Source organism: Eulemur rufifrons, chromosome 3, assembly GCF_041146395.1.
Source record: "Eulemur rufifrons isolate Redbay chromosome 3, OSU_ERuf_1, whole genome shotgun sequence".
Lineage (NCBI taxonomy): Eukaryota > Metazoa > Chordata > Mammalia > Primates > Lemuridae > Eulemur > Eulemur rufifrons.
In genome coordinates, this window is record NC_090985.1 from 81,050,078 (window position 1) to 81,194,256 (window position 144,179).

The 144,179-nt window shown below is 41.7% G+C and overlaps 1 protein-coding gene and 1 non-coding gene across 5 annotated transcripts; both read left to right on the forward strand.

The window, feature by feature from the left end:
• The first annotated feature begins 16,361 nt into the window (after window positions 1-16,361).
• On the forward strand, window positions 16,362-91,462 carry JPH1 (junctophilin 1). 4 transcript variants are annotated; one of them, XM_069466346.1, is made up of 6 exons: window positions 16,362-17,002; window positions 22,337-23,096; window positions 72,560-72,678; window positions 81,935-82,584; window positions 88,871-88,966; window positions 89,137-91,462. In XM_069466346.1, the coding sequence occupies exons 1-5, from the start codon at window positions 16,624-16,626 to the stop codon at window positions 88,949-88,951; spliced, it is 1,989 nt and encodes a 662-aa protein (XP_069322447.1). In that variant the 5' UTR covers window positions 16,362-16,623; the 3' UTR covers window positions 88,952-88,966; window positions 89,137-91,462. The 4 variants fall into 4 exon arrangements, with proteins under 4 accessions (XP_069322447.1, XP_069322449.1, XP_069322448.1 ...); XM_069466348.1 differs by having other exon boundaries at window positions 89,416-91,462; XM_069466347.1 differs by having other exon boundaries at window positions 16,550-17,002; window positions 89,413-91,462.
• A 25,878-nt stretch (window positions 91,463-117,340) lies between these two features.
• Window positions 117,341-117,447, forward strand: LOC138382043 (U6 spliceosomal RNA). The gene has a single exon (XR_011233220.1). It is a non-coding gene; the product is annotated as a U6 spliceosomal RNA (small nuclear RNA).
• The last annotated feature ends 26,732 nt before the right edge of the window (window positions 117,448-144,179 follow it).

A 144,179-nucleotide genomic window follows, 5' to 3' on the forward strand; every position in this document is an offset into this window, starting at 1 on the left:
CACGTGCATTTGGCATGGTAGCTTTGCTAAAACGACCCTTCGGATTTCTTTCTTCAAATCAGTCTGGAATTTGATTTGAAATGTACACAGAAGCAGAACAGAACAGGGGAGGCAGTGGGTTACAAAGGTGACACGCATGGTCTCTGGCTGGGGATCCCTGCTTGGCCACAGCCCAGCTGCGGAACCACTTTAAGGCTCCATTTCCTCTGTAAAAGTAAAGTGATAATAGTAACCACCTGATAGGCATGTTGTGAGAATTAAATGGAAAAAAATGTGTGTAAAAACAGAAAAAAGAAAAGGCTGAGAACATAAGCTCTGTTTTCATTTTAGAGCAGGGAAGTTTAACCTCACTCCAGCTAGTGTTCTTTGGATCAGTTGTAGTTCATCTTCAAACTGTCTGTTCACTCTTAAAATGACAATACACAAGAGTTGTGCTCCAGATTCCAATGTTTCTGGAACCTGCTGGAGAAATGCCTTTTCAATATTCAGGATGTTACCTAAAGTGCACTATTAGCTGGCAGTTTGACTAATTTTCATCTGAGAAGTCCATAAACTATAGAATTATGTAAATAAAAGCACTTAGAATCAGTTGTATATCTCTGCACCATCCCATCTCAGATGTGTAAAAATGAAAATGTCTTATTTTTCTAGGAACAAAATTAATTGCTCTAGAGACCTATTTCTACTGATGGTGAAAAAACTCTTAATTTTGTCCCTTTCAAGGGGTCTCAGCAACCTCTGGTATAGTACAAATCTCTTTGGGGTAAATATTCAGTTGTCCTCCCTCCCTCTGGTGGTAGGAGGGAGGGTGGTAAATGGAGCTAATTTTCTAGTGGCTTGGTCTTCTCCTGGCCTCAAGGGAGGGGCATCTGGTTTAAGAACCATCTTTTGGACCTCACTGGCCTCCCTTGAAGTGTCTTTTCCAGCTGGATCTTTAGGACTTGACCTCTGGCCTTGCTGCAACTGCTGAAAGATTCATATCCAGGGTCACTCGTGGTCAGTCCTCCCGGCACAGTCAGGCATGGTCAGCGTGTGGCTCGCCACTCCTCCTCATTAAAGCTGACTCAATCTTGGCTCTAACTGATCCTCTGAAATACAGCCACATCTTCCATCCCGTCTTTGCCTTTGTGGTACACACCCAAAGCCTCACCTCTCACAGCAACCCACTGGCAGCCCACCAGCTTGCGATTCTTACCCAGATTTGGTCAGGAGAACTCATCTCTGGTTTTCTTCACACTTCATCCCCACAATCCAGAAGACCTAAAGAGCCTTCATGCAACTACGGCTTCCTAGGAAAAGGACTTTGAGATTTACAGAAGATTTATTGGCAAGTGTTCTCCATGCAACACCAGTGAGGAAATGAGGGCAGCTGGGTTGAGCAGAGAGCGAAGTTAGAACTGCCGTGCGGTTGCGAAGAAGCTGATTATACAGGGAACTCAAGCTGGGACAGCCTTTCTGAGTTGTTCCAATTGAGGCAAGGGGGCCAGACCTTCATGTCCCCCACAATCTACCAGTCATTGGATGTGGGCTGTCCCTGGGAGTTCAGGTGACGTCAAGCTAGGAGGCCCTCTTTGGCTAAGGGCCATTCTAGGAGAAGGACTCAGCCACAAGGCATCAGCTGCCAACACTCACAGCAGCTGAGAATGAGTGCCGGATGCAGAAGCGGGGTCTAGACCGCTCCGCAGCATCCACTACACGGCTAGCTCAGGCTCTGCCTAACTACCCACACTATCCTCTCTGTCCTATAGAGGAAGCTGCTGCCACTCGCTTCCCCAGACATCCAGGAAAGAAGTGTCATCTAAGTCACTTTTACCCTCAGATACTCAACATATCTGGAAACTTCTATCCCCACTCAACTTCTCCCAAACCTCTCCAGACTGCTATGATATCACATCCTACATCCTCTCTCATCTATGTTTCACAGTAAAAATCCTGTATTCAGTTCTCCAATTGATGCCTTTTAGGAACCCTACAAATCATTTTTTTCTCTCAGAAAAACCTGAATCTGACAGATATCAGCCTTGATATCTTCCAAATCATTTCTTCTAAAGTTAAAATCTGTTTTCAAGTTCGAAGTTTCAAGTTTACCCCTTTGTACCATGCCTTCCTTTTCCTCTGAAGCAATAAACACTATCGATGGATGGGAGGACTTGTGACAATTGGAACAATGAAAATTAGCTTTCATTGACATTTCAAATATATTAATCTGATCAACTTACAAATGTAGACTACACCATTGTCTGCCTTGTCACGAAATGCACATCTCTTTTATTGGCTGCTCTTTGCATTTGGCAGATTACACAAACTGTTGAGAGCTCTCAGTTCTAGAGGGCCCCTACTCAGACTTCTTTGAGAGCTGTTCTTCATGTGCCTGAGGGCAGAGCTCAGGTTTCCCAGGGCTCTTAATATTTTCTTCCCCCACCCCAGTGGATTGGTTTGTGCACCTGACTTTGGAAGCTAGTTCTCTAAGCCTTTTTCAGCCACATGGCCAGGGAGGCAGAGAACTCACAGTCGCCTCTTTCTAATCCTGTCTGTCCTGCAACCCCAGGGACGTGTGACCTCACCCAAGTTGGTCTCTCCTTACACTCAGATCTTAATGATCACTCCCTCTTGACCATACCAAACCTTGGGTTCTAATGATCCCTTTTTAGAATGTTAGAAGGAACAATTTATCCTGTCCCCATGGATCTACAGGAGAAGAAATAGTTTCCCTTTTTTCCTCTAGGAATAATCCACTCTTTATTTAGTACTGTTTTCAGACCGAAGGCCACACACCCATGGAAGTTCACCCAAGTATTCTAAAGGACCTGATAATTCTCTCTAGATTTTTCATCTCCATGGACTGTTACTTGGTTTTAAAGGCTGATTTTGTGTTTATGTTTAGGCTGACTGTGGCAGTGAGTCCTTCTACTTTAATTATCTCTGATTAATGAGAAGGGAGGCAGACCTAATATGTAACTAATGCATCTCCACCAAGCAATAGCCAAATGGCACGCCAGCACTCCAAACAAAGAAGCCTCCTGATAGATCACACAGCAGAGTCCCCAGTGGCATCTAGCAGGATGCGTGCGCTGAACTCAGGAGAGAAGCTGTGCCTCCGTGGGCAGTACCATAACATGATGCAAAACATCATCTGTCACATTAAATTCAGGTTGTTAATTTCAATATTATTTCTTTCCAACTTATGTTGGTTTTATGTTGTAAAGAAACTATAAGCATACAGAGATACACCTTATCTAATGTTTTACATATCAAAGTATACCTATACAATGATTGTAAATTTAAATAAAAATAACAAAATTATTTAATCCATCATGGGAGAGAGGTCTGGCTACATTTTTGTTTTCCTTCAAAAGCTAATTTATAGATTTCTGAAGTTTGAAAAACACTTTTCTATAGTAGAGAAGTCACATCTTGCTTCAAGGTATGCATCAGAATCAATAGGGAAGAGCGGGCATTTAACACCCTTTTCATACTTTCTTTCTAACACTACCCTTCTTCCTCTTTCGCTTTCTCTACCCCACGGACAACTATGAGGGAAGTGACTAAACAGTCATGGCTTTTCACTGAACCCTTAGGATAAGATCACAAACAGGCCCTGGTCCCTGCCTTCCTCCCCACCATCATCTCTTACCAAGATCCTCTCTCTTGCTCAGTGAGCCTGAGTACAATGTCCTTTTATCGGCTCCTTCAATGTGCCAAGTTCTTTTCTACCTTAGAATTGTTTCCTCTTCTCCAGCGGATCTACTCACTTTCCTATCTCCTACTCATCCTTCAGAGCTGAGCTTAAATGTCACTTCCTTAGAGAAGCTTCTCAGCAATATCTGTTGGAAGGATGGATGATGGATAGATGGACAGATGGTGATGGATAGATGGATAGATGGATGGATGGATGGGGAGGCATTCCCTGATCTTGTAATCTAACTGAAAGTGTCCCTTGCTATCCTTTTTTATAGCATTACTTTTTCTTCTGCAGCACAACAATTTGCAATGATATATTGATTTTGTACCTATCCCCTCAGAGGACTGTAAGTTCCATGAGGGCAGGGAGTTAATGACCTTATACCCACTGCAGGGCATCCCGTTCAGAAGGCACTTGCTACATGCATAGTGAGTAAGTGAACAAATCCACATTCACAGCAGATTACATTCACATCACTGACAAAGCTGTAAAAGAGGGAAAAGATCTTTTCTAACATTTGAAAATCTTTCAATTAATGGATTACATTAACATGGAACACCCTAAAAGAATGATAAATTTTGAGGAGAAGTAACATGTGGCCTTTGGGATGAAGGAGAAGAAGCACAAACTGAGATAACACTTGCAGACAGCCTCTTCAGACACTAATCAGACAAAATATACATCATAATCAGCATGAAAATGACTTCAAAGGCTACAGACTTTTTAGCAAAATTCGATTACTGCTTGAACAGAATATCTCTTAATATATATATGATTCAACAGTTACTGAACCATTTGCTCATAATAGTAGAAAAGAAAGATTTATTTTTTTCACCTAACAGATAATGTTAAAGAGTATTCTGAAAACAAATCTGGAAGAGGTCATCCCAGGATCACTTGGACACATTCTCTTCCTGTATGTTCAACCCTGAGCCCCTCCTGTCTCAATATCGCTCTAAACCCCCAGAAGTGATAGACTGGAAATCCAGCTCACATAGGTGCAGACACTTGGGAGCAGGCCAACGTGCTCGGCCGCCACAAGGCCCAGCTAGCCCAGGGCCATGTGGAACTTGCCGGTTGGATCAAAGGCACGATTCCACAGTGGCAGGGAGTACTTTGCTGTGTGGTCACTCAAGGGGCGAGCTCTTCTGGGCTTAAGCCAGGTCCTGTGCCCTGCCTCTTCTCCAAGGGGGGTGAAAGAGGCAGACCTCCCAAGACTAGTGAGTGGCCCCTACAAAAAGCACACCTCCTAAGCTCAGGCTTCAGCTACTAGGCAAGAGATGAAAAACTTACAAGTCCACCCGCTGGTTTGGCCTACGGTTATCAGAGTTTTGTTAAGGTGTCGATTTCAAGGCCACCTCATTAATGGCTTGTTTTGTTTTATAAACATTCACTGTCCATTCTATACCTACCCTTAGGAGACATGTTCTTACAAGATACTTTTGAATTTTGCTTTTAAAATGACAAGGAGAAGGATATTGTTTACGATTATCAAAGCACTTATAGAAAGAATTCATCCAAAAAAGATGAAGTCCCAACTTTGGATGTATTTGATCAGTTCATGGAGTCTAAGGTAGTCCAGAACACTCAGAGTATTTATTTAAAACACAGATTCCTGAGCCCCACTACAAACTCATAGAATCAGAATTAAGCACGGATGAAACCTGGGCTTGTGTGTATAGATGGTCCCTGACTTACAATGGCTCATTTTCCCACTTTATGATGGTGTGGAAGCAATATGCATTCAGTAGAAACCATATTTCAAGTGCCCATACAACCACTCTGTTTTTCACTTCCAATATTAAATAAATTACATGAGATATTCAACACTTTATTATAAAATAGGCTTTGTATTGGGTGATTTTGCCCAACTGTAGGTGAATCTAAGTACTCTGAGCATGTTTAAGGTAGCCTAAGCTAAGTTATGACATTCTGTAGGCTAGGTGTATTAAATACATTTTCAACTTATGACATTTTCAATTTACAATGGGTTTAACAGGATGTAACCCATCATAAGTCAAGGAGCATCTATCTTTAACAAGTGTCCCCTAGTGACCGTCAGCAGGGGAACTCTGGAAATTGCCCTATAATAATGACTCTTCATCAGAGAAATACATTAGGATCGCTAGGGGAGCTCTCAGAATGTGTGTGATGCGGCCACTCTCAGAGATTTTGCTAGGGAGGATGGAGTCTGCACAAGCATCTTTTGGAAATACTTGCCAAGGGATTCCTACCACTACTTTAATGAAATACCATCCCTAAAGGAATATTTAATATGGATCTGAGGTGTGGAAACACATGATTTAGCCTAGGCTGTTACATCAAAGAAAATGGTTGTGCATACTTCTTTTTAGAAATAGCAAAACTTTCAACACAACAAATACGACAGAACTGACACATCAGTATACAGCTGGAGGTTTCTAAATGTCCACTTCTGTCACAGTCAGGCAGACAGTCTATGAATTATTCAATCAGTTGGTGACTCAGAAATCACTCATACCATCTGGATTACCCAGGCAGTCTTTTTCCATTTGAGACGGTAAGTTTTGGAGAGTTCTAAAATGCATTAGCTCTACTCATTGCCTTACACATGTTATTGCATCATCTGCCACTGGTAGCTCTATTCAATCACATATACAGCATTGGTTTTTAAAATAAGTAAAATAATAAAATGCTAAGATGCTGAAGATTGACATACATAGCATAATTTTGAGTTTCAAAATAAAAACAAAGCAAATTGATCTTCAGTGAAGATTTCCACTCTTACCTCCTTTATTTTTCTTTGTATCTTCACAGGTTAAATATAGCACACTAAATACATTGTTCTGTATCTTGCTTTTTTCCCCCCACTTACTAGATCTCGGGGATTTTCATATCAGTGAATAGAAAACACCTCATTCTTTCTTAAGGACCATGAAATCTGAATTTCAATTCAGTTTTATTACATTCAGGATTAGACTTTTCATCTCTTTGTCCAAGACCCCCACATAAATGTAAGAGTGTGTGTGTGTGTGTGTGTGTGTGTATTTTTTAAAGATCACTAGGTGGATCAATTCAGGGCCTCCAAGAAGCAGATGTCAGGACAAAATTAGACATAGAAGAGATTTACTAAGGGGAACATATGTGCAGGATAAAAGCCACAGGAAGCAGGAGTAGGTGGGGAAAACCTTTGGCATGATGTAGGTCTGAAACTGGTGAAAGGAAAGCAAGAAGGAGGAAGAATTCTGTACAGAAGGCTTAGACTGCAGTGAAGCCCTGAGAAAATTCCAGCTAGGTCCATGGAGAGCACAGGAAGTGCCACCCAACAGAGGAGGCCTGTGTTGTGAAGGAATGGCCCAGCTCATGGATCCCACCACGATCAACTACTGGCTGGAAACAGCTCAGTGTGGCTTTGCCATGGACACTGTGGGGACTCAAAGGTATACCATTTGGAGGCTGTCCACCAACCTCCTCCCTCACAGTGAGTTCCCTTGAAAGAAGATCTGAGTGGTGCACATCTGTGACCACCACAAGCTCCCCCTTGTGTTGCAAAGCTAGTCTTCACACAGGTTTGGGAGCAACTCCCATGGGCCTCTCTTCCCAAAGGGAAGCTTTAAGAAGGGAAGTTAATGGGACAAATAGCAGCCCCTGTCTCTGCAGTTGGTCTTGGGGCTGAAAATGGTTCTCGTCTTCTCCCTTCTCCTCACCCCACTCTAAATCCCCTCACCATCAGCTATCACATCCGCAGGTTCTGGTGGCTTATCTGGTACTGGAGTGGGGAACCTGTGGCCTAAATCCTTTAGTAAAAGGATTTGTTCTGTTACATTTAGAGGCAGTCAAAAGAACTTAAGAATCTAGAAGGCGATATGTGGCCTTAAGGCCTCAGGTTCTCCACCCCTAGAAGTGATACCCTTCTCAGATGGGGTTGCTGCATGTGTGCATCCAAGTTACAGGGGGTCCATGGAGGACCAGGAAGCACCTGAATGGATCACCTGGGTTTGGCATATATTCCTTTCTGTCCCTGTTGTATAAGAGTCTCCTCCTGCTCATCAGGGTCAATCACCCCTGCCAGTATGGCACTTCCTCTTCTCACCTGCGGATCCCTGGGCACAATCCCTGGCACTGGCAGGCAAGTAGCCATTGTTTGCAGTTCAACAGAACTCCTGCTTTGTCCTCTAGCAAGACTGCTTCCCCGCTGGGGGCCCTGCAGAACATACAGTTGTAGGGATAGGAAGGACAAAGACCCAGAGCAGGTCACCGGATGTGATAGTAAGTGAGGTACGACTGCTTCCACCTTAGTTCCCAGGCCTATGTGTTCTTCCTATTAGGGATCGTACCACAGAGAGGTCTGTTTTAGTGTATACAGTACATCCCAAAGAACACCATTCCATTAATACCAGCAAACTGGAACTTCAGCTGTGCCTTTAGGAGACCATCCCATCATTTGATGAGGTTGGCTCATCATGGATAATAGAGTATGCAGTAATACGATATGCTATAAGAACAGTGGGCCTCACGATCAGGGCTCACTTTAGCACCTCCTCCACTGTGGAGTGGGTCCCTTGGTGGGACATTTGTGAGGTGAGGTTCCACGCCTGTGGATCAGGCATCCAGAAGCCCCTGGACAGTGGTGGTACAGGCTGAGGCTCTGTGGCCGGGAAAGGCAAATCAGAATAGTTGTCTACCCCTGGTAAGGATGAACCACTGGCTTGTCCAGGACAGAAGGAGCCTGAAATAGTCAACTTGTCACCAAGTTGGTGATTGGCATTCCCAAGAAATAGTCTCAGTTGCTGGCAGATTGGACATTCAGAGGCAGCAGTAGTTAAACTGACCTTGATAAATGAGAACCCTTGCTACTGAGCCCATGTATAACCTCCATCTCTGCCACCAAGGCTACTAAGTTCATGTGCCCCTTGTCCTACCTCTGGGATGGCTGTTGAGGAAGGCCAACTAACATCAACCAGCTGAATCCTGTTCAGTGCTTTTCCTTGATGGGCACTAACAAGCAGTACAAAACTCTCCATGCTTTGTGTTCACTCCTACACCTTCATCCACACATCTCCACCCTGGACTTCCATGTCTCCGGTCCTTTTCCTTCCAGGCATCTGACCAGATGGCCAGGCTGTCGAAATCTATATATATTCCCACTTTGGGCCACTTTTCCTTTCACACAAAGGTTCACCACTCATAGCTCTGCCCATTGGACAGATTCTCTCTGTCTACAGGCTTTCAAGATCAGTCCTGAGTGTGGTTGTAAAGCAGCTTCCATCCATTTTATGCTCCATCTACACACTGAACTTGCCCATCCATAAACCAAATGTGAGCTTTTCCTCCTCCTTCAGCTGGCCGTATAGAGCCCCGATCTGCCCCTTGAGAGAGCCAGGGAAGGGGCACTAGTGCAACCCGGGTGGAGAACATAGGGGTCAGGGCAACCTGTCCTTGCAGCCATTCATGCCCTTTGGTCCTGCTCAACTTGATCCTAGATACACCACGTCCATCCCACAGTAGACTGCTTCTGGGTCTATCCAATTTTGCCTTGGCAGGTTCAACAGGACTCAGCTCACAATGGGAAATTCTGGATGAACGATCACTTGGTCTCATGTTTACCAAAGCCAAGCAACTTACCAAGAACTGTTTCTCGAAGGATAGATGATTCTCTGTTGCAGATGACATGTCCTTACTTTAGATCCCCACAGACCTGCATCGTGATTCCTCCATGGGGCTTGCTATAATCTCCATGTATCTTTTCTCACCACTGATACCTCCAACACCACAGGATCTGCCTGATCATATGGCCCAAGAGGAGGGGCTGCTGGCATCACAACCTGGGCCTCTGGCAAAACCCTCTTCCACTCTGAGCCCTCTCAAAGCTGGCAGCCTCCCTTCCCTGTGACCCAGCATATATGCTGGAGCAATTTCTAAGTGTGGAGTACATTGCCACCAAAGAAGCCTACCGGGTGTTCTGTTCCCCTTTTTACATTACAGAACACAAGATGCAGCAGTTTGCCTTTTACTTTGGCAGGGCTGTCCTGGGCAGAGGGTGGCCTTGATGTGAACACTCAGCAGATCTGAAGTCAAAGCTGCTGGAGGTCGTCTACCAAGTACTCTCTTCACCCAGGTCCTCCAGAAGGGAGATCTGAGCATGCACCTCCGTGGCCACCCTGTGGGTGTTCTGATGTCTCAGTAAGCTTTAAAGAGTGCCTGCCACAAGAAAGCGGTAAGTGAAATGCAAGAGATGACAAAAATGCTACAGTACGATTCAGGAAAAGAAGAGGAATTTAAGCTTTATCCAGAATGCAATAGTATCTGAAGAATCCTACAGGGCTCTGAGGTGTGCATGCTGAGGTGACATGCAGACTGGGACTACAACACTTGGCAAGGATTAAATATCCTCCCTGCCTTTGTCATTCAGTTTGAGGAAAGCCTTTTCTATTATTGGCTATTGTTTCAAATCCCATTCCAGAGCTCTCGGAACCATTCATTCCTCAGTTATAATTTACATTTCTTTTACTGTCTAATAATTGATTTCTTTTTTCTTTCCTTCAGCTATGAGTCACTTAGCAGCTACTTACTCCTTAGTTGTGCTTTCAGCAATATTGTGTGCTTCCCTTCTTTATTTAACTGCTTTATGAAAAGGTTATCCCATCAATTTTCGTAACTTTTAACTACATCTTAATACCGACACTCCCCAAAATGCTTTTATATTCCCTTGCCATATCTAATTTGTGTGATTTCAAGTACCGAGTTGCCTTTTCAACCACAGCTTGAAAAGCATTGTGATTTTAAATGTAGCATGAGAGAGATGAACTCCTCACTATGTTTCCTCAGATCCCAGGGTCCTCTTTTCCAGGAAGTCTCTTCTGTTCTCACAATCACAAACATGGATTCTCCTCATTCCCCCCTTCTGTAGGGTGCCTCTTAACTCAAGAAGATCATTCCATTATAGATGTCTGGAAGGATGAACCTCCACTATATCCACAAAGCTAAACAATATGCCCGTGATTCCCAAAAATAGTTTGAACCATAGCAGTCGACAAAATCACTTTGTCCTCTGAACTCTTAGGACATTTGGCACTTACTGGCTACTTGTAATTGTCTCCCTTGTACTTTTATTATTTTTTATCTCCTGCCTCTTTAGAGATGTTTTATATCCTTACGATCAAGGTCTGAGCCTTACCACTCTATGTCTCCAAACGTAAGATAGTAATCATATACATATATACATATGTATACATTCTATGGTTTGCTTCAGGAACTAGGTCTTCAATCCATTCTGTCTTCAAGCTTACTGCTTTTTTTGAATCCCCCTTTAATCTGTCACTACCTTTTCCATTGTTAGAAAATCTGACTTTCCTGAAACTCTCTGTAAGTCTCATTGTGAGCCTCATCATTGGACACATTGCAGTCCAGGTCTACGTGGAGCTTTCCCCACTAGGAAGAGCAGGCAGAGGGCCACAGGGACAAGTCATGGGAAGAAATCAAAGCATTTGCCCTTGAGATTTAAATAAGGCTCAGCTGGTGTTTTTGTATCAGAATTAGACTATTTCCAAATCATACTCTTAGCCTCTAGGGCAAGATTGCCTAGTCGTACAAGATAAGCCAACAAGTATCCAGCAATTATGCAAAATTCTGGTACCATGAAGCTAATGGTTAAAACACAACAGATAGCCTAAAATTAAGGAGACTAGAAAGGGATGAGAAAAAGACACAGGGAATGAGACAGCTGAAGTGGTAGGAGAAGAGACAGAAGAGAAGCATGAGACACAGGCTTCACAGAAGCCCCGGAGGTAAGTGCTCACAGTATCAGAGATTCACAGCTGCCACTAGCAGGACAGGAACTGAAGAGATGCCATTCTATCTGTCACATAGGAGGCCCCTAATGGCTAGACAGGTTTCACTAGACTAGTGAGAACAGAATCGGAATCAAGTGGTGTGAGAATCAGAGAAGAGGTAAACACTTGAATGTAATGTACTCGTTCAAGGTCTGCAACTTCAAGAAGAGACACAGAGGACTTGAGAAGAACACAGGACCAGCCAACCAGGACTGTCTCAAGATGGAGGACACAAGAGCATGTTTGTTGGCTAGAAGGGAAGAAACTAAAGCATATTTAAAAGAGAGAAGGAATTGATTCATAACTTGAGGAAGAAAAAGGATATCTCTTCTTCTAGGAGCGGGTAGGCAGAGAGAGGAATAAAATGGGAAGTGGTGTGAAGTTTCGAAGAAAGGAAAGTGGAGGGTGTTCCCATATCTTAGCTCCTTCTTCTGTGTGGGAGAAGATAGGGCTCCAGGACAGTGATAAACATCTTGAACTTGCCTGGGAAAGGTCTGCTGTGCAGCGTGGAGGGACCACCCAAGGCTTGCAACCACCATCTGTAGTGGCAACTAGTAAATGATGGGATTATCTCCAGAAGGGGGCTTCCTAGAAGTAGGGGATGAGAAATGGTGGCTTAGGATTGGGGACTGGGTGGGCAGGTATACCAGGAGGTCACTATGGAAAGAAAATTGAGTGTCAGGGACGGTGTGGTGGAAATGACTCACTAGGGCCTCCAGGCAGGGTAGGTAAGGAAGAGCCAGGAGGACAGGGAGAACAACCAAGGAGAGGAGACTTTGATGAGCTGATGGTGTGTTCAGTGAGAGTGGGAATGACAAGAGAATGCCGTCAGAGAGTGGGATTGTAAAGTTCCAGTTTTCAGAGTTGGCCTTCTGGGACCTTACTTTCTGGGTCAAAGTGAGGTCCAGGTTGTGTGCAAGGCTTGAGTGAACAGTACAAGTCTCAAAAGAAGGAAAGATAGAACAACAGCCATCAGAGACAGGAGAAAAATGAGAATTATTTATTTATCAGTTTACTTACTTTTAGTTTTTGACCTCTACTACCCAGCTGCCCACTGAATGTCTCCTCTGGGATATATTTCTGGATCATCCTCTCCTAAATAAACATATCTTCCCCAGCCCCTGTAATTTAAATTTACTCTCCTTCCACTTTTTAAAAAATTCTAGACAGTAGCATTACGATTCACCCAGGCAGCTATTCTAAAAACAAAAAGAGAGAAAGAAAGAAAAAAATAAAAGTCATCTTCACCATTCTTTTTGATTCTCTTTGCTTTCTACCCAAACTGCTTCCTCCCCGAATTTGAAAGCTCCCAAGGTGCTCTCATCCTCCCTCCAATAAAGGATAGGGATAAAGAACCGCCTCTATAGTCACACAGACCTGGGTTTGAATCCCATCTCAACCATTTCTTCCTTGAATAACCCACGGCATGTAAATGCCCTAAACCTTATTTTCTCCTTCTGTAAAATGGTTGTGTTATTAGTACTAATAGCATGGAGTTATTATGAAGTATAAGGGAATTAATACCTGTAAAAACCTGAGCATGGTACTTCGTACACAATAGTGGCCTTAAAAGATCTGAAGACCATTCATTTTGGAATTCCTTTCCTCTTCTGATTTCATGTTGCCTGCAAAGCTTGTGACCATATTTCCCAATTTTTGTATTTATCATGTACAAATTTCTTAAATTTTTATGAATGCTTTATTACAAACATTCAAATTATTTTGATTATTTGATTTTCAATCTAGTAATACTCATTTTGACTTACAAATCAAGTGATTTTTATTGTATTTTTATTGTATTTTTTTACACTCTTTGAATCAAATCCTTTAGACAATAAACACTGACAGCTTAGCTTTTTGTCATTTGTAAATTTAATTAAAAATTTTCTAATTCTAATATATAAATAAAATGAAGTCACCAAGAAGTTTTTCAACACACCTTCATTTTTTAAAAAAACACCATTAAATTCTAAGCAAAACAACCCGACCAATATGGTGTTAACTGGTCATATTCACACTCAAAATGGCTTATAATTCGTTATAAAATTTTTTAGAATGGAAATATACATTATTATATAAATAGCTGGGTTTTGCACATGGAGGAAAACAAACTGCTAGAGTAGTTGTTGGCCCCTGAGTCTTAATAGCCTCCCCCATCCCACCTGTCAGACCAACATTCACATTCTCTTCTTACTAATCCCTTCTTAAAGCTAAATTCAACTCCCCCTTATCCAGGGCAAAGGTTCAGAGTGAGAGGGAAAATAAGGACATTACTAACCCTGACTATTAAACTAAAACACTATTCCAGCGCCTGCTATCTGCTATGCCATCACTCTCAGCATCTCTTCCTTGTTTTCCTTCCTAGTCATCTCTAGCCATTACCACTGACCTTGAACACTTACATTAACAAATGCATCTATGTGACTGTGGAAACATTCCATTGTGATGGCAGCAGGTAAATGGAAGCATGGCTTATATGGTTACTTTGCCAAAAATCGTTAAGTTACCAAAAATTCAATACCAACTTTCTTTCATGAAGAGAGTCAATGGCAAGAGTCAAGTTAGAATTAAGATTAGTTAAAATTTAAAAATAGCTGGTAGTAGAGTCTCACTTTTAATTAAGGTTCCTTTTAAGGAAGGAATCTATTAGGGATAGTCAGAAGAAAAGATTAAGAAATAAATGGCCATGTCTTTTATCCTCCCCAAATCTCATATATTCTACCCAGATGTGTGTGTAACACCATCCTTTGTCCATCTACCATAAATGAACTAGATACCCATTATAGAAGCCAGACACTTGCTGTGGAATATATTCCAGAAAATATATTCTCATTACATACTCGAATGACATTTAGGAAGAGAAATAAATGTTTCCAAAACTTAAACCAGAAGATATATGAGTCCACACACACACACACACACACACACACACACACACAGCAAAGGGACAAAAGCTACTCTGTAAAGAAAGCCAGTTTAAAAAGAGACAAGAAAAAAAAAGTTGGCTTGAGCAAACACACTGTTTCTCATATCAAACAGAACCTCAAAATAGATGGGACTGCGTCTCTCCACACTAGCTGCTGATTCTGGTGTATCCCATAAGAGAAATGGAATTATGGCTCAGCCTCAAAACCCTGGGCCCTCGTCTCCCAGCGGCCTAAATCAATCCCCAGTCCAGGACAAAATGCTGTGTGAGATGCGTAATTATTTCAGGCCACTAGGGTAAGCACTATTCCTGGCAACTCTGTGGGCAGTGCCATGCATGAGGGTTTCTAATTCTCTTTGGTGATTTGGTTCTGCATAAACTGAGATTTTTCCTTCAGTCTCTCAGCCAGATAAGCAGGAAAGGCCAACTCCAGTGCTGAGATAGAGACCATCAAGGTCAATTTCAGTTCCTTTTCTGTGCAGATTAGTCTACTTTTTCTCTGCTGCCTTCCTGACACCTGTCCTTATATTTTTATCTGATTATCAAATACCTAGTGAGAGAACCTTTGATGGCTTCTGATGTTCACCCAGTCATCCAAAGGCCTCTCAGCCTAAGAAATAACAGGAATACCCTACAAAGCAGTTTCCTTGAAAGGCTAACCTGAGATCTTTGGCTGTGAACTTATAAGAAGTATCTCCCATGGGTATTTTGAGGGTGACGTTGAGACTTATACTTCCTCTCACCAGAGGCAATACTGATTCAATCTGCCTATTACCAAATCTCTTAATTTTTGGCTTGGCACTGCACCTACAATATACTCAGTTATTACCTAACATAGAAAGGGAAAGGCAAATCTTGTCATTCCCATTTGGGAAATGGTGAAATCAAGGTTTAGAAGTTTAGAATTGTCTAAAGTGAATTCAATAAAGCAGTGTTGTAGCAGGAAAGTACTGTAGATCAGCTGACGCTTGTCCCTGGTTTTGTAGGTCACAGCCTCTTTGCAAGTTTAGAGCAGTGTTTTACTTACCATATTCCTCCTTGAAAACTTCTATTTACTTTCTTAAACCGTGGATACCAGTGGAGAAGTATCAAGTATACATTCCAGACACTTCTACAATATACACAGACTGAGCCATCTGCCTGTTGGGTACACAGCTCCAGGTTGAAGAATCTCTAAGGTTGTTCAGAAGAACAAATGAAGCACGAGGGGGAGCAGGTTCTAATATAAAAGTAATATCCTGTACCCCTGAAAAGGCAGATTAAAAACATCCTCATTATTACAAACAAAAAAAATAACCAACTTATTCTGCACTTTCTTCAAACTGCACTGCTCCCCTCCCCAGTAGCTTCATTAAATAAATGCAAACACATGTGCTCTGAAATGGGTAGGTGTAAAAGAACATTCTGCACAATTATATCTAGGCTGCCGAAGATTTATAGCACATGCATACATATATCTGGGGATATTAACTCATGACGACAGCTGAACATGACAAATGCAACAGTACAGAAGTTGGAATGCCGAAAAAATGCAACTACAAACCCCATGCAGACAAACACGCATACAATTGAGTTTTCCCTCAACACACACGTGGCGGCACTTACAGGAGCTTAACCACATTGAAAAACCCCAAACACAAACACCGGAGCCTCCGGCGGCCGCGCCTTCATCTACAGGCAGGGATTGTCGCGCGGCCCAGGGTACACTCGCCCTCCAACTGGCATCCCACTGCGCGAACACATGCGCGCCAACCGGTCCCCGCGCCCGCCCGCCGGGGAAGCGGCAGCTCCCGGGGCTGGGGGCAGGGCCCGGTGGAGCGGGAGCGCCGCGGGGCTGGGCCTCGGCGCCCCGGGGAGGGGACGAGGGGCGGGCACGGGGCGGTGCCCGGCTCACGTGGGCGGGCGGGAGCAGCTGAAGGTCCGCTCAGGAGCCTGGGCTGTCCTCTCGCGCGCGGCGCTGGCCGGGGCGGCGGCGGCGGCGGCGGCGGCGGCGGAGGAGGAGGAGGAGGAAGGCGGCGGTGGCGGCGGCAAAAGAGGAGGGAGGACGGGGGCGGCGTCGGACTGGAGCCGAGCGGCGGCGCGAGCTGCCCGGGGCGCTGTCGTGAGCTCGCCCGCCGGGCCCCCACCCCCGAGCTACACCCTGCCGTGCCCAGCACTGCCCGCGTCCGTGCCCCCGCGGGGAGCGCGCCGGGGCTGCCCCCCGAATGACGGGCGGAAGGTTCGACTTCGACGATGGCGGCACCTATTGCGGCGGCTGGGAGGAGGGCAAGGCGCACGGGCATGGCATCTGCACGGGGCCCAAGGGCCAGGGCGAGTACTCGGGCTCCTGGTCGCACGGCTTCGAGGTGGTCGGAGGCTACACCTGGCCCAGCGGCAACACCTACCAGGGATACTGGGCGCAGGGCAAGCGGCACGGGCTGGGGGTGGAGACGAAGGGCAAGTGGATGTACCGGGGGGAGTGGTCACATGGTTTCAAGGGGCGCTACGGGGTCCGGCAGAGCCTGTGCACCCCCGCTCGCTACGAGGGTACCTGGAGTAACGGGCTGCAGGACGGGTACGGCGTGGAGACCTACGGGGACGGAGGTGAGCGGCGTCGCAGGCGGCTCGGCCGCCCCGCGAGCTGGTGCGGTGGGCTTTGCCCAGCCTGCGGGGAAGCGGGGAGGACGCGAGGCGCACGTGTCCGGAAACCCGCCAAAACACCTGGGGAAGCTTCCCACCCACCTCCCGTGCCCTCCCTCCCCGGAGGGTGCGTTGGGACGGGACTGGTGGCGCGAGGGTTTGCGCTGACCCCGTTCTTGAAGCGGGCGGTGTGTCCACACCCGGGGAAGCGAGGCGTGAATATACCTGGCCGGCGCCAGCGCTGCACTGCCACCAAGAGGGAGCGCCGCCCGGGAGGGTTGGGCTCGAGAGAGGACGCTGTCACTTGAGCCCGTCACATTACGTTCCTGATCCCTCCCTCTCCCGGCCGGGTTTGAAATCGCCACTCTGGAGGAGTTAGAGCGAACGCCCTGGGCTTGTGAGGCCGGCGGTCTGTGCTGACCGCTCCGCGGATTGGTTTCACGTGGAGTCGTATTTCGCTTCTGGTCCTCTAGTAGCCTAAAGATAGAAGCCAGAACCCCATAACTAGGATGCTGGGGAATTACACCATATTTAGGGGTGCATTTGGAAACGTCCTAGTTATGGAAAGAGGAGAGGCCACCTGATGAAGGTGGGGTTCAGAGAGTGTAAATTCCTAGTTTTCATTCGGTTCCTTAAAGTATTGGTTTTCCATCAAAAGAATAGCAGTCCTTGCTGACCTGGAGACCTTTGTATGAATCATTAGGAAAATATTTTTGAAATGGGCAATAATGTGTACATTTTTTAAAACAATTGAAAGGTATGTTCCCGTAGCAGCTAAGTTAATAGCTACTGAGAATGGTAGTACTGAAACGCCAATTTGCATTAAGGTGTATGACCTACTAAACTATGCCCGGCTGTGAACAAAAGTCACCTGATTTTAATATTTAACAATATTTGCAAAAGAAATTGTGTATATAAATAGGACAGAAGTTCCTTTTTTTATTAGGAAAAGTATACATCATTGAAACAGGTGTCAAAACCTGATCAATTTCCTTGTATAATAAACTGAGAGATGAATGGCTTATGCTTTGGCAAAGTACATTTTCTGATAATAAACATAATCACATTTAATTGAAAAAGGTTGTAGGAGGGCGATGTCACCTTTTGGAATTAAGCAGCTCAGAGTTGGAGGATATTAAAGGGATCCAATTAAAAGTTTCTCCAGCCCACTGCAACCCCAGTTATGCCATTGCTTATATAAAAGCTTATACAATTTGTACACTTCACTTACTCAGAACATTCCGGCTATGTTTCAAATGCAAAACTACAAAATGGTAGGACTTGCTAAAAAGGACATCTTTTCATCCTACAGTATAAATAAAAGATACGGTTCTCATGGAGTAAAAGAAAAAAAAACTTTCTCTAATACTTTTCTATGGGTTATGTGAGTCCCAAGTTCCACAGTAGCTAATTAGAGCCCTTAAATGTTCTGGATGGGCATAAAGTGCCTTGGTTGACAGCCCTATAAATATGTTAGCTTGTGTGTGACCAGATTTTATTGGAGGCCCCAGCTGTACTATATAACTAAATTCCATGCTCAAAAGTGGAATGCATAATTTATTCTTTAAATATGTGCCTTATTTTATAACCTTTTAAGAAGGCCATGGATAGTTCTCTCACTTCAGTTTTGGAAGGTTAAAAATAGTCTTCTTTTAAAGTTACTACTCATTAAACAAACTCTCTTGGTTTAGAGCATTCATTATACCTAGTAATCAAAATATATATAGCACAGTAAAGGCTGTCTATGTACATGTTGTAGAAGCCCAAATAAATATCCAGGATGACTTTCTGAATAATCTGCCCTCTGTTTTAAAACGAACTTTTAAAAATTAAAAAAGTTAAAATTTGGCGTCACCATAGTACTGTGGTTTTCTTTTTCTACTCCCCCCCCCCACAAAAAAATCTAATATGCTGCAACTAGGAAGGGGAAAAAACTCTTAAAAATCAGTATTGAAAGAAAGTCTACTCTGCTACTTGATTTTCTACTTTGTCTCATATGTTCCTTCATTTCATTAGAAAGCCCTTAATCATAAAAGGGGAGTCTAAATGCAAGTGTATTATTATAACTTATTTCATACAAAAGTTTTGGCCAAAATAGGAAAATCACTTTCCTTGTCTTCACTAAAAAGCTTGTTTGTCTCCACTCTCTGTACCTCCACATGTCCATTCCTGTACGTTCTATATCGAATTCAAGTAAAATCTAATTCCATGTATTTTGTGGCAACATTAAACTGGAGGAGGAAGGAAGTAGTAATTCCATATGAGAAGTATCACTTAATTTATTGGTGATTTGTATGTGAATTGTTGTTGAAATAGAAACCCTCTGAATACATTAGTACCATACTCATGAAATCCAAGTCTAGGTGCCCAGAATTTTTTATGCAAATTCTGATCTGCTGTACTTTGTTTTTTTACCTGTCATAAAACTATTGAAAACATCTGGGAGGACACAATGTCTTGTTAACTAGACGCGTACCCATTCGTAGCATATAAACTTAAGTTTGGCAGAATGCAGTACAAATTTGACTGAAACTCATTCCTAACTGGATGTCTTCCACTGCAAGATTGTGTAGTTAAAATGGCTAGATCTAAAAAGTTAGCTCCCAAGTGAACACAACTTAAAACTGGTAAAAAAATAATTTCTATACTTGTGAAATACACATCTATATTTTAGGAATCGAGGAGCTAATTAGAACTTTATTTGAGCAGCAGGGAGAAGTTGGAACCCACCTGCTTCATAAAGAAATAGGCCCTTTTTTTCTAGGTTCATTGACTAAACTAAACCTATTTTAAATTTCAGATGAACTACTAACAGTTTGACTGTAAATTGGTTTCTAGCAATTCCATGGAGGAATTCTTTCATACACTGCGATTTAACAAAATGGGAGAGGAATGTGGCCAATGCTGTTGTTCCCCCCGCCCCTTCCCTATTTGACAGTTGAGCAGAGACTTAAACTTTCTAATTATTGCTGTTGCCTTAGACAGCTTGGATTTTCTAGCAGTACTTCTTTGGAAATTCTAAATACGAATCTTATTTTTGGAGATATCAGTTTAAGGAAACTAGCTGTTAATTTTCCTTTAGTGTTAAACATTTACCAAGATGGTATGGTTGTGTTTAAAAAGTGCAAATACTTATTGATATCAAACACCATCTCTGCAACTTGTTCCAGCAAAATTAAGTTGTCATTATATAGAAAAGTTAGAAGGATATGATTATAGTATTTATTTAACCAAAGGAAATATTAAAAATGAGGTGGTTTAGTATGTGCAAGTCAAGTTGTATAACTTTTATCCTAGAATTTATATATTATATGTATAAGCAAAGGAAAAGTCAAAAGTTGAAATTTCCTAATAATTCTATTCCCTTTCCTGTTGAGGTGGTATTATTTGGTGATGGCTGAAATTCAGTAGGAAGCTTCTTAACCTGAAATGTTTTATGTGACTGTCTTATCCTCTTGGGTTAATCCTTTTGAGAAATCTATGGTTCACCTCAGAAGTTCATAGATGTCAGGTTAAGACTTCACATCTATCCAGAATTTGACATTCACAGTACCAGAACCTCTTAGTATTTCACTGTTGCCCTGCTATTGTCTTTGTGATGTAAATATGTCAGAATTAATGGAAAGAGAAGATAGTCTTCAAATTGGTCAGACTTTTGATTTGGCGGTCATTTGGTTTTAACTTTTCAAATAATCAGTCCTTGTTAATACAGTGATATAAAACAACTAGCATTATTGTTCAGTATTTTAAAAATGTATACCACACAATAGAAATTTGTGCAGGGAAATATAAAATGCAATGTGACTGCAGGGTAGGTCTATATAATCAGAAATGGGAAAAGGTCAAGACAGAGTAATGATGTATTTTCTGTGACATTGTGAATTGTTATGAATAACACAGAAGCAATTACATTTTAAAATTTCCAGATAGCTTCTTTTAAGGGATACTATAATTTAAAATTTGCCTTTAATGAAAGGAAATGGCCTTGATTTTGAAAAGAAACTTCTAAATTCCCTAATTTAACATTCATTTCCTCCTAAGATGATTTAAAAACCTATACCAGGTTATTTTTAAAATGTCTTTGCTTATTTAGTAGAAAAACATAGAATAAATGCTTTGGATTAGAGGTTATCCTATTCCCGAAAAGGCATAATATTTGTTGAAAAAGTAATTTGGTATCAACAAAGTGTTAATGGAAACTGTCAAATATACCTTTGTTCTGAGATGAAGTCCAAAATGGTAAGAGTGGAAGGTTTCATCTGGACTTATCTCAGTTTTTCTAGGGATAAAGGGTGTGCTCTTTGTAGCCACCATAGCTGTTTACTATAAACAGTCATCAAACGCCCTCAATCCACAAACACCAATACCCACAGACCACAGGACAGGAAAGCATGAGTTTGGGAATTTTGTGTTCTCTTACAAAGTAATTCCTACCCTCAGGGTGCTTTTAGTCTGTGATGTGATTCACAGTGCAGTGGTGGAGGCTAGGAAATCTATAAAGAGAATGTAGACATTTGACAAGTAATGTGGCACAAAGCTTGACCTTTTCACTTGGAAGCACGAAAATGTTAAAGAAATCACTCATTTTTTCATTAACGGTTTACTATATTCAGGATATATATTGTTTTTGTCAAGTCACCCTTGGCTCAAAAAGGTTCACCCAAATCTAAATTTCAATCCTAAATATTTTCCCTACAAAAAAAAAAAAAACCAAACACGGGTAAAATGAACATAGACAACTTAAGACGTTCATTTGACCCATGTCCCAAGTATTCAGATCACTGATAATTTTGTCTTTGTGCTTGTTGGAATGTTATACTGACATAGACCTAAAAGTCACTTTTAGAGTTTTTCAGCTAAATTAGTAAAATTAGAATAAAATTTACAAACAGAATTCATCTTCTACAGTTGTAGTGTCTTCCTAAAAGAGGTTTCTGATGTGTTAATTTCAGGGGGGGGAGTTGTTTCCTAATGATCACTCTTTTTGTATTAGGAAAGTAGTGGTTTTCATCTGAAACATTCATATACATTTTTAAATGAAAAGCAAAAATTATCACAGACCATTGGAAAATTTTATACAATTGCATTAAAACCTTAGACCCAAAATTACAGGGCAGGGATTCACAGGTGGATGCAAAGTATCCCGTAGGGTTGACTTGGGAATGTGTGGTATGGGGATTTGACCTTGGGCCTGCCTGCCCTGCGCTCTGCGTTCTCCCAGTGCGCACAGGCTGGTTGCAGGTGATTGCACCCCTTCTGCCCCCAACTCATGCTGTGCTTTCTTGCGGTCTCTTCAAGGTACCTACCAGGGCCAGTGGGCCGGAGGCATGCGGCATGGCTATGGTGTGCGCCAGAGCGTGCCCTATGGCATGGCCACGGTGATCCGCTCCCCGCTGCGCACCTCGCTGGCCTCGCTGCGCAGCGAGCAGAGCAATGGCAGCGTGCTCCACGACGCCGCGGCCGCCGCCGACAGCCCGGCCGGCACCCGCGGGGGCTTCGTCCTCAACTTCCACGCCGATGCCGAGCTCACAGGCAAGAAGAAGGGCGGCCTCTTCCGAAGGGGCTCCCTCCTCGGAAGCATGAAACTCCGCAAGTCCGAATCCAAGTCTTCCATCTCCAGCAAGCGCAGCTCGGTCCGCAGCGACGCGGCCATGAGCAGAATTAGTTCCAGCGATGCCAACTCCACGATCAGCTTCGGCGACGTAGATTGTGATTTTTGCCCCGTGGAAGACCACGTGGACGCCACCACCACGGAGACCTACATGGGCGAGTGGAAGAATGACAAGCGCAATGGTTTTGGCGTTAGCGAGCGCTCCAATGGCATGAAATACGAAGGCGAGTGGGCAAATAACAAGAGGCATGGATATGGCTGTACCGTGTTTCCTGACGGCTCCAAGGAAGAGGGAAAATACAAAAATAATATTCTGGTCCGTGGAATAAGGAAGCAGCTTATACCAATAAGAAATACAAAAACTAGGGAGAAGGTGGACAGAGCAATTGAAGGCGCGCAAAGGGCAGCGGCCATGGCGAGAACCAAAGTGGAAATAGCAAATTCAAGGTATGTAAATATTGGGGTTTGCTGGGTCGTTCAAAACAATGTAATATCAAAAATTATGTCTATCAGTCTTCTGGTGACATCACCAAATGGGTTCTACAACTGCCAAAAAATCAAAGGTGGAAAATAAGCCTCATAGAATGAGAGTCAGAAATGTGCCTGTACTGTTCTGAAACTTTCTCTCATCAAAAAACGTTGAAGGCACATTGAGTCCCTCTTCCTGTTCTAAATTACTTTCCCTAAATTTAACAACTTGCGCATCTTCCTGAGTCCAGGAAGTTACATGTTTTAAAGAAGGACCTCTGAAACGCTGCCGCAGAGAGCCTTGTGTTTTGCGTACCAGAAAGAAAGTGTCAATCCGCGTGGAAACATACCTTGTATAGAGGTATTATACCTTTATTCTAATATTTGCGATGGAGGTGTGTACCTCTCCGCCTATAAAATTATCCTACCTTATAAAATTTAGGTTCTGCTTATTGAAGTCTTATAGGTGAAATTGGTTTTGAGACAGCCACCCAGATCTAGATACAGGAAGCATGGTAAGTTAACATGACAATCTAGCATGCAATGTTTGAAACAACAGAGCTTGTCTGCATGGGAAAGGCAAAGAGACTAAGGCTCACAAGAATCATCACATTCTATGCAGGAGAGATTAGATCATTGGTATATTAAAAGGAAAGGGGTGGAGGGAACCTGACATGGACAGATGGGACTCTCAATGTGCCAAGGTTGGAAGAAAGAAGAGCAGTGGAGAAGGGCTGGCATGAGTAGGAGAAAGCGGGCGAATAATAGATTGACAAGTGGGGTGTATGTGGGCACAGAAGGACTATATGCTTGAAGTTTTACCATTAAATAGCTGGTTTCAGGGATCCAGTAAGAGGGATAGAGAAATCTATTAGGAATGGATATCATAAGTTGGACAAAAAGGAAAAAGGGCTGGTTATAAATGGAAAATTTTATTTTTAGGCTTAAGTGGGTACTGACCGGCCATAGTATTGTGTGACTTGAGGCATAAATTTAGCTTAGAATATTAAAAATCCTGTTCTTGCTTCAGTAATACTCTCCTACAGAAGTAAACCTCCTTTTGAAACCACAAAATATTAGCATGTCTCCAGGCTTTTGTCTTAGTATCGAATTAATAAGCCCCACGTTTTTTGTTGAGCCATATGAAATTTCCGATATTTGAAGTTTTTAAATGTCCAAAAAAAAAATGGCGATTTCCTGTGGTTCAACTGAATACTTCCAGACTTCTAGAGTTCTTTTTTTTAATGTCCCTGTTAAGAAAAATAATGTAAATAGGGCTACTAAATAAAAGAGGTCACAGTTTTTGCATTGTTTTTAGATACATATTATGTTAAAAGTCCTCAAAGTTTTCATCTTTACCCCAAACTAATCCTATTTTAAAGTTAATATTTCTTATTAATAAGCACAAACTTTCATGAAGAGTCTCTCTCTCTCTCCTGTCTTCCCTACCAAGCATCTTTTATTTTAGATCACAGTTTTTGCTGATCACCAAGCATTGGATCTACTTTGCTTTTCAGTTTGCTTGTAGGTAGGGTACTTGGCATAGTTAATCTTGCTGACTAGCTTTTACAGCTAGCGATATACCTTTTATTAGGCCCTAGCCTCTAGTTTTAAATGCATGGCTTGGATTCTTCCATTTTATTTTCATCTTATAATTTAGTGATATGTTAGAGGCAGTTCAGTCTTGGCAGGTAAAAAATAAACCTGTGCAGAACACTCCAACAAATGATTTATTCTAATTATTGACTTTTATGATTAGTTTACATTGGAGGAATCTACATCACGGAAGGGGACTTAGTGACGCAAAGATGGTCTGCGATTACACTAGTGCCATAGCACTCTTACCCAAGTTCCAGCCACGTTCTCTCTGTTGAAAGTCTTTCGAAGGTAGTATTGTGTAGTTTGGGAGTACTGTATTATATGGTTCTAATCAAGAAATCTTTAGCTTAAGACCTTATATTTTTAGCCAGTTAACTACTTCATAAAGATTTCACTAAGGTATTTTTTAAAAAACATTCAATTCGCTATGCTAAGTGAAATAAGCAAGTCATTGAAAAACAAATATTGCATGAGCCCACTTAGATGACTTACCTAAAATGGTCAAACTCATAGAAACAAAGAGTAAAATGGGGGTTTCCAGGAGCTGGAGGGAGGGTGAAGTGGGGAGTTGCCATTCAACAGGTATAAAGTTTCAGTTATACAAGATGAGTAAGGTCTAGAGAGCTGCCGTGCAACACGGTGCCTATAGTTAACGATACTGTATCGTGCATTTAAAAATTTGTTAAGAGGAGTTCCCATGCTATGTGTTCTTACCACAATAAAAAAAAGTAGTTTGGATATCACAATGGACAAATTATAAATAAAAAATTCAATTAACCTTTTATATTTTACTTTCACTGTTTTAGTCCCCTTTCTAGATTCCTTGATATAATGAATACTTTATATGTAGAGCTTTGCAGCTTGTTTTTGACATTCCCTTAATAATAGTTCTGAGTTTAGAGTTCAGTCTTTCAGAACTTTTTCAAAAAATAAAGAGAAGACCTTATTAAGGTTTTGGAGATTGCCACCTGGGGGAATGGACTTCTAGCTATGTTATTGTCATAAACTGTGGTTCAGTACAATGCCAGAGTATCTGCACAGTCCTTCCTGGCCCCTCTACAGTTGCTGTTGTTAATGTTTTTAAAAATATTATTGGCCAGGTGTTGTGGCGCATGCCTGTAGTCCCAGCTACTTGGGAGGCTGAGGCAAGAGGATCGCTTGAGCCCAGGAGTTTGAGGTTGCAGTGAGCTGTGATGACACTACTGTACTCCAGCCTAGAGGACAGAGCGAGACTCTGTCTCAAAAAATAAATAAATAAAAATTAGAAAATAAAAATATTGAACATTTAAGAACACACAGTGATATTGCACCCGACCCAGTCCACTAACAGCAGAGTGAGAACTAGAAACTGAGACTCCTGGCAGCTGCTGCTGTCAACAAAGGGAGACGATCAATTAATAGTTATCAACCAGTTTGTCCACCCAATGACTGTTCTATCTCTGTTATTTCTTTGCTTTAGAGACTTCTGTTTAAGTTCCAGAGAAATGGACCTGCCTTTGTGCTATCACCCTGTTTTATCTTAGAACAAAGTCTCAAATTGGTCCTGAGGGAAAATAATTGTATCATCCAGTAATGTCTCCAGGAGACACAGAACCAACCATTTCTGTCCCAAAGATTCAAGAAACTGTGGTAGATCTGTGGACCTTTGCTTTGTTTCTCTGAAGAGGGAGTGGTGATGTTTCCCGGTAAACACACAGGAAGCTTGTTTTGAAAAGCTTATTATGAGCCCCTATTTAATTCTGATAGGTCAGGGAATATGGGGGTGACAAAACAGTTAATAGTAGATAACACAGATAGTTCATTAGCAGGTTAGCACTTAAAGAGTCAAGACCATAAGAGATGCTAATAATTTACTGGCTCCTAGAACTTTTTTTTTTTTAGGTCTCTGCTCTGATAGAAAAATTGCTATATTTGTAAGATTTAGCAAAATTTTGTTTCCCTTTTCTCTTGGTCCTGAGGGTAAAAATCATCATCTGGGATTGAGAAAGGGTCTCAACCTTGTTTTTTAAGAAATGTGGAAGAGGCAGGAGAGCAACTCTGCATATTCCAAGAAATAAGCATACCTAGTAGTTGCTGAGGCCACTCCGTGCAGTGGCTGACTTACTGTTTGTAGTCCTGGAATCCCAGCCGCTCTGCTTTGTAGATGAAGACACTCCTCTGACAGACAGATGTTGGGACTAGGAAGAACCCAGTACCCAAGCCCAGGCCTCATGGTCTTCCCTGCATCACTCTTGCCCCTGGGTAGGAACTTGGCCAATCAGACTCTCTTTTGAGTCACAGGAATGCTGTGTAGAGACATATAACTGGAATGCCCCTCATGTGCTGAATTTACTTTCTAGAAAATATTACATAATAGGCAGAATCTGTTTTGTTGGAGAATACTAAAGGTCCCCAATCTCAGATCTGGCAGGGCCACAGGAGAACATCTGGTCCAAGCCCTAACACCCAGAGGCAGAGACTGAGGCCCTGCCCAAGGTCACCCTGCTGTCTCTGTTGTTTCCATTCTGTTTCTTAGGTGTTCAGCTTTTATTCCTTTAGCTCTTACCTCTAGTAATTTCTTCAGTCTCTGTCATTTCAGTAATATTTCTCACTTGGTCAGTTTTTACCCGATCAACTCTTATCTCTAATAATTTCTTAAGTGAGATGTTGAAAAAAGTCACTGTTCCTTGAGAAAAATGTTTTAAGGAAGAGTTTTAAAGTAAGGCATTTGGTTGAGATAGCTAATAAGTGACCCGTACGGAACCCCGCTTGCGTGGAAATGAACAGATCGCTTAGGAACGGGTGCAGGGAAAAAAACAAAAACAAAACAGAGCTTTGTATGATCTGAGCCTGAGAAGAAATAATTATCATGAGGATGCAAGATTTATGGTAACAGGGATGGGAGAGAGCCGGCCTAAATCACAAGCTTGTACTTCTGGCTTTGTTGTGTCAGACAGATAAGAAGACAGACTGTCAAGTGAGAGAGTTAGCAGGTGAGTTGGTAGTAACGGTTCCATTCTGCAGACTCTCGATGACTCTGCAGCAGCCTCGCTGGCATGTGCCCAGGTAGAATCCCAGCACTGCTGTGGAGGGTCAGTGGTCAGGGCAGGCCAGCCAGTCGTGTGAGACGGGGCTGCTGCTCTTGCCAACCTCTCCCTGACCATTAGTGCCACTGCAGGTGACAACAGGTAGCATAAGAGGGAGTCCTCTCCTGCCCAGCCCAGAACTAGAGATTGGACTCCATGTTTGCTAGTTTTAGATTTAAATATTAAGATGATATATAATATTCCTGTAGGGTTTTTAAAAACTACTCCCCATACTTTTCTTTAAAAAAGGATGTATTACAGTTTCATACCACTCTCCCTGCCTCCTCCATGCTCAGAGTGGTTCAGCCACGCCAGCTTCCCTTGGGAGGAAGGTCTTGGCTCTTCCCTTCCCTCTGCCTGGCACCTTTGCCTGGCTCGCTGCTTAGTCCTCACTCAGGTTTGAGCATAAAGTCTCTTCTTCATGGCAGGTTTCCTTGACTCCACTCCCCCCCTACCCTGCTTCTATCCCCCTCAATCTAAATTAATTCCCCCCACCAGTCTAAATTGTGATTGTGTTTCAGAATATTCGTTGAATATCTCTCTCTCTCTCTCCAACTGGACTGGGAAAGATGGACTGACCCCGAAGGCAGCTTTACTCACTTTTGTAAACCCAGCAGTGAGCTTGGATCAGGGCACGTTAGTAAGTGCTCTAGTAAATACTTGATGAATGAGTGAGTTAACTGCTCACAACTTAGGGTATGAACACTGCCAGTGCTTCTAATTTCATTTTGCTGGGCATTTAAAAAACTACAGTTTTAAGGATGGAAACTGAGTTCTAATAATTCACCATGCTATAGTCTGACAGTGGTCAAGGATGTGTAGAAAATGCAAGTGTGTGCCGCAGTACCCTTTCCCTTAGTGAAGTCAACAGGGAATGTGAGCTTCAAGTTAAGCCAAACTGTTATCTCCATTCTTGCAGGTATTAAGCTGGTTCAGTGACACATACAAAGGATTCCCTTACAGATAAGGAAACTCCAGGAAGTCAACTTATATTAACCCTAATAACAGTGGCTCAGCCTACATGTTCACCATCACCAAAACATGTACTAAGTGAGAACATGAGAGCTCATTGTCTTTTAAAAATCTAAGTTTGCTGAATGTTCAGCTGTCTTTGTTTCCTTTTGAAAGTTTTTTCTTGTCCTGCCACTTTTAAAGTTCAAGTCATTTTTCTTAGGCTCAGATAATATTATTCAATTTACCACATAAAGCTGGCAGGGATAGATAGAATAGCCCTTCACAAGACTGTTTGACTTGATTCATACTTCATTTATTAGTAATTAAAACCCAAAGTCAACCATGAGTCAGTGCACATTATGGTTCCAAATTAAACTGACTACTACTGATTTTAGGAAAAAGTGCGTTCTCTGCCAAGTTATTGTGAAGGGCCAACACTTTGAAATTCTTCAATTCTGTTGGGCAAAAGGATACACTTTCTCTTCTGCAAATCAAAATGAATAGTTTATACACTGTATTTCTTTTCTGTAATGATAATGGTTGTATTATATTTTTTAAAAGCAATTTTAGATTACCTTTTCCATGGAGTCTTTTGTTTCTTCTACTCAGTCTCTGGTTAATTGTCACTTACCAGCACAAGTAATTTTTGCAGGAAGAAGAAATTCTTCTGATGCCTTGTAAGTCGTTTTAATGAAGAGGTGGTTAAACAAGTAAAGAAATTTTAGGGAAAAACCAACTAAAAATGTGGGAATTTACAGCTAAGGAGAGCATTGGTTATTTTCTTTAATTGCACTGCCTGTTCTTCCATATCTGCACCTTGGCTCCCTGTCACCCTTTCCAACTGTCACAACCAGCGCTTCTAAGAACAAATTCCAGAGACTTGGTCAAAACACTCAGACGCTGAAGCTGGAAAGTTACAGTGAACAAGGGCTAGTGTTTGCCTTACCCTTCTCGCAGGTGGTTTTGAGGACTGAATGAGAGAGTGGGTGTCACAGGGCTTCGTAAACCGTAAGTCACTACATACCCTTAAGGTTTAGGAAAATGTTCTGATCCTAGAAATACCATTTTCAGAAGTGAAAGTTGATGAAAGACTCAAGAAGCCAGACTAGGATAGAGGTAAAAATGGAGTGAGGAAGGCAGGCTTGGGAAGCACAAATGGGGATAAGTTGAAAGGAAAGGAGTTAAATCCACCAAGCCTGACCACCTGTGCATGGATGTGAGCATGCATCAAAAGTCAGCCCATTTCCAGCCTCAGATCTGTGCAAAGTCAACAGGCAATTTTATTTTTTAAGACTGAAAAAAAGGGAGCAAGGAAATGGCATTTGTATTTATATCAAGCTATGCCAGGGTACTGTTCTGAAGACAATATTGGATTAATCATATTGTTTTAAGTATATTAGTAGGTCACCATCCTCCTTTTATATTTTATATTATTATCCTTTGTATTATAATATTTGTATTGCGCCTACAATTTTCAAATACACATTTCTCCTCTTTACCAAAGAATGCTCGTTCCCCATGGGTGAAAGCAAGGAGCCTGCTCTAACTTCTTCCATTTTTCTATGGGCTGTTTAAAGAAAGACATGCTTCTCCGTTTCAGGGGGCCCAGGAGCATTCACTGAGAATTCTGTCCGTGTGGGTGTGCAGAGGGAGCAGCTGAAACCAGAAAGATGACCTAGGTGTCAGCTCTGTCCTGCCCCAAGCAAGGGGTTAGGCGTGGATATAATAGCACTCAGAGGTGTAACTTCGGAAGACAGAAAAACTCCTACAGTCAGCTCCTGTCCTTTGACCCTGATGCTGTGTCACTCACAATGTAACAGGCCATGACACATAACATGAGAACACATTGTGTCATGGCAACCTTGTAAAAACCTCTTTAGGGTATCTTGTTTCTGAAGATCCTTCTTTGAAAAACACTTCATCCAGCCCTCCAAAGTCCACACCCATTCAGAGATATTGATGTGGGTGTCTATTTTAATGACTAACAAATAGGTTCAAGCAAACACAAATTTCATGAAAATTAGTCTTAGGCCATAATAAATGGGAGAGTCACACAGTTATCCAGACTTGTAAGCCATTAAAAACATATTTTTTAAAATTTCAATCATGTAGGCATGGCCCTGCACTTTGATTAAACAGCAAGGGCGAGGAGAAGGTGCTCTGTGTGGTGTGAATGGGATACGAGATGATATTCAATTCTGTAGTGATCTACTTAGTGAAAACTGGTATTGAAGACTGGGAAAAACAAAAACAAAAAGCCCAGGGTGATGATAAGCCAGGTTCTAGGGGCACATCTTGACTTACCTTGTCTTAACTAGAAATCTGAGCTTGCTTAATACAAATTTCAATAGCTTCCATCTCTTTTAGCTCTGAAATATGCTTTCTCGATAGTTTAAATATGAAGAATGAAAGCAGCAGCCTCTTCTTAGCATAGCTTCATTTGTAATGAACCCCTCCCCCACTATTACATATTCTGGAAAGCCCCCCAAAATGTGATTGTGTTCATATTCTGTCCCATACACTCCCTCTGAATTTCAGCTTTGACCTGGAGAAAGTCTGTGTTTAGGCAAGTGGCCGAGTTCTGTGGCCATGCTAACCAAGCGGGCAGACTCCCCCAAGCAGCAGCTGCCAGGCGGCCAAGCACCCCGCTCAAAACTTTCCATTATGGATTAAGCTGACTCTGCCAATCTCACTTTACTCAAGACACCAAACTGGATGCTTGCAAGACTAGTGCCTTGCAAATCTTTGAGATGCTTTTCTTATTATAGATGAAATATGAACATTGTGTTTAGGAACAGGATCCAACAAATGCCAAAGGTATTTATGTAAGTCATTCAGCTTTAGTACAACGGCCTCTTGAGAATAAAATCAAATCAGCTTTTAATAATTTTTGCCCTTCTATTTTAGTTGGTGTTTCACATTTATTTGTATAATATGCTAAATTCAAAATAATCTTCTTTCTCAGAAATTTAATTAATATGTAAGGAATCAAGATTGCCTCCAAAATAGTACAACTCTTTGAAGTCAATCTTCTTAGGACTTCCATGTGGGCCAAAAGAAACTTACTTAAGCCAAATAAAATACATTAATTCACTTTCTAGCACTTTTAAAACAGTAGATTGTCAGGGGTGAACAAATAAGTTTATTATATTTGTGTTAATTTTTGAAAACTTGTAAATAAGGTAAAAAATTTTGAATTTTACTATATTGAGTTAATCGAATTTTGATCTCTGGTGCTCGGTCTAGAAGTCTGTTTAGTTTTTTATATTTGTGTGGGAGCTTTTCTGAATTAGTATTTCAAGATTTCATACATTTACTTCTACCCAGTAAGGAAGGGTTTGAGATACCCCAGGGAACTCACTAGTCAAAACATGTTGCAGCGATATCCCACAGAAGCCAGCAATTTGGGGTTCAAGGATGAGAGTGGAGTAGCATCAGATGATGGGGCTCTACCCACCACCCCTCCACCCCTGGCCACTTGTTCCCCAGCCCCTTCCTGCTCAGCTCAGTGATTTGAAAATCAGTTGCACGGTGGACTAATAGGTTGCTTTGTAAAGACCCACGTGCCCTGGAAGGGGTGGTAGCTTTAGCCCTCGTCTGTCGTCAGCACACTAATTAACGCTTTGGTTAACTAGAAAAGGCAAAGGGTAGCCCAGCTAATTTTATGAGGTTCAGTTCTAATTTTAATCATTCTTTGTTATATGAATCGATTACCTACCATGTAAATACAAAATCATGATTAAGAACTAGTCCTTTCCTTCCTGGAGTCTGGTTGGAATAGATGAAAAAGTAGGTCGGCACCTTGCTTAGGTAGCGCATAGGAGGGGCTTAACCGTGGCCTGAGACTGGAGGCAGGATTCCGCAGGGGGCATCCAGGATGAGACCCACAGGGGGTGTGGGTGTTTTCCAGAAGAAGATGGAGGACAGGGCAAAGGACAGTGGCCCACGTGTATTAGTGGTATGGTAAAATGTGCAACATGGTTGGTAAAGAGCAGGCTGGGGGAGGGGGTTGTTGAGAGATAAACAACCTTACACCTATAAGGGGAAGGGGGAGTTTGGACATTATCCCAAGGATAGGGGAAAGGTATCAATAGGTCTTAGAAGAATTACATGATCATATTTGAAAGATCACTCTGGCTGCAGTGGTATAGGGATTGGGGAGCGTAAGGGACAGAAAACTGGAGACACTAAACAGTCATCTGCTAACTAGTGATCTAGGCAAGAGTCTGTGGGTCAGGCCAAGCAGTGGCAGTGGGGACAGAAGGAAGCGAATGTATGTTTGAGTCTCCCAAGCAGACTCAGAACTTAACAGCTGGTTGAATAAGTGTAGTAAACCTAGAAAAGGAAGAGTCAGAGTGACTCCTGAGTTCCTGGCCTACCTGACTCAATGGGTGGTGGTACCAATTATTCAGACGCCAGCCAGGAAGGGACAGGTTTAGGGGAAAAGATGAGTTTGGATTTTTGACTTCTTGAATTTTGAGATGGTAGCTCAAAAGAGAACTGGGAAGATGGGCCTGGAACTCCGATTTGCACTGTACCTACAGAGCTCAGATCCAAACCCTGAAAAACAAAGACATTTATGGGGCATGCAGAGAAAAGGAAATTCTGTGTGAGAGGAGAGACAGCTCTTTTAAAGAAGTACAAGTAAAGCAATTCTCCCCTTAAGTGACTAGGACTGTGTTGCCTTGTGACAACACAATCCAGGTATCAGGATTTCTGTTCTTGCATTTGTGAAATTGTGCTTTCTAAGATTTGTGCTCAAGTGACCTATCCAGTGAGCAAGATCTGTTGCACTGTTTTGTTTTGTTTTGTTTTTTTTTCTTGGCAACATACTAGAACAAAATACCACTCTCACAAATTGTTATGCTAAAGGAACATCATTTGGTAAACATTTATTTAGTGCCAGCTCTGTCTAAACAGGGCACTCGGCCCTGGGAATACAGAGATGAATAGGAAACACAACCTGTCGTGAAAAGCAAATACCCCGCCGGTTCTCACTCCCTTGTGCAGCTGGCAGGTGCTGTGGGGCTGCAGGTTGGAGGGACCCACTGGGAGGCACCTGACCCAGCCTGAGTGAGTTCGCCACAGACACTTCCTGGGGGCTCTGCACAGCAGTGCTCTCCGTCTGAATGCCTTCACCCCCACCCCAGCCCCCTCTGTACCCTAGCTTCTGTTGGTCATTTGTGGTTACACTCAAGGTCCATGGCAGATGTGGACTAAATTAAGAAACCTAACAAAAATGACTCCTCAAATAAGTAGTTTTGCCCTTGATAATAGGAATGCTATCCGTAGAACGTACATAACATATATACATATATATGAATTTTATAATGCAAGAGGGAAAATGACTGAGGGTTTCTTTAAAAAGTTTAGAGAATTAGTTTTTGCATAGTGTCCATAAGATAATGATTTTGGGTGGTAGTGGGATCTTATTAGCTATTTGGATACAGAGACATCAAAGGTAACTGTTTGCAGTAAATTAATGTTTTGGCAGTGTTTCCAGTTAAGGAAACAGTGTAGACACTGCTGCTAAGTGTTTCCCCCAAGTGTATTATGCTCTAGTGCACGTGTCCCGCCCCTTCTGGTCTGTGGATAGAAATTTGGGTGATACCTTTTGGCTACCTACAGACCCAACAGGTCTTGAGTGGTTACCTCGTGCCTGGACCTGTGGCGTGAACTTGGCATCTGTCTTCTCTTGTCCATGCAGCCCTGTGAGTCGGTAGGAAACCGAGGCATGGAAAGGTCACAAAGCAAGTACACAACAGAACCAGGGTGGGTCCCAGGCAGCAGAACATCAGAGCCCAGGCCCTGCACCTCCACTGGGATTTGAGAATTGGGGTAGGAATTTTTTTTTCTTGAACTCATGTACTCTCCTTAGGCTGATAGAAGATCTATCTAGGAGCAGTGTTACTTAGTCATAGACTTCATTTTGCCACTGTTTCATTTAACAGACATCATTCATTTATCAGCCACAAATCTTAGGGGCCAGACAAACATAAACAGTTAATGTCAACATAATATGGTAAATTCTAAGAAAAAACTAGGAAAATGCAAAAGAGGAAGGAACCCTGAGCACAATGAGGCTGAGCCTGCGCTGTGAAGAGTGAGGGGAGATGATGCAGGAAACGAAGGTGGCAAAGGTGGTGCCGATGGAGGAAGAGCCTGAGCGAAGATGCAGTGGAATAAGGGTGTGTGGTGTGAGTTCCTGCAGGCAGCTGGGCGGTGGAGAACACTTTCCCCAGGAGGAATCCGTCCACCCCCTGCAGCAGATCACAAGGGGTGCTTAAAAATTCCTAGTCTTCCACCCAGCCGTGAGTTCACATTTCTTTAGACGAGGGCTAGAAGCTTGCGTTTTACAAAGTTCCCAGGTTATTCTCAGGAACACTGAAGTCTGGTAAGTGGAGATGGGATATGATAGGAAATAAGATCTCGAAGATGTGGGAGTCGAATTTTCTACTGTTGACTTCTGGGTGTCTTCGAAGGGGTTTGAGCAGGAAGCCATTGCCTTTGAGATGGATGGTCTGACTGCTTTGTGGAAGGGAATTTAAGAGGGGCCAGGATGGGAGGCCTGGTCTGTCGAGGGAAGTGATAAAGACCTTGGTCAAGGGCAGGGATGGGAGAGACACAAGGGATAAAATTAGCAGGACATGATGGACTGGAAGTTGTGGATAAGGAACAGAGGCAAGTCTAAGATGTTGTGTGGCTGATCCTCTGGTGCTCCTATTAAGATAAGTGAAAAGGCTCATTCATTCCCAGTATATGGACGATTTATTTCAAGTATATGAAAGAATCTCTCTGGGTCTCTTTCTCATCAGTAAAACACATGTGAGGAAGTAGGAAACTAGACCAGATTGTCCCAGAGAACCTAAGTCTGGGCCTCCACTGCCATGTGAATTCTCCTCCGTTTTGCCTGTTTTTAAACCTGATTTCACAAAACACTGCCAGTAATATCTCATAGAAATTATTCAGTTAGTAAATGTCATGAAACATCACCAACCTTTTCCAACCCAAATTTGTCCTCAATCAGAAGATGGTGGATTGAAAGGAAAAAAACATCCTACTGTGTCCTTTTAGGAACAAGATTATAGTTAGGAACATCTAACTAAAATTAAAATCGTTTTGAAGTACCCATAAGCGTTCTAGGAGCACAACTTGCATACCGATCATTCTTGTTCGTTTCAGAAGTATTATTAAATACTTACACACTTCATACTGTGCTGGACCTGAAGGGAGAAAGGGGAAGCATGAGCCGAACCGCTCCCCAAGTTTAGAGTCAGGTGGAGATAACATGTGCACATAGGAAGTAGTTAAAAAATTACACACAGCCATTCAGTCCGTCAGCTGTTCGTTTATTAGAGCTTGGCCGCCTCATTCCATAAAGGTTTCAAAGTTTACATAAATGTCAAAATGGTTAGTCTTCTAGGAATGAAAAAGGAATAGATTGAATTGTTTTATAAAGCAGTTCCAAAGACCTCTTTACTTGGCCATATATCCTAGTGATACTTTTCTGTTTTTTCATGCGACCCTATGAATTTAACAGTGAAAGCATTTTGAAAAATTATTATTCTTTTCACTAGATCAGAATAACTTTCAACCCATTGTTGGGTTTATTGAAATCTGATTCTAGGGTGAGCAGACAGTCACTAATGTTCACAATGAAAACAAAGGTAAGAAGAGCATTTTTCATTTTTTTTTTTAACTTTAGACTCTTCAATAATGTGTTAATTTTATGGTATTAAAGTTCAGTTACTAAGCTTCATTGTTTAAAAGTTTTCTTTAAATTACAGTTGCTATATTTGTAACAGTTACAGAGATGCCACGCTGTATTCAATGCCCAATGATAAGATCTTAAAGACATTTCAAGGGAAATAGAAGGCATAAGCCAACAAAGGAAAGAAAGTGCCCGTTCCCCATAAACAGTGTCTATGTAAACATGCATTTGTAGCCCTAGAAAAATGCCAATGCCAAGGAAAAAAAGGGAGAATAATTAGATGGCATGATTGCCTGGTACGATTGGTGTGTCTGGTGCCAGGTGGAGTTGTCCTAGAATGACTTCATAAAGAATTGTTCCTTGGACCACATTTTGAAGGGAAACTAAGGCATATTTGTCACAGAAGCAGATGGAGGTTTTGCCAGGAGAGGGGATGAGGAGCCCTGGTGATGACTCACACCCTGAAGAGAAGGAAACGCCCTCATATCAAAGGCAGTGTAAAGATCGCCAGTGCTCATTATCTGTGGGCAATATTGTCTTTGTGGTTTGCTAAAGTAGGTCTTGATTTTAGCTTCAAGATTAATCGCCTCTTGGTGTTCTGGGTTCATATTCCCTCATGACTCCCATTACTAATGCAAGCAGAAAGCAAGGATCTTTCATACACAAACAGCTCCCTCTTGCTCTCGTCCTACCACTAGGAAAAATGTGATCCAAAAAGATAAGTTTGTCGAGAACCGTAGCACTGGTACTCTTAAAATTTCTGAAAATTAGTGCTGTTGGTCTGTAGCAAAGCATTAAAAAAAAGAAAATTAGGGAAGGTAGGAATCTAGAGATGCTGGATACAAGCCTACTGTCAGATTTATACTCTGGAGCCTCAGCCTAGAAGTCTTACAATTGTGTGTGCAAAAATGTACTCAAAACCCTTCTGGATTTTGCACCACCCTGTTAGTGTGTATAATCTGAGACTCAGTGTTTTGCATTGCAGCAGCGTAGAGCACAGCTGAGTCATGGCAAGAGAAGAGGACAATTAGATAAGGGATGCCTTACTATTCAAGGATCTTAAAAGCACTAATCAGGTGTTATGCAACACACAAGTGGAAACCTTTTCAGAGTTCTGAGGAAGCTAGTAACATGAGCAAAACAACATCTGAGCAGAATGATTTTAGCTAGCATGCTCAAGGTGAATTGCAAGCAGCAGAAGTTGGGACAGGACCATCAAGGACATGAATAAATCCATCCAGGCATAAAGAACTGGATCCTTGACATTTATAAAGGAAAACTCATCTTGTATTCAACTGGTTGTTTACAAGGGAGTTAATGCTTTGAGGATGTGTGTATAGGTAGCTAAGAGCACAAGTGGCATCATGAAGAATGATGGAGACATTTTAGAGAGGAGAAAAATGAATGTTTCGATGTATGGCCATTCAGGGTAGAACAAGACAAAAAGATACTGTGTAAGAAATGAGATTGTGAAAAGAAAAGTACTTTGAAGCCTTGAGCATTTAAGAGCTTCCCAAAGAAATGAAAAAAGATTTGTGTTGTCATTTATAACAACAGTTGTTAGGAAAGTGAGGAGAGGGGGCTGGGTAGAGAAATCCCCAAGGAAGAGGCAAAGCATTAGACTATGATAAGACAAGTTGCTAAACAAGGTTTGATTGTGGTTATAAATGTAATTTCTCTATTTGCATAATTCCCTCATCTAACATCAAATTAGCAAATCCTTTTAACTTAAGTTGTAATAAGAGTTGCCATCACACTGTCTAGATAGTTAGCCATATAGTAGTCAAAGCTGTAATTAACTCTTCATGCTGCCTGTTGGTTTTGACTAAGTCCAAGAATGAAATTCCTATCTGTGACTTTCTTTGCCTTACAAAAGGCATTTTTCATTTTTTTTATTATTTGTGTGCAAAATGGAACAAGAGAATGAGCACATGGCTTATATGAAGATACTTGTCTGACCTGTTAAACAGAGTGTGAAAATTTTGCAGTGGCAAATTTCAGGCCCCAAACCCTATGGTCTGGGGCTGTACCTCTAGGAGGACGTCACTAGGCATTTTAACCACATGGAGTAGACAGGACAAAGAAGTGAATTAGGAGTCCTGGAAAGCACACTCAAGTTCAGCGTAGGGACAAAACCAAGGGGAGCTCAAGGTCTGTTTTTTGTTTATGTTCCGAAGTACCGTCTACGTCTTTTCTTTCCCTGGTTCGTGCTCAAACTCATCGCACGTTTACTTTGTTCGGCCTCCCTCTCTGGGTTATAATAGAGAATCCACACAGGCTCTGAGGTTGTCCTGGAGCACAGTCCAGCCTTCCTGCAAATCCTTGGTGGTGCCGGTCCCTGCCGAGGGCTCTTGGCTCATCTGAGTCTGATCAACCCCCTCCTGCAAGGAAACAGGCAGCTGTGGGTGTGCTCTATGAGGTACAGGGCTCTCTGTTGGGCAGTCTAGCCTTTCCATTAAGAAAATACTAGTTATATGAATATTCTGCTCCAATCAACCAACTGTTTTTCTTACTGCTCATACAACAGGAAACTCTGAAAAGTTTTTACTGAATGGTGAACATATTAGTCAAAATATAAAATTGTTTATGTCATATACTCCTCCAGTATAAATGTCTCTTAGAAAATCATGGATTATTGCATTGAGTTATGCTTTACACTTTTGTCTATATGTAGGCTTTGAATCAGGCGGAGATGTAAAAGTTTAAGTTTTCAAGCCATGGAGGTTAAGAAGGAATTTCTTGGATGTATTAATTAGCTTGATTTAATCATTCCACAATGTTTATGTATATCAAAGCATCACATTGTACATCATAAATATATACAATTTTTATTTGTCAGTTATACCTTAAGCTAAGAAGGGGGGAAGAGAAAGGGATTTCTTGGTAGGACAAACAAAATGTTAGGCAAGTTGATATTTTTGCAGGCCCTGCACAAAGGAGATATAAAGACCTTTAAGAACTTAAAATGGGCTGTGCATAATGGATTTTCTCATGACATCTTCAGAAATTTTTCCCCTTAATTTTTCTGTTCCTCCTTACCCCATCCAGTGCATCTCTAAAATTAGTTTGAAATTCTGCTCACTTAAACTCTAAATAATTTTTAGAAGTCTGAATAAATGCTGAACTAATGAGCTGTAATGCCAGATAGAGTTACTAAAAGGTTTTCCTAATAATTAAGTAGAAATCTAAAGCAAGCTAGAATCATTTTTAGTAAGAACTAACTCTGGGGATTATACCCGGAGTAAAATGTTATACTACTCTGGGAAAGAAAGTGATAATCATGAATAGGTCATTTTTAGACTTCAGTGGCCTACTTTATGCCTATTAATATATACTATATAGCTAATAAATCTTTTTTATATCTTGCATGGAACCTAGTACAGATTGAAGACATTGTAGGCACTCTAAATATTTGGTTTTGATTTATCTTCTTTGAGTTAGCGTTATTCCTTAGAGATTTAGAATATAGAGTACCAAGCTAAGATTTAATCAGGTTTCTAACAGTTCATATACCAGCTCAGTACTACGTACGTGTGTGTGTGTATTTAAATATCCTTAATGAGATTGCAGCATAAAAGTGGTTCACTTTAGTGGAAATGATTATTCATTACTGAAAGTGCTTTATGGTTAGTGACATCAATTTCACAGGGCTCAGGTAAAACACACACTATACCTGAGTGATGTGAGATTAGCAGATGAACCAGTTGCAGTTTTAGAGGTGTGATTAACTCATGACCCGGGGACTGTACCCACTTCCTAAACAGGTCTCAGATTAGGCCCAAGAGCAAGAACCCAGGAGACTCATCTGCAGGCACACTGCAAGAGAACACCCTCCTCCCCCTCAAGGTACTCCACCCTGCCCTGTGTTGAGAAAAAGAGCGCTAGAAAAACTCTGGACCTTCCTAGACTGAGCTGAGGTTGGAAATTTTATTCACACATTGTCTGCTTATGAAACTTTTAAGCCTTTGATTTTTTTACCCAGAAAATGGGTCAATTTGGCACCCAGCTTGCAGAACGCTGGGAGAATTAAAGGAGACCAAGTATATATGAGTGGCCCTAACACATTGAGTAGCACTTAATAGGTGCTAAGTAAACCATATAGCCAACAATTATTAAATATATCCATGCTAAGTATTGTGAAAAGACAGCCTTTGCCCTCAGAGAGCTCATATTCTGGGGCAAGAAATTGAGAAGAAAACCAGCAGATAATATGTGATGAGAGCTGTGATGTAGTGAAGGAATATATGCTTGAAAAATATATGCCCAGAATAAAGTTTCTAACCACCTGGAGGAACCAAGAGACTTTCTGGAGATGACTCTTAAGCAAGGTCTGAAGGACACAAATGGGAGTTTTCCAGAAACAGAAAAAGGAAGAAGGGCTTTCCAAGCAGAGGGACCTGCATGGGCAAAAGTATGGAGGATTAAAAGATCTTGTTTGTTTCTTTCCTACTAAAATACTATTGTCATTCCCTTTCGTGTAGTTCCAGGGCACAGAGAAGCAGGACGTGTGATTAGTGGTTAAGAACATACACCGTGTAGCCAGACAGTAGGTTCAAACCCTGGCACTGCCAGTGACGTGAGTCGGACAGGTGGCTTAACCTTTCCACGTCTCAAGTTCCTTCATCTGCAAAATAGGAAAAGAATGGTAGTAAGTACTCAAAGGACTATTGTGAGAGTTCAGAGTGAGTAAATTTGAAGTAGAAAGCGGATGCTAAATGTTTCATGCTAGAGTAAATTTTGCAATCATTTCAACCAGCATTTCCCAAATGCCTGCTCTGGGTAATGCAAGTACACCAGGTGCCTTGGGAGAAACCAAAATGAAAAAGGTACCATCTCTCCTGCAGGAAATTTAGAACTGAGAGACAGAGATGGATATGTAAACAGCTAGCAGTGCAGCTTGAAATTAAATAAGAGCTACATAGAGGTTCAGGCAATGTGTGGGAGTATCACCAGAAAAAAAAAAAAATTTGTTGCAAGGAAGAGGAGGAATTCTTGGGAGAAGAGAGGCTGGTGTAGGATTTTTGCTCATTTTGGCTTGCTTTGCTTGTGGTGGGTGAGTCAGGGCAGGTGCTTCAGTCCTGCACTTGGCCCTGTTTCATTTGCTTTGTCTTGGCTCCCCTCTGGTCTACCTGGATGGCATTCAGATGCTTCCCTTAGAACTGCAGCTGGAGAGGTGGATAAGGTGGGTTTGTGCTATCTGTTTAGTCACTCAGCAGCCTGAGAGAGGTGCAGAAAGAGCGGGAGCTGAGAGCAATTGGGAGCTGGAGAACTTTATTCTTCGATGGGAAGCAGTCAGGTTTCAGAGAAGTCCCCAGGCCCTGGGCTTTGAAGCACATTCACTTAATTCCCTTTCCAGCCTCCTGTGCTCTGACTCCCACATTCAAGGAAGCACCCACAGATTTGCAGGGTTGCCACCCCATTGCTCCCCCAGGACAGACCAGAATGAGCCCTATGTTGTGTTTTGGAAGCTGGGTCTGCGATGAGGGCAGCCCTCCCCTGCAGTGGAGGGAGTTACCCCCTACCCGGGACTGCCAGCTCTCGAGTGGGAGGTGGGTGACGAGAAGCCCCCAGTGTCTTCCAGCAGTTGGGTCCAGATGACCCTATTTCTGGCAGAAATATCTCACAGGTGGTGGTATGTGCCTGGTACTGTTCCATAGTTTCAGCTCAGAAAAGGTGCCCTCTATTACTTTTTTTGGTCAGTATGGCCCTGGGAGGCGAGGTGGTAAGTCAACTCTCATTCGATTATGGTTGCCAAAATCAGGGAAGAAATGAATGTGAGCTGCTTTGCTAAGAATTTCAGAAAGGAGAAAGAGAAACCATTCAAATGAATCTTTAACATGACAGCCTGATTTTTACCCAGAGAGGTTTAGGAAATTATTTTGGAATCTTTCTACAATATGAGGTAGTGGTTAAGAGCACAGATTTGAGGGCTGGAACAACTTCAAACCTTGGCTCTGTCACTTCTTGGGGCTTGGGGAGACAGGGTCTTATTCTGTCACCTGGGCTAGAGTGCTGTGGTATCATCATAGCTCGCTGCCGCTTCGAACTCCTGGGCTCAAGCAGTCCTCCTGCCTCAGCTTCCCAAGTAGCTGGGACTACAGGCACATGGCACCATGACCAGGTAATTTTTCTTTTTCCTTTTTTTTTTTTCTTTTTGTAGAGATGGGGTCTCACTATGTTGCTCAGGCTGGTCTCCAACTCCTGGCCTCAAGCAATCCTTCCACGTCGGCCTCCCAAAGTTCTAGGATTACAGGCATGAGCCACCGTGCCCAGACAGCTCTGCCACTTTTTATTTGAGTGGCTTCAGGCAATTGACTTTACCTCTCCAAGGCTTAGTTTCTCCATCTGTATAATGGGGGTGATATTTAGTAGAACCTCCTCACAGGGTTAGAATGAGTTAGAGTGCTTGATGAGTCGGAATGTATTCAGTGTTTGGAATCTGCGCAGGTGTGAGCTCTTACTCTTCATGTGGAGCGCATTGAGAGATTTCTGGTGAAGTTGTTCTCCTGCTGCTACACAGGGCCTGAGCACATGATAGTGCCTCTGGGGCATTATCCAAGGCTTTTATGAACTTCAGATAATAATATATGTGTTCAGTTGTTGGGTTAATGGTAGTTCATTGGCACTCATAGGCCTCTGAGAAAGATAGCTGTGCAGATTCCCACATGAATTCTGGAATAGGATAGACGATTTTCTCCTAATACATCACATACACATATGAAGAAAAATCCCAGCCTGCAGCATGTATGGCCACACCTCTGTTTGAAGTTCCTGGAGGCCACTCCAGGGTGTGTGCAAACTGTGGCTATAAAGACAGGTTTTTGTGATGCAGGTTTCCTTTTTAAAACTCGGACCAGCCTGATTCACCACTGCGTGCCATCTGCTGTGCAGTTTAAGCAGCTTTGAGCTGAACACCTGTGTCTTTGTCCTGGGTCTTGCCTTGCGAAACAGGACTTGATTGGACGTCCCTTTTCAACACAGTTGCCCCACCTACACATCTGCATCTCTGCATTGCTACCTCATTGCTTCAGTAAACCTGTTCAGAAGAAATAGACAGACTTTAAAGGAAGAGAAAAAAACATTAAAGTTAGATAAGAAAATTTTTCTTATGCTACTTTTCTGTTTAATTTTTTTTTTTTTTTTTTAAAAAGCAGTATGAAATGTCTGTCTTAAGATTATTAAGACATCTTCATTTTATCCTCTCCTAAGTGTGTCTGTTGAGGCTTTAGGGAAATAACTGAAACCAGTGTTTCCCCCACACACACACAGTCGGGTACATTTGCAATCTGCAAAATGGCATCAGAAGAATTAAGTGGCAAATACAGAGCTAGAAGTCAGTACTCACAGACTCTACGCTGTGTGTTATGGCGATACATGGAAGACCTAGACCGCTCCCCTGATTAAGGCACACTTGTTGATGCTTGCATGAGTAGATGCTGCTAGTTCAGAAGTGAGCATGAGATAATCCCAGCCTCAGGTAGAACATTCTACATCATCTGATGTAAGGTGAAGAGTAAGTGCCATGAGGGAATCAGTTGTGTTTTTCACAATGTTTTAAGTGCTGGGTAAAGTTTAAAAGCAAAAGGATTTATCCACGAGGGAGCATCAGGAACGGCTCGTGGGGAGTTAAGGTGGGTCTTGAACCATGACAAAGATCTGGGCGGGCAGAAATGGGGAGAGCAAGAGAAAAGGGCACTAAAGTGGGTGCTGGGGACAACAGCAGCAAATGGGGGACATCTTGGAACATGCCTGATTCCTGGTGTGCTACTGACGGGTTGTGCGTATTGTACATTTTTCAGTTAAATACCTTTGGAGTTGTCTCCCCGCTTCTTTTTAAATCAAAGCATTCATTACCGATATTAATTTGTTACACCATCCTGTTCCTGCCAAGCAGGCGCGTGTTATCAGCCTTCTCTGACGAGGGCCGCACTGAGGCTGTACTTTCAGTGAGATGGACGCAGTCATCACCTGCAGTGAGGTTAAGCCACGATGGCCATTTCCTTTCAGTCTTGTGAAGAAATGAAAATTCAGTCTAACTGAGCTATGGCTGCGTTTTCTCCAAACAGGAAGGTTTCTATAGAAGATGTTCTTTCCTGATATTGAAGGGTGCTTGGTTTAAAGCTTTTTGTAATTTTAGTGTAGATGCATTTCTTTGTTCTAGTTTGTTGGCATCTTTCAGAGTTTATGCAGTAGCCCCTCTGCTCTCTCCACGGGTAGGTGAGTCCACCTTTGCCCAGTAATAAACTCTTAGGTGAAATCTTCACTCCATGCAAGAAAGAAGGGCATAGTTTGAGAGTCATTTTTAAGGCCAAGTCAGCTCTACACAATTAAAATATCTACTAGCTTTTACCTGAAATAGGTAAACAAAACATGATTCAAATAGCCTAAGACTATGAATTACAGTTATTCAAGTCTATGATTTCACACCCTCTATTTATTTAGTATTTACTAAGGTTGGCACATGTGTTCAGCTCTCTTGAGAAATTGTCCAAGAGAAGCTTAACTATCTCTCTGTTTCACCTTCCCAGGAAGCATTTCCTTGAGTATTCCTGTGCTCCTTAACTATCTCTTTCCTTCTCCCTCTTGCTTTTTCTTGCCTTCTACCCACATCTGCCTTTCTCTCCCTCCCTCCACCCCCATTTTTCTTCTCCTACTTCTCCATTTGTAGACTATTGTCCTCTGTCCTTCCCGAGGTCTGTCCCTATTTTCCCCATTTTACCCTAAAGTCGTTCATCCGTCTAGTTCATGTGTTGGATGTTGATTGAGAGAGTCTACTCCTTGCTAACATTGTGTGTGCTGTTCAAGAAATGGGTTTTCAAAGGCAGCCCTTGGGTGAGAGAAACAAGTGCCCAGCCAGCTGCAAGGCGTAAGTGTGGGTGCAGCTGAAGTTCTGCTGTAAAGGGCGGGGAGGCTCAGCGACCGTGGAGGATGGGAAGATGAAACCTGTCCCAGACAAAGCCCCTCCTGGGGCGGCTCCTCCACCCCCTCCATCTGCTCCCTTCTCCATGGCATTTGGTACAGACCTCTCTTTTGGTACTTGTTAGGTGATATTGTACATGTTTCTTTCAGTCCAGCCAGTTCCTTTTAATAATTGTACACCTCACAGACAGGACTCATCCAACGAACCGTGACTTCCCTGGGCTTACTTTTCTCATTTGTAAAGTGGGAACAGTGACTTAGAATTGTTGCCAAGGTTTTTCTGGCTTAAAAAAAAAATCTGAGATTATCAGCTAAAACTTGTACATATTTGTATTGAAAACTACATAGATGCTTTGTCTTTAGTTTATGATTATAAAGACATAGTTTAAAAGTGAACTTTTTCAGTAGGATTAATTTCCAAGAGAAAATGTAGTTTGTTTGTTTTGCTGTGGTTTTGATGGTTTTGAATACAAAAGTTTGTTACCAATGTCAAGTGGACTTGAATGAAAGTATAGTCAGAGGGAAATTTCACTTCACTGGATGGAATTTCACCCTCCAAAGTCTCTGCTTTCTGCCTTAAAAAAAAGAGAAACTGGACGAATCGTTAGATTGCATGTATAGTATACTAGTGCCATTTAGTGACCTTTTCAAAAATCATATTGAAGTGATTTCCAGGATTCTAAGAAAGATTAGGATTTGGGTTGTTTCTAAAGTTAGTAGCTCATGCTTTTTAAGGATTTTGACTTGTGGCTTAGGTACTCGGGACTCATAACAATCAGTAGATAACTTTTTTCTTCGATATTACAAGGGAAAATGTAATTTTTAACTCAGTAATTCTTACTAGACCCCTTATGAGATATATATATATATTTAAGAGTTCCACCATGTTACTGGGTTTTCTCCACCGTAAGTGCGTGTGTCTGCACTTGGGAACTGTAAATTCAGAGTAGCCCCTGTCAGCCCGGGGCTCTATCTCGGGCATATACCATTGTCATCACAGGTGGTATTTGAGTCTTCAAAAGCCTGCCTTGATTTTTCCCATTTTATTTTCATTACACAGCCTTCTGGGAAATGATTGTGTTTTATAAGCTTAATTCAGTTCAGCAAATATTGATCACTTACTATTTGGGCAGATCCCAGAAGGCTCATGAGACCAAGTACACACACAGTACAAATTAACCATCAATGTAAGAGAAACTATGCCAAGTAAAATCTTTAAAGCCAGATTATTTTATTCCTTCTTTCATGAATTTCCGGTGTAGTGGAGAAGATAGGACAAATAAGTAAGCATGTATGTGGCCACTTACATAAGTTTTATACATTTACAGATATAATTGAAGTAAGCTCAGGTGGGTTAGGGAAATGAAAGCTTCATTGAAGAAATGATCTGTAGGGAGAGGGTGGGGAAGAAGGGAGACTGGGAGGGGTTGGTCAACAGGTAAAATGTTACAGTTTAGACAAGAAGAGTAAGTCCTGGTGTTCTGTAACACATTAGGGCAACTATACCAAATAACAATGCAGTGTATATTTCAAGATAGATAGGAGAGAAGATTTTGAATGTTACCACCACAAAGTAATGATAAGTGTTTAAAGAGATATTACCCTGATTTGATCATTATATAATGTATACATTCATTGAAACGTCTACCGTACCCCATAAATGTGTGCAATTATTGTGTCAATTATAAATTAATTTTTAAAAAGAAAATCAAAAAAACTGTAAATAGTATTTTAAAGGAAGGGACAGCTGCATTGGGAAAGACTTAGGCATGCTTAAAGTAAGAGTCAGGAGAAATGGGAGTTTGTGGTGACTGAGCAGGGCTGGTCAAAGTTATCCACCAACAGTGGGTGTGAAACGTTGCCTACTGAAGACTTAGCAGGATGCCTTTTAAATAGGTCAGACTCTTGCCCTAAGTGGTGATTTTTTTTAATGTTAATTTTCTTTACTTCTTGAAGAGATGATACATGTTCATGGTTCAGAATTTTCAAGTACAAAATGGTAGAGACTGAGTCATAAATCTTCCTCCGACTCCTGATACCAGGTGACCAGGTCATCACCCTGAAGGCAGTGATCTTCATAAAACTTTTTCTGATATTCATACGTACAGATATGTGTTTATCTCCTTTGCATGTGGTTATGTACCACAAGTCCACAATTACTATCCAAAACCTTTTGGATCCAGAGATGTTTTAGAATGTACTGGATTTTAGAAAAGCCATATGTTGCATGAGCATAAATTACATAATATCCACAGGAGCACCGAGTAATCAAACACATTAATTCTCCAGGGAAACTGAATAGTCACACTAAGTGGGATAAAGAAGAACCATAAATAGCCGCATGTCAGTTGCATTCAGGTGTTACTGTCAAGTTTTGGCAGTAAACTTACAAAAAGAAAACTTGGGTTTTTAAAGCTTTGTAGATCTTGGAATTGCAGATAAAGGATTATAGCTCAGAATACACAGACTGTACCCTGTTTTTTCTTTTTTTATTATTGACAATATACTGTATATTGTAGTTCATTCCATATCAATACATAAAGAGCTTCTTCATTCTATAAGCAATTAAAACTGGCTCACCTGCTAGACTTGTAGAAAGTAATTTAAATACATATAGTGGTCCCTGTGAGTGCGAGAGAGAGTCATATGTGTGTGTGTGTGTGTGTGTGTGTGTATAGCAGATTCAGGTCCACATGAAATCACCGACTTCAAATATGAGGCTCATTACAATACCATAATGTATTAAAGAAAAAGAAGTAGTAATCATACTGTTTACTTTGCAGTTTAGCCCAGCCAATAGAGTAATAATATACAATATTATAATTTGTTCAGTATTGGGGGAGAAAAGCCTTAAGAACTAGAACTTAATTTGTATTTTTTATGAGCATTCTTTTGCCAAGTAAACATACTCAGATTGATTTGCAGTATCATTCTTTGTTCATTGTAGGGAAGTTGCTAGTAGGAGAGGCAGTAGGCTGTTTCAATAATGGAGACACTTTTTTTAATTGGCGTGTCAGCAGATGACTGAAAGGAGAAAGCCTTGTAATAGCATGCGCAGTTGTCACCGTGCACCGGTGTTTTGGCAGAGAAGTCTGACTAAATAAGGCAATGCCCAAGTGAGCCTTATCAGCATTTGACCAGAATACGGGCTAGCAGCTGATAGTGCCCATCCACTCTCTCTGCGATTTCTTAACTTCATGGCAGATGTGCATTCGTTACATCAAAAGTTACTACCTGCAGTACTGGAAGTTGTTTCATCTGCATTTTATTTCGTATAAAGTTGAATAAGAAAGAAACGTAAGTCTCTAGCGAGGATAAAGAAGGGAGTTCAGTTTACTGTTCCAAAAATGTGTTATGCATGTAAGCATACTTATTTTTAGTGATGTGTCAGTGGAGAGTTTGTTTAAGAGTTCATTCACCAGCCCTGGCTCCTGAAGGCTTTTTCCCCGGCCTCCACAGCCCTCCCCAGCTGGCCTGAGGTTAAGAGATAGGAGGACTCTGAGACTGGGGTCCGAGGGAAGAGAATTTGCCAGCACTGCCACCCCTTGGATTCACTGGGTGTGGGGTGGAGGGAGGAAAGTGGTGGGGAGGAGGCAAGTGCAGACGTTAAATCCCACCTGATCACTAGCTCTCCACTGTTCTTTCCATTTCCTTCATCTCTTTGTTCCATGGTGTTTTTATTCTGCCAGTCTATATATTTATAAAAAGAAAATGAAGCATTTTTTATAGGACTGAATCCAAGAGTTCAGTTCTAATCCAAACAAGTACATTTTCATTTTATGTATTTCATACATTTTCAGTGTCTGTTTAGTATTCAAGCTACAATCTGGGCTTCTAATCAGGGCTTGGGGAGCTGGGAGCTGTATGTTCACATGCACACTGTTAAAGAAGTTTGCAAAGCTGATGATTGTATATTATACCACTATAAAATAAAAATAGAACTAAAAGATAAAAATGAATATGTGGAGTCAAAGCTCTGAACTGGATTCATAACTTGTATCCATTCTCTGTCTATTTATCTATCTATCCTCCCTCCCTGCCACCTTCCTTTCCTTTTTCCTAACCCTTCAGTGTAGAGGGTTAAAGTAGTCACAATCCTCAGTTCCTGGCTTTCTGCACGCAGCCATCAGTGCAAGGCCCTGCTCTTGTTTCGCTTTTCCCGATTCCCTCTATAGGCACTCAGTAATACACATTTATTATGTCATTGATTATCTATAAATTGAAGAGTGTAGTGTTGTTTTATTTTTTGGTTTAAATAAATGATACAGTGTCACACAGGTGATTTTATTTATATTTTTTTAAATCTATCTAGTAACGTTTTAAATTTTTATTTGTTCCATTGATAGATATTTCTTGCCATTCAACACTGTTTAAAGATTTATCCATGCTGCCATATGTATACCTGGCCCATTGATTCTGACTGTTGCATCGTAAAGTCTACATGTACCACATTTTACCTACTGCTCTCCTAGTGATGGACACTTAGGTTGCCCCTAACACACCACTGTCATAAGCATTGCTACAATAAACATTGTGTTTAACTATCTTTTAAAAACCAAGATGCTGTTCATTAGAATACCTCTAGTAAAATATTGTGGTACCTATTTAAATTTATTTTTTCTTATTAAACATTTTTAATTGACACAGTAATTGTACATATTTATAGGGTACAGTGTGCTATTAATAGTTCAATACACATGTACAATGTATAATGATCAAATCAGGGTAATGGCAAATTCATTACCTCATACATTTATCATTTCTTGTGTGTTGGACACATTAAAAACCTTCTCTTCTAGCTGTTTGAAAATATGTAATGAATTGTTAACTGTAGTCACCTTATAGTGCTATAGAACAGCAGCCCCAACCTTTTTGGCACCAGGGACCGGTTTCATAGAAGACAATTCTTCCACGGATTGAGGGGTGGGGGGTGGGGAGCAGTGGCAGATGGAACATCAGAACTTATTCCTCCAATCTCACTGTCATTTTGTGTCCATTAACCAACCTCTCCCCATCCCCCACTTCCCTCCTATCCTTCCCAGCCTCTAGTAACCACTATTCTACTCTCTACTTCTATGAAGTTAGCTTTTTAGCTTCCACATATGAGTGAGAACATGTGGTATTTATCTTTCTGTGCCTGGCTTATTTTCAAATACATACATTCTAAAGTTCTTAATTTAAACCATTTTCCTACAGTTTAGAAGACTGGTGGTACCCACCACAGCATGCATATTCATGACATCTCTGTCCTAATGGCACAGAAAAAAATTCAAGCTTTCTGATAGAGTATGGAATGCATTCTGTGGTTGGGCAGATAGCTCCTGAGTGTTCGGTTTTAGAATAAAATATTCACCTATGTTTCCTAATAATAGTTGGGTCTTTGGTGGGCAAAACTTGATGGGAGATTCTAGACTAAAGTAGGCATGCAGGGGGTGCTGATCTTATTCACACTCTGTAATTCAAGTGGAGCATGGGAAGAACACATGTTGGGAGTCAGGCAAAGTCTTGACTCCATCTTGGACAAGTTATTTAACCTCTCTGAGCCTTGATGTCTTCATCAATAACATTAGGATAGATTTCCCTCTTCATGGGGAAATCAAAAGGATTAAATGGGTTCATGTATGAGGTGGGTCTTGTGTGATGCCTGACACACAGTGATCCTTCCGTCAGGGTTAACTGTGGAACGATAGGCAAGTCTCCTGACCTCAGGTTGGATCAGACCCCTTCTCCAGCTTGAGTCTGAGAGCCAACGTGATCACTTTTGTGTAGTCTCTCCCCATCTTCCAGTCTGTTGTAATGTCAAAGGTGGCTGCTGTTTGGTTCTCCTGGGAAGGAAGAGGCTGGCAGTGGGTGGTACCAGTGATTATAAGAAAAGGGCAGGATGTGGGAGGGGGAAATCCAAGAAGATTTATCCCATGAGCTAAGATCACAGAAGTATGAATATGAGGGGATACTTGTGGAATGAGTTAGGTCAGGGTTGGGGTAGCTCCCAGTAACCACACAGGGTAGGAACACATTGTGGTGATCCGAGGGCTTGGTATTTAGATTCCCAGCAATCAGAACTTTTAGCATCTCTTACAGACTCTCATGAAAACAGAAAGTTCATATCATACTTCAGTTAGAAAGTTGTCCATAGACACTTGGTTCTAAAGAAGTATGGGGTTATTTCAGTGTGCTGGGTACGGAGCCTGGGTCTGTTCAACTGAAATAATTGCATAAACACATCTGTCCACTTAGTATTTTCGTCTCTTTGACCAAATTGTCTCACTGAGGGATCAGTAGGATTTTTGCTCCTACTATATTAAGGCAAGGCTTACATGCCCAAGTGACCACTGGTAACGTTCTGATCTGGGGAGGATAATGATAAGCAGTGTTAGTTCAGCAATACTAGTTAATTTCCAGTTGCTTATTAGTTTTATCTGTAGCTCACAGAATTGATAAAAATCATCTTTTTTTGAATGATCAACTTAGTGAAAGTTCATCAGGATTATAAGAATTAAATGCAAAAATTTGAGATATTCAAGACTTAAATACAAAAACCAGTATGATAAGCAAATAGGTATCACAAGTTGGCAGGATTTTCCCTGTTAACATTTTAATTGTTTCCAGGTGATGGGCAGAATAATGTGGAGGAAAGCTCATGAGCCGTATCATTAAACACACCTGGGTTCAGGCCTGATTCTGCTGTTTACCGATGTGTACTTCGGACAAACCACTACCTATTGGTGCATGTTTCCTTATATATAAAATAGAATAATAACCTTACAGGATTGTTGTGAGAGTCCAACACAATAATTTTGTTCATAAAGTGCTTAGCAAAGGTCTTGGAATATAGGTGCTCAGTAATTGCAGGGCAGTATTTTATATTTGTATATTAGAGTGTACGTGTGTGTGTGTGTGTATTACATGCATCTATCTATAGTCTTATGTAAATATTAAAATTTTAATTTCAAATTTCTCTTGGGCACTGAACATAGTTTTTCCACATGACATTTAACTCTGGAATGTTTACTGGTTACTTACCCTTTGCTATGTTGAACCCACAGTAGACAGTGTATCTCCATCTTTCCTTTTCTCCTCGATTTCCCTATTATCCACCTTTCTCTGGACTGTTTCTTCCATTCCTGGCTCCCTTCCTCCTTCCCACCGCCATGCATTTCATCACTGATAAAAAAGGTGAAAGTGTCGGAATAATCAAAATTAAAAACAAATATCTGTGAAACATCTGATTTGCTGAAGAGTAGCACAATTCTTGGCAGTCAGTTTTAAAATGGCTTGTTCTGCGCATAATAAGTTCTTATCCCATGAACATGACAAGAACCCCCAAGTTTTCACAACCTTATGGCTGAGGAAGTGATACCTTTGCCCACCCCATTAGGGATATTTGTACTTTGCATCCACTAAGGCTCTGCTATGGTGCCTCCTACCCCGTGTGCTGTCACCATGGGTGCCAGAACCGAGTAGGTTAGGGTCATGATGCCCATGTGATTTTGCATATATTGTCTACATATAATGCAGACGTTATAAGTATGTGTACGGATGGGGGTTGGTGTTAACTTGAGCTGTTCTAGACTTCACTTCCTAATCTACATAAATGAGTTGGAACTAAGTGATCCCTGAGATTTCTGTTTCCAGATTTTGTGAAATATGTTGATGTAATGCTTAATAATTCTGGGTTTAATTAGCAAGTTATGGGATATTTAAAGACTATGGCTAGCATTTAGAGATCCATTTATAATCAACTATTAATCCTTGAGTGCTAAACTGTTCAATCTACAGTTACAAAATACATGTAACTTTGTTACTTGCCACAGGTTATTTCATTTCTGTGTACAGGCCATTACTTAAGATTTTTATCGCTGGGGGATGGACACACTTGAAGCTGTCACTTCAGCGGGACAAAGGCCATGCATGTAATCTAAACATTTATACCCCCATAATATGCTGAAATAAAGAAAAAATAAATAAAATATTTGAATAACTTGGATAAAAAAAGATGTTTATCATTCAAATGATAGAAAAGTTTAGTTAGAAGATGTATTTGCCTCTCCCTACTTGAATCTGATACTTCTAACTTTATTTACCAAAGCAAAATAATTCTTCATATTTAACAAGAAGACTGTCATCTTTTAAAAAAAATAGAGAGGTCTAGTTTGTATTTATATGTTATAAATGAATTTCCCTAGAAATATCAGTTCTAGGCTACCACAATTATTGAATCGTTAAGTTGAAGGGAACTTTAAAACCCTTCAGTTTTCCAGTGGTTTTCAAACTGTGCTCTTACTGAAAGGCTGTTGCTAGGCAGGGGGAAGCCGAGGGGGGCGATGGGTACCTGTAAGCCGGAACATGGGCACTTTTATCTGCTATTATTAATATATTGAGGGGAAATGATATGTTAAACTTTCTTAGAAGAAATGATTTAGAATGGTTCTAATCCTAACCCCTTAATTTAATGGATGAGGAAACTAATACATCACAATAGGTAAAGGCCTCTGGTCATAAACAGTAAGGACTCAGCAGCAGAAGGAACCAAATCTCTTAAACCTCCATGCAGAGCTGCTCTTCGCCCACCCAGTGCTCCGACCCTGAAGGAGTCAGGATCTAGAGGGGCCCGGGCCGCAGCCATGATTTTAGAGGACCGACCGACCACGTTGTGTTGCTTCTGAGGAAGTCAAAACCGCCAGGCAGTCTTTGGTGTCACCTTCTGCTCTCCCTCCTAATTTACCTCATTTGTTTTCAAACCGTAAGCCTGGTGTCAGGTAAAAATTACTGTTGACAAAATGTTAGATCACCTCCCAAAGAAACAGTATCCATGTTAGGAAACCTTGAATAAGGTCGAGCTAAAGCACAGAGTGTACCCCACACCAGACCAGGGCCTTGTTCCTCAAGAAGTGGACCCTTGTGACCCTAGACAAGGAGAGTCCCCTGGCCGGCCAGATACTGAAGCAGAAATAGGGACATTTTGTCCTCCACATCCACATACTGGCATTTCCAGAGTAGAAAGAGTGACCTCGTGGGTGGTGGCATCTTCTAACTGGTAATAATGCTGTGTGTGTGTGTGTGTGTGTGTGTGTGCGCGCGCGCGCGTGTCTTAACAATTTACAAAGCTCTTGCACACATACCTCATCATATTCCCACAACAAACATGTTGGCAATGCCAATTCCACACCTCTGAGACCCTTAAGTCACCTGCCCAGGGTTGCACAGCTTGCGAATAGCAGAACAGGACCCAAATCAAGGTCTTCTGGCTGGTTACATTTTCTTTTAACACAAAGGTACAGAAGCGTATATTGCCTTCCTTTGTTTAGAAATGGGAAATAGGATTTTATATTCATGTTTTCTTGCATATACTCAAACTCTGGCAAATTCCTCTTGTACACAAGAAAAAGAAACACTGGTGCTTAGCTGTGGCTGCGTTAGTACAGGGTGGATGGGAAACTTTTTCCATTATTTTTTTAATATATTTTTGAGCCATGTGCATATTTTACTTATTTAGAAACTTAGTAAATTTTTAAGTTAATGAAATGGGTAAATAGTCTCTGTGATGTTGAGTGTCTGTTCTGTGCCCAGCTTTGCACCATCTGTTGTTAGGGCTTTCCATGTGTTTTCTCTGAGCCTGAAAGGTGGGTTCTACCACCAGGCACATTTCACAGAGAAAGAAACTGAGCCATAGTGAAGCCAAGTGACCTGCCCTGGGTTACAGGCTGGCGAGTGGTGAGAGCCAGTTCACATCCAGGCTGTCCGCTTCTAGAGCGCATGCTCTTAACCACTATAGAAATGGATCAGACACAAACAGCACGAAACTCGACTTTGAGTGGGTTCCAGTATGATGTAAGAGGTAATTTTAGTCTGGCACATTTAAAGTCTGTAAATCCTAAATGTGTCTACGTCTGTAGAGCAAGTCCAGGGAGACTGTGGAATTTCCATTATGCTAATCTCATCCAAGGATTGCATTTGTGCTGTGGTTGTAACAATATGCTATGGATTGAGGTAGCTGCGTTTTCAATGCCAAATGTTACAGGTGCCAAGACACCTAAGGACATGCCGAGGGCAGTAGGTGGGGAGGGAACAGTCAGAGCCTCCAGATGACCGGAGCGCAGCAGGGGATGGGATGGCAAGCGTGGCCTCAGGGTGGCCTTGCAGGCAGAAAGCTTCATATGCCACCCCAAGAGCATGAAGTGCCTGCTGTAGAAGGTTTGGCCTGTGTCATCACCTGCTGAGATCCCAGCGAAAGAGAACAGCACTGACAGCACCTCAGCATCCTACAAGGGTCTAAGGGAGATGTTGCAACTTGGTAAATTCCTTATCTTGGAGTAAAATCAGTTTGCAGAGCTAGTGTAGCTAATAATCACTTGATGCTTGATATAGTCCATGATAGTCTTATTTAAACTAAAAGTTGTTTGTCCCTAAAAGGTTGTTACATACAAGAATCAACTCATACAATAAGGAGAAAGATACATGTTAATTTAAGAAAAATTTTAAAAATCATCTGTAAGAGAATGTTCATCTTTTATTAATTTAGATGATGAGAAAACCAAGTATTCACAGATAGAATGGAAAGAAAGACCACCACAAGAAAAACATAGAGCTTGACTTAGGGGGCTGGGGATGGGTATACACATCCAATTCTTATCTTCAATCCAAACTAGCTCCCACCACTCACTGGCCAGTAGCCCAGGGTGGATTATGGGAGATGCAGTATGAAAAGTTCTTAGATAATGCAAGTTAAACCCGGCGTATAATAAGTACTCGGTAAATGTTAATTGTCAATATTACTTGCTTAGGTGTTTATATTTTCCAATGGTAATACTTTATAGGTGGCAAGTCATTGACGATTCTGTGGCTCTCCCTTGTATATTGTCCTGTTACTGCCATATACAGACCAGAGGCAGGCGCTGACCTCCAGATCACAGAGGGCAGAGTTCACAGGTCACCTCCCTGCTCCCACCTTCATGGCTTCCAATTAGCCTGTTGCTCGGGATGAGTGGAGCCGGAGTCCCATGACTAGTGTAGACATCCGGGACCTGTCCCCTCCTTTCACCCCTCTTTCCCCTAAAAACCCAGAGATTTGTCTCGTGCCCCCTTTTTTCTGGCTGCCAACACTTACGGTTTTGTCTGTTCAATGCTAGCTCTTCTCCTGGCCTCCTTGAGAAATGTGTAATTTCTCCTTTCTACTGTTAGTCCTAGAAATAATGACCCATAAACCCTTTTGTCCATTTTAGTCTGGGAGCACGTATGATCTGTATATGTGTTGATAATAGTTACAGGGAAGCATACAATGTAATAAAATTTGAACTAATTAGGAATTATTAAAATATATCTGTAAAAGCTCTAATAGTAACCATTTAGATTAGTTTTTTTTTTTAGGCTAGATTTGGTCTCTGTCTCCTTGTTTTGATTCTGACCTAAGAAAGAAGACTCAGAGACCTTTTCTCTGTCCCTGTTCCCTGAGCAGGGAATGGGGAAGAGCCCACTTCACATCCTTATTCTGTGAGGAAAATCCCAATGACTCCTAGAATAGTTACATTAAAGGATTTGAAGTTCCTTTAGGGACATCAGGCTCCCGTTATCAATTATGATGTAGCTGTAGTTACCTTGTGTGGCATATTCTTGATCCAGACTAGTAAATACATGAATTATTGCTAAGTGCAGTTATACAGAGTTAGGGTGGACGAGTCTCTCACATTTTTCATTGTCATGTTGCCTTTAAGAATGAGCTTGGACAACATCTTAGAAAAAGAAAAGGAAATCTTGGAAGACCTTAGGTAATTTTCTTACCTACCTAAAAGAATATTAGGGAGCTGGGAATACATTCAGGAGAGAAGATGGCATCTTGTTTATTGAAATTTGGAATTAGCTATCTGAAAGCTCAGAGCACTAAGGGTAAAATGAGATTTATTTTGAGTCATGTTGTCATGATATTCAAAGCGTAATTATATTCAGTAACATTTGTGTGTCCTCCAGTAAAAACAGACATCTCTGTTTTGATCCATTTTCTTCATCTCTGTTTTGCTACCATGTAGATAAGTTTGAAAGTCTGTATCCCTAACTACATGTAACCAAATAGTCTACTAATGGCCCCTCCTTTGTTCTGGACATTTAAAAATGGCTTCATAGTAATTGACTAATCTAAGTCGGGGGAAAAAAATTTTTTTAACACGTTTCTAAGATAGTTTTCCTGCTTATTCCAGAAAACAAAAGCCCAGTCTGCTATGTACTTCTTGCTTGGGTAGTAAAGTTTATTTAGCAAAAAATCAGAAACTTGGCTGGCAGCAGGAAAATTCTCATAGCTCAAGCTGTCAGAGTAAACATTTCAAAAGTAAATAGGCAGAAACCCCAGTTTCTATACTTAAACTCCTCTAGACCTGCTAGGTGAATATGATCATGTAACTTAACTAGGCTGGATTTTAATTCCACTACCAACAAAATGAACTGCCAATATTATGATACCAATCTCAGCGTCACATGCGTTAAGGTCTCTAGGCAAAAGTCCTAGATTTGTAAAATATTTCCTTAAAAGTTAACTGTCTTTTGATTCTTCATGATAGAGAAAGAATTCTGGCTTTAGGTTAGCTTAACTGTGAAAGTTTACAAGAACTCAGAAACTGTTCTCTAGAAAGGTGCTTTTTATGTTTTGTTTAACTTTTAATGATCGGGGGTATTTCCGACCTATTCTTCTTCTTGAAGCAACAGCATAACTCCAGGTAAGAATGTACATCCTCTGTCTAGCACAGAAGAGTGTAAACAAGTGACAGTAGAGGGGGCAGGAAGAGAGGGACAGGTTAGAGCCGAATGTTTCTTAGAATGTCTTCTTCTAAAAGCTCAGAAACTTGAGAAAGCTGGCTTTTTATGTGCGTTCAGTTTCCCTTAAGTTTCTTTCAACAGATGTACTGTATCTTACAAAAGTCCTATCTGGAAATTGGTCTTTGAAAAATTATCCTATAAATATTCCAGCAGTGCTCAGCTGGAGCCAGAAAGCATCTTTACTTTTCCTTTCATTATTGCTCATGTTTCATGATTTACTCCTTAAGTTTGGGGCGACCGCTCCATGGGTCCCTGCCAGGGCTCATCCCTCCCAGAAGACTCCCACTGCCCCACCTATGGGCGGTAAACACCTGGGAAGCGAGGAGTGGGAGTCAAGCCAGTGTGGGTGATGCAGAATCTCCCACAGCTTGATTCCGAGCCAAAGCACAATTGGATTATGTCAAAAAGGGAAAAGGTGCCACGTGCATTTGCCGTGTTTCTTCACAGAGCAGGCCAATTTAAATATAGCCTACTACCACAACTTGTCCAGAATTAAAATAGCCCAGAACAAGTGGCAAATGGCAGGGAGAACGGGGCTTCTTGCCAGGAGATGGCTAAGGGACGGGAAAAATGGGCTTTTGGGAGAGGTTGTACAGGCTCGAATAACAACAGAAGGTAGGACGCCGTGGGATCCTGCTTCATAACTTAAATTTCAGGTCAACATCGGTTCCCAGAGCATGAAAGAGAAGACTGGTGAAAACACTCAGAAGCTTGGAAGGCTATTTTAAAAACTGACTAAAATGTGCTATGTTATTTTAAAAATAAAATCTGGTTACCGAATTCCAGTTAATGATTTATCAAGAGTCAAGGACAATACCATTGCAATTAGGTTTTCCAGGCATAGGAGACATTTGTAACCTACAAATTGAATTACATAATAGCCCTGCAGTAAAGCCTTGTTTGACAAAGGAGCCTGGCACTGTATAATGAAATTACAATTTAAAAATATGAGCAACCCTGACTTAACCAGTTACCAAGGCAATGTTAGTAGTCAGTACAAGAGTTTTATCTAATATTGTGGCTAAACTATTCATTCCTGAAGTTTTTTGTTTGTTTTTTAATTAATTTATTTATTTTTTAGTTTTCCTTTATTCCAACTCCATTATATTCCCTGGGACTCAACAAAGCCAAAAAACAGGATAATAAGTACAGTTAAGTATTTGCCCCAAATGAAAACAAAAAAACCTTTAGATATTTACAGTAGTGGTTAACATTTGTTGATATAGATGTATCTTTTGATCAAATATAATGTACACATATTAAAAATGTGTGTATTATATATTTACATATACTTATGTATTCCTCTCTCAAAATTCACTGTCAGATTAAATTTACCAAACCTTTAGTACTTCTTTAGAAATTTTTAATGATACAAGGAATTCTTCATCTTACAACATTTAAATTGATAGTTACAATTGATGTGGTTAAATGGATAGTTAATTTTAAGATTACAAAGCAGATTTTCAAGATATTCCAGGTCTTGGCCTTATATTTAGAGTAGAAAAGGTTTCACTTCAAAAACGAATTTCAGACTTTTAGAACCAAGGCAGACAAGCTGTTTTCTGGAATTATGCCAACACCCCAGAAAAGATATTTTAACAAGTAACTTTTAAGAAGGTATGTATCATATTAAAACATGTCACTTGTGAATTGTTATGGTACTTCAGAGCTCAGGGTACAATAGAGGCATCTCTATCTGACCAGTATCAGAACATTTTTCATTTTCCTCTGCCATACAAGATCATTCTTTGAGCTATTGTCACTGTGACCTCTTGGAAAAACATTGCAGAGAAATTTCATATTTATAATTGACGGTTGCCAGCAGTGATCATCTGCCAGAGAGAGATTTAAGGGGAAAGACGCTCTCATTTCACCCCGAGCACTGCAGAGAGGTTGGAGCAGGAGGATGATGTGTGCAATGTATATAATAAGTAGGGAAAGAAAAATGAGCATGCTATTTAGAATTAGGCAGAATTACCTGGGAGCCCAAAGCAGCAAATAATGTAAAAGCATTTCTACACCCTTGTGGATAATCATTAAGTATGTTAAGGTTTGGTTTGAGGTAGAAAATAGTAGTAGTTGATCGTGAAATGGGAATTTAGACAGCAATGAAAAAATGTCAGGAAAGATAGGCCAGGGGAGGTTATTTTAGGAAACACAAGTTCACAACCTGCAGAAGTGTCAGTAGGTAGACAGGAACAGTGGGACCTTCGTGGAGTTAGTAAGAGCTCCTGGCAGCATAGATGCCAGCAGCGAGCAGTCTCCTGCCTTGCGCTTCCGTGCACTGTCTCCTGCTCCCAGTCTTGCCTGGAAAGATGCTTCTTAACTCTTCTTACTCTGCGGAACGAATGCCATTTTCCAGGGTGTTCCAATTCTTCCCTGGCAGAAGCAGTCCTGTCGGTGTGCAGGATGGGCTTTCTCCAGACATGACTGACTCGCACGGGCCTCTTCTTTCCTTGATGGCCCTCATGCTTTCAGGGTAACTGGTTGACCTACGGGGACTTCATATGAAACTATGGCAGGGCTTTCTGGGCCCCCATTTTACTCATGCCTAAAACAAAGCACAGAATGAAAGTCTCATCTTCCATCGTATCTGTCCATTTCAATAGCCTTTAAATCCAAAATTTCAAATACATTTTTACAAGTTTCCACCAAAATCCTAGAAAGCCTCTGACGACTACGTGGTTGCCCACCTTAAATGCGAGGGGATTTTTCACATGCGTGCTTCAGCTAGGGTAGAGCCAGTCCATAAGGCAAGGGCACGTGCCTGTGTTGCCAAGTCTGTTGTCATGTCAGAAGAATAGTATGATTGTATTGAAAAGGCAAGAAGAACTAGTTCCAGTACTTCTATCCCTGGCCAAAACTTAGCACATTGAGCAAATCTAACTTGGTAGGTATAGTTTGATGCTCTGGGGCAAACCTGGAGAAGCCCGCTAGAGCAGCCGTTAGACACCAGCAGAGCAGCAGGTAAGGCCCTGGAGCTTAGTGCTAATGCTGGACAGCTCTCAACAAGGGCAAGGGCAGGCTTGGGGGGCTTGGCAGGGTAACTCTTCCTTCCCCTCCAGAATCCAGTCTGACTTTACCACAATTACAAGATGTTATCAGTAGATTCTGAATTCTTAGACCTCAAGAGACATCTTTGCCTCAGTGGAAATGACATCCTGAATTTCCCCCTTGTTTGGGGGATGTGCAGCATTCCCATTGTGCCTGGAATAATTTTTAAGATTCTTTGGACTTGGTCTGAATCTCAGACTGGTGAGGAGTAGTTCCATTCAAGTTAATGCATCTGTCACTAAGGAGTAAAGTCCAGGAAGGCAGACCCTGCATTCCTCAGGGGCTGCAGCAGGAGTCCGTCCAGCCCACCTACCGCCGTGGCATCCCAGACGCCAGCATCAATCAATCCCACCATGAAGATAAAGGTTAAAAGCTCATCAAAATGTGTCTAGAGTAGATACACAGGCAGACAGTAGACTCCTGTTCAAGAATATCCCAGGTGTTATAAGCATTGCTAGTGCGTAAGCATTGGAGCAGTTCACTAACAATCTATTATTTGAGCCGGAGCTTAACATGATTCTTTTATTTAGTTGGTTTGAATCCCGCCTTGCATTTCTACCACCACTTCTAGAAATGAAGAAGTAAACATTTTTATCTCGATGTACGTGCATTCATCTTCGTAACCACTACTGCCCTCCAAATTGTACCAAGTGTTATTAATGCTTTTATTTAAAGGTACTAAGCAGAAAACCAGTTGCCCTGGTTTGTATATTTGTTTCTGCTTCCATTTTTCTCAGTGTCCTTGGATAAGCTGTTTATGTGTTGAGTGCTAGGATAAAAAATATCTCAGTTTAACACAGAAAATGTTGAAAATAAACTCAAAACAAATTTTTTGAGATCCTCATGAGGAAAAAGAAGAAAACTTTTTAAGAATTCAGGAAGAACTAGATGATCTTCTGATATTTCCTTTTAAACTTGGAGGCGTTAATTACTAATTTGGTGATTTGGGGAAGGCAACTATGAGTTAGATGAATCTGTAGTATTTTTAACACCACCTAAAAATGTTCCTGCTAAAGAATAACCTTGATGAAAACCAAATCTGTCCTATAGTCTTTAGTAACATGTTTCCTAAGCTGTGTTATTTCATTTGGAAGTCAGCCAAAACTGGTTTAAAAAATATATGTAGGAGAAGAAAGCTCAAAATTTGCATTTTTCAATAGGAGTCGTAAATCTATTAAAATTAAAGATTAAATAGAGAAATAAAGAAAGCAGTAACAGACTCAAAGAGAAAGCATGAATATAAGATAGATGAACCATGGATATGAATGAATTTTTATGGCAGGAAATTTAAGATGAAATAATTAAATAACAGAATATTTGCTAAAGTAAAATCTGGAAGATGGTGAGACAGATCTTACAACATAGTCACCAGTCTTTGTCCTAAAGGTTAAGAGATCTGGGTTCCACCCATTCATTAGCTGTGTGACTTTCAATACGTTCCTTAGTTTCCTGAGTCTCAGATCTCTAGAGAAGGAAAAGTAATTGGCCACTGGGAGGGACCATGTGGACTCTCAGAGGCTCTTTTGGTTCGAACTGTGTTTTTAATATGTCTGGTAAAGCAGACATCTCAAGAGCAAAACCGGAAGGTTAACATAAATCAGAGCAAATACCCTTGTGCCTGTTATAGTATTGTCTGCAATATCTGTCCCAGCAAAAGGCTGAAGATTTAACGTAAAAATACGTGGACTCCTTAGTTGAACTATTGAATGATTCCTTGTCACCAACCGGGCATGAAATAAATGGAGTAACAGAACTGCAATTCCTACAAGGAAACGTGAAGTGAATAAAATTATTTTGCCAAGAGAATAACTATGCCCCTAATGTTTCAGTATTCCTCACAAACAGTTCTCTCATAAACTCTGCAACTGGCAATGTGTACCTTGATGATGTCAGAGCTTATGATGATGCAAGGTGGTGTTGTGTAGCCGGTCCCCAGCAAGTTCATGTTCATACTGTTCAGCTTCAAAGGCCCAATAGAGAAATAGATCCCTATATTGTTCACTATTTAGGCATATCAACACAGGACAAAGTGAAGTGGTAAACTGGCAGATCTGGGATTTCTGGAGAGGCATTGGAGGTAATATAAGGTGGAAAATGGATGTCTTATTACCTAAGAGAATGTTTTCAACTATGAGTTCAAAGAGGAATACTAAAGGATGTCTGCCATTTTTAAGGAATAATGGTATTTGCTTAATTTTAAAAATGTGTATTTATAAAATGGGATAATTTACACACCACAGAGTGTGCATTTAATGGACATTGGCATCTGTTAAGAGATTAGGTCAGTTTATGGTGTGACCACTTGGTCAGTTTATCATTCAATTGAATACCCCTAACTGCCATCATGTGTTTCAGCCATTATATAGTCTTGAATTGCTCTAATTCTTAGTCATACATTAATTTGTAGCCATGATGAACCATTGTAGTATAATAACACTGATGTAGAAATATAGACAGCATTGACATGGTAATTCTCACTGTTACCCAGAAGGTCTTCTCAGGTTCTGAAGGTTGCAAAGTTCTTATCAGGAACATCCAGATATATGTTAAAGTGCAAAAAAAAAAAAAAAGTCTTGATTATATATAATATCATTTTATAGAATATGTATCCATTTTAAAATAATTTGGTCCAAGTAATTTTTTAGTCGATCCTAACTTAACCCTTTCTATTTCATCTAGTCCAAAGACTGCTGTTGGCTAATAGCTTCCTTCTTACCCAAAACTCTGCGATGGGTTACATCACACTCCATGCACCTGCACCTCTTCTCTCAGAAAAGAGAGCCCTGCTAGAGAAAGATGCAGACTCATATAGGTTCTAATGTTCCTTTCTTCTGTTCCTCAGAACTTTTGTAAAGTATTGATTCCAAATCTTTACCACTTCCCTTTAAAACCCCTAGCTTCTCCCTATCAGTCCATAATTTCAGAAGACTAACAGTGAGCATTTATCTACTAAGTACCCTAAGTTAGCATAAGTTCTTCATATAAATCCACTCTGATCCCAGAGCAACTCTACGAGGTAATATTGTCCCCATTTTATAGGTAAGGAAATTGAGACTAAGGTGACCCAGTGAATATGTGATAGACTGTGGTGAGAACCCAGGTCTGTCTGGTTCCAAAGCCCACAACACTCTAGGTCTCTTTCAAGCTTAGGATCCTAAAATTGAAGGACCTCAAAACACTGGATCCACTCATCACTGTTCTTATACTTTTTCCTGTTTCCTTTCTTTTGCCTCATCCAGGACCTGACTTCAACAATTGCCACCTTTTCAGAGCTGCTTCATTTTCTCCTGTTCTCTAAGCGTCTTTCTTCCTACCTTCCGACAGGATCAGCTCTCATTTTCTTAAAATATGAGTGAAATGTCTTTTCCCTTGGCCGAGCTAATCCTTCTGGTTACTGTCCAAATTTCCTCCTTCCTTTCTGGGTCAAAAGTCTCCAGCATGTGGCCCACACCTGCTTCCTCCCCTTCCTCTGCCGATTTCCTCACCGACTCCCTTCAGTGTGGCTTCTGCAGTGGCCTCCTTATTACAGCTGCCCCTCTGAGTTCCTTGTCCAATTCAGCAACCTTCACCCAGCCCTCACCTTTTGCAGCCCTCGGTGAGATCGACAGATCACTCCTCTCTCAGATTCTAACTGTACTTGTTCCAGTGATTGCACATAACTCAGCCCATCAGGCTCAGGAAAGTGCACCTGCCTCAGAGGAAAGACAAATTGAGATCTGGTCCACTTACCTTCTAAAGGAATATGAGATTGATCCAAGAACAAGAACTCTGAACGAGTTCTAGCAGAAGTTTGCCTTCCACCTGTATGTGACTGCCTCTCAGTTCCCATGGCTTCTTCCTCCACCAGGTCCCCAGGGCGCTCTTGTCGCCGATCCTCAGTTTCTTTTTTTGACTCACTTATTTCATGAGTTCATCCACCTTTTGTTGAACTCATCTTCTGTGATCACGATATTCACACTTCTGTTTAGAACCTAAGCCTTTAATTTGCATTGCAGCCCTTTATTTCTATCTATAAATGCCTATGTCATGTAAAATCCTACTTGTCTAAAACTGAATTTGTCATTACCTTCAGACTACAGTAAGGCCATTCATCTGGACACCAAGTTAGAAATTTGGGGGTTATCTTTTGTGTTTCTCTCCTCTTTACGTGTTTATCTATTCCACTAATATTTGTTGAAGACAGCCTCTATGCCAGGCTTTATGTTAAAAGCTAGCAAAACAGACACAAGCCTGTCTGCATGTTTCAAAGTTCTGATACTTCTTTCCTTAAAATGCCCATCAGTTATTCCTTTATGTTATGGCTGTTTCCTTCATTAGGTTCTTAGCATGCCATGGCTAGAATTAGTGCAGCAACTTCTTAACTGAGAGCCCAACTTTTGTTTTTTTTTTTTCTACTTACTTTCTCTGACCATGGGATACTCTGTAAATACCAGTACATTAGGTGACTTTTTTTAAATTTTTAGTTGATGTAAAAAATACATAACATGTAATTTACCATCTTGGCCATTTTTATGTGTACAGTCCAGTGAGTACACCCACATTGTTGTACAGCCAATCTCCAGGACATTGTCATCTTGCAAAACTAACACTCCATATGCATAAAACAGTAATGCCCCATTCCCTGCTTCCCCCAGCAATCACCATTTCTGTCTCTATGAATTTTGACTGTAGGTGCCTCATGTAATATTTGTCTTTTTATGACTGGCTTACTCTACTTAGCGTAATGTCTTCAGGGTTCATGTGTGTTGGGGTATGTGTCACAATTTCCTTTTTAAGGCTGAATAATATATATTACACATAAAATGTGTACCACATTTTGTTTATTCATCCATTGACACTTGGGTTGCTTCTAAACTTTTGGCTGTTGTAAATAATGCTGCTATGAACACGGGTGTACAAATACCACTTTGAGACCCTGCTTTCAATTCTTTGGGGTGTATACCCAAAAGTAGAAGTGGTGGGCCATATGATAATTCTATTTTTAATTTTTTGAGAAACCACCGTTCTGTTTTCCACAGTAGCTGCACCATTTTACATTTGCACAAGGGTTCCAGTTTCTCCACATCCTCTCTGACACTTGCTGTTCTCTGGGTTTTTCGATAGGAGCCATCCTAATTGGGTGTGAGGTGGTATCTCATTGTGGTTTTGATTGGCATTTTCCTTATGCTTAATGATGCTGAGCATCTTTTCATGTGCTTATTGGCCCTTGGTATATCTTTGCAGAGATGTCTATTTAAGTCCTTTGCCTTTTTTTTAATCAAGTTGTTTTGTCGTTGAAGTGTAGGAATTCTTTATATATTCCGAATACTAAGACCTTATCAGATATACGATTTGTAAACATTTTCTCCCATTCAGTGGGTGGCAGGTGATTATGTTTTACAGAATTTTGATCTTATTTAATGGTAGTGTTTTTGAACTTGAGAATGACCCTCATTATAAGGATTTTTTTCCCAAAAATTACTTCAAAAATAAAACATCCCTTAAACATTTTTACGTCAGATTTTTCTCAACGCATAAATAACATGGGAAGGTAAATCTTAGATAAATTTTATAGAGCTCAAAATAAAGTAGAATAACCAATTATTTGGCATATTCCAATCAAGGATTAGAAATGTGCCTTTGACTTGGCCTATCCACAGAATATAGCCTTTAAGCTTATTAAGTTTTTGATCAAATGTTAGGGAATAAAGTCTATAAAGTACTTAAGAATGAGGACTTATTTTCCAAGATTAAAAATGTTCTGGTTATAGAAAAAAAATCTGATAAAAGGAGGGTAAATAGTAGACTCTGCTATGCCCATGTTTTTACATATGTCCCCTGAGTATTAGCACACTGTAAGGGCTAGAGTTCAGAAAACTTATTACAAGAGCTTGTTGATCCAGGAATTGGTTTTTTTGTTTGTTTAAATATCCTGCCAGTTTCCAAAAAGTATTTGCAGGGCACTATGATGAGTCACATAGACAGTTGCGTTCCTGATATTGGGAATATAGAGTTAAAGCCATATGGTTGAAGAAAATTATGCACAGAAGTTGAGGATAGTTTTACTGCAAGTTGCCAGGTAGCTTTAACAGAAAGAGAAACCATAGATTATGTAGTTCACGTCGTAGGATACAAGGAAGCACACCAATTAATCATCAGAGGCCAAATTTTTCCTGGCACTAAAACTTTAAGAGGAATATGTCACCTAGATCTTTATAAACAGGACAATGATCCCCAAAATGGACAGCATTTTATAAAAGGTATGTAAACATTTTTCATACAACTCTTGGCTCCTTCTGTCTCCCTATGAATCTGTGAAGGCATTTATTTGTGTGATACAGTAATGTGGTTTAACTTCTGATCTCATTGACAGAATCATTTGTCTCTCAGACTGGCCTCGCCTGGTCCCTGGCTATTAATGCTTTCAAAGCCTGTGTACTACCTCTGCAAAAGTTTGGGCCCTTAAAATACCAAATCCCAAAATCTGGCCCCTTAGTTTACATTTTATAACTAAATAACTTGATATCACTTTTAGAAAAAAGGAAGACGTGAACTCCTGCATTGGGGAAAAGAACAACTATTTGCTGGTGACATAACTTGTTTTAAACCAGAGCCCTACCACGCCCTGCTAATTTTTCTATTTTTAGTAGAAACAGGGTCTTGCTCTTGCTCAGGCTGTTCTCGAACTCCTGAGCTCAAGGGATCCTCCCGCCCTCAGCCTCCCAGAGTGCTAGGATTACAGGCGTGAGCCACCATGCCTGGCCCGAGTTGGTCTTAACAGAGAACCAAATCAAGATTGAATAGACCTGTTTCTTACTAGGTGCAGGTAACTTAGAAATCTCAGGTAACTGAGATCTGTGGAGCCAGATGATTCTTGTCCCTATCAAGAGTATTCCTTGCTTCACAGACTGATTTCTTCTTAAAAAGGGATATAGCTGTCTGTACAAGATAATTGCTTTTCTGGAATCTAGGTCTCTCATAAATGAATAATGTCACAGTCCAAAAGGAAGGGTAACAGGTCATCTGTTTTGCATTTTCTTACCCATGATGCCATAAGCCAGGAAAGAATTTTTGGTTATCATCAGGCAATTTCAAGAGAACCAGAGGGGAAATAGAATGGCAGGCGGAAGGATGGATGGAGGCAGAGAGATCGGTTCTGCCTTTGCACTAACCCTGGTGAGATACAGTGACATGACCAGGGAGCAAGGAGTTGGATGGGGCATATGTATTTTGAAGGCAGTGCCAGCTGGATTTGCTGATGGTAGATGGGGCGTGTGAGAGACCAAGGGTGTCAAGGGATGACTCAAGGGGTTTTGGCTTGACCACCTGCAAGAATGGTGTTGCCATCGACCGAGATTTGGGTTTTTATGTGCCAATTGCTCTTATTTTTAAGTTTTTCTAATAATTTTCTTTACATACTTGGGTGCCAAAGCAAATCACAAGTCCAGCTCCTGAACGGAATTGATTATCTCTGCCATCAGCTTTTAAAAGTCAGATCAGTAAACTAACTTTGACCTAGTATGTCTCACATTTTAAAAGACATCAAAATCGGCATAATTTTGAAGCAGTTTATTATCAGAAAGAGAATTATAGAAAGTAGAAATCCCGTTTTACCGTTAATAGAATCATTGTCCATTCTAGATTAAAATCCTTATCAGCTGTGTCCGTTGACAGGTGTATAAAAGATTGAAAGTCAGAGTTGGGACAGACATCTCAGGGACCTGTGTGTCCCCTAACAGGAGGAACATGTGCTGAGCATGTTCAGTGTAAGGTTGAATATGCTTTTTGTAAAAGCATCATATGTTTAAGAAAAATAGGGGAAACTAGATTATTTCCTTCTAAGGTTACTTGAGAGCTCATAAAACACTATTTTCAGTCATTAAAGAAAACTCAGATGCTCATGAAATGGATGATGAGAAAAATAATTTGTCATTAAGTTCTTAAGTGCAGGCGACACCTCGCATACAGAAATGCCACATTTACTGCTGCAGCTGGTCACAGTTGACCTTTGCAGAGCTTGTGTCCAGGAGGGGGTCACTTAGCTGCTCAGTGAGCTGAACCAGCTGCCCGGGTATCCATGGCTCAGCCTTGCTGTGACATCTTTGCCCCCATACGTTATAACTCTCCACAAGTTAAAACTTGTGTTTATTTGTAAAAATAGAGCCCTAAAAGGAAGTCAACAGCTGATGCTTAACATAAAGAAGTTGCTTTTCAGTTACTTTTTACTGCATATGATGGGGGAAAGCATATGTGATAAAGGCATTTGGAGACTCTTGAGGGTCTGAAAACTTGTAAATGTCAACAGTCTTTTGAATAAATGAACGGCTTCTTGAGCACATATGTCCCTTTGGTGTGTGCACATTTTCCATGTGACCAGCTGCAGCGGCAGGGCCTCCACTCAGCTGATCCCCCCCCAACTGTCTATCCTAACCCCCTCCATCCCCCCAACCCAGGAACAATAGCATGTCTTACCAGTTGGCTGATTAAAAGGTCGTGTGTTGCTCTGGAACTGGGCCTGGGATTTGATCACATGAATTCACTAACATGAGCCAGAGGCAAGTTCAGATTATTTCTGGGGGAAATCTAGACATGCCAGTAGCCTTGGCCACATCAGCTGGTGTTAACAGCAAACTCAGAGTGGGTTCCTGTTCTCTCCCACTTCTCGTTACCAGTTCCAGGGCTACTGAAAGCTTTTGAGCAGACCTCTGGATTCAGGTTGGAATTTAATTTTGACCTGTCTGGCCAGCTGTGCAGTAGCACGGACCCACGAAGCTGGGCCCTATAGAAAGGTCCTCCCTCCCTGTTTGGTCTCACAGGAAGGATCAAGTGGAAAAGCAAAGGGTTAAGTACTAACATTGCAGGTGAGGCTTTACTGATGCTGTGCTTCCAAAATATATTTGCGGAAAGATTAAGCTGTATTTGTCTGTTCTCCAGGTTAGTATTTTGTAAAAAGTGGTGGAGGCAGTGCTACCGTTTTCTTTGACTGTACGGCGGTGTGTTGTGATTGCATCAGAATAAGCTGTTTGTGCCCGAGTTTTGTAAATTTATCATTGAAGGGCCAGCAGGATACATCATAAGGCAGCATAGCTATACCCTCGTGGCTTCATTAATTATGAGACCTGGACATAATTAGGCTCTAGCTAAGAATAGCAGACAAAATGGAAAATCATTCTGGGAAAAAAATGAGTTGAGATTCTGAGAAACTGAAAGAACACTAACAGAGGGCATCCGTTGATTCTCAGGCACAGCACAACGGGACTAAAGCATCACCTGTCACAGGTTAGTGACGGCGCCCACGCAGGGGTTGGCACTGCGGCCACTTGTTGGGGGAATATGTGTTTACCCTCCTGATTTTGTTTCCATTTCATATTTCATGATACTCTACAAACAAAGGTAATCTAAATCAGCCTCCATGATTTAGAAATAACAGCTTTGATGATTAGAAGTTAGTCTACTCATTCTTAATTAATAGACTGTGGGGGGGGCAGTTTTAAATTATCAGAAAAATTAAGCAGGAAGTACAGAGAGTTCCCACATACCTCCTCTCCTCACCTCATGTGTACACCCAGTGCCCCGTATTATTAACATCTTGCACTTGTGGGTACGTTTGGTACAACTGATGCACCAATGGTAACACGTTAGTATTAATGTCCATAGTTTATATCAGGGTTCACTCTTTGTGTCGTATATTCTGTGGGTTTGGACAAATGTATGCTATCATGGATCCTCCACTACGGTATCATACAAAATAATTTCACTCCCCTAAATACTCCCTCTGTCCCACCTATTCATCCCTTTCCCACTTGCATCCTGAACCCTTCGCAACTCCTGATCTTTTCACTGCCTCTGCAGTTTTGTTGTTCCATTCATTTTTAAGTAACTACCCAGCTGTTCCTAAGGAGGCATCATTCATTCCTTTATTCATAAAGTGGTCCCTCAATAAATACCGTGTGCCAGGTAGTGTTCTACACTTTGGAATTACAGCAGATGACCAAAATAAAAAATCCCAATGTTCACGAAGTTTACCTTCCAGGATATCAAGCCTCCAGTCTCAGCTAGGTCCTAAATAGGAGTGAAAGGGGCCCCATGAGCACATAGGATGAGAGGAGGGGGCTTCCTGCCGTTTGGCCCCTGGTCTCAGGTGAGACCCACCCACCACATTCCCTGCAGTCTAGTCCCGGGAGTTCTGCCTGCCCCTGTGCGGCCTCCTCCAGCTGCCGCCCCTGGGTTCTCCCTGCAGAGCAGGAAGAGCACTGTGCCTTTTCCCAACTTCTCCTCTCTCCTGCTGTCTCTGAAATAAGGACAAGCACCTCTTTCAGACTTTTGTTAAGCTTTCGCTACTAGTTATCTATAGCCCTGCCTGGTGCTAATGTAACAGAAAGTTTACAAAGAAATAGGTGCCCGTGATCATCCTCTAAAGACTAATTGGACAAGGTCTTCCCCCTTTGGAAGTGGACCACGCAGAGTTCTCTCTTCTCAGGCTGGTAGATATTCGGTCTCCTGTCTGGCCACAAGAAGCCCCATTCTTTTCCCTACCGCCTTCTCTGTAGCCCTAGTTCTCTGGAAAGATAAGAAGTTTCCATGAGTGAAGTTGGGCCAGGGGGAGATGGGAGATTGAAAGATCCATTTTGTCATTGACATCTCTGCCTCACTGTCTCCTTTTTGGTTCATGCAAGAAATATGCTTCACAGTCAACTAAATGGACTCTGCAGTGTAACCCTTCTGAGCACATTCTTAGAGCAGCCCCACGGTCAGCTTTTATCAGCTGGTGAGAGCTGAGGGTGCACATCTCTTCCCAGTTACACATCCAGTGGCATCATCTGGTGGCCTGAAATTGGCCGTGGTGGGAGTATCTACGCCATGGAAATCAGTAAACACTACCAATACGATAACAGTTTTGCTAACTCTTTTTTTCTCCGAAGAGTCACTTTACCAGCATACCACTGGGCAGACCTTAATCAAATTCTTACATGGATTGTACCATAGGAATAAAGTCATGAACACTATATGAATTCACATGCTCTCATTCTACTCTGCATAGTTTCGGGGGAAATGCCAACCAAAGTCAACAGGAGATTTGATCCAGTAAGTTTTGAAAACCAGACTTAGCATCAAGCTACATAGACCTTGCTCATATTTTCCATTTCCCTTGGAAGAAGAACTGAGGCAGTTTATAGAAAGTTTTACCTACAGTATCTTCGTTGAAATCTCACAGCAGTGTGACTCTAAAACTCGCTCTTGCGAATGTCCGGCCATGATCATAATTACCATTTCTTTTCCCAGATCACAATTTGCTTGTCCATGTGTAATTAATACGGTGCTGCCTTTGCTGACTCACCCTTTTGTGCCCCGCGTAGGACTGCACACGCCAGAGCAAAAGCCGACGCCGCTGACCAGGCAGCGCTGGCGGCCCGCCAGGAGTGTGACATCGCGAGAGCTGTGGCCAGGGAGCTGTCGCCTGACTTCTACCAACCAGGTAAACTATACCTCCTCTGATTGGAGAGGTGGGAGCACTGGCATGGGTTTCTTTTTGTTTCCTTTTTCCTTTCCATCTAAAGGTGTTCTTCTGAACACCTTTTGAACCCAGCAATCCTACAGAAACAAGTGGGAGCATGTAATACAGGTTGAGTATTCCGTATCAGAGATGCTTGGAACCAGAAGTGTCTCGGATTTCGGAATTTTTCAGATTTTTTCTCTGTTTTTTGAGACAGAGTCTCACTCTGTTGCCCAGGCTAGAGTGCCATGGCGTCAGCCTAGCTCACAGCAACCTCAAACTCCTGGGCTGAAGCAATCCTTCTGCCTCAGCCTCCCGAGTAGCTGGGACTACAGGCATGCGCCACTGTGCCTGGCTAATTTTTTCTATAAATATTTTTAGTTGTCCAGATAATTTCTTTCTATTTTAGTAGAGACGGGGTCTCACTCTTGCTCAGGCTAGTCTTGAACTCCTGACCTCGAGCAATCCTTCCACCTCGGCCTCCCAGAGTGCTAGGATTACAGGCATGAGCCACCGTGCCCGGCCTCAGATTTTCATATATTTACATATATGTAATACTTGGGGAGGGGATCCAAGTCTAAACATGAGATTCATTTATGTTTCATATACACCTTATACACATGGCCTGAAGGTGATTTCATACAATACTTTTAATGATTTTGTGCACGGAACTAAGCTTTGACTGCGTTTTGACGGTAACCTGTCGCAGGAGGTCGGGTGTGAAATTTTCCACTTGCAGCATTATCCTGTCTGTGTTCAAAACTTTCAGATTTTGGATTTTTGGATTGGGGAATGTTCAACCTGTAGTAAAAGTTTATCACCTGAAGTCTGAGTATCAGCACTGGAGATTTGGGGTATCCCCTAGCGTATCCTCTTGCCCACTCCCTCACCCCTAGCTGCATACAACCAACAAACTTTGAGCTGATAGCAGTAAATAAGACAAGATCTCAAAGATGTAGCTGATTCTAAAAAATTCTGCTAGTGACGATTACAGATTCTATAACAAATACCCCCAAATTCAGAGGCATCTGTAACATTAGTATTAGCAGTAAAAGAAGAGCCAATAAGTACAGGGACTATTTTTTTTTTTTTAATGTACCTGAACTGATGCTCAAAGGATTGGGGTTAGGAGGTAAAGCAGTGTACCACTGAAAGATGAATCTGCACAGATTAAGAGGAAAATGCAGGGCATGATGGAAGAAATAACAACCTCAAAAAGAATCGATCTCGATCATCTGCCTCTTAAGTGTTATAAAAAAGCAATCCACAAATACTTGCAGTAGGTTTAAATATTTAATTTGCTTCCTAATAGCTTCCTAGTAGACTGTTTCTAACTCTTCCTATAATATACTGGTGCTTTGTTTTGAATTTCAAAAAGGCAACAATTGCCTTTTTATATACGTTCTCCATTACTGTACAAACATCTTTCTAGTGGTTGTTTGGGGAATCAACAGATTTCTAGGTGAAGAGAAAAAATAAATAAATTGTTCTCAACTTCTAACTATCGGCATTTATATTTTCTTGGTAAAGAATTTTACCATGTTGGTTTTTATTAAATCAAGCTGTATAAGTGGAGCCCTATCTCTCTCTAGCTCAGCACCCTGCCCAATATAGGTGTTCAGTACATGTTTGGTTCCCATGGAGGGGATACAGTATTGGAACCCACAGGGCATCACTGATTCCTAAAGAACAAGGTAAGTCAGAGTGAACAAAATAGCAAGATGTATTGAAAAGCTAGAAACTTCGCTATAATAAAGTATAGAGGAATGAGAAAGAAATGATCTAGAGGTTTTTTGTGGGGGTGAGGAGGGTTGTGTCCTGCAAAGATAGAAGACAGTAAAAGGCCAGATTTAGAAGAGAAAGGCTGGGGAGGGACCCAGTCTGGTTGCTGAATGATAGACACTGTTGTCACAGAGTGACTTCCCTAAGAGTTCAAGTCCACTGATAATGGGTGTTTTCTTCAACATGCATCTTTTTTAAATCTCTGGGTAGGATTTAAATCATTTAAATATGTATGTATATTTTGTTTGGAAAGGGAAACTTTCCGTTTTTTGCAGTGATCTCTGGTAGGAATAAACCATCTTCTGATGTGAAATGAACTCACACTTCTCTGGTACCTTGAGTGCATTGGCAAATTAGCTGTCGCAGGGTCTGAGAGCTGGGGATGGAATTCAGCCCCCCGAGAGGGACTGTGCTCCCCAGCAGTGCTGCCATTGGGAAGAAGCTGAGCAGTCAGGAGACCGTGGGCTTGAACTGCTTTGAAAGCAAACAAACTTACTATTGTTGTCTGCAGATGGTAATTTCCAGGTTCTGTGAATTCCAGTGGGGAATGGGGTCCCTCTAGATTTCTATTAGGTGTTACCAAGAGGTAAATGATACGAAAGGTCATCTCAGTTTCCCAGACTGAATGGTTTTAAAGGCCTTTTATGGTGTAAAAGCATTTGAGGGGAAAAAAATATTGTGGGAAAATGTAATTCCACCCTTTCTTAGTGAACACAGCTTCATATAAGCAAGTTGTCCATCAATAATGAATGCATCACAGTAGCCTGGTAGGACAGTGGGTCTGTTTGAGACCAGACTAAGGGGGAAGGTTGCAGCCCCCTTTGACCCACAGCCAACACTTCCTTCAGCAACTGTATAGAAAGCCTGTTCTCTACTGCGTATTATTGATCTTCTCAGGGGACATAACTCATGCTTTCCATTCTGCAGTTACAGGGTGATCAAATCGGATAGACATTTTCTAAAAGGGCTTTCAAGTACTTCTTCTAAGTCAGGCTGCTCATTTAATTTACATATCTCAGATACAAAAGTTTGCACTGTTTGGAATCCATGTGTCGTGCGTAGAAGTCGTTAACCCTGGGATAAAGGATGCCTGTCACAACTAACATTTTGAACACTTTCACGGCAAATTACCTCTTTTAAGGAGCTGGCAGTATTTTCAGCTATTTACCATCTTAGTTAAATCTTATGCCTTTAGTTTGAAACTGTATCATTCCTACAATTCCGTTAAAAAACCAAAGGAAAAGATATAGCCATCTGGGATGACTTTGTCACTCAAAAGATTAAGCTCTAGTAAATAATAAGCATACAAATTGATGGTTGTGAATAATTGTGTACATGTACAGAAACCTAAATTGCCATTAGTGGGAGGGACACAGTGGGTCATCCCTCCAAGAACTCAGAAGATTGCCCTGAAAATGAGTCCCCAATACTACACAGAGATAGGTCAAGTGATATGAAGTGTTAGCATGGCTTTAAGAAGTGCAAGAGCTCCCTGTAGCCTGATTGAGTTACGAAAATATCTAAAGAAAGAATTGGTTACCCAAGGAAACATAGAAAAAAGAGTCACAGAGGCAAAAATTGGCAGTGTCCATCCCAACACTGTCCAGAGGAGGAGAAGCCTGAGCCAAAACCTTGGGATATTGCTGTCACATTGGCAAGGATGTTTTTATTATGGGGAAGGATGCAGGGAACTGTAGCCAGTGGTGTATGGCTTTATTGGCAAGATCATCCTGACTCGGGAAATGGATGCATCAGGCTAGCCCAGCTTGATGCCATTAGGTATTTGATTCATCTCATGCTGCCTGTCCCGATTCCATGTTCACCGGTAACTTTCTAATTTTGGTGGAGCTTTCCATGGAGGTCTGCCAGTAGGGAGAGCACGTCCTGGTGGTATCAGTGTGAATCCCTTGACGTTTACATTGCTCGTTGTAAACCAGCGACATTCTGGTGTTGTACATCAGTCATGGGAGCTTCCGTAATGTGAGTTTGCCCCAAGGAATAGCTCTGCTTCAAAACAGGTTGCTAAGCCAGCAAGGCTGACCTAAGACTTTGGAGGATGACCACCAAGGACGTGGGAAGGATCGGGGACACAGGGGGAGGACAATTGGGAGACTGTATGTGTGGCTCTTTGGCCCACTCTTTCAATTTCCTTTCAGTGAAGATATTTACTTTGTTTTTTATTTCAAGTGATACTAAGTAGGATGTGAAATTTTTATATTTATCAGTGGGGGCAGGGGCTGACCGTGGGTTAAAGAAATCGAAACATTGCCCTAGAATGTGGTGAATTTAGTCCTTTGAGCCGTCTTGGGAGGTAGCCAGCCTGCTTCCCCTTGGGCAGCATCCCTAGCAAGCTTTGTCTTCCTGTGTAAGCGTGAGTGTGCTCACACACACGGTGTGGTAATTATTTAGGGCGAAAGTGAAATCTTTGGGCCATTGTGGACCAGTGTTAAATAAGCTTGCGTTTCTGGTATGAAGTGGAAGTTCTTTAGAAATCAAAGTGTATCTTCATTACATAATTGTCTGTGACTAATACTAATATGTAGTATTTTTGGTTAAGAAAAGGGAAACATCCTAGAATAGATGACTTCTAAGCTCACCTTCCAAACTCAAAATTCTGAATAAATTTTTTGATTAAAAAAAGGCAAGTGAATAATCCACTAGTTGCCATGAAATTAATAATTGATGAGCTTGCTGGTTGCTCATAACACTTAGTCATTCCAGTATGTTCAGTTTCACTAATGTGAATTGAGTGCCAGACACGTGCAAGGTACTGGAATGGACACCCCACGGCTCGCAGACCAGGGCCCTGCGGCTGTGCTCACAGAAATTGCAGTATTGTTGCAGATGGGACCGTGACGTCCTATGGGAAAGTGGCATTCTCTCCATGCAGAACACAAAAGTGATTCTGCTACTAGTTATGTAATCTCTGTAGACTGTTTCAGTCTGCTCCTTTCTCACTGATTGACAGTCTCCATAGAATATGTCTCATTTCTATTTAATGACTGCTGCTGTTGCTATAAAACATTTGATGTTGGCACTGACCTCATATAGACATTTGTTTTAGGGAATCTTCATGGTGTTCCTGCCTGTAGCCAGCCCACCGAGGCTCACCTCTGAAGAATTAGCTAGATACCCTGCTGCTACCATCTGCCATATCTGTTCAGGGGCTTTGCGCCAGCTATAACAATAACCCTTCAGTGTCGCATATTGTTTTGTATTTTGTGGCTGATTGGTGAGCAGGTGACCTGTATCTGACTTATTCCCAATATAAATCTCTGGGGGTGGGGGGAGGGAAATCCCTTAGGATTCATAGATACTGTCTATAAAAACAGATGAAAATGCTGACTGCAACAGCTATCAACACTTGTCATAATTTCCCTCCCTGGCAATATTCTGAGTAGTCTATTTAATGAATTGCTGCATCTCATCAACTTTATGTTGCTGGCTTTGCAGTGCTGACACACGTTACTACGCAGAACAAGTAGAAGGCACAGCATGTGCCTTCCAAGAGAAAATAGTCCAGGAAAAACTTCTGTCTTCTGCATTATATTAAATGTCTTGTTTAAAAAGCATTTAATGTTACTCTGGAAAATCTAACTATATAGCCTCATTTAGCTGGCCAGTCCTCATCTGACTGCGCCTTGTTGGAACCGTTTCTAACCTGGATGTAGTCATGTGAGGTTGGCATTGTGTCCACCTCTAGGCAACATATTTCTTACACTCTTTCAAATGCCTGTAACTGGGTATGGTAGAATCACCTGGACCATTTGTTAAGCATTGATATTTCTAGGCTTCAGTTCATATTTACTAAATCAAAATCTGAGCATAGCACCCCGGACAGTTCTGATGGGTAGCAAGCGTAGGAGCCTCTGTTTGGCAGTGCATTTATGCCCTTACCCAGCCATTTTTTTGAATGTATAAACTAGGATTTTTTTAATCTAAAAGTTGGTACTAAAATGTGCTGCTATCATTCTAGTAAATTCTTTGAGCTCAGCAGATTTTGGGTATCATCAGAAGCCCTATCCATCAATCTGAATGAGAATACCTAAAAAACTGAGAAGAGTGGGCCTGAGTATCACGTGAGACATACCTTTCCTGATACATTTAGGACAAGAAAACTGTCCAAAGAGGTGGGACATCAGATTTCTAAAGGTTAAAGAAGTGATTAGACTGGTATTTGAGAGTTAAGAGATGTAATAAGAAATACTTTCTGTGGAATCCAAAAGTTAGCTTTATAAATTTATTAATACAAATTATTCCAATGGCCAAATCATTCTCAAATTGGCTTACTAATGAGAGTGTAAATTAAGAGATAAGCAGAGTTATATGCACTGTTTACAAAAAGCATTTGAAAATGTATTTTATATTCAAGTACTAATAGCTTTTTGTTCTTTTTTCAGATAACTAACGTATTATTTCACTTTAGATGCTGACTTTCAAAAATTACTAATTTTTACTGGACCTACCATTATTGAATTGCCTGAGTTTACCCCAATAAATGGCCTCTTGTAGCTGTTAGTGTTTTATCAGTCTCATCCTTTGCTGGCAGCTGTCACTTTTGTTGAAATTTGTCAAAGCACCTTCTATTTCTGCTCCTAATCTGCTTTCTGCAGCAAAGGTGGGAGGGACCAAAGGTCACTGGGATAAATTCTAAATTTTCAAACATTATATAGTGACATTATTGTTGTATACATTCATGGGGTACAAACTGATGTTATGATTCTTTTAATACAACATGAAATGATTAAATCAAGGTAATCTATCACCTCAGAAATTTGACAATTTTTCTGTGATGAGAACATCATAAAAATTTAATTCCTCAGTTTATAAGCTGTACTATCACAATCTCAGGTATTCAGAATGAAATTCTTGAGCTTTGTTTCTCAATTGCTCTAGCTATCCTCCTGCCCCAGACTCCCAATTAGCTAGAACCACAGGTGTGCACAACCATGCCTAGCTAATTCTTTTATATATATATGTATGTAGAGATGGGGTCTCACTGTGTTCTCCAGGCTGGTCTTGAACTCCTGGCCTCAACTAATCCTCCCACCCTGGCTTCCCAAAGTGCTGGGACTTCACTGTGCGCAGCCTAATTTAAATGTTAGCTTTTAGTGTGCCTTAATGTTAAGATAGACATTGGCAATTTTTTTTTTTTTTTTTTTGCAAATATAACTTTTGCATTTGTCTCTTAAATTGAAGACATTAAAAGTACCTGGTAATTTGTGCAATCGTTTCAGCGTTATGTGGCTTAAATTAAAACTTTATTGGCTCCAAGAAACCTGACTTTTAATTATCTTTGCACAGTATATTCACTACCATACCTAGATGAGTATTTCAGCAATGCTATAAAATTGAGTAACAGTGAAGCACAAATAAAACCAACTCCGATGAAATTTTGGGTGGCGGGGTGAGGGACAAGTATATAAGCAACACTGTATTTGCATCTATCAGAGAATACACCTTAGCACAGAAGAGAAGTGGGGTTTTATAAAAATCTGCAGTAGAATCACAAGGGGCTTTTCCATGAAAGACCAATGTCAGTGACCTTATGGGTTTTTAAAAGTAGAAGCAAGTCGGCTGACGGAGGAACATAACCTGTCTGTGCTTGCGATGCCGCTTCTCTGCTTGGTGCTACATCTAGACACAGCACCAAGGAAGAATTCAGAAGTAGAAAGACATCACCTTTTAAATGATTGCAATTGCTGCTTTTCTTTATTCAAGTGAGATACTTTTCACTGGCCCAAGAATTCATACTGTCATTTTTGATAGAAGATTTAAAAGAAAATTGCCAATTTAAAAAGGGGGTAAGCTCTTACCAAGTTTAGAAAGGAAATCTCTGTTGTTGACCTGTGCTCTTGATAGATTTGGGAAACTTAAATCCTGAGGAGTGGATTTATCTTCTAAAGGATGGAAATTGTGATAATACTATTAGTTTTGGTCCCTGAGTACAATGTGCAATGGTAAGTCCTCAGGAATTCTCATCTCTGGCTTTAAAATATTATGTGTTGCATTTTTTCTGAAAGGACACATAGGAGCTATGTGACTTTTGGTTTTTCAGCTGCTTCAGCTGTTTCCACATCAGAAAAATGTAGATAAATAACACCTACCGCCTAACATTTTGGTGAGGCTTTAAATGTTGGAAAATACCTTGCATAATAAATAGCAGTCTCATTACAATACCTTATTACTCAGACAACCATGGGAAGAGCAAATAAAAGTCTAAGTATGCAGTATGTATTTTTAGCAATTAAGGATAATTGTTCTTCAGCCCCTCTGTAAATCTTTTAAGTTAGTCTGTCTGGAGTGAGGGGTCAGGGTGGGAGGCAGGAAGATGAACAGATGCAGGGCTGTAGAGTTGAGGAGAGCTAGCCAGCTCTCTATAAAGCAAGTTGGTGGGGAAAGTTTCTTCCTTGTATACGTGCGAGACATCGTCAGCTTCTGGAAGAAGGCCAACTGCACTGCGTGGGATCTTGACTTCACCTTAAGGGGTGAAGAGTGGCTGATGGGTGGAGTGGTAGACAAAGTATGCACGTGACTTGATTACAGGGGAGGGGCTGAAGGACCTGGAAGAAGGACACTGCCTTGGAGAGCTGTCCCCGAGTGCCAGGGCACCCCCTTAAACTCTCAGGACCTGAACCATCTTGTGGCGCACAGTCTGTTTCTTTGCATTTCACTCTCCATAAAATAACAATGCAGCAGTGTCACATTTTTAAAAATGAAAATTCTATACCTATTTGTTAAAAAGAATATGATTGTTATAAACAATCCTGAACTATAGAAAAAAAGAAAACAATATATCCTGAAACCTCAGAACCAAAGATATCTGCCTTGTCTCAACTCCAATGCCTGCAGATCAACATCCTTCACAGCTGTGAAGGGGCTACACGAACCTGATTTTGTGTAGGGCAACCTAAACCACAGAAGTTGTTCCTGACTAGGAAGTTTTAATGATCCTTTGATGACAGATCATTAAAAATACGTTATCTGCAGATTCTCCTCTTTCTTACAGTGTACTCTATTAAATGCTCAAATAGCAGTCAGCTTAGTTGTCTATACAAGTGTATACTTTCTGTCTTTGTTATACCACATAATTCGAATAGGCAGATTTTATTATGGTGTTGTGGCCAGTGTTCCAGCAACATGAATTTCACCTCCATATTCTGCAAGTAGGCAAGAACCATGCAAGTATTTGGGAAGCCAGAACTGCTTAACTTTTGTGGCTACCAAAATAATGGTAAATACTGTATTATCTTAAAAGCAGCTTTTTAGTAATAAATAGTCTTTTCCCCTGGAGAAAGAAATGTGCTTATGCTTAATCAAAGCCTTATAAATATATTTAAAAGAAAAAAAAAGTCAATCTGATTTAGCCAAAAAATATGTACACATAAGGCACAAGCCTCTATGCCTTATTTGCTATTACCTTCCTTTTTTTTGTTTGTTTTGTTTGTTTTGACAGGGCCTGATTACATCAAACAGAGATTACAGGAAGGTGTAGATGCTAAAGAAAATCCAGAAGAAAAGGTACCAGAAAAGCCGCCCACACCAAAGGAATCTCCTCATTTTTATCGCAAAGGCACGACACCCCCGAGATCTCCTGAGGCAAGTCCCAAACAGAGCCACTCTCCCCAGCCTCCTTCCCCAAAGCCCACGAAGAAGCAAAACCCCAGCTCAGGGGCAAGACTCAACCAAGACAAAAGGAGTGTGGCTGACGAGCAGGTGACGGCCATTGTCAATAAGCCCTTGATGTCAAAGGCTCCCACGAAGGAGGCAGGAGCAGCCGTACCCCAGTCCAAGTACTCTGGCCGCCACCACGTCCCCAACCCCAGTAACGGGGAGCTGCATTCTCAGTATCACGGCTACTACGTGAAGCTGAACGCCCCCCAGCACCCTCCAGAAGACCTGGAGGACGGTGATGGATCGAGCCAGTCTTCCTCAGCACTGGTGCACAAGCCGTCCCCTAACAAGTGGAGTCCCTCCAAATCTGTGACAAAACCAGTTGCCAAAGAAAGCAAAGCTGAGCCAAAAGCTAAGAAGTCTGAACTTGCTATACCAAAGAATCCAGCAAGCAACGATTCGTGCCCTTCTTTGGAAAAAGAAGCCAATTCAGTAAGTCTCGCACGACGTGTTTTCCCTTCCTTTCTTCCCTTTGGTTCTTTCGGGGAGAAGTGTGGCATAACTGTGCATCTCAATCACAGCCATGCAAACAGAGGTTCTAGGAACATAGGGTTGTTTAGAGCAGAACATGTTTGTAGCTTGAAGACAGCAAAGAGCTCCCCGGGCAGAAATACCTCCATGTCCGCTCAGCCACCCACCTTCCACATAACTCAGGTAGGCAAGGCCTGACCAGGTTAGCGCGGCATCTCTTTGTGTCAAGGCCTTATCAGCACATCCTGGTGAGCTTCACAGAAGCTTGCTCCGATTGCTAGAAAGGAATCGTGGCCCCTGCCAAGGGCCGGCCACTCTCCGAGTTCCAGCTAGGACGACACCACCAAGTTCTTAGCTTTGCCCCCACAATGGTCAGCATCTTTATACAAACAAAGTCTCTTCTAACCACCGTGAAATCTTCTCCTAAGTACTTAGTTTGGACTTTACTTACTTAGCCAGGCTTTGCAGCTAGAACATTTTTCTTTCCCAGATGAGAACTAAACACTGAACCACTTCCAGCAGTTCAAGGGAATCTCTCTGGTCGTCTGATTTCTCAGAGTGTGAGCGTATCTTCCAGTTTCGGTTCTCTAGCAGATGTTACTGTTATCGACTAGTCTTGAGCATTTAAGATATCTATTATTCAGCCAGGAAAGTTCTGTGTTATTGAAAAATCTCTACCTCCTCTTTCAAATGAGATTTACTTGTTGAATGATACATAGAATTAGTATTTTATCAAATTCTGTATCATTTATAAAATCTGAAGCTAAGTAATTAATTGATTAAAAAATTGGCCGGCTGACCTGTTGACCTGGTCTCATGCCTTTGGAATACAGGTGTTGGATGTTAAATGTAGCTTAAGGAAGAAACCTCAGCTGACCTAATATTCAATTGTAACTACAGAGACATATTTGCATACTAGTATGGAATAATATCTTGGTCAACATTAATATAATATAGCCATCAGTTTCTTATTTTCATCTGTTCGATTTACTCATATGGTTAAACAGTTGAAGTTTGTCTTTTTAATTAACTTAGGCTTGAAATATGTTTATCTATTTTGCTAATATTGATAAAATACTGGTTCTTTTTGTTTTTTTCAAATTCCCAACTTTTTAATTAGCTAAATATAAATTAATCAGATTAACTGGACTAACTTCCTGAGAGACTCCATGGAGATAAATGGTTTTCAAAACAAACTAACTTTATGAGACTCTGGCTTTTCAGTAAGCATTCATTTTTTAAAATTTTTAACATTGATACATCAGCATCCTGATATTACAACTATAATAATGTCACTGTTGAATTTGTAAAATGTAATGCTTCACTTCTCATTTGACTTTCGACATGGATAGTCCCACGTTAGTAAGGCCTCACATACATATCAGTGTTAGTTTGCCTGATTTACAAGGGAGAAATTCAAACAACGCAAGATCATATAGTTTACATCTTTGGGTGCCCAGCAGTGGCGTTCAGTTGACTTCTGGAACTCCACAAAGAGAGGCATATGCCCCAGTGTCCTACCTTAGGCTGTGATAGGGGGAAAAAAAAAAAAAAGGTCGCGTTACCTAGCTTGTACCACGTAAGTATCTTTCTGTAAAGCAGCCTCCTTATTTAGGAAAAAAAAGTCTATTTTACTTATGTGCAGAATCCTCAGATTCTTAAGTTGGCCAAGCACCCTCCCCTCAGTAGGTCAGTGTCTAGGGTTCTCTTCCACAACCAAAGGCACAGAGGAGGCCCCAGCAGCTGAGCAGCCTCCCTGAGCTTCAGGCTGCCCTCTGCATGTGACAGGGACTGCAACTCAAGCTTGACTTGGCAGCTTCATGTGAAGAGTCTAACAGGTAACATTGTCTTCCTGATAGTAACAGAAAGCCGCCTTCCCCCATCCCAGCAACTGTTTTCTTCCCAGGGTTAGGGGGGTAACACAAGCATCATAAAGGTAGTCAATGAATGACCTTTAAAACAATGGAGTACTACATACAATTTTGAGATAGACACTGCATAAGTTAGAGGTTTATAAATAACAATTTAAAAATGCATGGAATTGGACTCTGTTGCCAAACTTCCTGGATTCAAAACCCAACTATGTTGCTTACCACCAGTGTGACTCTGGACAAGTTTTCTAACCACTGTGTGCCTTGTTTTCCTCATCTGTACTTATCTCATAGGGTTATTGTGAAGACTAAATGAATTAATACTTATAAAGTTCTTAGCACAGTGCTTAGCACAGAGTAAATGCTCAAAAAGCACTGGTTATCATGATGGTGATGTTTGTTTCAACACTGTACTAGTTGAAGGAAGCGTAAGTAGCTCATAAATATTCAAATGCATTTGATCTATCCTTAGGATCACCCTGGATATTGATCTAGAAATACAGAAAATCTCCTGGGACAGACTACCGCTTAGAGAAAATTAGTGACTTGCATGTGAGAGGCAGGAGGAGGGAGGCTGTGGCAGAGATTACGCTAAACTTGTGATGCCTGTGAGCAGTGGTTGCATGTGAACTCATGTCCTAGGGCACACAGTCTATTTTGTAGGATTTTGCAACATGGCAATTTTGGAAGGCACCAGAAGAGGCGTTTTTAGAGCTTTATCACGTAGACAAGGAGGACTCTTCCAATGAGCGATCTCAACCCATTCTGAAAACTGCCTGCACTTTTTTCCCAGCCATTACTATGGTCAGCTTCCAAGCTTGCTTTGAGATTATCTGATCTCTCTTTTGAACTTGCGTAAAATCTAAAGCATCCCTGGCAGGTCAGATTTGAACCTCACACCAAAAAAGAAATGTAAATACACGTAATTAAACTTTGCTATTAATGCTAAATTTAACTTTGCATTTTTCATGTTTTTAGTTAGAGAAGTTTTAAATTAACATAAAGAAACCATAAAAACTCTTCTACAAGGAAATTCTTCACAATTTTAAATATGAGTAAGTCTCTTAAAAAAAATAATTTATGGAGTTAGAATTTTTTTTCATATTATTTTCTAACTGCCCAACAGTTTTTTCCAACTAAGACTTACACTTTGCCCTGCTACAGCTTCTTTCATTACACCTGTCCCAGTCAGTCTTGAAAAGCAAGACTGATTTTTTTTTTCATTTTGCTATTTTAAGCTACAACTGGCCACCACGGTCATATTTATGGGACTTCACCTTAAAGCTTTTCACTGTGTACCCTGCACCTCGGTATCTGAAGAACACAGAGGTCACGGCTTGATATCTGCCTGTTAAACATAGCATCCCAGATTTTTATTTTTCACCTAGTTGCTGTTCGAACCTTTAATATCTGGCTTGCTTTCATCTTCACTGAGTCATCTTTAAAAATAGCTTTATAAATGGAGCTACCCTGGTAGGAGAAATATATATATGTGTGTATTTTTCATTCTGGATAAAACATTCATTCATTATTCATTGAATCCAGGTTACCAGTACAAACGTGAAGAAAGATACTAAGCTAAATTCAACTCAAAAGAATAGACACGCTCAAAATACGAACCAATTTGAAAGGGTTAGATAAATTCACACAGCTTTGTAAAGATTTACGGAATGGGCATGAAAGGGTCAGGCACGTCTTAGACTTTAGAGTTGGCTTCGCTGAAGGCACTTTCTCTGTCATTCCACTTTCCTGGGTCCACTGTAAGACACTGAACTGTGCATTGTATTGTTCTGATCCAGTATACTTTTTCTCTTTTATATCACTAAATTATCTTTGAGAATTATAAATTAAACCCACTGGCCCAAAGAGTTGAAATGATCCCAAATTCTTAACACACTCATGAACAAAATCTGATCAAAGTGCATAGTAGTATAGGTTGAGCATCTGAAATGCTCCAAAATCCAAAACTTTTTTTTTTTTTTTTTTAAGAAACAGGGTCTCACTATGTTGCCAGGCTGAAGTGCAGTGGCTTTTCTCAGATGCGATCATAACTCATGCAGCCTCGAACCTCTGGCCTCAAGAGATCCTCCCACCTCAGCCTCCTGAGTAGCTGAGATCCAGGCACTCACCACCATGTCCGGCTAAGATCCAAAACTTTCTGAGCACTGACATGACGCTCAAAGGAAATGCTCATTGAGGCATCTTGAATTTTGGGTTTTCAAACTTGGGATGTTCAACTGTTACATCCAGAAAAAATCTGAAACCCAAAAAACTTCAAGTCCGAAGCCTTTCAGATGAGGGATACTCAACCTGAAATAGTATTTCCTTAATCTCTGTGTGAGTGGTGATGTAGAATGATCATCTCCATTATTTTTCTGAGTTATGAGAGTTTCCTACATTATGTTCTAAGTTAAACATAATTAAGGAGTTGCATAGGTTAGGACTCTCCTATTAACTTAGAACACAACTATTCTAAAAGAGCAGTTGGCCATTATCAAGATTTGCTATTTTCCTTATACTGTGGGAATTATAAGATATAGATAAAAATGTCATTTTAAATAACTTGATGGGAAATTGCTTTTAAACTAAGGCCTGTGGCTTTAATAGCGATGTAGAAAAAAGAGTATGGAGCTCTGAAGTGAACAGGCTAAAGTTTATTCTAGTTCTTATCTGTTTAAACTGGCTGAGTAACCTTGGACAAGACACTCGTCCTCTTGAAGCTCTGCAAAATGGAACTAATAATCACAGGTAAAGAATAAATGAAAAATAATCTACTTAGAAATGCTTAGCCCACTGCCTGGCATTAAAAAGACCTGCAGTAAATGTTTGTTTTCCTCCCATTTCCATGGGGTTTGGAAACTGGGGTTTTTCTTCTTCCAAATAGTCCGTGTCTCAAGGGCACCCATGTTCCTTCCTCATCTGCCCCTCCGTTTTGCTAATCACCCTGTGTGTTCTTCATTTCAACAACCACATCCACAGCACCTGGGACAGTATGGGGAGATAGGAGGATCTCGTTCAATACTGGTTGCCTGGGTGACTTAGTGCGCTGGGTACATAGTGGTGACCAAGACAAGGCTCTGCCACTGTGGAGCTCAGAGTCTAGGGGAAGAAGGCTATGAACAAATGACAATAAAGTAGGAACAGTGTTAGGATAGAGAAGGAAGTGGGCCCTCTGACCTCTCCCAGGGAGATGTGGCCTCATGCAGGGAAGAGACCCAGAGTAAGTGACATGGGACCCAAACCCTAGACCCTGAGAGCAGAGCACTTGACTGATGGCAGTTTCAATCTCCCTTACCCACGTCGCCCCTCACAGGAAAAAAAAAAAAAAATGCACTTGAGGCTTCTATAACATTGTTTCAATGTAGTCTTATTTGATATCCAAATAGAGTGTAACTGTTTCCTCATCTTTAAAATAAGGACAAAAATTTGAAATACAAAATAAATATAATCTTGATATCACAAAATAAGGACAATAAAATTACCTACCTCATAAGGCCCATTTGGAACACTTTTAATACTATTTAAGGATTAGATAGACACTATTTTAACAGTAAATACCAAGATTGTGTCTTTGTAATAAAGGTGACTTCTCATAAATTCCTTTAAATGGCCTGAAAAAAAAAAGTGACTTCTCCATGGGCCAGATCTGAAAAGATGGGTCATATGAGGTTGGTTTGTTTAAATAAGTTTGGGGAACTTAGGCTATCTGGTGTTTATTCTGATATTTATCAAAATAGGATTCTGCAGTTTGTTAAATATAACTGAATTTTGAAATGTTGTGGTTGTGATTAGAGAAATAAAAAGTTAGACTTGTAAAATAACTTCTAAGAATATTCGACTTCCCATGTGTAGTTTTTACTTAAAGGACAGGATGGTGTCCCAAACAAGAGAAGACCAGGAAAAAGCAAGAGTTAGAGAGCCTCATCTTGAGTTTTTCCTTGGAGGCTTCATTGTCTTACAGATTTTACCCCCATGTTCTAGCTGCCCTTAGGAGGAAACAGTTCATCCTCATTTGAATGACATCCTAACAACAAATGCATATCTCAGTTCCTGTCAGTTCCTCCTAACCCCCTCTGTGGTGAACTGTGCCTCAACCCAGGCTGTTGTCCATTGTTTTAGGGTGAATGAAGCAGATTATTGTTTAAAACATTTTTAAACTAAATTCAAGCCTGGATTCATTTTTAAGTAAAAATTCAGAAATGGCATCATCTAAATATAGCATTGCTATTTTTAATTTATACCTTTTGGAACTACGGTCATCATTCATGCCTTATTTAATGCAGCCACGTTTTCTTATATTTTTGGTAATCAGTTTTGGTAATACAGTGATATTAACATGGAAAAGTTATGCTTGTTTTGTTCTGCTTCATTTCCAGGGCCCTAATTCAGTCATGATTGTCCTTGTCATGCTGTTGAATATCGGGTTGGCCATTCTTTTTGTTCACTTTCTAACTTGACTGGATTTAGGAAAGGTAAGAACAGCCTTAATTTCTATCTAAAATCACAATGAGTAACATTCTTTTCTCATATTCAAATTTACTATTTTTTTTTAAACAACATATTGTCCTTCACTTTAATTTTGGCTATGCCTGAATGTGATTCAACATGGTTACCTAATGCTGTAACTGTTTTGACCCTTCAGTGAAGTCATGACAACTAGTGGTGTTAGCCCACAGTTCTCTGCAGTGGTGCCGTCAGCCTTTTAAATGGCCCACCCCAGGCAGACTCAGACACAGGGAAGGAGGCTTGGAATTAGGATGGGATCGCAAGAGAGATGAAAACTTGGAAAATTCAGCCAGAGGACCTGTTCGGTTCCCCTGGGAATGCTTTGTGGCTTTGGGGTCCTCTGGGAGCTGAAGCACACAGCCATGTTGGAGAACAAAACTTAATAATGATTCTTTTTTAAAATCTGCTGAAGCAGCCCCATCCGGCGAAGTTCTTGGCAGTGGCTACTCCATCTGTCCTAGCAGAGTGTGACTAAACTGGAAATGTATGGAGCTGCATTTTTTTGTTGTTGTTTGATGGAAGTCAACAGCTGCCTTACTATTTTACCATCTGACGTTTTTAGTAGGGAGCTGGGGAAACGACTGCCCGAGGAATGCGGTCGGAGGATTGTGTTGCTGTGGACGTGGTTCCAACATTCACTCCTATCTCATTAGAAGAAATAGGTAGCAGCATCACTCACCAGTCTTATGCCATGACCTGCTGCTTTAACATCTCCTGGAATGTTCTGGGAGAGAAGGTTTTGTTTGCTTGTGCACGACTCTTGTTCATTTTTGCTGTTTATTTAAATATGATGTATAGTCACCTATCACCTGCGGTCCTGGCCAGACGAAACACACGTGTTGCATCTCAAGGAAAAGAAACGACAAAGTGCTAGTGAAAATGTGCTTATTTTGATAGCAATACACCATTTTTTATGTCATTTATTCTTCTTTAACCTGTAAAAGGCTATTTCTCTTTAAAATTTAGCAATTTGAAGCCATCGTACCTTCCTAAGAAATCATTTTATTTTAAAAATTTTATCATTTACTGAGATGAATTATTTACGCACTTAGGAGGTGCTAAATTTTAAAAGCTGAAAGACAACAGAATTCAAAGAAGTATAGTCCAAACATTGCATGGATTGCAGTAATCAGTGTTTAAAGGATTCAGTTTCTTTGCTGACGTACTTTACAACCAAATAAAATCTTGTCAGTGGCTGTGTTAATTCCCATGAAAGTTAAGCAAGATGCTATTAATAACTGTGCTTCTCTTTCTTGTTTTCTTTTTCCAACTTAAATTTCTGTTGAATACATTCAGGTAGAGCATAAAGCTGTGTTCAATCCCTGCCTCTCAGTTTTCTGCCTTTCCTGTTTTTCAAAGTCCTTTTGTAATTTCATTTCAAATTTTAAAGGCTTAGACATTTTTATTTTAAATATGTGTCTTTTGCAGTCCTTTGTCATTCTGACATCTTCTGGTTTTTTGCTGTTTTATAATTTATCTTTTATTATTCAGAAGCATGCTTACTTAGAGAAACTAAGTGGTCTTTATAACAGTAATTATTTAAAACGAAATCAGGGGAGGAAAGGTATCTGTTAAATCTTTTAAAAACATTACATTGCAGAGGGGGAGCTATTCCTAAATATTTTCATGATTTGCATGGTTTAATCAGATTCTTTTTACCTTATTAGCTACCTTTTCAGTGCAGAAGAGACAGTTCACATAATTCCCATGTTAGCACAGGTGTGGACTGAATGCTTCGTCACCTGCAGGGTAGTAACCCAGTGATGTTTTTTGCAGAAGTACAATATGTTGAGAATCCTGGGTGTGACCAATATGGAATAAAGAAGAAGGCAGAAAGAGAGCAAATGAAAAATTACAACTTGTATATTTATTTTTTACGTTTTGCTTTGACTTTTAAATTTAGGAAGTAACGTTTTTACCTGAGAACAGGCGTTTAAGTTCCTGTGTCAGTCTCAGTACTCTCACTGCTCCTTCCTAACCCCATAGCTCCTTAGGCTGGGAAAGCTGATTTTTTTTTTTAAAAAATAAAATAAAATAAAATATTTAATCTTATTAAGTGTTTATTTAAAACGCGTAATGCTTTGGAAGTAATGGGTAACAGATAACTAAAGGATATGTTTATAAAGTGAGCATGTGGGTCCCATTTATAAATATATGTATGATTTATAAGCTTTTTTAAAACAAAGCTCAAATTGTTGGTATTTTTCTAAAATGTGCACAGCTGTATTTTACATGAAGGCTCTTTCTAATGGGTTGTTATACTGTACTCTACATTTTGGACAGCACATGCAGTCTGCCAATGTACTTAATAAAACATGATTTTGTTTATTTAAAGTTTCTTGCTGTGAAAAAGAACTCCCTACCTGTGAGTTCCTTTATTTATAATCCTTGAAACCAAAATGTATAATGTACAGTTTTCACAACTGTATCTGCTCTAATAAAAAAAAAAGTTGGTTATTAATAAAGTTGGAGGTGTGTTTCCTTTGTGAGTAAATTACTGTCTTGAGTTATATGGAATGTTCTGGTGGTGGTGTTGAAAGAGATCTGCTGAAAAATTAACAATAGAAATAGAAAAAAAAGACCAGGTGCGGTGGCTCACGCCTGTAATCCTAACACTCTGGGAGGCCGAGGCAGGCAGATTATTTGAGCTCAGGAGTTCAAGACCAGCCTGAGCAAGAGCGAGACCCTGTCTCTACTAAAAAAAAAAAAAAAATAGAAAGAAATTAGCTGGACAACTAAAAATATATAGAAAAAAAATTAGCTGGGCACGGTGGTGCATGCCTGTAGTCCCAGCTACTCGGGAGGCTGAGGCAGAAGGATCACTTGAGCCCAGGAGTTTGAGGTTGCTGTGAGCTAGGCTGACACCACGCCACCCAAGCCTGGGCAACCAAGCAAGACTCTGTCTCAAAAAAAAAAAAAAAAATGCTCAAAGAAGCCACATGGCAGAAGGTAATTACACTGTGCCACTATTTCTTGCTACATTCCTTTCATCCTGGGCCTTTCAAATAATTTTGCAAAATAGAATTCATTGCTCTGCTGTTAATGCCTTCATAAATTGGATTAGTGCCTTATCCCGAGTTTTAAGACTGCCCCTATTTTTAAGGAAAACTCAAAGTTGAATTAAATCTCCCTCCTGCATGGGTACTTTTCAATTAATTAAAGTTTTTTGACGATTGTGCCCAAGTAATTTAATATGTTGCTATGGCCCCCTACTGCTTAGGCGTACTCCGAGAAGGTTGGGCACAACGTGCAGTTGAGTAAACTTGTTGCCACAAGAATTTCTAGCCACTGTGCTCTCTTTGAAGCGTCCTAGGTACCTGCCTAAGCTGCCTCAGCACGTAAGCAAGCTGCCTGTGCAGTGTAATAAAAAGACCCTCATGTAAATCACACAAAGTTATTACCTCTAGGTATAAACCATTGGTCTCCTAGCTGATGCTAAAGGAAGAGAACACAGAGCAGACTTTTGAAGCAGGAAGGAAAACATAAGGTGCTAGATAGAGTATTAATTCCAGATTGGTGTCCAAACCACACATTTGGAGGGCTGAAGCCAAAGCTAGGGAGAAACCGGTGTGGTTGGGAAATCTGTAAAATATTCTGCATGCCCTTTTAATGCAGTAACTATTTCTCAAGAGTTGTGGTGAGCAGGCTCCCCAAGGCGTACACTTAAGTGCCATTTGCAGCTCTCCTCCCATGCACTGGAAAGTCACGTAGCCTCGTCTCTCCTATTTAATAGATGGCTGCAGACGTGGTATATTTTCCCAGCACAGCCTAACAGGTCATCAGACTGTGTGTGATTATTGCAGGTTTGAGATTACCTCCGTCCAACATTTCCCTCTCACCCCAAAGCTATGGTAAAATACTTCGGTATTTTGTAATAGCCTCTATAGGGGTCGGATTTACAGGAATAGGAGAAAATAGCAAACATATAGAAGACAGTGAATACTAATGAATGCAGTAAATACAGATGAAATTCTAGGTCATGATTGCTGTAGATCCTTTAATCTGTGTCCCGGTTTCCTCGTCTGTAAAGTGGGTATAACCATAGCACTGACCTCAGGGTGGTTGTGAGGATGAAATTACCTCATTTGTTAAGTGCTTATTAGTACAATGCCTGGCACGTAACTGTTTTGTATATTTTAGTTTTTACTGATTGGAAGAACTTGGAAAAAACAATTATTAAATTCCTGTTAGCATCTCAAACACATTGAAAAATATAGTGAGACCCCATTCTAAGGGTCTTTTTACAAAGGTTAATTATGCCATAGGTCATATGTTCTTTCTTCAGTGGCAATTATTAGTGAGTCTTTGTGACTGAAAATCAAAGGCCACACCTGCAGAATTTCTTCTTAATGCTAATATGCAATTTCCAGTATGGGAGCATATGAGACATTTGCTTTACAAAGAACTTTCACATCAGTGTCTCACTGGATTCTTACAACCTTCCTATGAAAGTTTTCCTGAAGTTAAATGACTTGCCCAAGATCGTATAGCCAAAAAGTCATAAAAATCCATATCAGCGTCCCAGACCTGACTCTAAATCTTGTGCTTTCTCATTTCTGAGAAAATACTGGCTAGCATTGTTCTGCATTGCCACTCCTCAGCCATGAAAATACGGCAAATGCCATGAAATTCAAGGTAGCAGTGTAAGTTGAATGAGTCCATTTCCATCTCTATCGTAAGTTCACTAATATCGCTGAGTTGATATAACTGCAGCAGAGTCTATTAAAAGTTCAGAATAGCATGTACTTACAACCCTACTGTTTCATAATTTTCAGTACAATATTTATATTTGAACCTTATAGAACACTAAATATTACTAAAAGTTTAGCATTTAAATGACATTGTTTTAGAGTAAGAGGCATGTTATGAAGGAACATGGTTATGTGTGTTTGAACTTGAGCTCAAGAATTAACACAGAAATTGCACATAATGCTTAGAAGACCTAAAATGGTTTGGACCAGTTCTGTGGTATTCCTTTGACTTTATCTCAATATTCCATAAAACTTCCTTGGCATTCTCTTGAATCCCAAGTCTGATTTAGATAAACTAGTAGAATTAACACAAAAGTAAGGCCCTGAGATTTGTTCAGCTGGTGATTGATAAAGCTGTTTGCCTATTGTGGTAAAGATACAGCAGTCCTTCTGGAAAGGATGGGTAAGCGGGGCAGATGAAAAGAGGTAAGGGGTACAAACATACAGATAGAATAAGTTCTAATGTTCTACAGTAGCAGAGTAGGGTGCTATAGTTAACAACAAATGTATTGCATTTTTCAAAATAGCTTGAAGACCTGAAATGTACATAAAACCTAAAAATATTTGATACCCTAAATGCTCTGCCTTGATCATTACATATTCTGTGTAACAAAATTTCACATGTACCCCATAAATATGTACAAATACAATGTATCCAAAAAATTTTAAGAAATCAGTCCTTGAAAAGAGATGAATTCAATGGAAGAAGATCACAATGCTGACATACAAGTCCTTCCTTGCCCCCTTCCTCACCTCAAGCAAACTAGTTCATAAAATACCAAGAAAGAATATTGAACATCCAGTGGAATTCATGGTATTTGCTTATGGGAAAGCAATGGAGGACTTCAGTTTCAGGAATGTATATGTCACACCCCTGCCATTTATGGCACATGTTTGGAAGAAAGGAATCTGATAAATGTCACGTCCCCTGCACAGTGAAAGCAGAAGCAAAGGTGGGAAGAAGACAAAGATCACCTAATTTTCTCATTTTCGGGGTGTGTTTCCCCCCCTCCCTTTTTCAGAGGTTTACTTGCCAGCATTCTGGGCATGTTTTAACAGCTCCCAATCAGTAGAGCAAGTACCTAGAGGCCACACAGCTGCTTCTGAAGTTGACAAAGGCCAGGAAGATACTCAAACATATCATTGTTGTAGAGCTAACAGGTGGTGGAATCCATCACCTAAGAACTGCAGATGGCATTTTAAAAGTAGTTTTACATCAGATAACTGGGCCAAGTAAAAAGTTAGCAGAGGTTAGACACATTCAAATCCATATATTATTCAACAGAATAAACAAATACCACTAAAGGGTAGTGTTCCTCACTGAAACTGCAAGAATTTGCAAAATAATCTCACACAAGGAATACTGAAGACAGATATTTCTGTGCTCAAAATAAAGTTTGATGTTCTCTATCTCCAATTTGTCATGATACAACAAGTAATGTGAGGAAGTCAGTATAATTTTTCATTTCTCAAATGTCAACTTTATCTCCCAATATTTCCTTAACTTTACAATTTGGTTTTCTTCCATTAGAATTCTTGTGCATAGACGTATCTTTTCATTTTTTTTTTAAATCCTAGCAGACTTTATCTTTCAGTTTCCCTTTGTTCACTCAAACTGTTAACAATTCACCAATATTTGTTCTGACATTCTAGAGACGACTACCTGAGTCATAAAGGAAGCACTCCAGACCTTTTTGCTAGCCTGCTCCAAGCTTTCGGGAATTGCCTGTGCATTCAGTGCACTGTTTAATGTCTTACTCCCTGCAAAACCTGAGCTCTGCCCACATCTGACCTTAGCTCCTTGTCAGTCTCCAAAGACCAGTAGCTTGCTCACAGTTCACCGATGCGGTCTGACAAACAGATCAGATTAGCTGGGGATATTCCTTCACAGAGAGAAGTATAATATAAGAACTAAGTTCAGGCATGCCAGTATTCACTTTCTCAGATGGCTTTTACAAAACCAACCATACACTTTAAGTCTTATGCGTATTCATTGGGTATGCCAACACCAAACACTATGTGTCCTTTTGGTACATTCCAAGGATTGTTTTGGTGTCTGTAAAATGGGAACAATAGTATCAGCCTCATAATTTGATTTTTATAAGAATCAAATTAGATAACTTTAGTAAACTCCCTGGCACACGATACACCCTCAAAATATAGTAGATACTATTACAATTAATAGACTTTTATTAGCAATTTTTACTTATTCCCTCATCAAACATTTATTACATGCTTAATCGATGCTTCCTTAAATTCACTGAAATGAAATTCTGCTAGCCTTTGGTCATTAAGCATCAGGGCCTACCCTACAGAATGTACTCCGCCTATAGGATCAATTGTAGTTTATACAATTAAATGGGTTCCTTCTCAAAAGCAGAGGGCAGGCAATTAAAATTCAAAGCTCCTTAATGGTGATCAGAAGATACACTAGTAATTACTGATACACCTCTCATAAGAGGCTTAGGAATAGTCGATAATACAGAACACTCATTATATACACTAGGTACAACTATTCATTAATGTCTGTTACTCACAAAAACTGCATGATAAAAGGATACAATTAAGGTGTATGAGAAATGAGCCTGACAAAGCCTTGCCACAATGATTATTCTCTTGGTTGTAGGAAGGAACTTCCTGGTGCATCAGGATTTTCACTGATATGCAGAAATGTGTTAATGGGTCTCTATTATGTTTAATCACTGTGGTTGTGAACACAGGCAAATGGCTCTGGCTTTAAATATATTTAATCAGAAATGACACGGCAAAATATCACATCAGATCGTCCAGAGCTTAAGTAATCATGTAGCAACCATTAGTTTATAAGTTCTGTGATTAATATGTATAAAGAACAGAAAAGATGATAAAAACTTATCAGTTCTAGTTCAGTGTAGACATCCACATAGCTTTTCTCAAATCCTGCATTAAGCTAAATGCTTGTGTTTTTATTCAATAAGTAACAAGAAACAATTCTGCTTGAAACATGTTTCATTATTTTAAGGAAAACCTGATTTAGATGAAAATCATCTCCTGGGAAAATAACTTAATTAATTAATTAAAAATAGCTTCTATATCATTAAAATTCACACGTTCTTTTTTTTTTTTCTTTCACCAAATCTTGCCGTGTATTGAACACCAGGAGACTATTTCAGTGGTTCTCAAATTTTAACAAGCATTTGAATCACCTGGAGGTTAAAACAGCTTGCCCACACTGCAGAGTTTCTGATTGAGTAGGTGGAAGAATTTACATTTCTAACCTGTCCCCAGGTGATGCTGATGCCGCTGGTCAGGAGACCACATCAAAGTGGTCCTCAAAGGAACTGCTGCTCTGTTTCATCAAGCCATGATTAATCAAGTATTAAGCATCAACGACAAGCAAGGCCCTTTGCTTGGCTGTGTATGTGGTGTAGTAAAAAGACTAAAGACGAGTGAAAAAGATACAGAACACGTACCTCACATCTCTATAGCAATTTATTGTCATGTTGTTTAATCCTTATAATTCAGTGAGCTAGGAAGTACTTTCCTCATTTTGCCTTTGGGAAAACCAAGGCCCAGAGAGGTGGAGAAAATTGCTTAACAACACACAGCTGATAAGTAAGGTAGCGCCCCTCCCCCCCACACACACACACCCCACACAGGTGCCTCTGCGCTAAGTCCTGGGTGCCCTTTCCCCTACATCTCAGGCAGCTTCAACTTTGTCCTCTGGTCACTAAGCAGTTAAAACTCGAGGCACAGTTGGAGAATCCTTCTGACTGCCATCAGGCAAGGTAGCAAGAAGGTTAACTGGGACATTGATATCTGCAGTTAAAAGCAATGCATTTTCTGTTACATGAATGAAAGTCATTCTCAAATCCATGGAGTAGTTTATCTATAGATAGTTCTCGCAAACCAGATATGAAATTGAACCTCATTCTTTAAGATTTGCACACTCAAATACTTTGTTCTCACATTTGCAAGCCTACACATAACTCCCTCTGTCCATCTGTGTAGACTTTCTCCCTTACTTTTGACAGAAACAAGAAAAAAAAAGTTAAAGATGGTGCCAGTGTCTGCACATACAGATTCCATCATGTCCTGCTCATCTCCCTTAGTGACCACCAGCCTAGAAAAGGAAGCAGGATTATTGGAGAGAAAGCAGAGATCGACAGGAAGCAAGGGGGATTTAGGAAAACATCCTGATTCTTATTTTTGTCTGTAGATGTGTGTAGCATTTAGGAAATCAGTCCTTCAAAGATCAAAAGATAAGTTCTCTATCTGCCTTGCACAGCTGATTTCCAATGCCGAGATTTTCCACACATGATAAGACAACACACAGAAGAGAAAATGCACAGGTTCTATAATCATGAAAAGATGCTCAGCCTGACTGGTAGCTGGGGAAATACAAAGTAAAATAACAATGAGACTATTAAAACCCCGTGTCTGCCACACTGATTACATTCTTTGCTGAAATGGGAAAAGGGCCAGAGGTGAAGCAGGACTGGATCTCACATGCAGATCGTCTTCACTTTCCGGCTCTGGCAAGCTCCCCCTGCACAGCCCCTCCTCTGTGACTGCAGACCACCTTGCTCTACTCTTAGACTCCACTCTGTAAAGCAATCGTCTGCTTTCCAATCTCTCTCCACCTCTAGGCTGTGTGTTCCTTGCACGTGGAGACTTTGTCCAATGTCTCTACCCCTAACAGCGTCCCATACAGATAGATGGTGAATAAATGCTAATTAACTGATGAGTAAATTGATAAAAAAATGAGGATAACCTTGCCCTTGGACAGCTCACACTAATGAAGATGGCCATTTTCCACCACATGCCCTGAGGACCTGACCCCCCAATCCTTCTGTCTCACATTGTCTACGTTACTGTGCTAAATGGGAGGGGTGAATGTTTTGTGGAGGATTAAGAAGTTTTGAGCATATGCAGAAACTCTGTTGATTCATTTCCATTTTTCAAAAATTATGGCTGAGTGCTTTTGTAGAATTGGTTTGATAAGCAACTTGGTAATATGTTTAAGGCGACCAGCAGAATCATCTACCTGGGCTAAGAAAATTTCTTAGTTCCTCGAAAAGACCCATATTAAGATCAGCGGATGGCAGAATGGATGCTAGGGCTTATTTCAGAGAGGAGGGCTCCTGATTCCTCATTTACCTTAGAGTGGCAACTATGGGGTGAAGAGAGGTGGACAGATTAGAGTGACATTGATGAGACAGAAGTAATCCAACGTGTTGATGGGTTTGGTGTGGAGTATAAGGCAAAAGTCAGATTCAAGAATAATGCCCAGGCCGGGCTCGGTGGCTCACGCCTGTAATCCTAGCACTCTGGGAGGCCGAGGCAGGTGGATCACTCAAGGTCAGGAGTTTGAGACCAGCCTGAGCAAGAGCAAGACCCCATCTCTATTAAAAAATAGAAAGAAGGCCGGGCGTGGTGGCTCACGCCTGTAATCCTAGCACTCTGGGAGGCCGAGGTGGGCGGATCGTTTGAGCTCAGGAGTTCAAGACCAGCCTGAGCAAGAGCGAGACCCCATCTCTACTAAAAATAGAAAGAAATGATATGGACAGCTAAAAATATAGAAAAAATTAGCCAGGCATGGTGGTGCATGCCTGTAGTCCCAGCTACTCGGGAGGCTGAGACAGGAGGATCGCTTGAGCTCAGGAGTTTGAGGTTGCTGTGAGCTAGGCTGACGCCACGGCACTCAATCTAGCCTGGGCAACAGAGTGAGACTCTGTCTCAAAAAAAAAAAAAAAAAATAGAAAGAAATTATCTGGCCAACTAAAATATATATAGAAAAAATTAGCCTGGCATGGTGGCGAATGCCTGTAGTCCCAGCTACTCGGGAGACTGAGACGGTAGGATCGCTTGAGCCTAGGAGTTTGAGGTTGCTGTGAGCTAGGCTGACGCCACGGCACTCACTCTAGCCCGGGCAACAAAGCGAGATTCTGTCTCAAAAAAAAAAAAAAAGAATAATGCCCAGATTTCTGGCTTGAGCAGGTGGGTGCACACTGGTGCCCTTAACTAAGATAGGGAAGGGGGGAGGAGGAGCAGGCGTCCACAGGTGAACTGAAGACACTGAATTCACTTTTACACGTGGGGGACCCGCAGGGTCTGTGAGACGTGCCAAGTAGATAGAATGCCATTTTGTACTCAGGCCCAGAGTTCAGGGAACACTCTGTGATCAAGATACGTACTGAGTGTAGAGTGCAAACACCCACTTAAATGCAACTGTTTGCTCTTCTCTTTACAAATTATTCTATCCGTTCACTTAAGCAAGTCTCTCAATTTAACAAGGCTACATTCAGTAGACTTTGTAATGGCAAAATATACATAATATAAAATATACCATTTTACCCATTTTTAAGTGTACAGTTCAGTAGCATTAAATACTTTCACATTGTGCAACCATCACCACATCCCATCTTCAGATTTTATAAATTGAGATTTTTTAAATTGCCCCTTCAAAAGAAATAACCATTTTGTAATTAATTTCACGAATTTGGGCTCTTTTTTCTTACAGGGATATTTGAGGTTATCATAACTTGTTTTATCATTGAGTCTGAAGTCATTGCATATCACATCAAATGACTTTTCTAATTCATTTTCTAACAAGGAATTTGATTGATTGTTAAACTACTATAAATATCTGTGAATGCTCAAGCTCTCATCAGCTGAATCATGAAGGGTCAAGAAAGTTTTCCTTTACGAAAAGGAGCCTGGGCCCTGCCATGGGGCCTAAGGCACAAGAGGGGCAGCACTAATCAGCGCTGCGCAGGCCCTTCCTGCACAAGGTGGAACTCGCTCCTTTGTCCTCCTTCCTGTTGCTTCAGCTTCCTGTGCCACTGAGTCCACTGCTGAACTCAAAGATGAGTATAAAAAGCAACAACAAAGTTTCACCTTGAAGTCCACCAATATTTTTTAATTATGTAGTTCTAGAAGCCCTCTATTTAATTAATGAAATTTTAAAAAGAAAAAAAACGAATAAAAAAAAAGGAAACAAAAGGAATTAAAGCATCTATAGGCCCTGGAATACCATAATGGCAAAACCATCTCTTCTCAAATGGCCTTTCGGTTCTCTTATCCTCTAGATCTGCGGTCCCCAACCCCTACCCCACTCCCAACCCCCAGGCCTCAGATAGGTAGGTCTGTGGCCTGTTAGGGACTCGGCTGCACAGCAGGAGGTGAGCAACAGACAAGAGAGCCAAGCTTCATCTGTATTCACAGCCACTCCCCATTGCTCATGTCACCAAGTAAGCCTGTCAGATCAGGTGAAGCATTAGATTCTCCTAGGAGCACGAACTCTACTGTAAACTGCGCGTGTGAGGGATCTAGGCTGTGTGCTCCTTATGAGAATCTAATGCCTGATGATCGAAAGTGGAGCTGAGGTGGTGATGCTAGTGCTGGGGAGCGGCTGCAAATACAGATTATCATTAGCAGAGAGAGTTGACCGCACAATAAATGTAATGCACTTGAATCATCCTGAAACCATCCCCCTCCCACACCGCTATGTGGAATAATTGTCTTCCATGAAACCAGTCCCTTGTGCCAAAAAGATTGGGGACCATTGCTCTAGAAAACCGAAAGACTACATACTCATTCATGAAAATGTTCATTGGCCTACAGTTAAATGATAAATCACTGGATAAACCAAAATTCTAAGTTGCCAACATCTTATGCCAAAATCTCAGCAGCTGCCTAAAAGTCTCCCGTTGGGATACATAACCGTTATCAGGCACTCCTGTTCCTCTTTGCCAGATACTTGCTTTCCCGGACATTTTTAATCCTTGAGCATGACCATATGACCTAATTCTGGCCAGTGAAACTCTGCTGGGTCTTCTGGAAAACTTTTCACTTTCCTTATTTCAGGGCTAGATAGCAGAGAACTCAATGGTTCTGTGCCTTTGTTTTGTTTTGTTTTTTTCTGTCTTGAACATAGATGGGATGCCTTATGCTATGGCACCCATCTTTCAACCAGGAGACAACAAAAACACAAACCTAACAAGAATGGGGAAGAAGATTGGAAGAGCCTGGATCCTTAATAACATTGTTGAACTTTGCATGTTAAGTAAATAATAAATGTCATTATGGTTTAATTCTCTTTAAAAAAAATCTCAGCTGCTATTAAAATGGTAATAAGAGAAAGAAAATTATCTCAACCTTACGTATGAAAGGGGTGATCAACAGTATTCATGTTTATCATTTGCACCTATTAATAACTCTGAAAAATAAGAGAGACCATTTTATAGATCAATTTGTTTCTTTGCTTAGGAGAGATGGCCTTCTAATTCATCAAAGTCACGTTCTAATAACATATTCTCAACGTTTGCTTACAAAGATGTTTCTTTTCAAATACTTCCATTCAGTAAAAGAAAACAATTCATGATGCATCTTTAAGACAGCATGTTTACGTTTGCCCTTGATAGCAGGATACATGCACTTGTCCTTACCGGTACCAATGCAGAAAGAAACGTGTTATTATAACATGTTCTCAAAATTTGTTTACAAAGTTGGTCTCTGTCACTGCCTTTCACTGAAAGAAAACAGCTTATGATGTATCTTTAAGAAAGTAAGCTTGCATTTGCCTTTTAAAGTCCCATAATTTGAACAAATGTAGAATAAACATGTTGTAATAACAAAAAAATAAAACATCAAAGACCCTGAAGAGATACCAGCACAGACCCTGACTCCTGCCTGAGCTCTCCCTGAGCAGATCGGCTAGAACAGGTGCCTCAACTCTGCAGGCCCAGCTTCCCCTGCAGCCTCGTAAATTGCACTAATCCGACTCTATCCAGTCGCTACCACTTATTAAGTGTTGATTGTGTGCTGGCCTGTTGCAAATACTCTGTAATGTTTTCTCATTTATTCTTCGCAATAAATAACTATAAATTGTTATCATCATCTTAGATTTTACAAATTTAAAAAAACAAAAACAAAATCAGACTCTGTGAGGTGACTTTACATGTAACGGCGCCCACACAGCTAGTAGCGATAGGACTAGAATTTGAAACCAGATCTATTTTTGAAGCCTGTCTCACAGGGTTTGTGAGACTTGACTTCCCAGTTTCTTTTAATGGCATTATCAGCCACCATTCCCTCAGGGCTAAAACCGGACCTGTCTCTGTCTGAGCCATTGTTGCCTCCCACACAGTCTGTCCCCAGAGGGTCTCAAATGATCCCCTCTTTTCCATTCCCATTGCCACCATTCTGTTTGGCTCCTTACTACCCCCAGGTGCTGGATCCATCGCAGGTGCATCCAAACTGTCTTCCCGCCCCTGATCTGCCCTCTCTCCTGCTGCTGTTAGCTCTTGCCAGAGACACAAACCACGTCTTTCTAAAACTGAGTTCTGAGCCTGCCACTTCCTTATTCAAAAATGTGAGCCAGCTTCTTGGCTGCCCTAAAAATTAGAAGAAACGGGGGAACAGGCACCAGTGTATTCTCCAGATCGTCTGACTCTTTCTGATCTAAGGATCTGAAGAACAGTCAGAGGCTGCCCCCACAACGGGACCCACTCCGCCTGTTGGGTCTGGGCTTTTCAATGGCCGGCACGTGGCCATGAGAACTCAGCCAGGAGAGGGGCAGAGAGCAGGCCCTGGTCAGTTGCTCAGAAAACTCACTGGAAACTTGAATGCAGTGTCTGTTCGACCCCAGGCAGGCCAGGGGGGCCTGAGAGGTTTTGTCAGGCCTGTGCCCTCCTGTCCCGGGTGGCCCCAAGTCCCCCAGAGCTGCTCTGCACTAAAGCGACCCCAAAGACCTGGCCGACCAGATTTCCCAGCTTCACCTACACAGAGCCTCAGGCTGCTCTGCTTCCAATGGGGAATCTCAGCTTTACAAATAACTTTATATTCATAAAGTAGAATGAAGAATAACTTGCTTCTTACATAATCCAGACTACAGAAAATAAATCTCAATGGACCCATCTCTCCTGGTGGGGCTTTGTGGAAATCGGGCTCTTCATTCTGCCCATCTGTGATCCTTTTGAGCACAAGCCTATTTCATTATGTTTTAACCTGATGGATGTGTTAATTTGTTTCACTGTAGTAGCCATTTTACTATGTATATGTATCTCAGAACATCCTGTTGTATACCTTAAATATGCATAAATTTATTTTTAAATAACAAAACCAAAAACATATCTTAGGGGGAAAAAAACCACGTATTCATGATGTTTCCATATCCTTCAAAAATGAGCACAGGTTTAAAAAGATTGAGATCACTTAAGTGTCCTTCTCAGACTCTGATTCTCCTTCTGGCCCAGTGCTGAGCCCCGTCCTCAGCCAGCCCCTGCCAGATGTCCTTCCCCACGCTCTGCTCCCCGTCCCTCAGAATGGAGGGCTACAAAGCCGTGTGGAAGGCGGTTGCCTCCCTGCAGCCCTCCCATTCCCTGACGAGGCCCCCACACACACACTCAGCTGTCCCACCAGGCACAAAAGAATGTGTCCCTCCCAGACGAGAATGCTAAGGGGGCAATGTGGAAGGTGGGGGCCAGGGACAGGCCTCAGGTCCTGTGGGCTCCTGGACATCGGTCCATCTCCGTCTCCCACCGCACAGCACCCAGGGATGGGCTGAATCCTGGAGACTCAGCCGCAGTCCAGAGCTACAAGTTATGCTCTGGATCTGGGCGTCGCAGGGTGGGCTCCCCGGGAAGTCAGCTGAGACAGATCTGCAGGCGTGCAGACACCCCTGGGAGAGTGCTCTTGGGCCTGCGCCTATGGAAGGAAGGGACCGGAGCAGGACAGGGAGAGGTTGCCCCAAGTTGCAGCCCCAGCAAGGACCTCAGCTGACCCCGTGGGGAGCTCGAACAGGGAGAGAGCTTCAGGTCAGCTCAGGTTGGGCAAAAGACCCAGGCCTGTGTGTGGAAGGAGGTGGGCCCATGGGTGAGGCAGTCCCCAGAGGGTAGACCTCTGAGGGCCAGCAGCCAGGAGAGTAAGTCCTTTCCCCTGAGAATTCCCCGCGCTGGAATTCCCTCCCTGCTTGCTTCCTGCAGCAGAGTCAGGGGGAGAGTTTCACCTCCTCCAGGAAACCCACCAGCACCACTGCCCCCAGCAGAACTGCACTGCAACCCTCAGGCCCCTTCTGTTTGCAGTCCAACTCTGTGTTAAACATGCCAGGGTGTACACTCTTTGAAGGTGGCGACAAGCGTCGTTTATTCTGCCTATACCCACATCAGGCCTTTCTCCCCGTGGAGCAGCGTGTTTCAAGGGACAGAACGTGGGCTCAAATGTGGACTGGGATTCTTCCTTGCTGAGACCACGTGACAAGCTATTTAAACTCGTTCAGCCTCAAATATCCCAACTATAAAATGGAGATTTACTCAGGCAGCAGACCTGTGCCGAGAGGCCACGATGTACCATACACCCTGTACATATATTATTCCTAGTCCTTGCAACACTTCTTTTTATACTTTTTATATTAACATGCCATTAGAGAAGGTCACACAGATTTGAGTGATAAAACAGGCCTTGAGGCCGGGCGCGGTGGCTCACGCCTGTAATCCTAGCACTCTGGGAGGCCGAGGTGGGCGGATCGTTTGAGCTCAGGAGTTCGAGACCAGCCTGAGCAAGAGCGAGACCCCATCTCTACTAAAAAATAGAAAGAAATGATATGGACAGCTAAAAATATATATATTAAAAAAAAAATTAGCCGGGCATGGTGGTGCACGCCTGTAGTCCCAGTTACTCGGGAGGCTGAGGCAGTAGGATCGCTTGAGCTCAGGAGTTTGAGGTTGCTGTGAGCTAGGCTGACGCCACGGCACTCACTCTAGCCTGGGCAACAGAGTGAGACTCTGTCTCAAAAAAAAAAAAAAAAAAAACAGGCCTTGAAACCCAAGCATGCTTGACGCCAAAATCCACGTCCATGATGCTGCTTCTACACCTGTGGAACAAAACCACTTTCCAGCTGCATTTCCCGTGACACCTGTGCAGCCTCACGGGCGGACACACACTGTCGCCCAAGCCCAGCATCACCGCCTGCCTGTCCTTCGCCTCATCCTCCCACTGCTCAGACCCTTCTCGTCCCTCAGAGCCAAGCTGAAACAGCACTTCCTCTGCGCGGCTTCCTCGTCTGCCATTTAGAATTAATAGCTCCTGCTTCTCCATGCAAAACACTATTCCTACTTGACATAAGCTCTGATGTCAGCCTCCTTTGTACCATGCCTAGTTATTCATAAGTCTCTCTTCTTCAATACATTGTAAACTCCTTGAGAGAAGGAACAATCTCAGCCATCATTGTATTTTTAGCACTTAGCATATGGGTTTTTTAATACTAATAGGTGCTCAAAATTCATCTGTTAACTTCTCCAGAAACCATAGTTCTTTAGTTTCAAAAAGCCTTTTTAAAGCTCTAATTTCATCTCCTTAAGCATTTCTGTGATATTTTCTGTTAAAGTTCCTTCTTACCTTGTGTATGGGAAAAGCTTTGCTTTGGAGAGAGGCACCTGGGCCAGATGTCCTGCTCAGCTCTCGTATCCAGGGGCTACAGCTCTTTGCTTGTTCCTGATTTTGTGTGCACCCCAGCCCTGTAGGCAGGCCAGTCAGGCTGCTGGGGGCCTTGGCACAGGAGCAAACTAATGATGGGGTGAAGGCGTACCATCGTGAGCAAACAGAGGCACAGACCAGCCGGCAACCCCGTACCACTCGACTGAGGCTCAGGTAAAGAGCTGGGCCTCCAGGGAAACCAGGTTCACCAGGTGAAGGTAATGTAGGCAGCCATTCTCCAGCTGCAGCCTCCTTTGGAAACCAGGAATGGCCAATGTTCCCCAGCCTCAAGGCCAGGCAAATTCTCTCCTCTTCTACTTGTGCCTCAGCCCTCCAAAGATACCAAGGAGCAGGAAATCCTGCGCCAGTTCTCTTTAGAGATCCTGGGAAAGTCATGGCCCAAATGCCTGCACCAAGCCCCATCAGCTCAGCTGAGGATGAGCAGAGAACGACAGGGTGTCAAAGATGAAGCTCACCTGCTGCCTTGTCAGAACAAGGCTACTTAGGTGAATCTATTTGAGCTTTTTTCCTGAAAGAACACTATGCTAGGTGCTATGGGAAATACAGAAATAAATATGCAACTCCCATGTTCTCAAACAGTTTATAGTCTGGCAAAGAAGACAGGCACACACTGCCTGCCTCTCTGGGTTCCCTTTGGCTTTGCTGGACCTGGCATAAGGGTGCCCATTATCTTGCTGTTGAAGCGCCGAGTCACAGCAAAGGAGAAGGAGTGGCAAAGACCTGGCTTGCTCACTACCTGGGCAGCCCCACTGGCCAAACAATACATTCATTACTTGGATCCTCTTAGATGACTATGCAATTGGACTGTTTTTAGTCGTCAGCTTTTAAAACTCAGATCAATGTGTTTCAATCAATTCCCAAAGAACAGACTTTGCGTGCTGAGAGCCACAGCTGCACTCAATGGCGGCTTGTTTTCAGGGCGGTGTTGGCAGACAGGAAAGGAAGCATGCCAGTTATCTGCATTTCCTATTCTAACAAGCAGCGTTTCCTCCTCCTGAGGCATCTGCTAGTTCTATGCAATGCTCTTACCCAGGGAACCCATAGGAAAGCAAATTCTTTTGCATCCGTTGGAATCTGGCGAGTTCTTCGACATAGAAACCTCCACACGGGGAGGCGGTGGGGAAAGCAGTGCTGGGAAGCAGAACTCCTCGATCCTTTCTTTCCCCAGCCTGCAATAGGCTAGTTCAACACAAATTTGCAAAAGTGCTGAAAATGGAAGCAGGGCAAAGGAAGGGAAAGGAACAAGAGCCTGGCCCAGAGATGTGCTAGCAGTAGTATAAGAAACCTCTCTTAAAGAATTCAAATGGAAGGAATTGAATTGGACTTTGAAGCAAGAATAAAACACTTAAACAACATTCTTTGAAGACTTTTGAAAGCTGTGAACCTGGTCCCAGATTACTTAAAATGTGGTAGATGTTTACCAACCATATTTAGGTTCTTAATTGAATTCATCATCTCAGAGCTACACCCAGATCCCCCCAGCTCCCCGAAGATGTTGCCTGGGCATCTACTCTTCACTGTCCAAATCTAATCGATCACTAGCTCCCATCAATTCAACTTTCCTAAATAGTCTTTGAATCTACATCCCCACTTCATTTCCACTAGCTCTGATTCAGTTGCACCTTTTCTAACTTCTCATCTGTGTTACAACAAAGGCCTCCCTGAACAAGGTCTGCTTGCCTGTGTTTTTCTTTCTTTCTTTTTTTTTGAGGGGGGGGTGATTTTTGTTTGTTTTTTTGCTACGAGAATTGTATTACAATTTCCCAGTATGATGGGCCGCAGAATAACAACCACATGTTCATGTCTGCAAATGCACCACGCTTCTTCATGGGCTCTGTGACTGTCTTTCTTTACATGTGTTTTTACCTTCCTGGAATGTCGCCTCTCTCCCACCACACTTTTCCACCTGATAAATTTTGTCTCATTCTTCAATGCTTGAGTCAACCATTATTTGTCCATAGAAACACTCCCCTGACCTCCTCAAGCTGAAGTAAGTACCCCTCCTATTGCTGTAGCATGCAGAAACTGTTGGTTTCCTTCTTTTTTCTTCCTCTACCGTTAGCTCACTGGAAATAGAGAGTACTCTTTATTCCCCTTCACTCTGTGCTTGAACCTGGCACTAAGCAGTTGCTCATTAAATAGTTGTTGAACAAATGAATCAACAAGGCTCTGCTAAAAGAAAATGAGCTAAAACTAAGGGAAGAAATATACTACTTAGTTACTACTTCTTGTTTTATAAAAATGGCTTTAAAAATGTTTCACCACAAGCTCATACCATATACAAATATTTACTATGAATCATGAATCATGAATCTAAATGTAAGAGCTAAGACTATAAAACTCTTAGCAAAAAACAGGGGAATACATTTTCATGATCTTAGGTTAGGCAATGGTTTCTTGGATATGACACCAAAAGCACAAGCAGCAACAACAACAAAAAAAAAACCTAAATAACTGAACTTCATCAAAATCAAAAGCTGTTATGGTTAAAGAAACACCATCAAGAAAGTGAAAAGACAGACCACAAAATGGTAGGAAATATTTGCAAGTTATATACCTTGTAAGGGACTTGTATTTAGAACATATAAAGAACACTCACACTGAAAAATATAAAAAGAAATAATGCAACTCAAAAAATGGGCAAGTTTAAGTAGGCATTTCTCCAAAGAAGATATACAAATAAAGCACATGAAAAGGTGTTTTCAATATCATCAGTTATTAGGGAAATGCAAATTAAAACCATATTGAAATACCAGTTCACATCTACCAGGATGACTGTACTCAAAAACAAACAAACAAAACAAAGCAATTTCTCCTGTGGCCATTCATTTGGGTTCTATGTCTCTTTAACCAGCACACAACTGGGTCATAGGGAATAGGACAAAGTGACAAAAATTATCATATATGTGAATTCTAGATGCATCAAGTTGACTGTCTGTAAATTTAACGTCAAGGGCACATATTGACTCAGGATTATCTGACATAAAAAAAATAAGTCCTGAGGTCATAAAAGTTGAAAAATCAAATAGCAAGAGACACCTGGAATGATCAGGGGATGGAAAATAAGAAGGCAGTGGAGAGCTATGCATGGCTCTAGTCAAGGGATCTCACATAAAGAGCAGATAAAGGTAAGAGATGGGTGACCGTGGAGCGTCAGTGCAAGGAGCTGTAGAGTCTGAATGCGTTGAGGAAATTCCTAAGTTAATCGCCAATGTGATGGTATTAATAAATGGGGCCTTTATGAGGTGATAAGTTTAGAAATGCAATTAGTGACCTTATAAGAGAGGTGTGAGGCGGAGGGGAATGGGGAGTGACTGTTAATGGGTACAGGATTTTCTTTTTCAGACCATGATGGAAATGGTCTGAAATTATATAACGGTGCTGGTTGCACAATTCTGTGAATATACTAAAAACCACTGAATTGTACACTTTAAAAGGATGAATTTTATGGTATGTAAATTATACCTCAATAAAGCTGTTCTTTTTTAGAAACGTTTCAGGACTAAAATGGATTGCATATTGAGAATTTAAATCTTCCTTTGTGTAAAATTGTGAAGGGTAATATTTAATGTAAACACCCATTGATCCAGACTGGGTTAGGGCTAGGAAATAAGTGGAATTGACAACTTCTATGACCACTTAAGAAGTTAATAAGACAATCCATGAAAGTCAGGTTGATAAAATGCCATTTTTACTTATCGAATTGGAAAAATTCATGGTGTTTAGTAATACACAGTGTTATCTGGGTTGGAAGGCAATATGCATTTTTATATACTGTCGGTGAGAATGTGAAGTAATGCCAACACTTTGGAGAGCTATTTGACAATATATAGTAAAATGTAAAATGCAGTTACCCCTTCAACTCAGCCATTCTTCATCTGTAAATTTATCCTAGACATACTCAAATAATGAGTAAATATATATGCATAAAAATGTTAATTGCAGTGCTGATTATAATAGCCAAAATATTAGAAATAATTTAAATATCTACCCATAGAGGATATGTTAAGTAAATTTTAGTATTTTCACACAGAATACAATGTATGTATTCAAATGAATGAAGTCTATTTGTATTACTTTGGAACAATATCCAAGATACATTAAATGTTAAAAAGCAAGGTGTTGGATTTTTATAAAATAAACCTGCTAGTTGTCTACCCAATATTCATTCTTTCCTTCGTTCTTACTAAACAAACCCTGATTTTACTCAGCTGCAAAGTACCTGTCTAAAAGGACTTATTCCTCAGCCGCCCTTGCTGCCAGGGTTAGCCAATGAGACCTCAGTGGAAATTGTTGGGTAGGGCCTTTGAGAAAACTGCTTAAATGAGGTTAACTCAGCTAGGAGACACGATCTTTTGTCCTTTCTTTTTTCTTTTGGCCTGGTACATAGATGTGATGGCTGGAGCTCCCGTCACTCTTTTGGGACACAAATCCACTTTGAAGATAGAAGCCATGTTAAATGTGATGGAGCAGATTGGCACTAGCCAGGGGGCTGCCCTTGGTCCGCCTTCCTGCCTGCCTCCGACTTTCACGTGACAGAGAACGATAAATCTCTCTCTTGTTTTAGCCACGTTTGGGGGTTTCTTCCGTAAGCAGCAAAATCTTATCCTAACATATGATCTTGTAAACATAGATGAATGTTTGGTACACACGAGATGTTAGAGCAGACTACAGACAGTGACTTGGTGGTCTGGGCTGGAGGGAAAACATTTCATCGTATACTCTTTGGTATTGCTTAAATTTTTACTGTGTCTCTATTTTGCCTGTTTCACGGGCTACCCTAGATTCTCTAGCTGTAGCTGGCTCTCTCCCAGAGCTCTGCCGCTTGCTCCCAAATGCTCCCACCAGGTAAGGGAAATGGCCACCTGAGGGGAGGCCACCTGAGGGTGTAAGAGCAACAACATCCCGCAGGGTGAACTTCAGCCTATGGAAGGACAGAAAATGAGAAAGAAGCAACAAATAAATATCTTCATTCATCCCCGACAGACTGCTACAGGATGTGGTGTTTCCGCATATCTTGTCCAGAGCCACGCCATGGGGCCACACACGGTCAGCCCCATCGGGGAAGCAGCAGCCACCCCGCATGTGAATGTGAAGTAAGAGCCCACCCTGTGCCGCATCCCGGCCTGCCCCGCCGCAACACCCCTTCCCTCCCTCTGGCTGCCTTGGCACTGAACCCCCAATCCAGCAGTACCACTTAACCTTTTCTTCCGGCTCTGTTTCCTAGGGTAAGGCAATATGTGTGTATTTCTTTTTCAATTACAAAAAAAAAAAAAAACTAATTTCTTTTTTAGAAACCCAGTGAGCAGAGCAAAAATGAGGGCATTGGACCCCAGCCAGTGTATTAGGAGCTATTCTAGTCCATAAACTCTTTTATTTCTGCAGTTAACCAAAACATTAAATGTAAGTCCTTTTTGTTTTCTATCACAGTCCAACATCCTTATTTTTCTTAGTATATCTCATTAGGCCTTTTACACTGCCTAGTAAGCAGTAAAAAAAAAATAAAATAAAATCATAACATATAAAAACATCTGAATTTTTACTGAATTACTGAAACTCAAGGGACAGAGCCCCAACCAATGACACAGGAGAACACCTGCCTATGCTGTCCTCATTTGACTTTGTCTGCAATTTAGAGACAGTCAAAATCCCATCATCCTGGAATCTGATCTCTCAGACTGCAGGATCAACATAAGAGACTCCAAGGCCATGCAGTGGTTTCTGTGTTGACACCAATTCTGACATTCACTGGCAGCCAGTGTGAAAACCGCAGGCCTGGGGAGCTGTGTCTTCGGGGCTAGATGACCTCAGTGAGACTCCTCATGATTGCGGTGCTCAGAAGTTGGAATAATGGCCACAATCTTCAGGCATTCTTCTGCTGTTACACAGCTTCAGAGTCGTGAGCTGCTGCTTCTACAACTGGGAGCCAACCTTGAGAGACAGGAGGATTATCGGCCAAACACACACACAGCCCTTGCAGTCTCGGGGTATGGAAGCCCTGACCTCCAGCTCCAAGTCTCCAAACTCTGACTCTCTGCTCAGCAAATTGAGGCGCCCCTTCATCCAGTCTGGGAATATCAGGTGTGACATGTCATATCCAGGAACAGAGGGAAATTCATTTGCACAAACTCATGTTGAGCCCATACACCCCAATGTCTCCCTGCCTGTGTTCTCTTTGTCCTTTAGAGTCCTTCCGTGCAAAGTGAGGAGATGGCAACACACTGCGAGCATTCTACAGCTCCGCCAGGGACCAGCTGTTGTGTCCAGGCACCCGCGAGGCACTCGGTACTCCAGGCATGGCTCCGACGGAGACACAGTGGGCAGGTGCCGGTGCGCTGCCCCTCCCCAGGAGAAACACGCAGGTCCGTGCCAGACATGATGCCAAAATTGCTGCTTTGACAACAGATCAAGAGCTTGCATGCCCTTGTTCACAGCAGCAATATTCAGTAGCCAAAGGTGGAAGCAAACCCAAGTGTCTGTCAATGGATGAATGGACAAACAATATACGTTACACACATACAATAAAATATTATTCAGCTTTAAAAAGGAATGAAATTTTGACATGTGCTACAATACAGATGAACCTTAAAAACATTATGTTAAGTGAAATAAGCCAAACACAAAAGGGCAAACACTGAATTATTTCACTTACATGGGGTACCTAGGATGGCAAATTCATAGAGATAGAAACCAGAATAGAGTTTCCCAAAGGCTGAGGGAGGGAGGAACAGAGAGTTATTGTTTAATGGGTATGTGGTTTCTGTTTGAGATGATGAAAAAATTCTGGAAATGGAGAATGGTGATGATTGCACAACAATGTGAATGTATTTAATGCCACTGAGTTGTACATTTAAAAATGGTTAAAATAATAAATTTTATGTTATGTAAATAACAGAATTAATTTTTTCAATGAAGATAAAAATATTATTCTGTGCAGAGAGCTATTCACTTAAAAATAAGCTATGCCTTTAACATATTAAATATCTATTATGTGTTAAATTTTGGACTAGATCTTTTGGGTGTTGTGGATATAAAATCTCAGGAATGCTCAATGCTTACAAGCAGTTGAGTAAACAAGAAATCAATATGGGAAAAGCAAATAATAATATATGTGAAGTGAAGAAACTGAGACACAGAGAGGTTAATAACTTGCCCAACAATTATTATGTGGCAATGCCAAACTATTAATTCAACATTGATATTTGAGCTTATGCTGCTAAATTATAACTACTCCATCCAATGGTTCTCCTAATATATGGAACCGTCCATCCTTACCAGGGTACAAAATACCCTTTCTCATCAGATTTGTTAGGATACAACTACTGTAACACATGCCAAAATAACAGAGGCTTAAACAAAATAGGGTCTATTTCTCCTTCATGTCACAATCTATGTATAAGCAGTCTATTTCTATAACGACGTCTCTAAGGTGCAGGGAACACAGCCTCTTTTGTCGTTGGTCCTCTGTGTTCTCAGCATTAACCTTCCATTTCGCAGCCTAAGATGGCTGTCACAGCTCCTGCCATCGTGCCAACATTCCAGCCTGCAGAAAGAAAAGAGGAAGACTGAGTAAAAACCCCATCCCCTGAGAGTACAACCCAGCAGTGGCACATACCACTCCTGTTCACATCACAGAACTTAGTCTCACGACCACAGGTAGGTGTAACAGAGCTCGGCTGTCATGTACCCAGCTGTAACTGGGGGCGCTCTGACCAAAGGAAGAAGGGGGCTTGTTAGTAGTAGTCAGTGGGCAGTCTCTATGACGCTCACCCCTTACCTCTGGACAAAGTTAGTCAGGGTCCCTGGTTCCTGATCTCCATGGGGCCGGGTCACCTGGCTGGCCCCTCCTTCCCCTCCGCCAGCAATCCACTCCACACTGTGCCTCTGTGCTGTGCCATCAGTCGCTGACAAGCAAATTCCAGTGTTAGGAAAGCAGTCTGATACGAAAGCCTACAGCAGGAGATTCCAGTTTTGCATGGGAGGAAAGGAGACTTCCCTTAAACCAACTCAGTGTGCTCTATGTGTCATAGTAATCGTGAGAAGTAAGAGACACAGGAGACTGTGTGACCTGCAGCAACACTAGAACACACACATCAAAGGGGAGCCCTGGCCACAGAGCATCGAGAAAACAGCAAATAAAGACTAGGACTGTGTCGTCTCCATTTTCATATTCCCAGCCACTAGGGAGGGTAGCACAAGACCCAGCACAAAATAAAAGTGAGCATTTTGGGGGCAGTTTACAAAGTATGTCCATAGATGTTATCAAATCTTTACCAAAACCCCCGGAAATAGTTATCATTATTGGCCCCATTTTACAGATGACAAAACTGCAGGTGAGTAGGCCAAGTGAACCACTGTGCAATGATATACCATCAGGAAAGGGTAGAGTTGGGCTCGAGTCATTTGGGAAGAAAGCTGAATGGGAGAAATTTTCTATTGTGGCCAAGTCTTTCCATAAAACTAACAGCACTTAGCTTAACCTTTAAAATTTAATACTAATCATACTTATGTGAACTATTTATTTATTCTTGCATACTATAGGACATATACCTATCATGGGTATCGTGGGTATGTGTTGGATTAGTTTGCAGCACTAACTCTTGTGCCTGCTAGCTCAGTGTCCTTCCCTGGGGCTCTCCCTCCCCCACAATGCTGCTGACCCCCTGCTCCAGCACGGACTGAGGGACGGAGACAGGGGATGAAAGCAGGATGGCTGTAGGGGTCTCACAGCCAGTCTAGACGGGATTTCCTTCATTTCTCTCCTGTCCTCCTGCCAGATCCCCTGCGTAGTCCCCGACAAGGACAAGCACGGGAGTGAAGGGAGAAGTAATGGAATGACAGGGCAAACTGCACTGGACTTGGACTTGGGTCTAAGGGGTCTAATCCTGGCTGTGACACCAACTTCCTAATTGACTTTGGGAAAGTAACTTGATTTCTTTAGCTTCAGTTTCCTCATCTATAAATCAAAGATGACAGCAGCTCCACAGAGAAGTCCATGAGAAAATGGAATCTAATGAGATACCACAAAGATGCCCAGCCCATAGAAGACCCACAGTACATGGACCCATAGAACTCTTCTGCTGAAGGACTCATTCCAACACTTCTGTTTCATAAATGAAGAAACTAGGGCTCAGAGAGGTAAAAGCATGGCTCCCAAGGTGGCCCAGCTGGGCAGAACAGGGCCAAGAATAGATAGTAGCTCTTTTCACCGCAGCGTGGTACACGGTCCTGTACACCATGCTGCTCTGCCACACAGAAGGCGAGGCTGCGAGAATGCAGGGAGGACACGTGTTTCCGGAGCAGGTTTAGACAGGTGTGAGTCTCAGGGTTGGGTATGTGTGTGGGCATGCATGCACACACACGCCTGTATGTGTACACACTCACACGAGGAATTCTCCTTGAGGGAAAGGACTGTGTCATCTCAGTCTCTGCTATATCTCCAGTGCCTTAGAAAACTGCTTGGCAAATTGTAGACGCCAGTCAATATTTTTGACTGGTGGATTGAAACACACACACACACACACACACACACACACACATACACACAGACACTCTTCAGCAAGGAAGAGCACAACTGGAACTCTACTGCCTAATCCAATAGCTAGAGTCAGTCCTAGAATTGAAGCCAGACTAGTTGTGCCTCAGAACCTTCGATCACCTGCTAGAATGCTCTCTCTGCCCAATGCCCAGCACCCTCAATGTTTCAAAAGCTTTCAGGCTCCAAAAAGCTTCTCTCCCATCAAAATTTAGCCTTCTCTTGTCCCATTGCTTCTGGGCCCTGACCTCTCAACAATCTGTATGACAACAGGCAGGATTTAGCTAATTAAATTAACCAATGGACAAATTAGCAGGAACAAATAAAAATCCTCAGGAGTCTGGTATAAGGCAAGGTAGTGGACTATTACAAAAGGTCAGTGGGAAGTTAGCCATGGAAATTTCCAGGAGAACAAAAAGACTGTAATTCACCAGTGTTTCCCCGACACCCAGAAAGGGACATGGGGAGAACTTCAAGGAACCACGATCTAAAGGACGTCTGTGGTTTATCTTTTTCCTTGAGGCTCTTAGCAATTATGAGTGTTACAATGGCAGGCTGGCCCTCATGCTTAAGAACAAGCACTTCAGGAATGTCTGTAGACACCCCAGCTGGTGTCCAGGATATAGGATTCCTGGACAGGATGGAAAATGTAATTCAAGGAAAAGCCAGAAAGGAAAAGATTCTGTGAGACAGAAGGAAATTGAAAGTGTCCACAAGCTGATAAGTTAAAAAAGGAGATATGGAAGTAAACTGATATCATCCAAAAGAGGAAGCAGGCTTCATTCATTTGTCTGTCGATCCATTTACTCACTCAACTGGTCCTTACCGAAGCCCAGCTACGTGCAAGGCCTGTGCTGGGCATCACAGAAACCACACGAGCCCACGGACGCAGGTCCTGCCTGCAAGGATGTTCTGCTCCGATGGCAGAGACAGATTTCAATCAAATAGCCACGCGTGTAAATGTAAAAGTTCTACTTGGGCGAGTTCCAGGAAGGGGAGCCTGTGATGGCAGCACACACTGCTGGTGCCCTGCCCAGACCTCTAGAAGGCCTTTCACGGGCTCGGTGGGCGAGCCATGCCCAGTGGCTGCCACCAGCCTCCACCCAATGGCTCCTGCGTGCGGCTTTCCCAGGACATTGCCTGCAGGAAGTGCTTGGAAGCTAACCCACCCTGGGCAGCCTATGGACAGTCACTGACTGAGGCGGGAGTCCAAGAGCACCCCACATCTGCCTGAAGGCAGGACAGACTGTTCAGCTTACCCCCCAGAGCTCCTTCCCGACCAGGCTGAAGCCAGACTCACCTGAAACCACATTCTCGGGCAGCTCTTTCTGCATCCCTATCTCGGTTCCTTTATTCCCTTTCAGTTTTCCTCAGAGTGGTCCCTCCATGACCACACACACACCCATCAGGCTCTACTTTTAGAGAATAGAATCTAAGATAATAATATTTTGAAAGTATATGATTGGGAGATTTGACCAAGTCAGGGGGCTAGGGAAGGCTTTCCTGAAAAAATGATTGAGTTGACCTGAAAGGAGGAGGCAAAATTAGCAAAATGGGTTGGAAGAGAGAAGATAGCTGTGCTCACTTGGGCAGCACATACACTAAAATTGGAATGATACAGAGAAGATTAGCATGGCCCCTGCGCAAGGATGACACACAAATTTGTGAAGCGTTCTATTATTTTTTTTAAATAAATAAATAAAGAGAGAGAAGATAGCCTTCCAGGCAGAGGAAACAGCATGAGCAAAAGTCCTGTGGCAGCAAGGAGCCTGGCGTTTTTGATTGTCTAAAAGAAAGTCGGTATGTCATGAGCCCCCAGAGTAAGGGGAGGCTGGTGTGTGGTGAGACGGCAAGATGGGCTCAGGAACCAAGGGGCCTGATTCTTCTGGGGGAGAGAAATGTAAGTTACAGGAGGATAGATTTCAGCTCAATAATTTGGCCATGATAGCGAGCGCTAGTGAAGGAATGATTGCCTTGAGAAGTAGTGAGTTCTAATAAATGAGAATGTTGGTACCTGTCAGGGAACTTACATATGGCATGGAGGGGGAGTGGATTTTGGAAAAGAAGATCCTTAAGCTTCCTGATTTTAAAGCTGAATGATAAAATATTTGGCCTATTTAGTACGGCTTTAGTGAATAAAGCTATTCCTCCAAATTCTGAGCTAGACAGTGGGCACAGGCAGCCCAGGTGAAATTGAGGGGTGAAATAGGTTATTTCCACACTTCTCCATGTCCCCTTCTCCCCAGGAGGGCCACAGAGCCCCAGATTACCTTCCCCACCACGCTTGCTCTCCCCGAGAGAACTGGGTGCTACGGCTCACAGGTGTCTGCTCTCACCCAAGTGTACGTCGTAGTCGAGGGTCACTGTCGGACGCGTGGGGTGTTGCAGTGAAACTGCCTGATTTCAAATCTTGGCTCCATAGTTCCTGCTTATGTGACCTCAGTTCTTTTTCTTCTCTTTTATTTTTCTCATCTGTAAAATGGTAATTATAACAGTACCTACTCTACTGGGTTTTATTAATGATAAATAAAATAATAAACAAAAATCACTTGGTGCAATGCCTGAGATATCATAAATGCTCATTAAATATTGGCTACTATGATTTAAACTAAGGAACCAATTGCTAATAAAGCTCAATGCTATGCTTTCTAGAACAGCATGAATTTGAAGCCAATCTGTCTGGATCCAAACCTCACCCCTACCCCTTTCTAGTTGTGTGACCTTGGACGAATTCCTTCAGAGCTCTGCACTTCCATTTCCTCGTGTAAAATGGGAATAGTGATCACACTTTCCTCATTAGGTTGCTGTGAGAATGAAATGACTTAATGGCTGTAAAGCACTTAAGCCAGAGCCTATCCTGGAGGAAATATTAATAGGTATTGTGTTATTAGTATTTGAAGAATTATTCCTATTTCCAGTGATCATTCATTGATAGTCTGAAGGAATGAATCTGTAATAAAGCTCAGTGCTACGCATGCTATTCTAGAATGCATAGAATTGAGCTTTATTAGCAGTTAGTTCCTTAGTTTAAATCATGGTGGCCAATTTTTAATTGCCTGGAAGGGCAGGTAATACTGGCTCCTTGGGAAGTTACTTCCAACTGGGAGAGTCTTTGGTGCCTGGCAAATAGAACCCCATGTGAGTGGTAACTGTCGGGCAGCTCGCTGCCCAGGCTGCACCAGCGGTTCTGCCTCTGAACCTCTAGGAGGCCCCTGGCCATCGTGGTGTAGAGACAGGAGAACAGGTACCTGTCACTCACGCAATTCTTGCGAGGGGACTGCACGGAGTGGGGACCAGGCCAGGCTTCCTCACCCACCCTTAGTGCCTGTGATGCTCAGTGGTGTTCAGTCATGGAAAGAAAGACCACAACTTGTAATCCTTTCCTACAGACCCTGGGGATACCAAACCCCTCCTCCAAGCTCTTCTACTACAGCCACAAACCATTTCTCATTCGACTTTGTATCCCCAGAACTTCACAGTGGACCGGACACACACTAGTTGCTCAGCAAGTCTCAGCAGATGAACTGGTCTGTCCACAGCAGGCTCCATCTCTGGTCTCCTGACCAGTTCCAACCTGTAACCATTAAACCACACAGCTTCTGGAGCTCTACGGTTGGAACATTCTTCAGGGGCTTCCTGGGTTTCTAAATCACAGCGGTGACATCTTCATCTGTGACTATCAGTGGTCTCAGAAGAGGACATCAGCAGAATGTTCCAGGGCAGCACCCTGAACTCGTCCAGCATAGAGCTCAGAGAGCTCCAGCCAGGCAGACACCCCCATCTTCACAGCCCCACCCAGGGAATTCCCTTTCAGCTCATCCAGGTTTCAAAAGAGAGGTTCTTAGACCACTTCTCTAAGAATCTTCTGGTATGTTCTGAATGCTCTGAGTTGTTTAAGGACTTCATTTTTTCCTCACAACTTCACCCACAATTTTTGATACGGTCTCTCCTGATTCAAAATAGCATGACCAGGCAGCCATCGGACATTTGTCCCCCTTTATTTCAAAATGGTATAAAATGTAGAAATATGGGATATAACACCCTAAAGATATTGCCTTGCATCTGATGCTTTCATGTACTTAGTTAATACCCACAAATATTTAGAAGACTATTCCTTCCATTTTATAGAGAGAAAATTGAAGCCCAAGGAGCCTAAGAGACTTGAGCAAGGTCCCACAGCTGTTTAATAGCAGAGCTGGGACATGCCTTTGGGGGGCTTGGTTTTTATCCCCACTAAAAGTAATTGTGGTATATCAGAGTGTGAAGGGAACCTACAGATGAACTAGTCCAATGTACTCATTCAAATCTGATTGAGGAGAAAAATGGAGCTAGTTCTAAAAAGAAAAAAAAAAAAACACTGAAGCTTAAAGCAAGTCTTGAACGAGTTCACGTGCAATGTGTAATAGGGAACAAGGTAGACAGAGGGAAAGCTGAATTTATCAGCAGCTCCGATGCTCTACAGGACTTTGCTCAGCTGAAACAGGCACCAGCCCAGCCATCCATCCAGCCAACCATTGTTTCCTGAGGGCCAGACGCTGTGCTAAATGCTAGGGAATCAGAGCCGAGCGCCTCCGTGACATTCCAGGCTGTGAGGCTGCACATGGAACAGGAAAAGCAATTGGTGACAGTGGAGTGGGGTAACAGCAGGACGTGGGGTGGGGAGGTGCTCCCAAGGCAGGCACCTGCCCCAGTGTGGAAGGTCAGCAAAGCTTCAAAGGGGAGGTGATGCTGAAACTGAGCACTGCAAGGCTTAAGCAGAGATTGCCAAATGGACGAGGGGAAGAGGAGGGTGTTCCCAGCAACAGGAACAGCTTGGGCGAAGGCAGGGGGCTTGTGGCAGCACAGCGTGGTGGGGGAGCTGCAAGAGTAGCTGGGAATGGGGCCAGGCCGTGCAAAGTCTTGTTTGTCATGCTGAATGGCTGAATGGTTTGAATAGATCCTGAAGGTAACAGGTAACCACGGAATCATTTTGTTTTTCAATGGAAGTGATGTGATCAGATTTCCACTTTAGAACGTTTAAAAGACAGAGTACACGGAATGGGAGAAGAGTCAAAAACAATGGCAGTCAAGTAGGTGAGAAACGATTAGAGATTGAATTCAGGGAGCAGCAGGCCAGGTGAAAATGTTTGAAGTACATTTAGGAATTAGAAATCATTGGGCTTAATGATAGAGGACACAGGAGAGAGAACAGTAAAAACTGACTCTCAGATTTCCAGTGAGCAACTGGGAAGATGGTCGCATTCTCTACGATGGAGAAGGGGAGGCTGGAAGGAAGTGAGTGAGGTGAGTTGGGACACCTGAGTGGCGCTACCAGCGGGATGTGTGGATGGAGAGGGCAGCAGGCAGGGGGACAGGTGAGCTGGGAGCCCAGGAGAGAGGACTGGGCGTGGCTGTAGACTTTGACAGCTAGGGACCTCTGGCCCCTCCTGGGGAAAACGAGGGCAACTGCCATAACTCGGGGAGGAGGGAACACCCCATGAATCTGCCAATCAGAACTTAGTACGCCAACTGCAAAAGAATGCAGAGTACTCTCTAGCCCCTGGGCCAAGCAGCATAGGTGCCACAGAGTCTGAAAAGTGACCTAGAACAACCGGCTTTCAGAGAGGCTCATGGGAGATCCGCATGCGTAGTAAGACTCAGGTCATAGAACTCCCAACTGTCCATCAAAGTTGTTCCATGATGACGCCTGAACCATGGGGAGGTCCCTATCCTAACACCAGAAAACAAGACCCAGACCATAACCAAGGTCTCTTTTGCTATGACAAGAGGTCTGGTCATCATCTGGGGCGTATGTATCTTGCTCTATAAACACATGTCTTGGTCGTGCTGTGTGACCCTATCTTGCTCGCCCTCAATAAATTTCACCTTGCACTTGCCTTACTTTGGTGCGTCTGGTCATTCCTTGGCCAAGAGCTCAGCAAGAACTGAGAACACAGAAGGAGATCGCCAACCCCAGCAGAATCACTGGTAGATGGTAGCTGGAGTCACAGGTGTGGATGACACAATGCAGGGAGCACACAGTAGCAGAAAACGAGAGCAAGGCTGAGGACAGATTTGGAGAACAACAATAGTTCAGGAGGTGGGGAGAAGGATAAAGAAAAGTGGGCAAGGGACACAAAGAAGTGACCCAAGAGAGGGGGAGAAACAGAAGAAAGTGGAGTCGCAAAGGCATAAAAGGGAAGGGAGGAAGGCGACGGAGCTGGCGTTTTTGGAACTCTGCCTCTGTACTCAGTCCCGTAGGGCTGAGTTTCACATACGTTCGCTCACTCAACGCTCCTGGGAAAATCCCAGGAGTGAGGTATTAGTAGCCTGATTTAACTAATATGGTGGCCCAGAAAGGTAAAATAACGTGCCCAGAATCACACAGCTACTAAGTGGTAAAATGGGATTCAAAGCCAGACCTCTCTGGTTTCAAAGCCCATAATACTCTTTCCGTAGCATAAATTGCTTCGGAAAGGTCGAGTCAAATAGGAACTAGAAAGAACTGAATGAATGTTAAGAAGTCCTGGTCCAGCCGAAGGTAAAGCTTCATTGCAAAAAATCACAAAATGAATGAAAAGAAAACAAGCAGAGACAGCGAAGGTTAGAGTACTTTTCCAGAAAACTGCCCGTACCCATTCAGCAAACGTTCCCAGATACTTTTGAGTGTACCTTTCCAGTGCCATGGGCCGTGCTAGACACTGGGGGTACCAAGTCGCTGCTCTCACGGAGCTTGCACTTGGGTGACAGGAGACAGACACCTAGAATAGCAAGTCAAACATATGGTACGTGTCAGGTGTGGGGGCGGGGGGCGGGGGGAAGCACTAAGAAAAGTAGCAAAGCCAGAAAGGGATGGAAGACAGTATTTTAGGTCGAGTGGTCTCTGGTCAGACAACAGGTGAGCAGACGCTTGGATGGAGCTGCATGAGCGAGGCGTGAGAGCACCCCGAGGTGAGGGAACAGCAGGCACAAGCGCCCAGACGCGATTCCACCTGTGTGTCCCAGGACCAGCCCAGAGGCCAGCAGGGCTGGCATGAATTAAGCACCTTGGAGAGTGATAGATCATCAGGGAATATAGCACGTAGGACCCAGGAGGCCATGGTAAGAAATCTGGGTTTTATTCTAAGTGAGATGAGAATCCTTTGGAGGCAAGAGGTGCTGTCCTTCATTATTCATCCCCAACGGGGAGGTGGCTCGGTCAGGGCTCTCCTGCAAATGGTGCTCCCATCCCCATGTCCCTTCTGGCTGGAGCGGTCCATGGGGACCTGGAGTGGTAGCACAGCAGGGCTTGGTGGGACAGCTGGCAGGCCGCACCAAGGCCACAGCAGGAGCCTATGTGGCCTTCCCGGCCACTGTTTCAGTCATCACGCCCCTGGCCTTGGTAGGGTGTGACATTCATCATAAACACCATGTGGGAATAACCTTGAGGATTCCTACTTGGAAGTCTGTATCTCCGCCCAGCCCCAGCCCCCAACCCCCTCTGCCCAGGCAGATGTGCTTAGACAACAGGAATGGACCTCTTCAGTAGCCAGAACCTTGAACAACCTCAGAGAGATGCTATGTCCCAGTGTGGCTTCGGAGAATTCCAGACTGATCCTCTTCTCAGAGACAAAGGTTTCTTGGGCATGTGAGGACCCGCCCTGCCCAGTCCTGACTGCTCCTAATGCAGGGAGTTAATTATAGGCACGGGCTCCAGGGTACAGGGTTTCCACAGCGCCTGCCGCACCAGGGCCTGCACTGACCACCAGGGCCTGCACTGACATCCCGGGAAGATTCCACTTGAGGGAAACAACAGACTCAGGAGGTAGTCTCAGCCCAGAGGGCACGTTAGCCCTACAAAAAAGTTTTGGAGCCAGTCTTCCAGAAAAGGACCACTCATCATGATTTTGCCATCATCCTTGATATTCTTTTTTCTAAGCCTATTAATAGAATGGGAATATCAATGGAGGCCACTAATAGTGAATGCAGGCTCCCTTCCATTTCTTTAGGGGTAACAGGGGCCCAGTTGAAAAGGAAGCTTGTCCCTCTGGGGGCTTTTCACAGTGACCAGCTCATGGGGAACAGCTTGGGCACACACTGAGAAGCTACCATGCACAAGGAGCAGCGGAGGCCCTTATAACCGGTGTGCCCCTGTCATTAGCAGCCAATGACATGCACCTCCTTCCCTCCCCTTATCATGCCTTGGATTGAGCATCTGATTTTTTTCACCCAAATCCAAGGGCTTCACCCAAGTCACAAGAAACTATTTCAGGGATTTTGTTCCTTCTCTTAGTTTTCTACCACCTTGAGTACTACTTTTGCCATATCTAAGGTGCAATTTTGGAGCATGTCCTCAAAGCACAGGTCCGTGCAGGTAACGTGATCTGTAGCAGGGCTATTTAATAATTTAGGCAATCAGCTAACTATCTTGTCCTATCAGAAATCTTCAAATGATTTTAGTTGTAAATATAAATTTTAAAATATAACAGTTGTGTTTGATAAATATTTTTAAATTCCATTTTCTTCCATTCTGCTAAGTTTGAATTAATTCCATCTTAGCTGAATGGCTTTTATAGTATATTCCAGTAGTAGCACCCTAGATTCCTCTAGTGTAGTTTTATGACGTTGTATCACACTGGACTGTTTACCTGTTTGTATCACTTGTTAAGCTGTTCAGACACCATAAAGCACATAATATGAATGAATGAGTGGATGGGTGGATGGACAGATGAATACTTCACATCGAAGATACTATGATATTGGTAAAATGGGATTTTGCTAACATCATCCTCTTAAGACTTAGAAAAGTCCTGTGTTTGGTGGGGAAATTTTAAAAGAGAATGCAGTTAGCTCAGCAATAGTGTCTGCCAACTGTTCTAGGAACAAAGCCTTAAAATATTCTCAGTCTGAAAACTGTGGGGGAGTGGATTCTGACCCAAACATCGGAAAAGTCAGGAAGCAGATGAAAAACTCTTTCTCAGTTAACAGAAACAATACTTTCTATACTATCTTTGTAAAAATCAATGCAGTGTCATTTATTACACAAACACACACTCACTTTTTTCTTTTAGCATCCTATTGTTTTTATAATTACAGAGGTAACAAAGCATGCAAAATTAAAGCATGCAGAAGCAGATAATTAAAACAAGAAAGCCTCCAGGTATCCAGAGGTAACCATGGTTATCTTTTAGTCACTGTGTGTCCAATTCATATTTGATATGAGGCTTTAGTAAGGGACCTTTAAGTGAAATTAAACTCATTCTACATGTTCATTCCCTTTTCTTTTTTTTTCTTTTTAGAGATAGGGTCTCACTCTGTCACCCAGGCTGGAGTGCAGTGGTGCAATCATAGCTTACTGCAGCCTCAAACTCCTGGATTCACGTGACTCTCCTGCCTCAGCCTTCCAAGTTGCTGGGATTACAGGCAAGCGTCACTACATGATTTCTTAAATTTTTTTTTTATAGAGATGGGATCTCACTATGTTGCCCAAGCTGGTCTCAAACTCCTGGCCTCAAGCTACCCTCCAGCCTTGGCCTCCCAAAGCGCTGGGATTACAGGTGTGAGCCATCATACCCAGCCCCATTCTTTTTTTAATTTTAGTTTTTCATTGTATATTGAAAATTTATAATTGTACATATTTATAAATAGATACAAAGTGATGTTATGATTTATGAATACAACATAGAATTAAATCAACCTAGTTAACATATCTATTGCCTCAGATACTTAAATTTTTCATGATGAGAACATCTGAAATTTACTTTTAGCAATTTTGAAATGTGCAACACTCTATTACTAACTATATGCCCCATGCTGTGCCCCATTCATTCTTCAAACAAGAGTGTCAGCTCCATGAGGGCAGGAATCAGCATATGTTGCGCTCACTGCAGTATCCCTAGCACCAGGAGCAGCACATAGTAGGTGTTCTATGAATACTTGTTACATGTATGCAAAAATATTCATTGACATCCAGAGTGTACCACACTCTATCCTCAGTAGATTCAGCAGGGGAAAAATTGGGTGAGGTCTGCTTTCGTGGAACTTAGAGGACAGCCATGATTACTCTGTCTCCCCTGTTTGTGAGACACCCAGAGACCCATGCACTGAACTGTTCCTCTCTTCCCACCCTTATCTGTCCCCCATCCCCACCCCTCCAGGAAGATTACCCAGATCTACTCCAACCACACCCCTACCTGGATTAGGTTCCCATCCCTTGTACTCTTGCACTTACTGGTACTTATCTCCATTAAAGCACTTGTCACACTAAAATGTCATCATTTATATTCTTCTCTCTCTACTCCATTAAACTTCTTGAGACTTAGGGTATAACTTTTTTTGTATCATCTTTGCACATCTAGCCTAATCCGTAGGTCATAGGAGATGTTTAGTCAATGAACAAAGGATTGAATAGATGAATACATAGTCCCTCGCAGGAATGGGATTATTCCACTGAAAGGGATTTAATCAGAATGTGCAGCTCTCGTGGTGGGAATTTGAGGAATGGGACAAGTGAGAATTTCTGGGCCTCTCTTATCATATCACGGAAAGGCAGCTGCTTCTTTGGCTATGGTTGGGCGAGTCCTAAAAATACCAGTTCTCCTTCTACTTTTCTCCTCACTCCCTCTTAATTCTGCCTTAAATTGAGCACCTGGTTTGTGCTTCACCCAAATTCATGGGCTCAAGAAATTTTCTCTTTGTAGAGATTTCATTTCATTGTTTACTTTTCTACTCTGGGCTTTATTCTTTCTACATCTGATGTGCAGTTGTGAAGAAAGTCACTCAATACACACATCTTGCAGGCAAAGATGATAAAATTATTTGGGGGCAACATAGGGTCTCCTTATCTAAACTGCTCAAAGTGTCTAAACTGCAAGTAGAAACTCCAAATTCTATTATGTAGAAAACTGTTTTCTCCATTCACCTAAAGCAAAATGAAATCCACGTCTCTAAGTTGATTACAAACTTTGTTTTCTTTTGTCCTCTACAGTTTTCTTCCCCCAAGAGAAACATTCACTCACTTTTTTAGCTACCTGGTAGAGTCAGGCTGGAAACTGAGATGAATCATCTAGTTTCCAGGGCAGCTATAGGGAAACCGGAGCTGGGCAGCTGGGCACTCGTATATAAAGAACATGTAACACCCATTTTACCCAGACAGAGCTCATTTATTTTCCATAGCATTTTAAAACTGGGCCTGGTACCACTATTTGACCTATTTATAGTTTTACATGCAACATAATATTTACTCCAGACTCTAATAGGAATGCTTCTTATAAATGTCAGTGGATTATTTACTATGGTACACTAATTAGTTACATAAATGCTTCCCTTTTCAGGGTGGATGAGGAGGAGACTGTTAATGCTTCTTGGATTAACCTCGTATTATTGCCGTTTGAAGTTCCTTCACATTTAAGAGAGTTATCACAAGACTGCACAACTTTGTATGCATAGTACATCTGTTACTTAAGTGATGTGAAGCTTTTTCATTTTAGCTCACATGGTGAAATAAAACAACAATGTGAATGCCATACATCCTAAGTTAAGAGAGAATTGTTGCAATTTGAACATAAAAAAATCAGCATTCCATGTTAACATTCTTGATTGATGGTTTTAATTCATACTATTTTTATGATGATTAGGTCATGTATGTAAAATGGTTATAAATGAAAGAAGCATTGAAGGTCAGTGGTCTCTAAAGAATTATTACAGTGGTTGAAGGCAATTTTCTTCTTGGACTTCTCAGGAATGCAGATCAACAGTGACAGTAAATAGTAAATGCGATCTGTTTGGAGAGTTGTCATGTATGGGCATGTTTCGTCTTGGGGACTGGATGAACATGTTTTCCCCAGTTCTGGTCACAAAGAGATTATCAGCATGAAAAATTTTAAATGGAGCTTAAAATACAGTAACAGAAAAATCTTCAAAAGAGAAAACAGCAGTGTGTTTTTATTACTTTTCACCACTGTGTCTTATTTTTCCTTATCAAGATTTAAGTGGAAAAGAAAAAAGATTATAAATGTGCGGTGCATTCCTGAGCAAAGAAGTAGCATAAAATTAAATCCTATATGTGAACATCAACCCCAGGAGGTGAGCACTGTTATTCTTCCCGTTTTAAAGATGAAGAAATTAAGGCACAGAAAGATGAAATCACTGGTCCAAGGTGGACTGATGAAGCTGAAATATGTAGTAATAAGGGAGAGGTTCTCAAACTGTGCCTCAGGGATCCCTAGAGGTACCCAGGACCCCTTGAGGGGCTCCAGGTCAAAACTATTTTTGTAATAACACTAAGCTGCTATTTGCCTTTTTAACCTTTATCCTTCACAAGTATACAATAGAGTTTTCCAGATGCTACGTGACAATGCAACAGATTAAATGCAGAAGCAGATGTGGGCATTCAGCTGGCTTCTATTAAGCCAGACATCCAAGAGATGTGCCAAAATGCAATAATACCACCCTTTTCTCAAAATTTCGTTGTTTTGAAAAATATACCTATTTTCATAAAAATTGTGTTATGTTAATATGTAATGGCTTTATTAGCCTTTTTTCCAAGATTATACATGTATACTATATTAGTCTTATTTTTAAATGAATTAATATGTTTAAATTTTCTTAGTTTTAATTTCCAATGTGGCAAATAACTACAGATGCAATCCATCTAAACAAAAGTTCTTTGGGGTCCTCAATAATTTTTAACGGTATAAAAAGGTCTTAAGATCAAAAAGCTCGAGAATGGCCAGGCGCGGTGGCTCACGCCTGTAATCCTAGCACTCTGGGAGGCCGAGGCAGGTGGATTGTTTGAGCTCGGGAGTTCGAGACCAGCCTGAGCAAGAGCAAGACCTCATCTCTACTAAAAATACAAAGAAATGATCTGGACAACTAAAAATATATAGAAAAAAATTAGCCAGGCATGGTGGCGCATGCCTGTAGTCCCAGCTACTAAGGAGGCTGAGGCAGAAGGATTGCTTGAGCCCAGGAGTTTGAGGTTGCTGTGAGCTAGGCTGACGCCACGGCACTCTATCCCAGGCAACAGAGTGAGACTCTGTCTCAAAAAAAAAAAAGCTTGAGAATGACTATAGTATGGTCTTTCATATTCCTATAAAATGAGCATCACTATGTCACATACACTGATGACAAACGAGGTTGCAATAACATAGCAGGATCTATATGTTGCCAAAAATCTAGATGGGGAAAAAAACAAACAGAAATCATCACAGGATCAAAAAGTCTTTGACACCTGAATATTTTGACAACTGGCTTTGGAGCTGAGATTTAAAATTTTAATCTAAACGTGTCCTTTGGCTGTTAAGAGAACCAGAACCACTGCCTAGTGTCTCCTCTGCCTGGAATGTCCCCAAATAAGTACAGGCTTTACTTGTTCACTTCATTCCAATCTCTACTCAAATGACCTAAGCAAAGAGGTCCTCCTTGGCCCTCCTATTTATTAATAAATCAGCAACCTGCCCTAACCCCTCCATCACTCTTTGTCCCTTGACTTGTCTGATTTTCTTTATAACAGCTATCACATCTGACATATGCATATTTTTTTCTGTGCCCAGTCCCCTCCATGAGTTGAAAACTCTATGGAGATAGCTATGTTTATATTTTTGTTCACTGTTACATCCCCAGTACTCAGAGCAGTGCCAGAAACACAGAGACTGCCTGATAAATAATTATTTGAATAAATGAACATTTTATGTAAAAATTATATAATGGAAGAGTGAAAATAAAATAGAGGCATTAAGGATAAACTATTCAAACAAATCAGCAATTCTGAGCAAACACCTGAGTGCAAAGTTGTGGCAAAGACAAGATAATATGTTCTCCACATTATTTCCTCTTCCTGAGCCTTCGTTTCCAGCTTCTCTTGTAGTTGAGGCCATGGGACTAAGTCTGGCCAGTGCTTCTCAAATTTGAATGTCCATACAAATCACCTAGTAATCTTGTTAAAATGTGGATCTTAATTCAGTAAGTCTGGGACCAACAAATAGATATTTCTAACAATCTCTCAAATGAGGATGATGCCTCTAGTATGTGGACCATACTTCAAAGCTACCTCTACACCAAGCCCTTAAAAAACGTCCCATGTAGAAGCAGTAACACCCCAGTAGCAATGAGCACACTAAACATCCAAATCTTGGTTTCTAATACCATTCTCCAACAGAAGGAACCAGTGTCCCTTAGAGAAATGGCTGATTCTAGAACTGGACAGAAAATATGAACCTGGAGGATCTTGTGCCAAAAAGTAAGAAAGTGCTTACTTATTTCAAAGTGGCACAGAAGCCCACTGAAAGAGTCCCAGTAGTCAAAGCTGAACAATGCAAGCCACAATATATTACATTATAACCAAAGTATAAAATAAATATCCAAGAATTTATACTAATATAAATAAACTAATAAATGGAATATTTGCAAATCAAACATCAGATAAGGGGCTATTATCCAAAATATATAAGAAACTCATATTACTCAATAAAAAGCAAACAGCCTTATTAAAATATGGGCAGAGGACTTGAATAGACACTTCTCAAAAGAAAACATACAAATGGCCAACAGTAATACAAAAAAATGCTCAACATCTCTAATCATCAGGAAAATTTAAATTAAAACCACAATGAGATATCACCTCACACCTGTTAGATTGACTACTATCAGAAAGATGAACAATAACAAGTGTTGGTAAGGATGTGGAGAAAAGGGAAACGTATACACTGTTGGTGGCATTATGGATTAATAATAATACAGCCATTTAGGAAATCAATATGGAGGTCCCTCAAAAAACTAAAACTGGAATTACCATACGATCCAGCAATCCCACCACTAGGTATACACCCAGTGGGATCAAAATCAGTTTGCCACTGTATTCCCGTATTCTCTGCAACGTTATTCATGACAGCCAAGATATGGAAACAACCTAAGTGCCCATCAACAGATGAATGAATTTTTTAAATGTGGTAAAATATACACAATAGAATACTATTCAGCCTTAAAGAAACAGGAAATTCTGTCACTGGTGACAACCTGGATGGATGGGGAAAGGGGAGATGTTGACCAGTGCATACAAAGTTTCGGTTAGACAGGAGGACTAAGTTCTGGTGATGTATCGTCAGCAAGTTGACTATAGTTAACAATAATGTATATTTCAGAATAGCTAAAAGAGGATTTTAAATGTTCTAACAACAAAGAAATCATAAATATTTGGTGGTGGATATGCTAATTACCCTGATTTGATCATTCCACAACGTATCCATGTATTGAAACATCATATTGTAACCCATAGATACATATAATTATGGTCAATTTAAAATAAAATACAACTTAAAAAATAAATAAAAAAGGAAATAAGGGACACGCCTCCCATTCAAAGGAATTTCAAATAATTTATGTAGATACTTCCCACGACTTAGGTGCAAGCTGCATTTAGTGACTCTTTCCAAAGAGTCTAGTCCGGAAAGGAGGGGAAAGCATCACAGATACTACTTCAGCTATGTGATCAAGGTCAATGTCAGCAGTGATAAATCATGTTGATAGTGTGTGTCCCCAATATGATGCGAGGGGAACAGCACCTCAACCCTGTGGGCTTCTTCCCCAAAACACATAAAAAACAGTCTAACTGTACAAAAAACCCCAGACAAATTCCGGAAGAGTGGTATTCTAAAAATTACCTGACCAGTAAGTACTCTCCAAAACCGTCAAATTCATCAAAAACAAGGAGAATTTGAGAAATTGTCATAGCCAAATAGAGTTTAAGGAGACACGATGAGTAAATGTAATGTGCTGTCTTGGATAGGATCCTTGAATTTTTTTAAAAAAAGGTATTAGGTTAGGCTGGGCACAGTGGCTCACGCCTGTAATCCTAGCACTCTGGGAGGCCGAGGTGGGCGGATTGTTTGAGCTCAGAGTTCGAGACCAGCCTGAGCAAGAACAAGACCCCGTCTCTACTAAAAATACAAAGAAATTATATGGACAGCTAAAAATATATATAGAAAAAATTAGCCAGGCATGGTGGCGCATGCCTGTAGTCCCAGCTACTCGGGAGGCTGAGGCAGAAGGATCACTTGAGCCCAGGAGTTTGAGGTTGCTGTGAGCTAGGCTGACACCATGGCACACTAGCCCAGGCAACAGAGTGAGACTCTGTCTCAAAAAAAAAAATAAATAAAAGATATTAAGTTAAAAACTAAGGCAATCTGAATAAAGTATAGAGTTTAGTGTTAATGTATCAATATTGGTTCATTAATTGTAATAAATGTACCAAACTAATGTAAGATGTTAAATAACAGGGGAAACTGGGGGCAGGGTTTAAGAGAACTCTCTGTACTATCTCTTCCACTTTTCTGTAATTCTCTGTTCTTAAAAAATAATAATAATAATAATGTCTTGGCCAGGCACGGTGGCTCACACCTGTAATCCCAGCACTTTGGGAGCCCTAAGCGGGGAGGATCGCTTGAGGTCAGGAGGTTTACGACGCACCTTATACTATGCTAAGCAGAAATGCGCACTTGAGTTAAAAGGTATTTACACACAAAGTAAAAAGTAAGGCCGCAGGAGTTTACATATGGAAGTATTCGTGTGTTTGTGTGTGTATGTACATGCAAGCACCCACACACAGCTGTGAACAAACAGCTTATGTTTTAAAGCTGCATTTGTAAGTGATTTGGGGGAGGCTTAGAGCACATTTACTCATGAAAAAATTATATTGAAAATGTTGAGCAGATTCTCAGCTGGTCCATAAAAGATCAATTTTGTGGTGTTGGTAGAATCTCAGGTGTTACGGTAGAAATTCTTAACTAATCAATGGCTCGATTTCCTCTGAGCCACAGTCCTTGGCGTGCTGAGCCATGAGCACTTCTCACTATTCCAGGTGTCTATGCTTCTGCCAGTGCCGGCCAGAGCAGCCTCTTGTCCTGGGCCCCACTCAGTGCTGGCAGCCTTGCAGCAGTCCCAGCGGTGACACACAGAGGCACATCCAGATTTTGTGGGGCTTAGAAAACTTGATGGACGCTTCTTCATGAAAACATAGTGCAAAATTACTAATATAATATTAAATATTGTACAAAAACTAAACAAATTGCAATTTTTAGAAAGTTAATACCACAAATATCAGAAAATCCAAAAAAGTAACATATTTTTATTAATGCCTGACCCATCTCTATAATATTTTCTCCCAAAGTGTTTGGCAACATACTCTTCTATCACTACTATTTTCCATGCAAAAAAATAGAAAGATAATTCATTATTTTCTCTAGCATGGCTGATCAAATTTTTTTTTTTATTACTGATAGCTGAGAAAAGTTTTTTGTTAGGATTGATGTTACATTTAGGAAGACCTTAGGCCAGGCACAGTGGCTCAGGCCTGTAATCCTAGCATTTTGGGAGGCCAAAGCAGGAGGATCCCTTGAGCCCAAGAGTTCCAGACCAGCCTGGGCAATAGCAAGACTCTTGTCTCTACAAAAAAAAAAAAAATTAGCCGGGCATCGTGGCACACTCTTGTAGTCCCAGCTACTCAGGACGCTGTGGTGGGGGGATCGTTTGAGCTCAGGCGTTCGAAGCTGCAGTGAGCTATGATGTTGCCACTCTGGCCAGGGCAAGAGAGCAAGACCCATGTCAAATCGGAAGACCTGTGTCAAGTCTCTTCCATCTTTGAAACATGAACTTTCAGGGCATTTCTATTTTCTTCTGCAGGAATTACTTTTCTAATCCTTGAGGCAACGACACTCATGGAACACCTCTCGAACGGCACTTCCCATCTTCTCAGTCCACCTGCTCAACCATTTGCTTCACGCCAAATCCTGGGACATTTGAGGGAGTTACAGCCTGTGGGGCAGCCCTTTGCCAACAGGGGTGGGACTTGAGGGCTGGTAAATGAATCCTCTCCACTTACATGTCTCAGGCAGACAATTCCGCTGAGACATATGCCGTTACACACGGACTTATATCAAATTGTGCCCTACAAGACACAGCAATACTGACAAACTATATTTTGCACATTTTCTCAAAAAAAGAAAGAGAAAAAAGTCTATGCTATCCATAATTACATATGTTGTATTATCAAGTATGTTCCTGAAAGAAAAGAACTTCAACTTTTGACTAAGCAACTATGAAAACTGAATATTCTACTTCTATTGTATATATCTGATGATTGGAAGAATTTTCCATAGACTAGCTTCTGGCTCCATATTAAGCCCTGGTTCCACTTCAAATCTTGTTTCTCTCTATAACCCACGTGCTTTCTGTGTCAAGCACCACAGTGCACATCGCTGTGTGGGTAGAACCTGTGGCCCTGAAACGTATAACCACGATACTGGTGTCAGTATCACAACTCCAGGCAAGTCAGCACAGTGGCTGTAAACCACAAAAATATATCCCACTAAAACTAAGCTAAGTGGATTTCCAACTTGACCTCCCCTTAGCCAGATCCCCAAAATGCTCATAGTCTTTTCAAAGCCACCTGACACAAGGGAAGCGACATTGAGAAGTCAGAATGGAAAGACAGCAGCCATAACAAATGACAGTTAAAACATCTTACTTTTGCAAATTTTACAAAAACATATGACCATGTGAGTACATTCCTAGGGCCTCTCAGGGCCTTACAAAGGGCCCATGCAGAAAAGGATCCCTGAAAGTTCAGCTTCAATAGTTTCATGGCAAATCCACCTGTGGGCATAGGTTACCTCCAAAGTCAAACACTGGGTAGCATAGCATGGACTCCGGAGTCAAACGACATGGGGTTAGAATCCTAACTCCACAACTAAGTAGCTGTGAGGTCTTGGATAAATTTCTTATTCTCTCTGTGCCTGACTTTATTCACCTGTAATATGGAGATTGTAAGAGTACTTACCCCATAGTGTTGTGAGGATCCAACGATTGGCACATTGAGTAAATATTCAATAAATACCAGCTATTATCTCTCTTTCTTGGTGGTAGGGGTGCAATATTTCAAAAGAAATAAACCTCCATGCCCCAGCCTGCTGGTTAGTATGGTAAGCTAAGCTCATTTCGCCCTGGGAGGTTAAATGTCTCCACAAGGCCTCTTAGACTCCCTAATCTTGCCAATGAAATCAAAGATCTCATTTCAATAACATCTCCATAAGCAATTCCAGCCTTCAGAGCTTTTCAAGGATCCAGCTCTCTCCTAATCAATGTATTTCTCAAAGTATTGCAAAGGGAAGGTCCTCTGTGCTTTCCTGAGGGTGCATGATTACCTGGTAACTGTCAGATTGCATTTGAAAAGGCCACTCCAGAATTCCCAGCTTTTTGCATTCCTTCCTCTACCTGCTTACAAAAGATTTTTAGCACATCAGTTTCATTTGATGCCAGTTGCTGCTGAAATGACTTTTTTTTTTTTTTGTCAACTAATCAAGCAAAAAATTAGAATGACTCTCAGCTGCTGAAACTAACATACTGATTTGAGGATGTTTCGTAAGCCCATCCTTAGCAATTAATTTGGTCTGGTTTAAAATTAGATTTCTTCCTTCTTGGTTAGGAAGCATCCCATCAGAATTCATTTCCACATATATTCTCTGGAATTTTGATGATATAAATTAACCAAGTCCTATAATTCTTTGCTGTGGAAGCCTCCTCTTCCTGGCTCAACCTTGTTATCAGCCTCCTGGGGATGTGGAGGTCTGACTTCAGTCACAGGTGTAGAGACTATGATAGATGAATTTAGGGGGTGGGGGTGGCAGGGGGCTAAGACCTGAGACTAACTGGCTCCATACAGCAAGGGGGTTGCAGAGTCTCCAAACAAGACTAAGTCCCCTTCCCCCAAGGCACAGGAATTCAGCTACCTCTCTGAGTCCTTCAGAACCTCATTCCAATCTTCCTTAACACAGGTTTTTCAGTTTGGTTGGTTGATTGCAAGCAGAATTTTTAAAATAGAATAAGAACAGAACATTTTATTTATAATAAGGGTAAAAATGTTTCATGACACCTTTGTTTCAGTAGTATCAACGGGTGTGTGTGCTAGATTGTGTTATAAAATGTATTTCTTAGGGGGATTGTGATCAAAAACATTTGAAAGCCACTGAAGTCTCTACAAAGCTGTAGCTTCAACTAATATAACTCAGCCACTTATAAACGTTGAATTTGGTTTGGGGGCCATGTCAACCCTTGAGCTTCAAGTGGGAAGAGGTTTCTAAGTAAGGTCATAGAATGTCAGGAGGATGCAATCTCTGTCTTGAGCTGAGAACTTACATATTTGGGCCTATCATTCTCTTTCTTTAGGTTTTCTAGTGCCACTAAAGAATCCATCCTACCCACTACTCTTGACTTCCTCATGTTTTCTTTCTATTCTGTATCAGCCATGATATGGTCCCCAAGTCTTGCCTTCAGTGGGCACTTCAATACAAGATGACCACGGGCAGTAACTGCATTGCTGTTTACCACTTATTATCATGGGTTCCAGAATCCCACAACCAACACTAATGGAAGTTTCACTGCCTTCCTCCCAATTCTAGTTTTTCCCATCTCTCTGAGGATCTGTTGTCTGCATCACACTCCCCATTATTCATTTCTGTATCAAAGTTCTTGATTTCAAGCCAACACATACACACACACACACACTCTGAGTAAGGAGAAAATAAATATATTGGAAGATATTGAGCCTGGAGGTCTAGAGAACATTGGCAGATGAGCTGGAACCAAGTGCAGTTTCTGGACTCAGTGTGGGGGCCACAGTCTTTACAACACTTCTCAGTAGTCCCTGTATCTTTATCTCTTTCCTGCTGGATTCACAAACCTAGACAAGAGTGTGAGATTGGCTGAGCATGGTCACCTGCCTGCAGGGGACGTGAAAGAATTCCTATAGTTCCTATGAAGTGAAGGAAAGCCCTGCCTGGCACGCATTTGCAATCTTTGGCAGATCCCCAAGGATAGAAAGGAGGTCTGGATGTTGGGTATTCAAAAAAAAAAAAAAAAAATTCAAATGTCTACCAAAAGCTTTTGCCCCATTCTATTGCAATTATACAGGTATGACTACCCCAGCCAGTCCCTTGCTTTTCTTTATATTTCTTATACCGTATGGCATACTGCCTGGCTCAAAGTAGGTGGTCAAGAAAAGTGTTGGGTGGTGGTTGTTTGTTTTGTTTTATTTTGTTTTTAATAAGAGAATTTGTAGCGCTCCTGAGAACCACAGACTGGGCGGTCAAGCTGAGGGACTAAACAACAACAACAAAAAAACGAGATCAAGAATAGTTCAGTCTCCCTTGACCCAACAGCAGGGTCACCTGAATCCACAGGGGATGGAAAGCCAGGTAGCTAAGACTAGCATCCACTCTGGGCTGGGTCACACAGAAGAAAAGGATCCATGAACTGGTGCCCAGAACTTGTGCTGACCAAGCAAATGGGTGACTAAGTCAGGATCAAAATCTAGAATCTACAAATTAAACCCTTTTTTAAAAAATATTAAGATAAAATAAAAATGCCCCCTAAAATATTGCAACTGTACCCAAAAGGGGTCTGGGCAAGTTAAACTGCCAGGCAATGCTGCCTGAATGACAAGGTACAGCTGTCTCTCGGTGGAGACCCCAGGAAGGGCCTGCAGAGCTGGGGCAGACAGAGAGGTCAAGGGAGTTTGGAGAGGCCCAGGGCTAGGGGATTCCTTTCCCTTGATCACTCACCTAAGGGAGGAGGAGGAAAAGAGCCAGGGAGGGAGGCAAAGAAAGTGAAGTCAGTGTGTGTCTGTTGGGGGTGGGGGGGTGGGTGGAGGTGCACTGGAGGGACAGATGCCAGGACAGCCACCTCCAGAAGAAAGACACAAGCCCTCAGCAAAGGCCGTGTTCTAAATTGCACTGAGGGAAACATACCAAAGACGTACAGCAGAGTGACCCTGCAGGGCTACACAACCCACAACTGGGATTCTCAGCAACTGAAAGATAGATGTCTGCAAATTCCCTTCATGTAGTTAAACATTTATGGCCCCTTTTAAATATGTAGGAATTAGGCTCACTAATAATTAGAGCATGTCCTCTGTCCCTCCTCTGAATTCTCAATGCTCCGATGAAATAGGTAATATTAGCAGAATTGTTTCAGAGAGAGTGGTTTGGGAGACAGAGAAGGCATCCTACCCAGAGCCACTCTGCAAATCCTTGGGCCTCCAAGTTCAGTTCAGAGTTCAGGCTGCTGCTGCTTCCTGGTTTGTTGATTAAGATACATGAATGACAGTTGTTGTTTTGTTTTTTTTTTTAAAGATTTTATGACTCCTTCATAAGTACTAGTCATTTTAAATTCAAAGAACCTTTCTAATTTCAGCATTCAACTGGATGCCTTGGACATTCTTGCTGGGGAATTAGTATCTCTTGGTACAGGCATCTATTAATATTCATTCATGGATCTTTTTCTAGCTAGAAGCAAGTAAAATGCTCCAGGTTTAATCTGCAATCTGGAAAAATAGGCATCTGTTCATCTTGATGCTAAAATATTTCGATATTTTATATCTCAGACTTTCAACCAAGCAAGACAATTTAGAATATTTCCAGTGACCCACTATTTCTTGGCCTTCAGATTTCATTACAATTTCATTTATTGCTAGGAAAGAACCCCTAAATAAACCAGATGACTAGAGATATCAGAATATGAGTTAACAACAAATAAATTTTGACTTCCAGTATACTTTGTTATTCATTGAGTTCTTCAGAGAAGCTTAGAAACTTTCAGGAATTGTGTCATATCTTGAAGAGGAGTGGTTTAAATCAATGTGGATAGTGTTTCTGTGTGTGTGTTAATTTAATCCTCTGAACCACCAATATTTTGTAGCTGGGTTCCTCTTCATGATTATGTTATGTGCTCAGTGTTGTTTTATATCATTGACATTTCCTATGCCTATTTCAACCTGAAACATGCCTGTTCTCCCAGTGAGATTACAAACTCCCAAAGGGCAAAGCCTATGACTGAAACTTCTTTTTATTTCCCTACAATATCTAGTCCAATGCCTTACATCAAGTATGTGCTCAATATATATATGATCATTGAATGAACCAACATAACCTAGAAATGTTGAAGACGATGACCAATCTGTGGGAAAAGGTGAGCGGAGCCATGAGCCCAGCACCTATCCAAGGCTTCTTGAGCATGGGTCACACAGGAGGGGGTGACCCTAGCTTCTCACTTGGAAGAGAGTGACCCAGTCCTTGCTGTTTGGGGCTCTTGTCCTCTCTACCTCCATCTGAGAGATCTGATCAGCCATCTTACTACGTGTGCAACTCTATCCTCTCCTACTTCTTTGGTGCCATTCTTGGATCAAAGGGTGGCAAAGTAACTTAAAGGAAATACTCCAAACATAGTTGTCATGAATGGAATAGGCATTACTATCAGAAAGGATGTGCCAAATCAAAAGGGCTACCCACCCAAGAGCCCAGACTGATCCCCAAGTCACTGAGGCTCCTTTTTGAATTTGGGCTTTAACAAGAAAAACTTGAAGGAATCCAGTCCTTTTAAGGATATCTTAAGAGCTAAAGTCTGGTTCCATATTTGGCCTGATTTATAAAAGATCTGAACAATAAATTAGTTTGAAGACCAACCCTAGATTTAATTCCATCAAAGTGTTGGAGCAGTGAGCCTAGTTTGGTCTAATCGTCCCTGCTGAACCCAGAAGAATTAATTTACTTAAAACTTGATTCAGGCTGGGCGAGGTGGCTCACACCTGTAATCCTAGCACTCTGGGAGGCCAGGGCAGGAAGATTACTTGAGGTCAGGAGTTCAAGACCACCCTGAGCAAGAATGAGACCCCATTTCTACTAAAAATAGAAAAAATTAGCCGGGCATGGTGGCACATGCCTGTAGTCCCAGCTACTCGGGAGGCTGAGGCAGGAAGATTGAACCCAGAAGTTTGAGGTTGTCGTGAGCTAGGCTGATGCCACGGCACTCACTCTAGCCTGGGCAACAGAGTGAGACTCTGTCTCAAAAAAAAAAAAAAAAAAAAAAAAAACATTGATTCAGAAGCTACACTGTACAAGCCATGAATGAATGAATGAGGTGGGTACACAGATGACAGCCTCAAGCGCTCAGACACATTCGGTACACTACTGTCCAGTGGAGGAGATAAACCCCATTCCTGTAAATTTTAAAACAACAGGAAATTTGTAGGTGCCATAGAAGAGGAGCATGAGGAAAATGCTATAATAATTCTGAAGGCAACAATCAGAGAAAGTTTCAAGCCAACATAGCCTAGAAAATAGTTGCACTGGGGCCAGAGCTAAGCACTTGGGAAGGGCAATAGTGAGATGAGGTGAAAAGGGATCTTACGGGATTTAAAATTCTTAAAGGGATCTTAGGGGACCTTACACTCTTGATCAAGGAGTTTGTATTTCCTCCAGTGGACAGAAGGAGCTACTCAAGACTTATGAGCAGAGGAATGTTAAATAAAATTTATAGCAGACCACTGATTTGGACTGCCAGACCAAACCAAAATGGAGTCACTCATGCTAAACTTCCACATCACCAAACCAAACCTAGGTTGTTTATCTGACTTTCCAAGAAATCAGGAGAGGGAGATATAATAGTCAATCCCCAAGCAGGCCAGTTTTAGCCAACATGATAAGGAAGTCCCCTCTGTACCCCTTACAGGGAAAGTGACCTGAAATAACCTGAGGCTAACCAATCTGCTTTTTGTTCCCAGTTTCTGCTTTCTTCAGCCCTTTTCTGCTTCCTCTGCGCAGCTCATTGGAGCACCTTTCCTAAATTTTTAAAGGAGATACTGCCCCAATTCATGATGCACAAAGAAAAGCCAAATCGATCATTTTAACTAAATTTGTTGTCATTTTGTCTTTTGACAGGAGTGTCATGAACTGTTCCTGAGGATGGAGATGAATATCGCAACACAACACGGAATATAATAGATTGTGGGGAGGAGAAAGTAGAGTGGAAATAAAACAAAAGCAAAGGTGCAGCTGGCAGTGGGAAGGGGAAGGAGTGAAAGAGGTGAGATAGGAGAGAGGGTGCAGGAATGAAACACGCCAGCCCCCACCCCTGGCTGAATCTGGAGACAGGAAACAGGTGTCCCTGAGGCTCTGAGCTTGGGCTGCTGGAGTTAGGTGGCATCCTTGACTTCAAGGTTGCACACAAGTGGAAAAACAAACCAGAGGAGAGAGGAACAGATACTGTACTCAGATAACCAGAGAAACAAATTACTTCAAAGGAACAGAGTGAACAACATCAGTGCGGGCTTGCCTACGGTATTTCTAAGACCCTCATTAACCAGAGAAAGATACAGAAAAACATGTACTTCTTTCAATAAAATATTTTTTTCTTAATCCAAATCTAATCTCCCGAATAAACTCCTAATTTGCTTTTTTACCATAACTTTTTAAAATTATTGCCAAGTTAGGAACTTTAAATTTGAAATTAATATTTAAATCTGTTTTTTATTTTATCATCCTGTTAGCCAATACCAATGGACAATTCTAATGTTTTTTTTGAGGACCATTCAAAACCAGTATTTTTTATTTCATTTACTCCTATTTAAACTTTATTTTCAAAACATCTACCATTTTTTCTCAGTATATCTAAAGAAATTGTAAATGTGAAGAAAGTTTTTATCATATGTGTGTCACTATTCTTCCTCTCAGAATTCCAAGCTACTTTATATTTGCATTTTCTTCACATCTCTCACCAAGTGGATTAGTCCTTCTTACCCTTTACTGACTCCATGTCATTTCTCCCCAATTCCTCAGATACTATTAATACATAACAGCATATACAAGATTCTTCAATACCTCTTTTTTTTTCTAATACAAATCAATCCTGTTTTTACTATTAAGTTGGATCACTGTGGGCCAAAATGGACTGCAAGCCAAGAATGTGGGGATCTTACAGCGATCCCCATACAATTAAGAGCACATCATTACAAAGCGATGCATTCTGGTTTTGTTGCTTTGCTTCAGTTGTCAAAGTTTACCAAGTCAAATGCACAAATCCAGATGAAAATGAGGTTTGTCTGTTGATTTCCTGCCTTAAGAAAGTCTCACAGAGAAGTCGCCAGTGGTTTCAACCAGGAAGAGTCATCATAACCACAGAAAATGCTTTAGATATTGCATTTCTACCAAGAGCTGTCACTCCATGACTCCACTGCCTGTTGGACTATTTATCTGTATAAATCTCTAGTAGGACTTCTCCTTTCAGAAATTCTCATCTATCTCATCCTCTTTGCTCTTCTGATGAATTATAAGCATAGACGTATGTGTTATGGGTGTACATAAACACCCATTGTCTTGATGAGCTGAGGGGACTCCATCACCTATAAATGTGACCCCTTAGCCCTACTACACTCTCATTCCCTGCAACGTTCTCCTCCCTGCAATTATTTCTGGGTCTTAGAGTCACCAAGAACAACTCACATCCATTTCCCCCGTTCCCCACGCAGGCAGCACTGGTGCCATGTGCCTTGAGGATGTGAGCATGAGTGTCCCATTCAGCCCTGAGATGGCCCCTCTGTGGGTGGCCCCTGGCCCAGCATCACTGCTAGTGGGAAATGCCCAAGCCATCGTACTGGGCAGAATGCCAACAGCTGCCAGTGGATGCTACTTCCACCCCAACCTGAAAGTAAGGGTGTCGGTATCCATGCCTAGGGCACCACATTCCACCGCTTCCAGAGCTTTCTGTCCCTTCGTTGCCCCCGGTAAGGCCTTCTCCTCCTCTCCCTTGTCTTCTTGCCACTACGGAAGAAAGCAGTTGTGCTGGCAGCCACCACTAGAACTGAGACATCACTGATGTGCAGGAGCCACCAAAGCACCAAAGCCCCAGGCACTCACGTCACTCTGCACTCTGTGCCCAGGTGCGGAGGACACTGCTCTCCCTGCTTTGTGTTTTTCTGTTGTGTGGCTCTCAAAACAATGCTGCCTTGTATTGCCAATGTTTCAAAGAGAGTTTGTGTAGAAACAGCTCTCTCTTTCTTTTTTTATTCAAACAGCTCTCCCCACCCCCAGGCACATATTGAGAAACAAATCCTTTGGGGGCTGGATGAGGGGACAAAAAGAGACAGAAGCCCTGCTATACTCAGAATCTTCCCTTCAGTGCCTGAGGCATTGGGGTTGGACCAGCAGCCTGGGGCATGCCTGAATCTCTCCTCCTTTAGATCATTTATTTCTGATGAGGTTCTTTAGTTTCTCGGTCAGACAGACATCTTCAAACATGCCCTGACATTTGTAAATCCTGAGGAAAGTTCCTCTTCCCTGCCTTCCAACCCTCCCCATCCCACGGCAGGACTGAAAAGTCAGCAGAACCACCCAATGCTTCATCAGAGAAAGCAAAGCATGGTATGTTTGGGGGAGAGCATCATCTGAGGCCCTCGGCATTCAGAAACACACCCAAACTTATAGCACAAGCCAGCTTCTTATCTGGAGCTTCCTGAAGATGGGAGGTTTGGAAGGAGTTCATTGCAACAACAGGATGAGATGGAATGACAGTGAAGTTCGCAAGCCTGGAAAGAGTATCAGGTGGCCTTTAGCCCCATCCTGGATCCTTGTAGCCTTCAGAGATGTGGGAGAGAATTTCAGCAGTTCCTGTGGCTCCCCAGGAAGGAGCACAAGCCAAGGGTGTGCTCAGAAGGACAGGGATGGAGGGGATGACCCACCCAGAAAGATGCACAGGAATGTGGACCACTGTCAAGACCCAAAGAGAGGCTCAGCTGGACCCTCACCCTTGGAAAGGGTTAGGATGGAACTGAACTTTACAGAGACCACTCTAATGCCTGAGGCCACCAGCAGTGCATGGGGGCTGACTGAGCCAGAGTAAGGCCAGGGGTAGCCCCCCTCCTCAGACAGGCTACCCCTGGTGGGAGGCAAACCCACCATTACTCTGCTCCTCCACCCCAACGTATGGATCTAGCTAGAGCCCAGGAGGAGCAGGGGAGGGAGAGTCTGCCCTGGAAACAGAACAGTGGCTCCCTGACGCAACTCTAAGGCACAGGTCTTGGAAGAGGAATGAAAAGACAGTGCAGGGGAGGAAAAATATTTTTTCCTCAACCATCTAAGGCTGAGGCCCTTATAGCAAAAGACAGATTAACAAGATAAAAACATCACATTTAATATACATTTTATGTGACATGGGAGCCTCCATAAGAAAATTAAGACCTGAAGAAGCTTGAGTGTTTTGTTTTTGTTTTATCTAAAGCTATTGTTTTTATTTCAATAGATTTAGAAGGTACAAATGGTTTGGGGTTTTTTTTTTTGGTTTGTTTGTTTGTTTGTTTGTTTTGTTTTTTTGCTACATGTATAAATTATATAGTGGAGAAGTCAGAGCTTTTTTAAAACTTTTTTAAAAAAATATTTAATTACTATGGGTAATAGTTGTATATCTTAATAGGGTACATGTGATGTTTGATACAGGCATACAATGTGTATTAATCAAATCAGGGTAATTGGGGTATCCATCACCTCAGGCATTTATCATTTCTCTGTGTTAGGAACATTTCAATTCCATTCTTTTAGTTATTTTAAAGTATACCCTAACTTACTGTTGATAAGTTGATAA

What these genes read in the sequence shown, in the direction of transcription:
- JPH1 (XM_069466346.1), top strand. Translation starts at nt 16,624, where the DNA reads ATGACGGGCGGAAGGTTCGACTTCGACGATGGCGGCACCTATTGCGGC. An exon ending in GTGGAAATAGCAAATTCAAG is followed by an intron (nt 23,097 to 72,559) that starts GTATGTAAATAT and finishes TGCCCCGCGTAG; the next exon opens with GACTGCACACGCCAGAGCAA. An exon ending in GCCTGACTTCTACCAACCAG is followed by an intron (nt 72,679 to 81,934) that starts GTAAACTATACC and finishes TTGTTTTGACAG; the next exon opens with GGCCTGATTACATCAAACAG.